A 144179-nucleotide genomic window follows, 5' to 3' on the forward strand; every position below is an offset into this window, starting at 1 on the left:
AAGCCTGGATGATGGGACATCTGTTTAAAATGTGGTTTACTGAATATTTTAAGCCGACTGTTGAGACTATTGCTCAGAAAAAAATATTCCTTTCTTAATATTTCATCTCATTAACAACACACCTGGTCACCCAAGAGGTCTGATGGCGACATACAATGAGATAAATGTTGTTTTCATGCCTGCTAACACAGCATGCATTCTGCACCCATGGATTAATTCTGACTTCCAAGTCTTATTATTTAAGAAACACATTTCATAAGGCTATAGCTGTACAGGTGAAGCAGCAAGTGCTAATGTAGAAGCTGCAGGAAGTTATCCTGAATAACTTTGCTGCCATAGATAATGATTCATCTGACGGATCTGGGCAAAGTAAATCAAAAACCTTCTGGAAAAGATTCACCATTCTAGAAACCTTTAAGAACGTTTGTGATTCATGGGAAGAGGTCAAAATGTGTACATTAAGAGGGGTTTGAAGAAGTTGATTCCAACCCTCATGAATGATTTTGAGGAGTTCAAATTTCAGTGAAGGAAGTAACTGCAGATGTGGTGCCAATAGCCAGAGAGCAGGAATTAGAAGTGGAGCCTGAAGATATGACTGAAGTGCTGCATCTCATGAGGAAACTTGAACAGGCGAGGAGCTGCTTCCTATGGATGAGCAGAGCAAGTAGCTTCCTGAGATGGCATCTACTCCAGGTAAAGATGCTATGAAGGTTGTTGAAAAGACAACCAAAACAAAGGATTTGGAATATTACAGAAACTTATTTAATAAAGCAATAGCAGGGTTTTCGAGGATTGACCCCAATTTTCAAAGTTCTACTGCGGGTAAAGTGCTATCAACATGCTACAGAGAAACTGTGAAAGGAAGAGTCAATTGATGTGGCAAACTTCAAAGTCTAATTTTCAGAAATGCCACAGCCACTCCACCCTTCAGCAATCACTTCCCTGCTCAGTCAGCAGACACCACCATCAAGGCAAGACCCTCCACCAACAAAAAGATTATGACTTAGTAATACCTCAGATGACGGTTAGCATTTGTTATCAGTGAAGTGTTTTTTAATTAATGTATGTATATATTTTTTAGCTGTAATGCTGTGGCCTTCTTAGTAGAATATAGTGTAAATATAGTTCTTATATGTACTAGGAAACAAAAAAAATTCATTTAACTTTATTCCTGTATTCACTTTGTTGTGGTGTTCTGGAACTGAACCTACAATATCTCTGAGATATGCCTATAAGTATACATTGGTCTAGAATTTTGTTCTTAAGGAGGGGCATAGAGAACCCTTCATTTCCAGAAAAATGAGCAGATTTATGTATAAACTCATACATAATTATCAATTTCAGAGGGCCTCTTTCCTAAAGTCTGCTCATGAGTCCCAGAATAAAACTTCAGAGCTAGGTGATCTGTGAGGTCCTTCCTAGAAGTCTAGCCTAGGGAGAATATTTGTATGAAAACAGGAAGCCAGGAATAGGAGAGACAGAGACAGAAAATGTTTGGAGGAAATTGTGGCCCTATTCCTACCATGTTCATCATCATCATTATTATTATTGTTGTTGTTGTTACTATCATTATATATGATGTTATCATTATAACATTATTATCATGTTATAACATGATATAACATATATAACATTATTATCATGTTATTTATTATTATTGTCTTTATTTAGTACACTAAATTCTTATGCAAAGTATACTATCAGGTTAACTTAAGTCTTGGTGGCTAAGCCCATAGCCCAATGTGCCTCTTTCTTTATCTCTTAAAGCAAAAAAATCTACTTCACATGTCTAAACTGAAGCCTATCCACACCAAACAAACTAAATTCCTTTGCTTCCATGACAAGAGGAGATTCTTCTTCTCCACATGGGTATTCATGCTGTCTTAATAACAGTTCTAATAAAAGTATCCAGAAATATTTGTGGTAGGTTGTACTGGTGGAAACGTCCATCTGGGTTGGGCCAGAGTGTGTTGGATATAGAAAGAAAGATATTGAAAGATGCTTTTGCGTTTTGTTTCCTGGCTTGATGAATCTGTCCTTATGCATTAGTATTTTAGGGATGAATACTAATTATAACTGTCAGTTTGGACAGATGATCAGCTTTTGACAATGTAATGCCAGAGAACTTTGAGGTGGTTTTTATGAAGAGAAGATGGAGAACTTTAAAAATATGCCTTACATGTACACTTGTGTTTTCATTACTGCTTAACAAAGTATAATGTGCATTCTTTTTCTTTCCAAAGCATCTAGCTATGAATCATTTTCCAACTTGGGACTTTTCAAAATTGAACCATTTTTAAAACAGCCCATATCAAGTTCTTATTTGGTTATTTCTTTGGTAGACTAAAGTTTTCATCCTCTCTATAAATCTAAAGTTAGTTGTAACTTTGATTTGATATTTGACTCTTGAATAAATACCACAAACAAATACAGTGACAGAATAATGTATGAACTTCAAAAGTTATATTTAGCACAAGGTTTCTACCAACTGTTTTAATAAGTTTAACATATTGTGGTTTTTATTTTAGTTTAAAATGGAAAATGTGCTTGGTTTCTCAGGATTCCCAGGATTTAAAACAGTCAGTGAATCAGCAAAACAAAGCAAGAAAATCACAATACTTACGAGGAATACACAATATATATAAGAATGTGAAAATCACCAAGAAAATGAAAACTATTTCTAAACAGTGCTTTATATTCAGTTATTCTAATTTCAGGTACAAAAATAAGCCATGTAATGATTAACATTTCCTTATTCTGAACATGTCTCTGTTTGGCTTTGTAGAATAGCAAAGGTAAAATTTTTGCAAACCACTGAATACAATTAGTACTGGAAAGAATAAATGCAGGGATTAAGAGCTGTGGAGTCAGGTAAATGGGTTCACATCCTAACTCTATCTCTTGCTGATGGAGTTAAAGTAGACAAATTACTTAATCTGATTCTCAGTTTTCTTAACTGTAAAGCTGAGATAAAATTGCCCCTTCTTGATGACATTGTTTCAAGGTTAAATGAGATGATGTACATCAACCTGTTTTAATGGTTCCGTAGGACTTTTCTGCTATTGGAATGGTTTCTGTCCCTCTTGGAGTGTAAACTCCATGCACACAGACTTTACCTATATTGTTCACTCTCGTATTTCTTAGAATAGTATGTGTACATTGTAAACAATGTTTTGTAGATATTGAATCAGTGGATTAACCTTTACTACCAGGCTGAAAAGATTTATTTTCTGTAGTAGTGAGAATTACACAACATTTTAAAATGCAAGCAGGGGAGGGAGTGGTGGTAGCGAAATAAGATATCAATGAATATAAATCTACCAACAACACATTAAATACATAGTTGGGAGATGAGATGGAGATCAACCCTGATTTTATACAACTTTGGAACAATAAGTGAGTTTCAACAATCATCACCCTAAAATAAGTAGCTTCACATTAAAAGTCGCCTTTTGGTTGGTACTTTACAATGATCTCACTATTCCTAGAATATCACTCTAAGATCTAAACCCCCAAACCTTTCTTATTAACCAGAGAGTAAAATGATGCATGGGAAGAGCATGACTTCTGCTAAATAGAAGTCACCACTGATTCATCAGTCTTGCTACTTTTGAGGAACGGAAGAAATGCTGAAATGGCATTTCTGTACCCATGCTGTGATCTCACTTTTGAAGTTTGCACATCCAGTCTGTCCCAGGGTCCCCTTATTTGGTTTGAGTTTGCATGATTGAAGGACAAAGGGACCATTTCCCATCTTACTCAAGCATGTGAGCCAAGGTTCAAGTGCCCTTGAGATTTCAACAGGAACTCTGAATTGTGCAAAGTTATGCCAAGTTCAGAATAAGATGAAAAGTAAGCCATGCTGAGTAATTGGCCTTTTTATTTCCAGAGCTGCTCAGCAAAAAAGAAATGTCTATCTAGATAAATAAATATATATACAGTACTGCTTAGATACAAAGCTAGACATTTTCAGAGACCACAGCAGATGCACACTGACATGCAACAGCAGATCTTTCTTGTTTCTGTATTTGCTGGAATAGAAAGCACTATTTTTTCCCCAGTAAACCATATGGGCCACAGTGTTTTGTAAAATACCTTCCTTAACTGAGCCCATTGTACTGCAAAGTACCTTTAAGCTTTTTGCATCTCTTTCAGTAGGGTTTTGAAAATGTCTGCAATTCACTGTTTGTTTACATCTTTTCCTGTCATTTCTGAATTTGCTATATATTTCATTAACATAAATAAAAGGTGGTTTCTGCTTCCAAGCTTACTTACTGAAACCCCCTGAGCAATGGTTCTCCCATCCCACAGGATTCCCCTATCACTGATACTTACATTTTTAGTTCACTAGTCCTTACCATCTCATATCCTTATGTCCCTCTCTACCCCGATTAGATTTCATGGAACAGACCCAAATCTTCTCTCAAAGCTATCTTCACTCCCTTGCCCCCCCTGCCTCTATTATATGTATCAGAAAAAATATCAACCCTAGTTAAACCTAATGGTCACTTGCCCTAATCCCTGCACTTGAGCAGCTGACATTTCTGGAGATACCTCACTGCCTGCTGAGCAAGCTGAAATAGCAAGTGGCCATTCAGCAGCATCTGGAAAACCCACTGCATTGGTTTCTCCTTTCTCCCACCTACCCCCACCATTATTTTACATTTCTCAGTCTTTTGTCTATTTTTTATGTCTCTTCTCTTCTCATTGCCAGCTGATTGTCTCAGTTGATATCTCAGTCATTGTGACATATCAGATGCGAACTACTCATCCTCCTTCCACAAACATCTGTAACTTACTTGCAAGCATACTGCTTCTGCTCTCTCTCTCTCTCTCTCTCATATATATATATATATATATATAATATATATATATGTTACATGTTATATATAAATAGTATATACTTTATTATAAATATTTATAAGTTCATACATATAAATAAACCTTATGTATTGTAGATATATACAGAGATTATGGACAGAATGAGAGTATCGGTGGGGCACTTATCCAGGTATAATGAAACCGTTTTCCATGAGACGTCCCATCCACCTGGGATCTGGACTCCATTCCCTCTCACCTACTCATTGACTTTGGTCCTGCTATTGCCTCACTTCACCCCTTATCTCTTCTGCGCAGTTTTTCTTCTCTGCAGAGTGAGTTCTGTGGATAAAACCCCTCAATAATTTCCTCTTCTTTGTTCTCATGAGTCTCCAACTAAAACCAACTACTGTGCAACCCTTAAAAGAAAATTTCCTGGAGGGGTTGTCTTCAGCAGCTTTTGTATTTTGCACCTTCCATTCTTCCTTTCATGGCTCCAATTTGGAAGTGAGAGTGCTGAGTCAAACTCATTTAAATGTAAAACTTCAATAAATTATACACATCTGCCTTCCATAAAAATTATACTAGTGCACATTCTCACCAGAAAGGCTTATTTCCTCCATATTCCTGATGTATTGAAAGGGTTAATGAAAAACCTTTTATCTCAGTGTGGCAAAAGAGCTCTGTGATCCTGTAATGGAGTTAAAAAGGTTTTTAATGGGAATGAAACTAAAATTAAGAAGTATTCATATTAAGATGACTTGATTTACTTCAAATTTTATTCTCTTTGTGGTTATAATATAATACTGTGTTGGGGGGAAAACACAGTAAACTTGGTACACAGAATTTGTCTTCCTTTTCTTCTGCATATTGCTGAAAGTAAAAGCACAAACTCAAGAAAGAGTGCCCACATATTTTCAGGCTCATCCACCTGTATTATTCAGCATATTCTTTACATTTATGGATTTAGAAATTTACATTATTTTCTTGAACAAGCATGACTAGTACATCCTCCATCTAATAGCATGGATGCTAGTATGCATATAAGTATTTTTGATATTATAATCTTGAAGAAGCTAAGTATAAAAATATAGTCAAAATTAGCTTCCTAAATCGATATTTTATTTCAGTGTGCTTCAACACACAATTCATAATTATATCTGTTAACCACAGATTACAGGGCACCTCTTAGTGTTGAGATAACCCTAGTTTTCTCATAACCCTGTTTTCAATAATCCTGGAAGGCATTAACCCAGTAACAAATGCAGCTTTTCTTAGCCATCTGAAAGCTGATGTTAGCATCTGTGAAGCCTGTGATCCATTTTTTACACCAAATAAATTTGACAATTCACTTGGCTTGGCCAAATAATTGGATATGACAGCTTAGAACAACCTTTTAAAACAAAGTAAACACCACAATTTCATCATCTTTTATTAGTAAAAATTTCCTTGAACAAAAATCCAGCCTTTGGAAGATGTCTAATAAATGATAATATTTGTGTTTCAATCATTTATAATTTTGAAAGTTTCTTTTGAGAAACACTGAAAATTCTTTTTTCTATGCATCGACTGTATCAGAATGCCAAAGCACTCTCAGAAGGACATATATTCAAGTTGCAAACTAATGACAGTTAGTGACAGTATGGATTTCCAGAATGTTCCCGAGACAAAACCATTTGGTCATGGTGACCAGTATTCTGATGAATGATTCTGAAGAAAACTGATACACAAACCACTGGAGAAAGATATAAAAGTGTGACAAATTTAAGTATTGATGAGAAGGTGAGGCAATGGGGAGGATTTTAAATTTATTCGTTCACTTTGGAGAGTAGTTTTTAATTATTAAACAAAGTTAAAGAAGTGCATTATTTCCTGTTATTCAGAAGCTCTATCTCCAAGGATATACCCACAACAGCTTATTCACACTAAGATACAATGACAAAGATTCTTTAACAGTACTGTTTGAATGCTAAAAGGGATTGAAACAAAAAACAGAGTTCATGAAGTGTTGAAAGAATAAATGAAGCATGAAATTTTAATCCATTGTAGTCAATATAGGAATATAAACATGTTATTATAGTTAATATAGGAATATAAACATTATAGCTAATGTAGGAAATGAATGCAGTACAGGTACATGCAAAGTTAACAGGGCATATTTTAGAGCAAGAGTGCTAATTTCGTAGATTATATAGACTGTAGTCTATTTACATGAATATATTAAAAATATGCAAAATGAAGAAGCATCTTGTTCACTGTACATGGTAATACTCTAACAAATAGCGAGAGGAAGATGAATACACAATTTAGTGGAAAAAAGGAGTGAACCAAAAAAATCAGGGTAGTGGAGCATCAGGTGTTTATGTATTTTTAGTTCATACCTTCAATATAATTTGTAAATATTACTTTGTGTCTATTTAGTATTTAACAAAAATTAATTTTCATAAACTCAGTTGGACACTTTAGGAATTCACTATTGGGGGAAAACATTGTTTTATAGGTACATCTTGACCCAGTAAGTTTGTTGCTTTATAATACTTACTTGGAAACCAATTTAGCTAACTCAAAAAAGAAGAGGGACACATTCTGCAAATACTAATATTTCATGCAATTTATGTCCAGCCAGGCTTTATAGGGCCGAGAACTGAGCTGCAGCACATTAGAGGTAGGACCAGATTTACCCCCCTCTCCCTCTTTCTACCTCCTTCCTTCCCTCCTGCATGTTCTCTCCTATGTGATCTCTTGGATTTGTCACTTGCCCTTTGAGACCAATTTCCTGTTTCCTGACTCAGGCTCCATCCTTACACTACATGCCCCTTCTCAGCTATGCCTACTCCAGCTGTTCACAACCTTTCTGTTTCTTAGTACAATTCTTAGGAATCAGAATCCGACTAGCCACTGGATTAGGATCACTTTGACAGATTCCGGGTCAGCAGCCTCCCATTCGTCCAATTAGGTGTGTCTAGAATGAAGGTGATGGAGCCGGGCAGAATGTCCACCTCAGAAATTCAGAGATTTTCTGAAAAGAGTGTGGTATAGAGCAGCCACTCCAAAATATACTCACATTTATGGTATGTTGAGTTATAAGCAAGTTTCTCCATTTGGAGCTTGTGGTGCTTCCAATCTCAGCTGAATATCCCCAAGGATAAATAAACTTTCCCTTAATGGATGTCATGGTTTTCCACCCTTTTTCTAGGTTGATGTTCTGCTACTCCAGGACTCAACCAGAGATCAGGAGAATGGGAATTATATTAGTCTTTCCCTGAGATGACTAGTTCCCTAATTTTCCCTGATACTTTAGATTTCTAAGAGCTGTTTACCCACACATGCTTCCTCTTAATAGAGCCTGTACTTTACCTTTTGTTTATTCAAGCACTAGGAGGATGGAAGTGGTAAGCTCCAAAATGTCTTTCTCTTCCCCATGGGCTGACTAGATCAGGTCGTTTGAAGGGACAGAGTGCCCACTTAACCACCCATCAGTACATGCTCAGGAAACAAAGGACCAGTTGAAAGAGAATGTGGGTGAGCAGGCAGCTGCATCCAGTCCTAGAGAAACAATGCACGGTGGGCAGAATAGCACTCTGCCTCCTGTCTGGGCTTGTATCTGGACACGCTCAGATTCCATCCTCCTTCTGGACTCTGCTGTGTACTTTTGTGGAACAGGAGTCTACAGATGGCGTTTACCAGCCTTTTGTGATCACTTGACTCCTATTAGGTTCTGCCAATAAGAGGCACTAGTGGAAGAAAGTAGAGGGAGAAGCAAAACTTCCTGTTTCTAATTTCAGTGCTGTGGCGGTTGCCCTGGGAGCAGGGTGATTCTTGACTACAGGAACCTGAGTATAAAGGTTGCACCTTTGGTAGGTTCCAGCACTGATGGACGCAGCACCTCTTAGCAGGCCAGGGCTGACCAGTGTTACAAAACAGCCGCGGGTGCAGCCTAAGGGGATCCAGCCCAGGGGTTTTAGCAACTTTGGGGCAGTGTCACTACTTTTGTGCTTCTACGGCTCCCTCTACCTCCACCTGCTTCCTTTTGTTCTTGCTCTTTCAAAACCTACATAGCCGACTCCCTGTGTTAAATGCATGTTTTGGAACAATTTGGGTGTGTTTGGTTTCCTTACTAAACCCAGACACCCACACCGCTGCTCTCATTTCCTGTTCCAGTGAGAGGAGGCTCTTGCAGCGATACTTTGCCCCAGTCTAAGGGGTGAGGCCATATGCCTGCGACTGAAAAGAGGAATTTGGGAGCCAAACTGGAAACTGGAGAGTGCTTTGTACACTACATGTACACTACATAAGTATGTCCCAATGCAAATGGCAGCCAAATATTTGATACAGGTTGCTGTTAATTCTTACAGTATGAGGTTGAATTTTCAAAAATTCAAATGGATCTTTCGTACAGTGCTTATTTTCAATTCCATGAAATGTGCTTTCTTAGTAAAATAATGTTTGAAGTTGCTAAAAGGCTTTTCAACCTTTCTAAGTTGGCTCTCTCTGTCTAACAATATTACTTCATGAAATTGAAGTCTGAGGGCATTATAAAAAAATAAGTTTCAAAATTTGACCATAAAAACGACCACTTCAAGACGACAATCAATGATTTGTGAATGACCTCCCCCTAGAGGCACTGACAAGCATGAAATTTATAAATGTCCCTATATTTGAAATAGTCCATGTCAGGGCTCTACTTCAGACTATTTTAAAAATCTAATTCCACTTAAATTTGTAAGCACCAAATCCCTTCCCACTGCATGCAGTAGCAGACAGGGAAGGGCAAATTCTAAAACTAATCTGGGAATGTGATTTTCATTTCCTCAGTTGTTTTCCAGCCTTAAAAATTTGCATGTATCTTCCTATTTCTGCTGGACAAGCCAAAATAAGGGAAATTGTAACACAACTTGTGGGAGAGTGTTGGAAAAAGTATCACAAACATGGGAGTTACCAAAGCTGGTGCTTACTTCTGCCTTCTTTTTGCACAGCCCTCCAAAAATAGCATGCATGAGGGCATATCTCCAAAGGGATCTGTTTGTAAAGACATTCTTTCCAAGTTCATGAGAATCTTTAAAGATGGAGGATTTATGAACACAAATGCTTCCGAATTTCCAAATACTTCATACTCAGAAGAATAACTTTCAAGCTGTTAAATTCAGAACTGTGAAAATAGAGGCATGAAATAAGGACAAATGGATAAAAGAGCCTACCTTGGATCAGCTACAAGAAGCAGAGTCAGGATTTGTAACTACAATTAAATAAGCAGACTCTCATTAGATTCAACTTTAAAATAAATCAATGGGAACAACCACTGAGATCATTAAAACCTTCTGTAGTGGTTACCTTGGTACTATACACTTGAACAAAACAAAACCGAAATGTGAGAAGAAGCCAAGAAATGAGAGAAACCTTGATCTGTCACTTTTGTCTCAGAAGGTAGTAGCTGTGCTGTCACAATTTGGCTTTGGATGTGAGCTAAGTAGTGTGGGCAGGCTAATACAGCACATTGGTCATCCTCCTCATCTCCCTCCTAAGACTCCTTATACTATGATTCATAGCCATCTCTGGGGAGGACCAGGGAAAGTTACACAGAGGTGGGCATATTTGAACTTGATCTTTAAAAAAATATACAGAACTGGAACAGTATGAGAAGAGAAAAAGGCAAATCAGGAGGGAAATGGCCTCTCATATCAGACCTTTCTGTCTTTATGATTACAATATTCAAATGCATGTCCTGCTGCATTATACTTTCTTGAAAATAGGAATGGTTCACAGTTGCATTTACTTCCCAGGTCAAAATTAATGTTTCTGATTGGAAGTGCAAGTTACCTTTTGTGCCTGATGAGCTTCAAGGAGTTTAAAACATGCCTCAGACACGTGCTTCTCAGTTCTTAATTAACACACAGAAAAATGAAGCTCTCCATAGATGAAGTTTTAAAAAATATTACATAATCTGAATGTCTCAGCACTTTAAAAATCCTTGTGTGCATGAAAATGAAGCACTCCTTCAAACACCTTTTTCTAGTTTATATTTTCATTTAAATTCAGGTGAAATTATCTTTCAAATCTGCAGGAGTTGTACTCCCATTTCAAAAGAAATGAAAACAAATAATTTCTTTTCCATGGAAAAAAACAAGACAGGTTCTGTCCTGGTCAGTGGATCTAAAGAACTCTTGTACCTGTTTGGCTTTGTTTTCCTAAATCAGACTGTTTGTCAGTACAATTAGCCCATTACTTATTGCATTAACTAAACCAATCAGCCTGACAGGAATCTAAGGTGGCTCTTAAAAGCAAATTGAGTAAAAATAACATAACCATGCCATCTTCTTTTTTTTCTGACAAAAAGAAAAAAACAAGTTTAGAAAAATCACCCAACTTGGTGTTTTTTTCTAATTTTGTTTTCACATGAGTTCTCCTTTTCTATCTTATTTTGTCTTTATCACAGATACTCTTATTTCATTCCACACACACACATACATAGTCTATTTTCTTTTCTTTTTAATTCTATGCCCACCTAATGTCAAATCCCACTGTTTTTTCTCCTGTCACTGTATTTTCCACATGTAAATGCATTTAAAACAGAAGTAAAGGATTAGGCTTTTATTTTTGTATATGGTTGGGCATATAAAATTCTTCTACAGATTCTTTGTATCTTTCTAGCTGACCAGCTGTCTGGTTTAACCATCTAACTTGAGAGCTCATCTCATGATAAAGCTTTTCCCTCATACAGATAGTGTTCCATACATACATAAAAGTGAATGGCAAACTGGTATATTTGTCTTTTATTTCTATGTAGGTAGTTACAAATCTATTCCAAGGTTCTGAGAAGCTTGAGCCAAAGAAAGTAAGCTAGATAGATGGTAAGAGTGCAGAGACTGGGGATCTGTGTCTGGGCCCCAACAGCTATTGCGTCATGTCCTAATATCGCAGCTGTTACAGGAAACTGATGAGCCGAGCTAACATTCTACTGCCATTGAGGAGTTGCTTTCTCTGTTGGTGGAATCAAACTGCCATCTCAGTTTCCTCTTTGGTGCTCTGGCAATCATAGAAGAGCCACCTCAGCAAGTACCTGGGAACTGTGAACGTTAATGAAGGTTAATAAAACACTTTAAGAACTCTCAAGGAAAGATTTGACTAAAGGATGCAGTTTTATATGGCTCCATCAGGCAGGAGTTATAAATTGTGATTTGATATATTTTCTCACCTATCTTGTTGTGCTTTCAGGGACTAGTACTAACACAGTCTCAAAAGTTGTTGCAAGTGAAGTTGGTAATGTCATAAAAAAAAAAGGTATCTTGACAGTGGTTATCTGAGCTCATAGGATCTTCCTCTGAGGCTCAAATTTAAGCTAGAGGGTATAATGTCTTCATTAAATGATACTCCCAGAGTTACCAATTTAAGCTTAGTAATTAAAAATGCAGTAAGATAATTTAAGGAATTATCACATTTTTTGAAAATCTGAGGTATGGAAAGCTGTTGGCTAATTTTTGCAAGCCATTTACTTAAGCTCCCTTCATTTTATTCCATTATACATAATAAGGCTTGAATAATAAGTTCATGAGAAATGACTACTTAAATCAATAGTGCATACATATGATTAAAATGTACCTACAGAGAATACTTATGTATAGTAGGCAGAAGTATGAGTGACAATTTCAGAAAGGCTGCATTTGTGTTGTGGTTAACCATTTTTCTACAGAATTAGAAAAATTAATGTAATGAGATATTGAGCTTTTAATCTCTTTATGGGTTTCTCCCTATATAGAAATACTAACTTTATTCTAACTTGAGAATAATTTAAATACATTTATGTGAAAGAATATTGACAAATTAGAAAGAAAGGTCTAGTGCTATGTAAATTCAGTTTATTTATTTTTTATTGTGCAAAGAGACTTGGTAGCAGCAAAAATAAAAGCACCCTCATTTTGGGAAGACTCAACCACTCCTGACCTCCATCACCATCTCCACTGTGATGGCTGTTGCTTTGAAATGTCCTGATGACTGTCGCTTTGGGATGTCCAATCTGCCCACCCTTTCCTGTTCTGCACTATATATTCAACACCCCCTAGGCATTTTCACTTTAGTGTACCATATACACTTTTACTCATTAGGCATAGGGCTAGGAAATTAGAGCTTTTCCTGAGCTTTGGGAAGGTCTGAGATTCAGGGAAAAATGTCATTAAGGGACAAAAAAAACTTTAGTATCAAAACACTACATGGTTTGATGTCAACTATTCCATAACCACAAACCAAATATATCATTTTAGGTGAATTGTATTTGATGTGAAATGAGTACATTTTAGACTTTTTGTTCTAATATATGATTTCCAAAAGTAGGACTATCTAGTATTGATAAATGGCATTAAATGGCCTTTGCTCAAACTCAAAATAGTCAAGCCATTCTCAACTTCCTCCTTTATAACACTCCACTCATTTTCTGACATACCAACGTAGCACCTTGCTACCTGGGCTCCAGAACCAGAAAACTAGAGTCACACGCCCCTTCCATTGGTGTGAACATTCTCTCCCATTCTGCCTAGACTCTGATACCTCCCTTCCATTTTCTTTGGTTCTCCTTTAGGTCCTTATTTTTCTGAACTCTGAGCTGGACTCTAGGTTTCTAGTTTCAACCCCTTTGCCCTAATAGTTTTCATACTTGGCTAAATATAAATAGTACATGGGGTGCTTTTTAAAAACACAGATTTCCAGGCTCCATGTACCAGTTAGATTGTGACTCAGGTCATCTGGGGTGTCTTAGGAGTCCGTTGGCTTGTCTGTCTTTTTAGAAGCTCCCCAGATAATTCTGATGCACACTTTGAGAAATACCACAAAATTCCTGTTCAAAGAGTAACTAACTATAGCTTCTTTTTTCCTAGAACACATGTCATTCTTGTAGCTTAAAATAATCCACTGCATTCAGAATAAAAATCCATCTTTTCAAAATGGTGCTCAAAGCTCTCTGCTCCAGCCTTTCCCCCTGTGCCACTCTGGTTTCCTGTTACAGACCGTGCTGCTTATTCTGTCACATATTCTTAACCTGCCAGCACTGCCCTTCCTCCATGGCTCATCAAGTACCCCCACAAGGATCTCTTTCCCTATTTTTCTGGTGGGGATGAGGTACCATTCTTTCAATAGCATACATGCATACATCTACTGCTCTTAGGATATGTAGTCTTAAGACTTTGCCTTCTATACTAGCCTATGAGCTACTGGCCATTAGAGATTGACTGTTTATTGACTATTTAAATTAGTAACATCTAGCCTATAACCTGACAGCCACTAAGTGTTCAACAAATCAAGTGATAGTAAAAACAAATGAAAAATTAGTGGGGTCTTCTTACCTTATATCCTCCTCCACTTAGAGAATTCACAGCAAAAGAATACTGTCCATGGTCTATGTAGGCTAGATTATGCCAAGGTTAACAATTTGACTCCCAACTCTCAGTGGCTTATCACAATGAAAGTTATTTTTTGCTCATATTACATAAACAATGCAGGCTGGCTCTGAGTTTTGCTACATGCAGCCGTTCAAAAGCCCAGGCAGACAGATGCTTTGGCTTCTCAACATAAGACATCAAGGTTTACTTAGGGAGCTTCTCTTGAATATTTTAGTACACATGACCTATGTCACTTTTTCTCATAATCTTTAAACCGGAACTTGTCATACATGCTACCTAACCTTTCAAGGACAGGAAATCTGGGGGAACACATGAATATTTGGTGAAAAGTCAATGTCTGCCACCAGGCCTTATGTAAGGAATTTAAAATCTCTCTCAGACCGAGTCTTCAGATCTACTTGGAGTCATCATGCCTGAGATGGATTGTCTATATTGTTCACATACATGGCATAGTGAATTGAAAACTTGGCCATCAATGAATCAGAACAATCTCAATTTGAAGCACTTCTAAATTATTCCATCTATGAAGGGTGGTCAGAGAAGTAAAAACTACTGTAATTATTCACTTCTCTTTTGTTTTTTTTTATTTAAAATTAATTGGATGTATAAAATCTGCCAGCCATTTTTTAATCCATTCTATTTTATTTTGTATTCCAGTTAAGTTTATCACTTCTTTTTTGGTGTTTATTTGTAGACCTTCAGGTGGTGAAGTATGAAGTATATGCCAAGCACATTCAATCCACACATAGGAAGATCTTGGTGTTCTTTTAAATATGGGTGACCTTGTTAATTTTTAGGTGTAGTATGCCGGGGAAGGACAATACAAATAAACACATTTCCTGCAAACTTGGAATATATTCCCTCAAAATACACCGTTTGACTAATTGCCATCTCTATTGTAACTCATAATACACTCAGTAGTTTATAGATATTTGAAGAGCTAGAGCTGTTTAGTTACCAAAATGTTAATTTAAAATAAAATACATTTAGCTCCTGTCTGTTAAAATATAACAGCTCCTGGGAGCTGATGCAGGTGTAGCCCTCATGCTGATGTTCCACCCACATCTTATGATTAAGCTGTTGGTCAATGACAACACAGTGCACCAAGTTTCAAAGAATGATGAAAATGGAAACTAGCAGTTGTCAAAGATATTGATAAATGTTCTTCCATAGCTCTCCACTGGTTGTAATTCCAAGACATCTTCTCAAGCAGTGGCAGCAGTAATTAAAAAATAAATTACTGAGGGATTTGAGACAATATTCATTTCAATTTATTGAGTCAACTTACTGTCATCATCGTAACAGGTCAACTGACTATTTTGAGCAGAAAAGCAGACTAATACTGTGGAGGATAATGGTACTAACTGCCATGCGTGTCCTGTCTTCTCTGAATGAAGTGATTATTCATAATCCATTCGAAATTATGAGGGAAACTGAGGAACAACCCAGTAACAGAATTTGTGTACTACAAGCAATCTAAATCTGGGCAAGGCATATGGATGTGGAATGATGCTCTCCTGAAGAGGAAAAACTCTCTTAAAAAAACAAAGTATGGTAGTATTGTCCATCTTCATGATTGTATCTGGATTTTTTTACTCCTCTTCTTCTTGTTTCATTTGAAAAAAGTGGGAAAAGTGAAAAATCAGGAACTAATGTGAAGAAAAGGTCAGAGCCTTTGTTATGACAACTTGGTAAATCAGTTTCAGAGGCAGGAAGGAAAATGTGGACCCTTATTCTTAATTATGGCTACATTTAGTTCAGTGTTTTCTAATTCCATTCCAGTGTTTTCCAAAATGCAAGGAAGCTTTACTCAAAGAGGAAGCTCTGTAATCAAGTAGGTGTGAGTCATATTGCATGTTCTGTTTGGAGAAACAAAATGTACATTTTCATATTCAAGAAATATTAAAGCTCCTGTGGTAAATCATCATATTTAATCTTATTTAACCCAACAAACACAGTTTTTCCTTTTTTAGTTTAGCTGCATCTGTTAACATTTCCCAGAGCACAGCTTTCAAATGACACTCTGCTGTGTGCAGTGAACTGTGTGTGTGTGAGTGGTGAAATGGGAATTACCAGCAGACCCATTATCCATTTGCTTATGGTTCTGTAGGTGAGAGGTATGCAGTAATAGAACAGATGTTGCAGTTAGTGATTAGATATGAAAATAGAATCAATATGTTCTTGGTTTGCATCTCCCTTCCATCACTTCATATGACAGTTTGTTTAAAAACCATTTTACTGCTGTGTTTTCTAAACTGTCACAGGGAAGTGGTGCAGCCCATGCCTAATGCTCAAATACCAGGATAGGAATATTACACTGGAGAGTTGACACCTTGTTTAACTAGGCATCACAGAGTAACTGACTATCTGAATTTGCATATTTATGGCACTTATCACTAAGGACCCAGGTGGTTGTGCTCAGTATGAATGAGAACTTGAGCTCATATAAAACTGCCTGCCTGCTTCTCATTTCTTCAAAATGAACTGATTATAATGTTCTTTTGCAAAAATGTTTTTTTATTCATAGGAAGTATCATTTGAGTCAGCTATTATATTCAGGGTAGTAGTTTCAAGAGATACACTAGCACTCAAATATTCATTAGTATAGTAGGGGGCATGTGCTTTTTTGATGTATTCTTACATTTTGGCTGTGATTTTGATGTGGCTTTTAAGGAATAAATGAGTTAATCCTAATGTAGATACCCACATCCTGGGTATGAATATAGGTAATCTGATTTAATCATTAAGTCACTCCAACTTCAATATATGAAATCCAAGGGGCTGCTAAAATGTCCTAGATGGAATTAAATGTTATGCCTATGTCTAACCTATCTGCAAACCTTCAAAAAGACCAAGATAGGAATCATTTTGTACACAAATCCTATTATAGTAAACCCTCTGCCCTGAAGGATTCTGTTATGGACTGAATGTGTGTGTCCCCCTAAAATTCATATGTTGAAATCCTTACCGCCAATATGATGGTATTAGGAGATGGGGTTTGGGGAGGTAATTAGGTCATGAAGGCAGAACTCTCACAAGTGGGGTTGGTGTCCTTATAAAGCAGACCCCAGGAAACTCTCTTGCCCTTTCTGCCACGTGAGGGCACAGAGAGCAGATGGCTATCTATGAACCAGAAAGTGACCATAGGGTCTACCAGGCACTTGATCTTGGACTTTCAAGCCTCCAGAACTGCAAAACATAGATGTGTGTTATTATAGCCTCGCAGTCTGTGTTCTTCAGTTATAGCAGCTTGAAATGACTAAGACTGATTCTTAGTACTGCCTTCCCAATGGGTTTCAGCCCCCAGCAAGTTCACTAAGGATTCAGTGTGACCAAAGAAATGACAGTAGAACGTTTCTTTAGGGTGAAAGGATTTATTACCCAGTTTGTTCTCCTGGCGGAAGGTCGAGCACTGCATCTCTATCTCCGCATAGAGTGCTGGGCTGAGCTCTCTATATAGTGCAATAATAGCTTATTGCCTACGGGTGTGGAAACAATAGCCTAGCAACAGGCCAGTTACATCATCAAGTGGTTCAAGTTCAGTGAGGATCCTGGCCATAGGAAACGGAACTTCCACAAGTACTATTTCAGTATAAACACAGTAAAGATCAGGGTGCTTTTCACTTTGCAATAGTGATATAATGAGTGCTATCCTATTTTTCCACACACAAGGACATGTGCATAATTATGATTTTATTCCTTAGTATATTGACACACTTGGGATTAGCCTATATGACTGCTATTTTATACTCCATAAATATGCTTATATATTAAAGAAATCTGCCACAGGTGAAGTTGGAATCAAGCATTTATAATTTAAGGCTACTGGAAGAGGATATTTTTTTCTTTTGTTTCTAAGGGAAAAGATGCAGGAAAATTTTACCTGGCTGGTCACCATAGGCAAGTTTTATCAGTTGTCTGGGTAATCTATTTCAGGCTTATCATATCAATCAAAATGTCATGGTTATGAAAAAAGAACAAACAATGAAAAGCTTGCTATTTTGGTGCAGAAAAGAAAAAGGAAATTTATATGATTTTTTTTTTCTGTTCTAAGAAGTGATTTATGGTTTGATAATAGAGTACAGGAGCTTTATTGCTTTCACTTCCCAACTGCTGCACAATTAAGATAAACTAAGCAATACCTACTGCAGAGCTTTTTACATTAGCTAATGTGCTGTTGACAACTATCACACAAAACAGTAAATTTTTTTTGTGTTTTTTTACTGTTATCCAGGCATGACTTGGAGTTACATCTTAAATTATTGGGAATCTGGACAAGCAGTAGACATAAATAAATTAAAATTCCTTGATTTGGAATTTTATTTGTATTACTAATTTCTTATATTTCTATTTTTTGTGTTTATTAATTTATTAGAATTTATTTATTTATATTGTCATTCAAAAAATATTTATTTGGGGACTGTTTTGCACCAGCATTGTGCACTAGGCCTTAAAGATACAAACAAGATGGCATCCTTGGACTTCTAATAGATTCCAATCTAGTGGGGAGCAGAGAAATGTGTAATTACTGTACCAGGTGAAAGGGTGGAGGCTATGGAAATCACAGGATACCCAGAGATTAACACATAATTCAGACCAGGGGGGTCAAGGAAGGCTTTTCAGAGGAGGTGAGGATGCCTCAAGCAGACTGGGAGGGACGGTGGGGGAAGCAGTGTGGAATGGGGAAGGAGTATGAGTGGGAGAGAAGAAAATTGGGAGAGAGGGAGAATAGTTAGCAGGCAGCTATCATAATCTAGGAGGAAAATGACTGAAGTAGAGAAGGGAACACAAAGGTGAGGCTCTATTCCAAAGTCCCTGGTGACTGGAGCAAAGGATGGGGAAACTGATGAGCAGGCTAGAGAGGAGCAAGGTGACTGTCAGATTGCTGTGCAGGACATGACTCCAAAATCCATTTGGTTCGTTCATTATGGTTCCAAGAATGTTGAACTCAGGCATGGTTTAATTTCCCTATAGTCTTAATTAGAATAAATTAAACTAATTCAAATTTGCAAACTAATCCAATTCCATTTCTGTGGTTATAAAAGTCCCAGGAAAGTGGCTCACCTACAGAGTATGATGGTATTGAAGCTAAGTAGATGAAGTTATTTTTAAAATTGTAAGTAAATTTAGCTAATTATAAAGAGTCCAGTGAAAAAATGTCTTCCCTTTCTTTGAAGATCAGAATTTCTATTGCAAAAAATATAGTTGATCAAACTATTTGTATAACATTAAAATCTTTATCAAATTTCTATCTGGGCTTACCTAGAATTCCAGGTGTAAAGAATGCCATAACATGTGGCCCTCCACTTAAAAGACTTCAGTTTTCACTGAGATAATAAAGATTAAAAGTTTGAATTAGCAACAAATGACTGAAGATCTAAGATCAGTACATCTAATGAGGGAATTTCTTGGTCCATTTTGGGCAGATTTTAATCCATGACTCAGTAAAATCCTTTCTCTTAATCCATTTATCAAAGCAGCAGGGTGAATGAAAGATCACTGAATTTATTTTTAAACAACAGAGGAAGCCTCCCATGTCATTTATCTTGTTTGAGTTTGCTTTTGCCTCGAAAATGGACATTAGTATCATATTCTCACAGAAAACTATAGAATGCTCTACTCTAACCAGAATTTAACAGAAGTATAAGAGTTACAGGGAAATCTAACTGAATGGAGTTGAAGTTGAAGTCGTAAAATGTATGTAACATAGGTTGCATGTAACAATAAGGTGAAGTTGGCAAAGATAACAAAGCAGAAGAGAAAATTCCAATAGCCCTCTACATGTACACTTACATTATGGCATCTTTCTGTTGGGCAGCTAATTAAAAGCTGACTTTCATCCAGTTGTACATGACACAGGTGGTTTGCCATTGGTAACTTGTTCAAGTCATAAAGTCATGGTGATGATGGAAACAGATTGTTTTAAGTCCCATAAAGAGGTTCTACCCACTATACTATCATTAATATTGCTTTGAAAAATGATGTGTAAGAGTTTGATGTCATTAGTTACCTGGTATTGCTAGTTATCTTGTTACATATTCTTTATCTGCTAATTATGTTTCCCAATTAGGAAGACTTTTAGTATATCTCTATTGATTCGGTGCCATATATTTTATCCTGAATGTTTGTTCATTGATGAACCAAGAAGGAAAATATTTAAACTTGTAGCCTTGAGAATTATAAATTCAATACCTTTGTTTTCACAGATGGGGAAACTGACATCTAGAAAGATGTCAGGTCCAAAATCACACCACTAATAAGAAGGTTTTCTGCTACTCGACTACAGGAATCTGGAAATCCAGACCTCAGCTTTCCCCACAACTCCTATTTTTTCCCCTTTATTTGATGTAAGAATCCTGTTTCCCACAGCTCTGATGAAATATTACCAGTCAATGCTACTTTGAAACTAAAATTTTTGTTTTGTTTGGCCTTTGAATTCTTTCTAATGATCCCAAAATGCTCAGGGACAGATTGGCTTCTTGGCCATTTCTTTTTTTATTAAATCGTTAATGGACCTATATTTCATGCTCAGCGGTATAAATATCTATGCAACCCTGTTCTTTAAAAAGTCCCACCTGATTCCCTGGTCTCAATTTTCTCCATCTATACTGTAGTTATTCATCATCCATACATTAAAATGTGGTGGACTGTCATCAAAAGGCTAAGTAGGAGGTCAAAGGTGAGCAAGTCCACAGGAGTCCATATAAAGGTAATGTGTGTACATATTATCTTGGAATTCAAGATACTTAATAACCAGTTCCTACTGGGCCTATACAGGTTTACCTTACAGCAGACATAAGGGTCTCTCTGCTCCTATTGGAACAAATATTTTCAATGTCTTTTCAGGTCAATTCATGTCCATTTTCCAGTAATCTGCTGCCTACTCCTGCTTCATCCAATATGGTTACAACCACGCATATCCTAACTCCTTCCATTTTACACTCTGAATCCAACAATTTATGCAGGGCTTCACCTTGTGCATGTACTTCCCTGACTCACTCATCCACATTTACCTCTTCTATCTCTGAAATTCTTAAGCACTTTTTTCTCAGCACCACACTCTGAGTCTTAGAACATCTTGTACCTGATACTCAACTCTGTTTACATCGTGTTTACTTATGTGTCTTATTCTGCAACTAGTTTCTAAGATCTTTGAAAACAGTCTGTACTTGCACGTCATTTAGCTTCTCCTTAAGTCTGTTCACATCTAGTTCTTCCCCTTTGGGGACATGGGAGGACTATGCTTCCTCAGTTGCTTTAAAGTTGTGCGCAGTCTTATGACTTGCTTTGGGCAATAAAATGTGAAAGAAGTGATATATGTTACTTCTTAGGTGTAACATAGAACCTTAAGAGCTGGTGTGTGGTTTACCTCAGTCCCGTCCCTGCTGTGTTACCATAGCAACAGATGTAAAGATAGACTCTCCATCATCTTGGGTCCCTGAATGACTGCAGTGGCAGCACTTACTACTGAACTTGACGGATATGTACTCTGAGTGAGAAATAAACAGTCCCTTTGATATGCCACTAAGATTTAGACATTCTTTGTTTCTGCAGCATCACCTAGGATATCCTTAAGGGTATGATTAAGCATCCTAGATAAGTGTCATACTTAGAGTAGATAGCCAGAAAATATTTGTGGTGTGAATAGTTAAAATAATTAACTAGACACTGGCTTATCATTCCTTTTGGAAAAGTCCCCGTAATAACTACTAAGCATGGTCAGGAATACCAGTGAGAACATAAAAACAGCAAAAGTATGATTTTCTGCTGACATACAAAATAAAGCTTAACAATTTCCCTTAACTCTGATTGACCTTAGAAGTACTGAGAGAGTCTGGAACAGTCTGAAATTGAAAATACTTGATGTCTCAATTCCTGGAATATTCATTTCCAAGGCCAGTTAGGAAATGGAGGGGAGGAGGTAAGAAAGGAAAAGCTGGTGAGACAGATGCTTTAGAGAGGTAGCAAATTCTGTGAGTGAACAAATTGAACAGTGATTTAAACACATTATTGGTCTGACTTTTAGCCAATCTGAGACACATTTGTACATTATACTTAGTTGTATTACATGCATTTAATACAAATACTATATATATATATATGTATACAGACAGAAACAGGACAAAAAACAATGGAGGCAGGCTGGCATGTGTTTTATGAGAATACTTTTAGGAAGATGACTGGACAGAAAAATAATGACTTGGTTATTTAGATAACATACAAAAACTGAGAATAGCACCATCATGATAAGTTTTGTCCTACTTGCAGTCATCTACATTTTGCACATTATTTTCAGAGAAACTGTGTGTATATGTGTGTGTGTGTGTGTGTGTGTGTGTGTGTGTGTGTGTGTGCATGTACAAGGGTAAATCATGGTGAAATCCTTAAAAGTAACATAAAACACTGCAATATCCTTTCAGTTCTCTGCACTTTCCTCATATAACCCATACAATTTTATTCCACAAATATTAGTCGCCTACTTACTCTGATGTAAGTAGTGTTCTAAAGCAGTTCTTAACTTTTTATGTGCATAAAAATCACAAGAGGATCTTGTTAAAATGAAGATTCATATGCAGTGGGTGGGGACTGAGATTGTTCATTGCTAGCAAACCCAAAGTGAAATCAGTGAAGCTGGTATGGACCACACTTTGAGGAGTAGGGTTCTGAGTATAATGCCTCTCTCAGTAAAGCCTCTCAGGTTGCTAACGGTTTGCCTCAGGTCCTAACTTCCCTTGGCCTTGAGAGATCCGAGCTCAGTGGAGACAATAGCCACTACCTGAGTGCCCTCACCAGGAGACCCGCAGATGTGCACCCCGTAGGCATTCGCATCAGAAGCAACACCCAGAATGCATACATTTGCCCCCACTTGCTGAGCCTGGCCAAAGAGAAAATCTACTATTTGGACTGTTGGCTAAAAGCTCTTCTCTACTCATCATGACAACGGGACCCATCGGGCTGATGGAGAATATATGCTCCTGATACCAATGGAGAAAAATGTGCAGTTTAACCTGCAGCCCATCAGGGAAGGGGAAACAAAGAAACAAGGTGTGGAGTCCAAAGGAGTGGAGCACCAAGTGGTACCATTGCCTATTGGCCCCACATATGGCGGATATTTATGCTCATGTGCAGCAGATAGGCCCTTGCAGCAATGGCTGGTTAGCTGAAGGATGACTTGCTCTGATGATGCATATGCATTCTTCAAATTAGAGCTTCTCTGTTATTCTGAAACACTGCCTATAAAAGACCTTGGGTAATTTGTTATAACAAGAAATTCCATCATAATGTTTATTAATGACAATAAAAGATCTACTAATCATTGTAAACATATTTCTTACATTGCAACATTTTATCATCTGTTTTTTTGAAAGTTTCTCATTGATACCATCAAGAATTTGAAGATATTGTCAAGTCATCAAATGTTTTGTCATTTCAAGCACAAAACCTAATATAAGATAGTACATTCATAAAAGTTAGCTTGTATTTCAGATTAAAAATTTATAAAAATTTTATTTGAAAACTTTATACAAGTTTAATGTGATTACTAGTATTTGCATCCTGTTTACCTTATAGTAATCACAGAGCAAATGCATCATTTTTTTTAAGTCCTATATAGATTTACCAAATACCTTCTAGTTTACCCAAATGCTCCAAACAAATATTATCATATGTATGTGTCCTATGATGTGGAAAGGTTGTAAAGCAATGTTATTGGATGATAGCAGTGAATGAGACAAAGCCCCTGTTCTCATGAAGCTCTCATTCTCATGTGAAGATAAGAAAATAATACTAAATAAATATATAAACAAGAAAAATGTTGGAGAGTTGAACTTTCCACAGTGAAATATAAAATAGGTTGCTCTCTTAGCAGTAGTGGGGTGGCTTCTTTCACATTTTGATCATGAAGATCTGCTAGGAGGTAGCATTTCAAGTGGGATCTGAAGACCAAGGAGAAGTCAGACACGTGATGATCAACGGGATGGTGTTACGACTCTGAGATCAGAAATAATACTTGGCTTGTCACAGGAAAAGGCCAATGTGGTTGCAACATTGTAGGCAAGAAGGAAGCAGAAGAGATGAGCTTAGAAGATCAGCCAGGGTCAGACTATGTGTGGCCCACAGTAAGGAATTCATTCTGAGCATGGCAAGAAACCATGGCACACCTTCACGGGGAATGTGGCCTAATCGAGCTGGTATTAAATGCATATGGCCTTTGGAGCCAGGCTGTCTGTGTGTAGGTCTCACTCTGCCATTTCCTAGCTATGTGTTATGACACTTTTCTGTCCCCCAGCATCCTCATTGTAAAATGTAGATGACAACTGCATCAGTCTCATAGGGTGTGACAATTAAATGAGTTACTATCTGTAGAGCAGTTAGAACAGAGCTTGGTATGCAGGGAGTATATATATATATTCAGTGAGAGAAATGTAAGGTCTGATTTTTGGTTTTGAAAGACCATTCTAGTTCCAATGTGAACAATGGACTGTAGGAGTATGAGAGAACGAGGGAGACAAATTAAAAAAATATTCAATTGAATTTGGGTTGGACTAGGGTGGAATTAGCAGTAAGTAGAAACAAATATTTATATCTACCTATCAATGGTATGAGGGATATAATCACAGACATAATATTATTGAGATCTTCATATATTGCCCAGCCCAGATGAAAACAAGGAAAATGTTACGGTGGGAAAATCTAACTTTGTTGCCTTCCTCCATGCTTTTGGCTGTCCTTCCTTTGGGCAGGCGTCTGTCCGTCTTCTCTGGGAACTCTCAGAGGACGCCTTGCCACCCCTCCCCCGGAGGCGTTTGCCGGATGAGAGAACATCAGCCATGACGCCCTTTGCCGCTGCCCAGGTGTGCCTCCCTGGCTTAATTCTGACTTTCTGATTCTTCTTCCAGCTTACAGTCACTTCTACAATTTGTCCCTTCAGGATTGATATTCTCTTCCAGAACAAAAATCAGGATATGGCAGAGTCTGTAAATCTTTAAAAAGTACAGTTTTCTCTCCCTGAGAATAGAGGAAGGCTGCATTTCCCAGCTTCCCATACGTTGAGGTGGGGTTTGTGAGACAGGTCTGACCAGTGGAAGGTGGCCGAAGTGATATGGGCTTCCTCCAACCCTAGATTCCAGATTTCCATGGAAGCACTCAACTTAACTTGTGCTCCCATAGTCGCATTCCTTAAGGCCGTACCAAGGGAGAAATCTGGATCCTTGAGTCTTCCCTGGAAAGCCATCCAGGAGAGTGATCTAATCTCCATCACACGGTGAGGTGACTGAGAAATAAACATTTTTTGTGTTCACTGAGATTTTGTGACTGTTTGCTACTGCAAATCCTGTTTATTATCCTTGTTAAGGTTATCATATGTTTTCAGCAAAAAGTAGGACTCACTACACAAAAATTTGGTAATTGATTTTATTTTGAAATTGGGATATAGGTAGCTTATTGGTGAAAGGCTACATGACTTAGTTTTTCAGTGCAGCTTTTCTAAGTGATTTTTTCTAAAACACTAAAAAAGCATCAGTATTGAGAAGTATATCAAGTTTTGTATTAGATGCTTTGCCTTAGTAAGTACCGAAAAGAGATCTGCATCCTCAAGGAACTTACAGTTTAATTTAGGAGAAATGAAATAAACAAGTAACAGTAATGCAAAAGTTCCCACAACTGCAAAGAAGATTGATTATAAAATGGTAAGTATTGCTACTGAGCGTTCTAGTTACAGAGAAAGGGATAGGATGCCCTGGGCCAGAGCCTACTGTGCACATTTAACTTTTCACAATGCCTGTCGAGGAAAATTAAAGAGGTGGATGCCAAGCCATGCAAATGATCAAGACCGTGTTAGAGAGAAGTAGGGGAATGGTGTTGAGTAAAACACAACTGCCACCAGAAAGAAGATTTTGCATCCTTTCAGTTTTCAAAAACCCTTTTTGTTTCCAAGTAAACAAAATTATATTAATATATGTTGATAAAATACATTGCTCACTTTTTACTGGTATAACACTCACTGTATTGTGTGCATCATTCCATGACCAATCTTGTCCCCAAAACTTCTTTCTATAACACCTTTTGACTTGGGAAATAAACAAAATATTAGAAGACTTTTAACAATGTATTGTTTTAATAATATATTATATGTACTTTACTATATATTGTTAGATTATATATAAATGTATATGTATACACAGTTGCTATATATTATCTAGCAATGACTTTATAAAAAATTAAAAACTAATATTTTGTCTAGCAAATTATTATATCTAACTCAATGATTTCTTTATAGAATCATATAGAATTGTAGAATTCATTTGGGTGGAGCTCTTTTTTTTCCCATTCTAACAATATATAAATTTTATTTATTTTATCTGAAAGAAGGTAGCTCTGGATTAACAAAACTCAAAGTGCAAGTGCATAATATCATAATTTGGAAAATGACTTTCCTTCAAATTTTAACAGTTCCTGAAAACACATTGCTTCTATAGCAATGAAAGTAGAAAACTCCAACTGTTAGGTAGCCCTTCAACAGTCAAAATGTGTTATTCCATACCCAAACCTCCACTTTCTCTATATATTTTCCTTAATGATTTCCTCAGATGATAATTTCCCAGGTGATAATAGCAGAATATATTTGCAAAACACATTGCAAATATTAAACTATATTTATCCAAGATCGTTATTATCTTGAAGTTTTATACAGGTTTCCCTGACCCAATCCCACACTGAAGATTTTTGGGAGCCAAGCATATACTGTCTCCCGGAAACTCTGTAATTGAATACAAATAAACTGATTCTATTGTCATGTAATTGGCTCTTCTTTAGCACACATCTTTGCAGGACATTTAATTATGAAAACTTTTTAAAAGCAGTGTGAATTGGAAATAATTTATATCCTTTTCTAAAATATATCCCTTTCTAAAAATATGTTAACTTTCTAGGATTTCACCATCATTGCTAAGCATGTAAAGATTTTTGAACTGACTTTCATTTTGAACTCCAATGAAACAGAGTAAATGTTAAATCATCACTTAACATTACCTTTTTCTGGATCAAACTAAATTCCCTTTGAAGAAGAAAAACACCTTGCTAATAGCTGCTTACATAGTCATTTATTGGAGTAGAGGTAAATTACATACTTCCAGAGAACTAAATTCAGACTTTGTTAGATCTAAAAGGTTGATCTTTGTTAGAGATTCTGATTGTATCTAAACAAGAATATAGGAAAATAGTGGTAGAATGATCATGAGAATTTAGGAGCGCTGTGTTCTATTCTTAGCTGTTATAATAAAATATATCTCACTCAGAAAGTTTCAGAATCACGTTGGCCTCAGTTTTTCATGTGTAAATTGAAGAACTATTCTGAATGAGCATCACATTTCTTCCTGTCTCTAACAGTCTGTGTACCAAAAGCAGAATGCTCTGAACTTTTTGCTCAGCACTTTAATAGATGCTAAAATTTGCAGTGGTTCTATAAAAACCTGTGGATAGTAGAACATGTTTGGATTCAAACATAATGTGCAATTATGACTCAATCTAATTGCCAATGTAGATACAATCACTGAAAGTAAAGTTGCTCATTTAGTCACATAATTACTGCAACTAAATATTATGACAGTCAAAATTATTTTTCATCAGTAACACACCCTCTGAAACTCACGATAAAAGTATCATCTTCTTGAAGATGAGCCAGAAGCTATATTACCAACTATATATATAGATTCAAATCCACAAATTTAAGGGACAGTTCCCACTCCCCTCTTTCTCTAACCCTTACTTCCCACTTCATTTGCTAGTTTTAAATAGATTTTACCATTTAAACCTGAAGTGGAATTTTTGAATTTTCTCCACATTGTTTCAATTTCATCATACCCTCTAATATTTTCTTATAAAATACTGTTTTCTATATTTAATGTAGACATAATATATAAAATCTGTAATTTATACATATTATATAGTTGTTTTTCCTTTTCTAACCTTCTTGAAAAATATTGTGATTCTCATCCCTTTGGTGAAATTCCTAATAATTTTGTGACTATTTTACCTTTCTGTAATTAACCCTGACTCAGACTGAAAGTATATATAAAAATGTCTGTAAGGCCACATCACATTCCATTTTAAAACCTTTGACACATATCCCAGTGACTTTTTAAAATTCACACATTTATCATCCTTTGGCTTGAATAAACTCTGCTCTTTTATATCTATGTATCATTTTTTTCATTTCTTAGTTTTCCTGTGTATTGTATGAATATGTACACTGTTTTTTCCTTTCCAATGAGACTTGATGTTCTTTGAAAGTTGATGTATGTCTTCACCTTTGTATCTAAGTTCAACCACTTCCCTTCCCTCTGACCCCAATATATGGCTAAGGTGGAGAGGGGTAGAGTGGAGAAGGGTTGGGAGGGAGACATGAGTATTTGGAGAGCCCGAAGAGCTGAAGTGGAGGCCGGAACCTAGGGTATCATGTGGCCTTACTTCTTGAGTATGAGCTTGTCCCTTTGGGTTTAGCTTCTTAACTATGGAAGGTATTGGGAGGCAACCGAGGATTCTAAACCAGGGACTCTCATGATGGAGCGTATTTGTCAGGGGTGGAAAATGAGGAAGCAGGCTTAAGGTACGTAGGTCAGTAAGAGCCAATAATAATTTGTGTGAAAATTGCCAAAGGAGTGTCAGAATGATGACAGTGACAACAATGGAAGGAGATGATGGAATTGGGAGTTACTAAAATCTAATGCTGTTTTCAAACTGCAGATTGCTACCCGTTAGTGTGTTGTGAAATTAGTTTAGCAGGTCTTAACTAGTACTATTTGTTTTTACATGAGTTGTTCATTTCAGGATTGCCTTAATTTATTTAAATATTATTGAAATTATATTTGATGTTTTCACTATCATACATAATACAGACACATATTCTTTTAAGAAACTTTGTTTCACTTGTGTATGTGAAGTGTATGTATTTGTGACAGAAAATATATTCAAGACAGCATTGCAAAGACTAAGTTAAGAACATGGACTCTGGAACCAAGTTACCTGGATTTGAATTCTGACTTCTGTATTTACTGGCAGTGTGACATTGGGACAAATTTACCTCAAATTCCTTCTCTGTAAAATGAGGTTGATAATGTCTGTTTCAGAGAGTTTGATAGAAATTGAATGTGTTAATCTTAGAGGAATGCCTTGCACATACTAAGTGCTGCATAAATGTTAGCTATAAAGTTTACTAGAGGCAACAATAAAAAAAGCAAAAACACTGCTGCTCTGGAGAACTTGGAGAACTTGGTGGTAGACTAGAAGGTTAATGAAGAGGACTACAAATAGGCTTAGCTTTCAGCAGAGTTCTTGGCTAGGTATCTTAATTCATAGTTGAAGTCATTGAAATGACTAATAAGGTCACTCAGTGAGAGTACAGAATCAGCAAAGTTCTGTTTTTTTTTTTGTCTGAAGAAAACTGAGAAAGGAGAGGTCAGAAATGTAGAAAAAAAAGATCAAAAGATGTGATAGAATTGAACCTAATCAGAAAATAGGAAGAATTAGAAGTAGTTAGCAATCTAAGAAAAAGAAATGGTCTATAGCATCAGATGTCCATGAGAATTTTAAGTGAAATGAATATATATGATCATCTATTGGCTTTTACCAAACAATGGTAATTAACAAGAACAATTTCTGTGGAGGGATTGGGCAGCTAACTAATCTGACTGTTAAGCATATGGGGAAAAAATGGTCAAATTGGTTTTCTGTTTTTCTTTGTATTTGTTCATGTAAAGTAGTGGCTGGTTTTAATCTTATGAATTGCATATAAAGATAAGGAAATATATAAGGAATCTTAGGAAGGTGCTGTAGGTAGAAAATGACTATCAGCGATTTCATATGGGTTAACCTATTTAACGATGGCAGCATGTAGTAAGGCAAATAATGACAGTTCTAATTTCTTTTACTCTAAGGGCACCCAAAGGGCAGGGTAGTAGTGTATGTGTCTGAGTATATGTATCTATGTTTTGTGGGTAAGGAGACTTTGAAAAAGGCTGCTCTTTCCAGCCCTCACCATTTCATCCATGTGGGACAGCAGGGAGGCATGGAGTGGGGGAGGGGGCTAGGATAATTGTCCTCCTGGACATGATCAGGAACTTGAAGGTTTCTAGAACTCTGGGTTCTTTCTCAGACTGATTCTGTTTGAGAGGGAAGTGTGTACATTCTTGTTTCAGGGCTGGCATTAGCATCAGCAGGGAAGCAGAGTGATTCTGCATACAAAAGGTAGACAAGTGATTTTCTTCCTTTAAGAACAATGTTCCCACTTTCTTATCCTCTTCCTCTTAGTCTCTCAGAAGACATCCACTTGGGGTTGAGGGAAAAGAGAGTCTCGCCTTCATTTTTGGAAGGATTTTGTTTGATAACCTGAATCAGGGCCACTATCTCTTTATTCATTTCTTATTTCTCTCCAAAATTATACAATTTTCCAGTGAGGAATTTTTCAGTAAGGCAATACATCTGTGAATATAAGTCTTACAGGAAATATACTTATGAATCTGTCTTTGGAGTTTCTTGACTTGAACAAAAAGACTTTAAAAGTTACGAAATTAATCTCCTATTGAAAGTTGAGAGCTTAAGAGAGCTACAAAAAAAAAAACACCCTGAATTTTTCTAGAAGCATGGAGCTATTACAAGCAACAGAAACAATGAAAAGGTACATTTTTAAATGATATATTAGAAACACATAGATTAAATTTTATGTTAGTGGGAATTTATGTATGATAGGAAGAAATGGCTTTAGAAAAATGTAATTTGAGTTTTTAACCGCGATTGATAGTTGAAACAAAGTACAAAGGAATCCACCTATCTTCCTTGAATATAGGAAGTTCTACTTTAAGGCTATGTATATATCAGAACAATTATCTAAGTTTAGAGTATTGGTATATTTAGTCTTTACCTAAAGGTTAAATTCTTATGCTATGGGAACATACAAATAAGCCCAGATTTCTTTCTTTTCACTTGACTTTATAAGGTACAAGTGTGACTTGTACCTTATGGTGGTAGTGGTGTGGTGTGAATGCCTGCGGGTGGGGATGGGAGTGCAAGGGACTAGTCCTTAAGGATTCAGCCCTCAGCTGTGTACATCGCGCCCTCTGCTGGTTGCTAAACACGTGAGTCAAGAATCTATGGAAAAGAAAGTTGAAAATATTGTCCTTACTGCTCCAAAAAAAGTATTCCGTTCTAGACTTGGTCTTACACTTATTTTTCTAAGTCTAAGTTACTGTATTAAAATGGATCAGGGGCCTTTTATTTGTGATACCTAAGTTTATCACATGACTTTGGCTATGGCTTCCATATAAATGAAGATTTACAGCATAATTTAAAAGTTTGTTATGTGGAAAAACAACTCTTTAAGTAAATAAAATAAGGATTAGTTGAATAACAAAAAATAAGATGAAGTTCTTTTAAATACCCACTTCTCATAAGGACATTCAAAAATTTTTTACTGTTACTCTATTCATATTCTTATAATAATTTAATTTGAACACAATTTGGAAATAGCTCATTGGAAGAAAAAAATCTAGTTCCCCGTATACCTTATCATAACTCTTATATGGGAAGAAAGCAGAGGCTCAGGAAACCAAGCTGAGGAGCTGAGACAGTTTGAACAATATAATAGCCTGGAGAAAGGCTTCTTCAATGCCTCCAACTGGGTCAAAACTGCTCTGGGCATTGGACCAGTATTGAGGTTGAGTGACAAGTAGCTCACTCTGTGGGGTTCAGGTAGAAGCTGATACCTTTACCTGGAATCCATTCTTTCTGAGTCTCTCTAATACTCTCTCAAGGAATCTTGGGACGACGCTTCTGAACTCCAATTTCTTACAGGCAACAGTTGATAAGAACATTTTCCTTTACCTATTACAGGTACAAATCTTATGTAACTCAGACACTCTTCATTACAGTCCACAAAGAATGAGAATCTATTCTGGCCCTGCCCCTGTTGAGGAAAGTGTTAACTTTCATTGTCTTTAGAATAATCACAGAAGTTAACATTGATTGTAAGGCATATTTTGAAGCTAGGAAAGGAGAGAGCAAGGATGAGTCACTCACAGTGTCCTACAAATGACAGATCCTATTGAATACTGTCCATCTTTCTAATGTGCATGCATAACTGCTATTTCAACTGTTAAAGAGACTTCCAGTCACACACTGGAAGGGGAAAAAGCCAGAGCCATGTTGAGTAGAATTATTAGAGAAAAACAGCACATTAGACTCCATGCTGACCACAAGTCCCTGGATATGGCTGCCACTGACGTGAGTGAATGAGATCCATGCCAGCAGAAACAAAGTCAGGGTCAAGGAGATGCCTTAACACCAGTGAGGGAAGCTGTAGGCAGATCAGCCACTCACTCCGTCTACATTTTCCTTCACCTGTAGCGTAAAAACAAATGCAGATAGTGTTCATTTTTTCCCTATGTTTAAAAGGAAGGAATGAACAAGGAGTAGCTGTGATTTCCATCCTTCTAAAACCTGGAATAGGATGGGGATATTTGCACGTACTATGTCGTGTAGACATGTGTGTAAATATATATGATATTAGGGTGATATACACCTGTACACACATAGCAGAAACATATAAACTCATGAGCAATGTGTCCTTGAGAAAAATCTGTGGGCCTCATTTCCTTTTCTGTAAAAAGAGGTTTAGGCTAGTTAAATGTAATGCTTCTTATGGGCTGAAAATTCTATGAGTCTGTATATTCAACCAATTTTACTTGTATATAAAAGTGTTTTGGAAGAAAGACTGGGAAATTTTTGAATTGACAGAATGATGAAAATCAGCCAAATCTCCCTCAAGGAAGTTTCATGAAGGAAGTGGATCTTGTTTATGTAGATTCTTATCCAAATTTGGCACCTAATACATGAATTATCAGAATCCAGATAGTTGATAGAAATGTTTTCTTTGAATTCTTTTTTTTTTTCTTGAGTTGGCAAAGCCTAGCATAGAGTTTTGAAAGAGAGGAGGAACTGAATTTATGAGGACTGCAGTGGGATGACAAGTAAGAGAAATCACATGGTTAGGAATTTTAGAGTCACTTGAGATTAATGAATGCAATTTTCTACCCAGCACAAACCCAGTCCTGAAGAGTCTTGATAAGTTTTAGGGGCAATACATGCATTAAGTAAGATAGTATCATATACGTTAAGTACTTTGAAAATAAGTAAATGATAAATGGAGGTGAAAAAAAAACTCTAGAAAGAGGGAACACTGAAACCAAAGGCAAAAGGATATAGAAAAGCATGGGGTGAGGGGACATTATAGGCATTTCCATATGATGAGAGCATTAATTGTGAGACAGGGAATAGTGACAAGGTGGCTAAAAAAGATGGTAATTGTGCCATGTTCTGTGCTGAGCTAAGAATCTTGAGATTTATTCCATTGCTAGTAAGGGCTTTAAGCAAACTGGTGGTACAGTTAGATGTGCATTTTAAACAGAGCAACCCAGGTGAGGTATGAAGGGTGTATTTGAAGGTGGCAGGCTCTTTCAATAGCCAAGTAGTGATTATTAAGTTGGGATCTAGGGCAGAGTAGAATTAATAGGCAGAAAGGAAGAAACAAAGAAGAGGGGGCACAGGGAAGGCAGTATAGCACAGAGAATACAAGTAGTGATTCTATAGCATCTTACTACTCTGATGGACAGTGACTGTAATGGGGTATGTGGGGGCTACTTGATAATGGGGGGAATCTAGTAACCACAGTGTTGCTCATGTAATTGTGTATTAATGATACCTAAATAAATAAATAAATAAAATGGGGGAAGTAACAGAGTTGTGGATGAAAGGGAACATGATGAGTAAGCACAGGGCCTGGGACATGTTGAATTTGTTTGCACATGAGCCATCTATGTGAGTGTGCCTAATTGATGCCATGTTTAAGGAAGAGAAGGACAGAGGCAGAAGAAATCAGTAATTACAATCAAAGACTGAACAGACCTAAACACAGGGTTTGAATTATTGAATAGGATTGAGTTTAAGTTCAACGGAATATAAAAGATTTTTATTTATTTATTTTTTGTCACTGCCCAATAGATAAGCTCATGAAAAGATCAGGCAAGTTATAGGCAAGACATACAACTTCTGTTTTTCAGTACATCTCAATTTAATGAGCAATTTGATTGCCCCCTTTACCTAGTAAAAACGTTTAGTACATTGTGAATATTCAAGAAACAGTGGCTATGATTATTATTATTAGTTAGAATTTAACATCAATTTGGGATTGGAGAAAAAAAATTGGGCTGTAAACATTCTTGTTTCCTCCAAAATCAGAGTCCATAAAACTCTGTGTGAATTATGCAGCTAATTTATGTTCTCATAATTAGGTGTCTGGTACAGTGAGAATGAGAAAAAATAAACAGAGCTGAATTAAGAAGGGAGGACATTTCTGAAACAGATGAATTTAGTTGGCTTTGAAAGCATTAAAAGGAAGCAAATGGAGAAGGTCTGGAAAGACAGGTGGGGACATATTGGAAAAGGATTCATGTGAAGCCAAGGAATATGGACTTGATCTTGCGGGCAGTGACTGTCTAAACATGAAGAGGTTTGGACAGATACTTCTGTCCAACAGTTTTTCTGATTTTGATTATGGCATCTGTGTGAAGAAACACTGAAGCATGGAGAGGTCATAGACACAGGAAAAGAGTTAGAAACTAAGGCAACTGGAATGGAGTGGGAGGGTGATGGAGGGAAAATCGGTAACAAGTGTTGTCTGACTATGTAGAGATCGTGAGTGATGGGTCTGTATTCAGTACTCCTGAGGTTACTGCCTTGGTATAAAATAGTTTCTTCGTGGTGAACATTTACTTCACAGTCTTCAAACTTTGCAGTGAAACATTTAGTCTATTTTTTTTCCCCATGAGATAGATGAATGGTTGGCACTTTTAATCTTTGTGTTTCTCATTACTAGATAAGTAATCAAATCATATCATTGTTTTCATTGCTTTTTCACATAGAATATTAATCCTGAACTAAATGTGATTCTCCTCAGCCTAAGATATGTATTATTGCTATTTTTTATCATCCTTGATCCCATTAACATCACTGATGATGCTTTTCTTTTGTTCTTTTGGTTGCAGTGTTTATATTTATTAATATTTGTTTAATGGAGGTATGTTCAGAAGTGGTTCTGAGTTAAAGTTAGCGATATTGGAATAATTAAGATTTCAAAGAAAACTATATAGCTGGTGGTTATATGGAAATGCTAAAAGGGGCCATGATATGTTCTGTTATTCATTGATTCTTTTTAATTTTGTAATCTAGATTTATATTTAGATGTTGTTGACTTGATTAGGCTTACATGGTAGTGTTCCTCATTATTTAACAGCTTGGCTTTGAATACATGTTTCATATAAAAATAATACGTATCAGCTTTGTGTTATGGATTATGGCTCAGTAAATTCCTTCACTGGGAAATTCCTTCCAGAATTCCTCAAACAGCCTGACAAATAGTCTTGCTACAATTTTTGTATAGCCTTTACACAGTTCCATTTTAGATTTGGGTTAAATGCCCTTCTGGCACACATTTTCTTTGGTCATGCAAAAGCTGTTTTTCAGTGAATTCCCTAGAGCAGAAGTTCTTAGACTTTCTGGCTGTAGACCTCTTTCTGCTTTACGTTTTGCAGTGAACATCTTTAATGTTTGACTCAATAGCTAGCTGGATTTTAATATCTGCTTCTGTATTCAATCTGTTGCAGTATGTTGTTTCATTGAAGAACAAGGAAAAGAATCTGACTTTACACAAATACATTGTTGAAAAAAGTGATGCATTTTAATAGACTATTCAGATAAAAGAATATTCTGTATATTCTTTCATACAACATCAAAACTTAACAAGTAGTTGTTTCGTGACTGTTAATTGCAATGTGGAATCTGGAAACATAGCACTGTACTTTCCATATTCTGTTACATTAAATTCCATTGGCTTACCTTGCTCTTTGAATGGATCTTTTATCCATGCATGATTCAGTTACATCATGCATTGGTGATTTGGAAAATACTGATTCACTGGTAAAAGATCTTCCAAATGTGGATACATTTCATGATTCAATACCATCATATGCTATGTAGTGTCTGGAAAATTCCACTGAATACTGTGTAAGAGTGGAGCATGAAAAAGGCAAACAATGACTTGCCATGAATGGGGAATGTCTGTAAGAGTTTGGGGACCCCAGAGGGTTTGTGGGCCACACTTTGGGAATTCATATTTTAGGAAAATAGCTTCCTTTTGAAAAGAAAATGGAACTTCAGCAAAGTTTTGGCTTATCTGTGTTCTCTCTTTTCTTTTTATTTACTAATGAAAGTGAAAACGATAGAGGTTTGTAGGTTTAGGAAGCCTATTAGACATCTATGAAAGTTGAATACATATTCCCATGCTCACTCATTCCTCATGATACAAAACCTCATGATTCTTACATGAATAAATCATATCACACAGATGAGACACACTCTCATTTCATCACAGCAAGCTTAATAGGTTTATAATTCATGTATTCTAGCTATCAAATATGAGTGAGCTACTCTGAGAAAATATTTTTCTTAAGGATATGGGAAATACAGAGAATTCAATATGCTATATTCAGAGAATAAGTATGAAAGAACTGGATAAAATGTGTGATTATGACTCCTTTAAATCTTCTATTGTTTTAATTGTAATCTAACTCAGATATATGGACATAGTTAAAATCCATTTTTTAACTCCTTTTCCTCAGATACTATATATGAGCTCCATATTGAATAGGGTATGATGAGCTTTCATTGTCTAATATCTTACTGAATTCTTAGATAAACATAGAGTATTTGTTAAGTACCACTTGTTATGTAATGTTGAATAACTTAATCATTCCAGGAAACTAGCTGATGATTACAATCTTTTATTAGCTTATATGCAAATACTGAATGATTTTGAAAAGCCGGCATACATGCAGAGGAACTGAATTATTAAGAGATCTTCCCCCTTTGAAGGAAAACAACAGGTATGAAGTTTGTATGCCTGGATTTTGGTTTACTATTCTGAAAACAAGATACTCATATATTAATTACTAAAGAAGTAATTTATCAAACTGGGGAGAAAAATACTTTCTGTAATTTTCAGATTGGTTTTACTTAAGCAAGTCTTCATTTCTTGTGTAGTCTTTTGGAAAACATTGTATTTCAAGCTATATATATATTATTTAATATATATCTATATTACAAAGTATAGATATATATTATGTATTTCAAGTTCTTTGCAAAAGAGATTTTGAGAATCATTTAATCTAGTGGTTTCCAGACTTGCAGGTTTTGTGGACAATCAAGTGTAATTTAATACAAAGGAAAAAGATTTTATTTTATCGCCAACTATATGCCATGCCAAAAAAGACATTAAAACTAACAAACGAGCAAAAGCTTATTTCACATCATCACCATTAATCACAATGTAAAGAACTTCTTAATATCAAATATCTAAAAAGGCAGTATTGAATATATGAAAAATTCAATATATTATCTTTATTTCTCTTGGGCCTGTGCAAACTTTATTATAAAAGCTACCAGTAATGATTATAAATCACTGATTTAAAGCTCTGTGGAACTAACCCAGATAATGAAAATGCCTTCTATTTTAAAACACCATTAGGGAAAGGTTTCTAGAAATCTTTGATAAATGGAAAAAGAATTCCAATTTTCAATTTTTTCCCTTTTTTCTCCTGCCTTTCCATTCTTACACTGAATGAGGGAAAAAGTAAAACTGTGCTGCAATTATTCTTCACAAATGCCTGTATTTATTTCTAGAATGTGCTTGTCCTTTTTGTGTTCTTGGCAAACTCCAATGCATAATCAGATACTCAACTTAACCTCACCTTCTCTAAAAAGCCTTCTTTTTTTTTCCTTAAAAAGAGTTATCTCTCCTCTTGGCAAGCTGTGCATACCTACATAACAATAATTATACTAAGTTGTTTTAATCTGTTATTTTGATATGATTTCTGACATTAATTGTCAGATGCAGTCCATTTATATTTATTGTGATTTTTAATGTATTTACTTTTATTTTTACATCTTACTTGGTGTTTTTTGTTTATGTAGCTTTTCCCATGTTTTATTTTTTTCTCTGATCCTGCCTTCTTTTGAAATGACTACTTTTTAAAAATTCTATCTTCCCCATCTATTGGTTTGAAGTAATAAACTACCATTGTTTGTTGATTATACAGACATTTAGCGTCATTTACAAAGTCCAAATTCAATTTATTTCTTCCCTCCTACTGATTATTAGCTTCCTGGAATGCTCCCTTCATAAATATTACAAAGAGTGTACACGACATTAGCTTTATCTTATATGTTAACATCTATGATATATCATTACATTTCTTGTTATTTTTAAAATTTGCTTCTTTATATTTCTCATGTTTTTACGAATCATATTGGTTATCTTTTCTTTTTGTATATTCATCCTTCCTTGTTGCTTTTATTCCCTTCTCTTCCAAGGTTATTTTTTGTTTGGTTGAAAAGTGTTTATCTTTATTCCTTAAATTAATTTCAAAAGGTACATGTTTCTAGCTGGTCAACTATTTTCTTGTAGATATTAGAGATATTATCCTATTTTTCTCCAGCTTTAATTTTATGCCATGAAGACAAATAGGTCTACCTTTTACTTTTTCTTCTCCTTTTGCTCTTTTTAGGGTCTCCATGTTCTTAACATTCTTCACATACATAGAAATGTGCTTAGAAATATGTTTTATTATATTTATCCTGCTTAGGATTCTTCATGATTTCTTCCCTTTTTTTTTTTTTAATGAATTCTTCAAGAAAGTACATTTACTTAGTGCTGGTGAACTTTTTTTAGCTAAGATGCAGGCCATGTTTTGGTTCATTTAGGATTGCCATCTACCATTCAGACAGCTTTCTTCTTCCCCTTACCTCTAGCCATTCTCTACTTTTTCTGTGATGTTTACCAGTGTCATTAGAGATAATTATTTAGATTTTCTTGCCTATGTTTTGTTTCCTGGTTAAATTTAATTTGTTACTTTTAAAGTATAGCATACATCCCAAAAGTGAAGAGTTAAATCAAACTGCCTTGAAGTTGGGGCAGCAAAGGCTTTTATATTTATTCATGAAGAGTTGATTAGGCCAACCCTTTTCCATCTACCAAACACTTATTCATCTTTGTTTCTCTTACATTCATTCCTAAACGTTAACACCTATTTCTTTTTCCACTTCTCTGTGTGCCTTCCTTTCTATGAGCACAGAGGTTCTCATTTCTGTATTCACTTATTAATGTATCCATTCATTTAAGCAAACTAATATTAATTGAATGCATATGTTCTAAACATAAGTGTATAGTGGTGGAGAGGACAGATATGGTCCTTGTCACCACAGGGACTTCTGATTCAGACAACTCAATGTGATTATAATTTTTATGTACCATGAGAGAGGTGATGTGGATGCACACAGTACAAACATTTAACCCAGCCAAAAAGATCCAGGAAGGCTTCCACCGGAATAAGTAGGTAAAAGGAGAAGTAGAAGGTATACAGAAATGTGCAAGGCAAAAGGAGTTATGAGAAGCTAAGAGAATGTTCCAAATAGTTGGAACAACCTATGGGAAGGCTATGAAATAAAATAAATAAGGTGGTTTTTAAGAAGGAATTTGGTAGCGCTTGAAATAAAGTGCATGAGAGAAGATGTTAAGAAAATAAGGTGAGGTAAATCTAAGTCTAAGGTTAGACAAATTAATTAATTAATTTGTTTTTATTCTGATTTTATTATCAATAAATAGTTTACCACTTTAAAGAAATGCATCCTAAGGGCTAGGAAAAGTTATTAAGCAGTAGACGGACAGAAGCCATTTGATTTTTAGGAATAATAACCAGGCTGTGATACGTAAAGTGATTGGAGGAACCATTACCAGAAGTAAGGTGATCAAGCTATGAAGATTTGAGGCAAACAATGATGGCAGCTGGCAGTCAGCCAGTAGAAACAGAGAGAAAGGGAGAGTAAGAGTAATACTTAAATACATAAGGAGTAGCATTGATAAGGTAAATGAGCAAGAAAGAGGAAGAAGTCAAAGATAACAGCCAGATATTTTCTCAGGAGACTGAATGATTGGAAAATTTATTCATTGTCATAGAGAACAATGAGGAAGTATACTTGAAGATCATGAAAATGTATAAATATAAATTAAGTCATACTGAATTTCACTTGCCAGTGAGACACTTTAGTGGAGCTAGTAGATCAGAATCTCAAGAGACATCTCAGTGTTGAGATATGTGTTTGCGAATAGCCAGTGCACATGCCATTAAAAGATCGAGACTGGTTAAGGTGATATGCCTCATAGAGCTTTTGGAGTAAGAGGAAAGCAAGGTTTAGGACAGAGCTCCAAGCAAACCCAATATTTAATGGATGGAAGGAAGAGAAATATTAAGGATAATTTGGGAAGGGACAGTCAAGAAGGAAGAGCAAACGTCTCAGTGAAGAGAAGGAATAAATTATTTCAAGAATAAAGGCATGGATTATATCACATGTTGTAAAAATAAGTTCTGAAGATATGCCATGAGTATAAATCAGCTCTATTTTTCCTCCTTAGGGAGAAAGCACTGTTACTGAAATGGGTGTAGCACTATTCAGTGTGAGGAATATAGAAAGTGTAATATTCATACAGAACCTAACATTATCCACTCAATAGACATTTAAAATATTATTTCTACCAGCAGTGTATGAGAGTTCCAGTTCTTTCTTGTTAACACTTCCCTAACGACAAATGATACTGACCATCTTTTCATGTGCATATTTACCATCCATATATTTTTGGTGAAGTGTCTTTAAATATTGCACCCATTTGAATTATTGGGTTTGTTACTTATTTTTGAATTTGAGAGCTGTATATATTCAGTACATAGTCACTTATTAGATACATGATTTACAAATATCTTCTTCTAATCTATGGATTATCTTTTCATTCTCCTAAGAATGTCTTTTGAAGAACAGAATTTAAAATTTTGATGAAATCAGATTTTTTTTAACTTGATGGATCATTTTGGTGTTGCATCTAACAAATTGTTGCCTAACATCTTAGTGTAATGTAAAATAATACAATCAGTTTGGAAAACAATTTGACGATGTCTTAAAAATTTAAGCGTCTGCCTACCCCATGATCTAGCCATTCCATCCTAGTTGTTAACCTAGAAAAATGAAAGCATATCTTCACACAAAGACTTGCACACAAATATTCATAGCAATATTAAAAATATTTATTTGTAATAGTCAAAACTGGGAATAATCCAAATATCCATCAACACTTGAATGGATAAACAAGTTGTTGGAATATCCATACAATGGAATATTACCCACCAATAAAAGGCACAAATTATTGATCTATGTATCAAGTGGATGGATATTAAAATAATTTCATGGAGCAGAAGAATACAGATTTTAAAAATCAGTGTATATTATATAATTTCATTTATATAAAATTCTATAAAATGCAAACTAATCTATAGTAACAGTGAAATGAGAGGTTTCTTGGGGATTGGGTCAAAGAGAGGTAGGGGGAATGATTACGAAGAGTCATGAGGAAAGTTGGTGGGAATTATTAAATATGCTTATTATCTTGACTGTGGTGATGTTTTCTTAAGGGTATTTGTAGGTCAAAAATTGTACAATGGCAGTTTACTTGTCAATTAAACCTCAATAAAGCTGTTTAATATTACTTCTATACTCCAACATCACAAATATACCAATTTAAGTAAAATCAGAAAAACAAACAAAAACATACTGTTTAGTCTTGTGATTTGCTTAGATGATTCACTTAAAATCAAAACATCACCGGTCTGATGGATTTGTCCAGTAGTTTTCCACTCGGCTGAGAGAACTCAGAATTGATAATGAGACCTTGGAATGTGGTGGCAAGTTGCAAAATGTGTCCCCTTCTGCCTTAAACTCTCACACACTATGTTTGGAATCACTGCCTTCACCAGTTTCTAAGTAAACTCTTCCCTAGTTTCTAAGTAAACTCCCAGGAAGTAATATTAAATATACTTCTTTTCACTTTCTTTATAAAGATCTGCTTTTCATGGATTTGGAAAATCAATTTTTTTTTCTATTTTGTTTTCTAATAAAAATTTTCTAGGAACATGTCTTGCCAATGGGTTTCAGACCCAGGCAAGTTCGCTAAGGATTCAGTGTGACCAAAGAAAATAACAGCAAAACGTTCTTGGGGTGAAAGAGTTATACCCAACTTTATTTCCAGGTGGCAGGTTAGTCACTAAAATCCTGTTCACTCAGAGTAAGTCTGCATGCAGCAAGCTGGTCTCTGCCTCAGGGCCCCTCTGTCCGCACAGCCGTCCCGCACAGCCATCTTCCGGGCCTCTGTCCTCCGCACAGCCCCCACTCCTGCAGCCTTGCAGCCCTGCGAATTTGTCGTGCGCAGAGCACTGGGCGGAGCTCTTTTTATTGAGTCAACAGTCGTGTATTGCCCACAGGTGTGCAGTGAGCTAGTCAACCAAGGCCAGGTGAGAATCCTGGCCACAGGAACTCTCATTTTATCCACAGAACAGATGCCTTAACAAAGTTATGTATTGGAAACACTGAAAAATGGCTTCACATCTGCAATTTCTAAAACATACTTTAACATTTCACAAGTCCTTTGAATACTTCGGTTTCTTGAATGGAGTGTTTTTAAAAAATCATCTCAATTTTCTTCGTCTTTAACATTTGTTTGAATCTTAGCACTTCTAATTCCATTTTTAAAAGATGTATCACACTTTTGTCTTTTGATTCTGAACACAGAATTCAAAAACATTCAGTTAGCTAGTGTGTTTTGCATCATGGGCTTGAATTTATATTTATATGAAGAATGATCATTATTTCTCTGAATAAAACTTTTAATAGTTTAGGATAAAGCAAACCATTTTCCCTGGTCCTGAGGGATTGTAATGAGGGGAGTAAAAGAAAGGCAATCAGTCCCTCAGTCTTCCTCTTTCATCTTTACCTTTACACCAAGCCCAAGCCCAGGGGATTTACAGATGAGATGTGGGGGTCTCTCATCCCCGGACCTCCAAAAGGGAAGGCTTCATGTCCTTCAGAGAAACCTGGCCTTTGGTTAATGCCAAGTTCCCTCTAGCAAGATGGAGCTGTTTGCCTGGGATGGTCTTGGTTTACACTTGACTTTTTTTGGCATAATTATCAAGTAGCTATCCCACTTACCCTCGAGATTATATCTGGTTTGAGTAATGGAGTAGCCCAGATTTCCTTCAAAGGCTGTTGCACCTTTCCCACAGCAGTCACAAGGGCTGGTTGCTGAAAACTCTCAGGGAGTCTGAGAAAAACTGACCTCAGCTGAATCAGATCCAGCATTACTCAGGAGGTCAGCTACACTTCCTTTCTCTCCACCCCAAAACAGCCAGAGGCTGACAGCTGATTAATGGGACCAAGTTGACTCTCTTCCTCAAGGTAGGACCAACTCCAAACTAGTGCTCCAAACTCCCCTTGGAATTAGACTAAAGCTAGTTCCTAACTTAGGTCATATCTTTGCTTAGGTTTTGTTTTTGTGTTTTTGTTTTCTACTCTATGTTGGTTCACTTACTCCCTTTCTCCTGCAAATACTTGATCAGTAAGTTATACAAGAATCTCAGTTGCTGCTTCAAGAGAACCTGAGCAAGATAGTGGAATTGGTGCCAGGAAGCTGGCTTTAAAGATGGGAATCTAGTGTTAGGTAACTCACTGGCTGAATGGCAATGAGAGCCCAGTCACTGGTGGTGGATGAAGAGTTGACAGTCTGTGACTTTCAGCTATGGTGAACTTAGGTAAGATGCTGGTGGAAAGGCCTAGATTAAATGGTCAATGTCTATGAATTTGAGAAGTTTGGGGAAACTAGTAACTATAAATATTATTAGAATTGACTAGCTGTTGGCAAACGCCCTTCATGTGTTGATAAAAATGACAGACTCAAATCTATTCTTTACTAATTTAAAGAAAAGTATGGAAGCTAGAGAGTCTACTTGGCAGTATTTAAAGAGACTTTCATCAACTGAAGTCAGACAACTGAGCTGAAACCAGGCACAGTACTTGACTATTAAGAGGTAAGACTGTTCTTAGCTTAGGAAAGTCTCCTATACTAGTTACAGCTTTGATAGGGAGAATGTATGATCCTGAGACATCAATTAGGGATATTCAGCTAGATGCACTTGAAGGAAGTCCTTGAATCCCCAGATTTTCTGAACCCTCTGGGTCTGCAGAAGTGTCTGGCTCCTCTTGTTGGAAGATAAGCTCTCTCTTGCTTAAAGACTATTCAAAGTCCTCCAGTGAAGTAAGTGCCTTGCAAAACAATGCTCTAAATAAGAGCATCTATCTTCATACACCTCCATAACCACCTGCATCCAGAATCAGGGTCAAATCTCAGGGTGAGCTAACTAGGGAAGTGATAGATAGGTCTGATAGGGAAAGAGGGTTATACACCAAAGAAATTGTAAAATCAAGCCAACATGGACTGCTGTGAAACTTGGTGGTCAACGTAATTAGATTAATAGTTGTGACTTTGAAAGTATGAACAGATGCATGATTAAATAAACAAACTTCAGGGTCCCTGAATATTACTGTTTTTCACTGTTCTTAATATAGTTCTTTGTTTCAGTTTTGGCTACACGTAGTTTTACATTTTGCAGTTATGGCTTAGATACATTAAAAGTTCCAACTCAATTTTATGATCTTATTAAATAAATGAAAACTCAAACATAATAGCCTATTTGATTAATTATTTTTTATGAGAGCCTATTAAAAATGAAAATTACTTTATTCAAAGGAAGTCATAGTTAAATATCATTTTATTTCTGAGTATATTCTCCCAATATTCTACTCCACAGTGACTTTAATTATATCAAATTTGGGAAAACCTTAGTTTATAATTTGTAATTACTCTGGGGTTCTGAAATGCAGAACCATCTAAGGAGTCTTTTCCAGGACCAGAGTCTCATATATTTTCATGAAGATCCCTGAAGGTAATGACTATATAACCAGATTTTCATAAACTCTGTCTACCTGATAGAGAAAATAACTTGATATATTTTAATTTGATTCAAAAAGTATTTCAGCTGAATGCTAAGTGTATTATCTATATATTTCTACAGAGTGGTGCCAGATGATCATTTTATGGATAAAGAAACAATTTAAAATATTTTTTTATTAAAACACCTCCATTTGGCCTAAAGAGTACAGTCAGAATTAAGAATGGGAGTTTGTCTGCAGAATGATACATTAATGTAGAGGTAGGAAAAGAGAACCAGCATGTAGGCATGTTACTGTGGACCTTCCACTTGAAGATTTACTTTTCAAAGCATAAATACCTGTGATAACATCTTCTGACTGCTTCAGAACAGAGACTTTCCATCTGTGATCCCTGGGTCCACAGCAGAATGTCAGTGGTCTTTCCAGTCGCAAAGACAGGACAAGAGGCAGAACTCTTGGCTCTGCACTCTGCATTCAATGAGAGCAGCCTCGTTTGTACCTACGATATACACTGGGCCTCTAAACAGGGCTACATTTGAGCAAAGAAATAACTACACTTGAAAATCATTGCCTTAGTTGACAGCTAGTCAAAAGGAAGATGATTATAGATTTTTGTCCTAACTGATTTCATGTGCTTTTGCTTGGAATAGCAAGTTACCCACCTCATCATCACACCTTAATAGCACTTTCAAGGCTCCCCATGTTGTGTCTACCTTTGCTTTACCTTCTACTACTTTCCTTTGTAAACTTCTTGCTCTTTGTCAAATCTGTATCCTGACTTTCCCTTTGTGAAACCTGCATTTACTCTCAACCCTGAGATCCTGCCTGCACTGCTGTTCTCACCTGGTCGCTTTCTTCTTCACAGCCAGTATTACCTATCTCCAGTAAACCCCTATTTTCATCTATTTCTTTCTTAGCTTTGATTAAATAGCAGCCATGTCTCGTCATGTAGACTGCTGGAACCCACGTGAAAGCTCAGGAGATATATGTTCATTGATTAGTTGTTGTATTATACCTATGTCAATACATTCTGAGATCCTAGCCTCATAAATTATGTTAGAAGATCATTGCACTTTCTTAAAAAAAAAAAAAAAAAGAATGTTGATTTTGAAACAATGTCAAGGTTACAGAAGAACTGCAAACAGTACAAGAAATTCTTCCCTGAACTATTTGAGAAGTTACCAACCTGATGTCCAATCACCTCCAAATATTCTACAAAGACTTTCTTCTACATAGTCACAATTCAATCATCAACATTAGAAAATACACACTGATACATTCCTACCACTTAAACATTAGACTTCACTGCAGTTTTTCCAATTGTCTCAATATTGTCCTTTATAGAAAGGTTCCAGTTAACAACCATGTGCTCTATTTTGTATTCATGTCTCCTTCATCTCTGTGATACTCAGATTACAGTCTGATTACTTTGCAAATGGTCCTTCAGTTTGGGTTTTTTGCTGTTTCCTCTTGATTTGTTACAAGTTATGCATCTTTGAGAGGAATATCACAGACATGATGCTGTATTCTACTTATTGCATTCTATTATGTGGCACATGATTTTAATATTCCCCAATATTAATGATATATACTTTGATGCCTTGATTAAGGATGGTGTTTGCCAGGCTTCACTATATTCTCTTTCTCTTTTTAATTATTTTTAATTAAAATATATGTGTGGGATATATTTTTAACTATGTAAATATATAATTCCTAATGAAACTTTATTTGTTGCTTTGGATATATCAATATGAACTAATGGGTTCCTATTTCATTCAGTGTGTCACAAGACATTAATTGCATTAATTATTTTGGTGATCCACTATTTGTCCCTCAAAGACCTTTCAAGCTGGCATCTGTGAACTCTTGATATACCCCTATCATTCTTGGAGTACTTGTTTTCTGGCATAAAATATGTTCCAGGTTCATCTTGTATTCTCCTTGCCCAAATGCTGAATGCAGCCATTTCTCCAAGGAACTCCAGTTCCTCCAAGTGGAAAATGTTAAATAGAAGTCAAATTCAAGTGGCAGGTGTACTCATTGCTATTGGGTTATCATTGCTTGCAGGCTATCTTTGTGGAAAGATCTCAGAGTATATATATATATATATATATATATATATATATATATATATATATATATATATATCCATATGTATTTCATATATATGTATTTATACACAAACACACACACACATATATTTACATCTCTATTTGAATCTATGAACATATATTGAAAACCACACACTTCATACCAATATCTTCAATTCCAACCCAAAACCACAGGGTTCAGCTACTTTTCTCCAATTCTGTATTTGTAACTCCCTTCTCTGGCAATACCAATTTTGTCTCCATTATCCTTAATACACTTAATTGCTCAGTATCCCTGAATGTAAGCAATTTCCCATTACTAATCTCTCACACTGTTCCTCAGCCCCACGCACTTGCATTGCCTCCTCACTGCACTGGGACCCTGAGTCCTCCGCATCCTGGGGTATGGGCACCCTCTTCTGCCTTTTCATGGACATGTGTCATCTGCACTGAAGAATGTCTCTTCAATGCAATTGTCTTCTGACACCCACAGTTGGCTTCCTCTGCATGTAGACACCTCCCTTACTATTTGGGCTCTGTGACCCCCCATCAAAACTTCCCACACATGGTCTGCCTCTCACTCCACCTGGACTATGACACTTAATGACAAGCAGCTCTTTTGAAAAGATAACCTCCTCATCTTGCTTATGTTCTAAAACCCTGAGCCAGGCCACCTTTCCACATGGATTAATTCTTTCTTACCTGTTCAGACTCTGACTCCTCACTCTAGGCATTCCTGCCTTTCTCCTGTTGGGCTTTAATATCCTACTCTGATCACTCCTAACACTTGGCTGCTTTTCTCACCCTGCCTGAGCCCCCAGCACTTCACACTAGGCTCTGTCTCTTCCTAGAAATCTAACTTTTCCTGCCTGAATTCATGGCATTAGGACTGAATGGCTCAGGAAGGAAAGAAAAGGCAAAAGAAAATGAGGAAGAGAGATCTTTGATCTTTTTGCTTGCTTATAGTCACCACATTTTCCTCTTTCTATTGTTTTCCTTTTTCTGTCAAGAGTCACTGCCAGTTCACTTTGGGACTTTCATCCCTGTAAAGCCTTTGTTTTCCTAATCAGTGATATCAACCCTAGTTTCTCTATTAGGTATTCTCTCATGAAAGTCATTGCACAGATGAAACTTGACACATTGGTTATTTAATAAACACTGTTTTATTTTAATTCTTACCAGTGTAAGAAATTACTGGCTCAGCACAATGAGCTCTGATTTGCATACTCTTATTTAGAAGTAGAACCCTATAGGAATTGGTAATATGTATCATTATTTTATCCATTTTACTTTTTCAGGATGTGTTCATGCTATACTGCAACAATACTTTCAAAGTGAGAAACCTAGGCTAACAACTAGTAAATATGATTTTAATGAACATATGACTTTCCTGCCCACTGGACTGACTGAAGTCATCTATTTGACATTGTCAACTTATATCCCTTTAGTAGTGAAATGCTCAGATCCATTTTGAAAATAAAAATAAAATAAAAATTTAAATACCACACAAAAGGTAATTTTTTGAGGCAGGCAATATTCCTAAGAATGGTTTTTTCCTAACTGTGTTTATTCATCTTGTAACTACCATGGAAAAAATACATACATAAAACCATGAAGGTTCATAATATTGTTTTAATGGTGTTTAAGGAAGTATATGGGATTCTGATATTACCACTTGTTCCAATCAGCCCAATATTTACTCATGTCAAAAGTAACAAAGACACTATATTCTAGACAGTTTCCCATTGTCTGACACAATTACCCTGAAGATAAAGAGAACTATAATGCGACAGATTAAGAAAATAAAGAATGTTTGGATAGGTAAATTGCTTTAAGTTGAAGTAATAATATGATTACTTAACTGCATATTATCTTTTCAATGGAAAGGTAACCTTTGTTGGCTTCCTCTGCTGTGAGTGAACAGAATTTATTTTAGTCAAAAATAGTACAGTGACTGGCTGAGCTCCAGGGATGAAACAAATCAAAGATCCCAAACTATTTAAATTGCATATGTTGGCAAAAGTAGTAAGATTTGCTCCACAAGTTGCAGGCATTCTGTAGGAATGAGTGGAGAGGAGAGGGGCTAGTTTGGGGATCACATTCTTTGTGTCCAGCACCATAACTATTTTATGTGTTATTTCATTCACTTCTCAGGCAATCCCAAAAGATACTTATCATTCATCTCAAATAAGAGCAAGTTAAAAGAGACATTAGGTAACTTGCCTGATCGTTGTATTTTATAATACTGACTGCCTGAGGCAAAGAGAAAAAACAATGTAAATGGTAACTCCTAGGCTTTGCAGTGTGGTGGCCCTATGTAAGAATCAAGCATAGCTGAGTCTTTAACTCAGCTTTTCAAGACATTATTTCCCTTCCCAAACAAGCTTTCTGTGGTAATGCAAGAAGGTTTGTAGAGTTCCATGAATGTTAAGCAAAACCAAAATAAAAGTTATATTTCTACTTGAATTTGTATATAAAATTTCTTCAATGAGGAAATTCTTTTTTTTTTTAATTTTGGTATCATTAATTTACAATTACATGAGCAACATTATGGTTACTAGACTCCCCCCATCATCAAGTCCCCCCCACATACCCCATTACAGTCACTGTCCATCAGCATAGTAAGATGCTATAGAATCACTACTTGTCTTCTCTGTGTTGTACAGCCCTCCCCGTGCCCCCCACCCACCCCCGACATTATGTCTGCTAATCATAATGCCCCTTTTCCCCCCTTATCCCTCCCTTCCCACCCATCCTCCCCAGTCCCTTTCCCTTTGGTAACTGTTAGTCCATTCTTGGGTTCTGTGAGTCTGCTGCTGTTTTGTTCCTTCAGTTTTTTTCTTTGTTCTTATACTCCACATATGAGTGAATGAGGAAATTCTTAACAAGAAATGATGTTACATGGACATAGCAGAAATTTATTCAGAAGTTATTTATTAAATTTCTAATTTAATAAAGTCCCCTTTTCTGTAACTTTTCTATCTAGAAAAATTATGACTTTATTAAAGGTTGCCACAGTAAATGTAAAAGTTTAGTTTGATTTTATAGTCCTGCATGACCAATAACTATAAACATTTTTTTAAATACAGCCTTCTTATGTTTCATTTTATTTGCTCATTGATCCTACATTAGCGTCAGGGATGGTGTTTGATAGGTCCCTGATACTGTCTTTAAAGGGTTATTAATATTAAGCTCAGCTGACTTAAAGGTTGTGCTTCAACTTCCACTTTACTTCTCCCTGATTCTGCTTTTAAATTAACAACTCCTAAAGCTATCTCTAACTCAGTTTTCTAGGATCAAATTGTGAAATTAATGTCAGTTAAGGGGATATATCCAAAAGCTGCAAAGGGACTTTATTAGAGTGGTATTTAATAAAAGGAAGAGATGGTCATTGTAATCTGTGTGTGATTTTTAATAGTATTTCATCTACTTATGATTGTCTCCCCAACACCCATATGTGTCAACACTTAGTCACACAATATATGCATACATAGACACACATACCACCTGCTTGGATCCTTGCTCTGCAGCCTCTTGGAATTAGCAGTAAAGCTGCCTTGGGCAAGTCACTTATATGTCTATAATTTAATTTTCCTCATTGAGCAACTGAAAAATGACACTACCCTTATGATAAGGCTTAAATGAGCTGATTTACAGTGATAGCTTAGCACATAGTCACCAAAATACTGTCTTTACGCAGGATTCGTTGACTATCCTTTATAATCTGGCCATTGATTATATCAAATTTAGAACTTTATTATGTTACTGTTTAGTTTTTTAAATATGTATTAGTTTATCTACCCCATTATATAATATGTGCCTGAGGGCACTTGAGGTCTAAGATTAATTCATGAGAATCATTGAGAATATTGAGTTTTGGAACCAAGAAGGAGTTTTAATCTTTATAGCACTAGAATGGTACTAATCACAAAATTGTTTAAGTGAATTAATAATTGTTCATATGAATTAAAAATTTGTGGTTAACAAAAGAAATTCAACTAATTCATATTTTCATATTTTAGGGATATAATGAGAAACATTTTGAAAGACTAAGGAATTTTTGCTTACAGTTGAATTTGAACTTTGATAGTACAGTTTAATGAAATGAGAGAATTTTCAGAGTTTATGGTCAAAGTTTGACACTGTCTTTGTAAACACTGATTTTAAGTGATATGGCTGCAATATAGAAATTGTTAAGACTTCTCTAGAGACCATTATTTACCTCAATCCTCAACCTTATTAGACTAATGACAGAATAGATAGACTCGTGAAATGAAAAGAAAGCTGCTCAAGTGTGTACATATTAAAAAATGTTAGTGACTACTATTTTTTTTCCCATTTGGGAAGAAATATCATGTGATTATATAGCTCAAAACAGCAAATTTATTGAATTATTTCTCAGTTACAAATTCTCAAAATGAATACCAGTTCATGTATTTTAATAAACAAGAATCATATTACATAATTAAACAACTCAAAGAGTATTTATTGAATTGTTTCCCCTTTTGGACACCCCATACTTGGTCATAGTAAATATCATTTTAGCAAGTCTTTGGGAATTTTCAACTCCCACACAGTATAAAAGAAACAAAATGGCATTGAAATGCAAGATAAGTAAGTATATGCACTTATAAAAATAGTATAACTTTGTAGATATATACTTGACTATGCTATAATCATTTATAGGTAGCACATATTCCTTTGTGGGGGTGTGGGTAGTAAATATTCTTGATGACAGGATCAGTGTTACTGATTTTTTCTTTTGCCTCAGTTTTCCATATGACTCAGCAGGGCATTATTACTAATTCTATCTTTATTTATATTTCTAATATTTTGTTTATCAAGGCTTATTTTGCATTCATTTTTATTTAAAAAGTATATTGCATTAAAATGTTATTTGTATTGATTATTTAGATTAATTTAGTTTCCTTAATCCCCATTATTCCTTAGAATACACATCCCCAGTGCTGAGTTCTGGTTATTGATCATCATGCTTACATTAGAACATTTTGTCCCCTCTATTATTGATGACTAGCTTCTTGTTTCCCTGCAGGCATCTGAATTTCTGATTCCAGTTTTGTTCATTAAGTTTAGGAAAGTTGCCTACTCTATATAGCACTAATAGCTAAATGGTGCTTACGATTGATCTTGGGTTTCTTTGTTCTAAGTGCTGTCAGTGGTACCTAGCAAGTGCACTAGATCAGCAAAAGAATTTTTCAGAAAATTCTAAGTCTGTCCACTTTTTGGTATTATAGGGATATAAGTAGACATATTTTGAAAGATGAGATTTTGCTTGCAGTTGCATTTGAACTTAGTACAATTTAAATGAAATCAGAAGTTTCAGAATTTAGGGTAAAAGTTTGGCTTAGTAAACACTGATTTTAAGTAGTAAAGTTACTCGTAGCAATTGTTCAAGTGTGTGTCACCAGCAAAAAATGGTGATATATTTCCATGGAAATTCAAATTTCACAAAATATCATCTTATCTTTTCACTTGGCCACTTAACCCTTGAAGATCATTCTTTCAGAAGTCTGATGGTTTTGCTTCTTGAGGTTTCTGAAGACTAATATTGGTGACTTTAAGGAAAAAAATCATTGAATAGCTGTTTAACAAGTGAAATAATAAAGGGCCAGCATTTCAGTAATTTTTGTTGGATTAGTTACTTGTTCCGTGATATTTTTATCTTAAAATGGCCTTGCTGTTAGACTAATCACCCTTGGAACAATTGATATGGCAATCAGGTGGCATAAAAAATTTGGTCCTTTCCTATTTATGTTACAGCTGAAGCCTTCACTTTCCCTCCTTTACAATGATTGACATCACATGCCACCACCACAAACTCACTCTATGCAGGTGAGCAGTGTGGTTCAAATGTGTTGTTTCTTTCCACAGAAATTAGGGAAACACATATTTAACTGGAGAATAACATGTCAAGTATTAGAAATTTTAACTCTGAATGATTCTTTCCATTTGAATTTTGTATACAGAGAATCAGCATGGGCCAGCAGGCTTGTGAGAATTCATAAGGGTTTAAAATGATGCTTAACCTTAGACACAGTTAAGGAAACCTAATTCCTGTTTAATGAAATGGTTTAAGGCACTGTGGAAAGTCTTGCTAATAAAATGAACTCTGTCTTCCTTTGGGATGTGCTGCCTTTCTCACCAAAAACATGCCAAACAGTAGGATTTCCAGTAATTGCAAAATATATGGTTGTATTTTAAACCCTCAGCTCTACTAACTAAAAAGACTAGAGTTACCACTGACAAGGCACCCAGTTTGATACCCAGTTTATGGTAGAGTCTTTCTGAAATTTAATTGTAAAAATATTAAGCACTGTTGGTCACTTCTTTTAACACAGGCATTTTTTCATTACCTCTGGTTACTTTATACTATAGAATTTCTTTGACTTCCTGGGTTAAGCTTTATTGTTTATTTTATATGTGACCTTCCCTTAAATACCAGTGTTACTCAGGATGTTCTCTTAGACTCTCCTCTCCTCCCCTTTCCTCTCCTTCACTCCCTGATTTCCCCAGTCTATACATTGTCTGTTGGTATTCCTACTCTCATAGGCTATAAGGTTATAACTACCTAATCCGTATGTCTAGCTCAGAAGCATCTCCTTACATCCATCTGCAGCTACAAAAATCTCCCCATGGATGTGCTTTGAGCACCCAAATTCAATCCCAATGTGCTCCTTCTCTGGGTTCTTCCATTTTAGTAAATGGCACAATTCCTACACCCACTTTCCCAAACCAACGACCTGAAAGCTCTCCTGAATTCTGCCCATTGTGCCCTCCAAGAAGCTCTCAGATTGATCTGCTTTTGCAGTTACCACACCACCTCCTTAGTTTTGCCTGCATTGTTGCTCAGATTCCTAGAGCAGTCATCTAGCTGCCATCTCCCTGCCTTGAGTCTTGCTGCTCTCCAAAGCCATTTCCACTCTACACCCAGAGAAGTGCTTCTGAACGGCCTTCCTGTAGGCCTTCTCGAACTTGCTTCTTTCCCCCACCCCTTAGCCTTCTTTCACCTATCCATCCAGGATCCCACTGTCTCCTGCCTGTCAAAGCTACACTCAAACGTGCCTTCCCTATCACTTCCTGAAGGGCTTTGGCTATGCTATTCCCTGGTTTATAACACTGCCCCCATCCTCTGTGGGGTACCCTCCCCTTGGTTTGTAGGTTCAGCTTCGAAGTCCTACCATCTAGTGAGAAACCTTGACCGGCAATGTGTAAATGCCTTGGCTGGCCCTCCTCTCTGCAGCCATAATACTTTATGCCTCTTCTTGTTATTTGATTTTATCTACCAGATTCCTTGTCTGCTTTCTCAGCAGAAGACCGGATGTCTGGTAGACAGGAGGCCTTGGGGCAGCAGTTCTGATCATATAAACTCCTGACAAAGTGCTAGAGGATAGGATTTAGGAGAGGATTCTCAGAAAACAACTGGAATAATTCCTAATCAGTTGGACACAAAAAAGATTTAGTTTGGGATCCTGCTGGAAATGTGACACATTTGTACTCAGCAGTGGGTAAACCCATCTCGTATACGGTGTTACATAATATAGCATGTCTTTTATTTCATTTTGCTGAAAATTTTTATTTGGTTTTTCTTATTCATTTTAAGCACCCTGTAGTGGAAGACTTTAATCTCTACTGCATATAACATTAGAGATAAGGCTCAAGGGTCTGAGAAGCATATTTGAATCCTGGTGATTACAGGAATCCCATGCAAACGTATCAATAAAGTGACCACAATATGGAGAACAGTGAGACATAAATGAATTTTAACTCAGAAACACCATGTGGGGGAGACAAAAAAAGTTAAAGCAGTGTATTTTAAAGAAAAATATTTGAAGTTTTTATATTGGAAAATGTTATAAAAGATATAATAATGTTAGTATTAAATTGTACATATTAGTTTTAATTCATGGTTTTAAAAACAAATCATTTTCATTGTGTGACCAAATGGTGCCCTCTTAGGCAGCATTTCAAATAGCCCAGATCTTTTTAGCCTCACCTATATGGCTCCACATCTGGTTCATGAGAAATAGTCATGCATTCCTGCCTGGAAGCTTTGGGAGTGTGGACTGCCCGATGCAGCCCCCTCTCCTTCGCTTCTGTTATTAGCTTCTAGCCACCAGTTGCTCCCTTGTAACTTTTAGGACAGGTCTAGCAGTAGGTTGCAATACCCCTAACTGCAGATATCCAGTGACAAGTTGTCTGAGAAATCTCATCAAAACTCCTCTCTTGACTCTGGCAAATGGGGAAAAACAGACAACTCGCCATCTTTGCTGTGTGAGCTAAAAGACACAGAGCAGAGATCTCTCTCAAGAACTCTCTCATACAGGTCTCCAACTGTTTGGGGTCCTCATCTCTGAAAAATTTTTATGTCTCCAACCTGGGCAAGGTCTCTCATTTGTTGTTCTTTAACCACCCTTTTTGAAATGTCTGAATAGCAATCTATCTCCCACCTTATTTTGATATCTGAGATTTATTGCTTTTGGATCTCAGACACAATTTCACTTTAATATCCTGTTAGATGTTAATTCTTCCCATAATGCTAGTGTATCGGGACAAGATGAGAGAACAGCCAGAGGATGGGGTTTTGTAATGTTGACCAAATAAAACTTTAGAAACATGATTTCAAAGAAAGGCAAGACTAGACTCAGTCACTCAGGTTTGCATCACTGTGATCCTGTATGGTGACCTTGGGTTGACTGGTTGGTAACACACATCATATACCTTTGGCAGGTTTCTAGACAATATAATTGTGTGTGTGTGTGTGTGTGTTGAGGGCTGGGGGAAATCTTGTGAGAGTGTTATAATCCAGAACAATATTGAAATAATATTACAAACAGCCTAAAAATCATAAGGGTAGAAATAACAGAGAGAAAAGCCCATGGCATTAGTAGTTTTAAAAAGCAGTGCATTTTGTAGTTATCATATTTGTGCATGTTTTGCCTGCTATTTTAAGTATTTAAGAGAAAGGTTCATGTTGAATTTCCAGGTGTGTGTGTGTTTCAAGGACATGGTTAGCATAAACTGCCTGCTTTCCTCAAAATCTATTCTCACTTTATTTTTCTTTTAGCAGTAGAATCCTCAGATTTCAAGCTACCCAGATAGAAAATACATTTGCAATCTTCCTTACAGCTAAGTGGGCCATGGATTAAATTTGGGTCGAAGTGTATAAAGAGATTTGTGTTTGCAATTTATGGACCATCTTTAATTTTAAGACAGGCTGCTTACAGCAGACTTCCTCTCTCTTCCTGCAGGCTGGAACACAGATATGCAGTGACTCACATTCTGTCACAAAACAGTGGGCAATGTCCTATGCCTGGGGAAAGATAGGAGGAATATGTGTCCCTGAATGACCTTGTGGAAGAGGTGCTCTACTAGCTACAACAGGTGGAACAAGATAGAAACAAGATATATAAGATAGAAGTAGGTAAATTATCTTACTGTAAGCCATTTTATTTTCAGGTCTCTTATAGCATCTTTGCTTTTACCCTTCAAAATATAACTATTTACTTATCTGTTTTTGTGTGAGAAAACCACTCCCAAACTCTGTTCCTTAAAACAAAAATTTGCTACCTCTTATAATTCTGTGAGTTGACTGAGTTCACGTTGGGTAGCCCTTCCATGGGGTCACTTATGTTGCCATAAGGTAAATGCCGAGGCTAGAGCCATCTGAAGGGCCAACCAGTTTGGACAGCCAAGAAGGCTTATTCTCATGATTGGAAGTTGATGGTGGCTAGGAGTTCCACTAGAGCTGGTACTGGAACTGGCGCACCTATATGTGGTCTCTTCATGTAGCTTAGGCTTCTCAGAGCATTATGACAGGAGAGATATGAAGAGAGGTGTCAAGGCTTCCTATAATCCAGCCTTGAAAGTCCCAGAATATCACTTCTACATTCAGCTGGTCAAAAAGTTGAGATTCCAGGGGAAAGAGATGAGACTCTACCTCCCAATTGAATAAGTAGCAAAGAATTTGCAACCATCTTTAATCTCCCCCAGGAACTACATGAGAATTTTTAACCCAGAGATTCTTTCTGAAAATTGTTGTAGCTTCTTAAAAAATGATTTTCTCTATCTAACCTATTTTATATAGCAAAGTTTAGTAAATTTATCATTAATTACAGTGCAAACAATAATGGTTTCTGAAGACGTGTCCTTCTTCACAACATGAAAGTGCCATAGACATTAATCTTAGCAACAGTTAAATTAATTAACTTTACATCAGAAGAAAATGAAATACAAAGACATAAAATTATATGAATGAAATACCAGAGAGCAACTGTCAGGGCCATGCTACTACTATTGGTTAACCTCTTTAAGAACTCTGTGTGAGACACTGGAATAAGTGTTTTGACCAGATTTCCTCATTTATTCTTCATAGATCCCAGTGCTGTATGTTCTGTTATTGTTTGTACCTTTGCATCATTGTACAATTGTGTACTTATGATTGTGAGGAAATGAAAACTTAGATTAAGTAAATTGCCCAAAGTCACAAAGATTAAAAGTGGCTGAATTCAATCCAGAGTTCTGGGGCTAAACCAAAAAGGTAACCTTGGATCCCCACAGCTCTATTTTGAGCGAAGATTGTCTTGTATACTCTCCTGTACAATAGTAATATGATTAAGAATGTTTCTGCTTTGTGTGTATGTGTGTTTAATATTTACTTTTCATATCAATATGTGGGTACTTTCTTTCTTATGAATAATAGACACATTGAATTTTTTCAATGCTTTCAACTATATACATTTTCTTAGATGAATTTTATAAAATTTATAAATAATTTGATGAAAAAAATTCATTATTTCATTTCTAAAAGTCAGTTATTATTTATAATAATATTGTTGTCTTTCCTCTATATATTTCCTACAATTTTTATATGGTATTTATTTATTTATTTTAATTAAGGTGTCATTGATATACAATCTTATGAAGGTTTCACATGAGCAACATTGTGGTTTCAACATTCACCCCACACACCACTGCAATCACTGTCCATCAGCATAGTAAGATGCTATAGAATCATTTATTGTCTTCTCCGTGCTGTACTGCTTTCTGCATGATCTACTTATATTGTGTTGTGAATTATAGTGCCCCTTAATCCCCTTTGCCCTCCCTCCCCATCTGCCCTCCTCCACCCCTCCCCTTTGGTAACCGCTAGTCCCTTCTTGGAGTCTGTGAGTCCGCTGCTGTTTGGTTCATTCAGTTTTGCTTTGTTGTTATATGCCACAAATGAGTGAATTCATTTGGTTCTTGTCTTTCTCTGCCTGACTTATTTCACTGAGCATAAAACCATCTAGCTCCATGTTGTTGCGAATGGTAGGATCTGTTTTCTTTTTATGACTGAATATTCCATTGTGTATATGTACCACATCTTCTTTCATGTGCTATTTATTATTTTGTGACATCTTTGTGTTTCTGTTTACCATGCAATGAACATGTATTAATGTTATCAAAAACATTTTAAACATATTAAAAGTGTTTGAATGAAAGCATTTGAAACATGAACAAAAATACAGAGAATAGTACAATAAACCTCATGTACCCATTAAACAGCATCAAAATGGCTACCATTTCAATGGAAACTATTCTTACTTCTCCTTATGCTCCAGTTACTATATCATTTCATCTAAACATTGCTTTCACTATTTGAATGTTTTTCAGTCTCATTATGAACCATATTTTGCTTATAAAAAGTCTGGTTATTATTGGGTCACATCATGATGCTCCTGGCTAGGTTCTCCAAACTATTCTATGATTACATTAAGAGAAAAAACAGCTTAAGGAACAATTGTGCTATATGAGACTTCTTCTAATTAAACCTCCATGATGGTGAACCCTCAACAAGATTCTCTAGTATATTTGTGACACATTGGCATATCAAATAGATTAATGAGAAGCAAAGCTCTGGTATTAATTGCTTTCAAAATCATAAAATCACAACTGGTAACTGATACACAATAAATTACAGAGAGTAAAATACAAAGTTGAGAGTTTTGATGCAAGCATCAGAAGTGAACCATACCTTTCATCTTAAAATATTAATAGCCCTGAACTGTAAAATCTTCTTTTCATTATAGACTCAATTTCTTTTAACACTTCTACTGGCCCTCACCTTTGTCCAAGAGAGTATTTATCAGACTGATTTATATCTCCTGTCCACATTATGAAGCTAGGGAAAAATGCTTGCCTTCCAAATACTGCCTCAGAGGCCTTGCGAAAGTTCTCTCAATCATCCTTTGGGAAACAAAACATCAGCAAAAATAATTTAGAAAAAAACAATGTGTGAAGAACTAGGTATTATTTATGAGTTAAAAGAATGTCCTAGAGCCAATTGCAAGGACAGTTGGTTCTATGGCTATAGGCAAAAGTTTGCCAACAATTCCATTTAAAATCCCATTTCTAAAAGGTTTACAGCTCTGCTGATTCAGTTACCATGGGTCCCAATCTGACTTTAAAAAAGAAATAGTCATCTTAAATCACATTTGCCAATCTATGTGAGTTGAAGGCAAGAAAAAGGACAAAGCAAAGTATTTCAGTCTGGAGCCAAATTTACTCTTTTTACATAGATTACTTTTTCTGTAAATTATGTGCTCATTCTAACTTGAGACACAAATTAGAGTTATTTTTGTATTTTTGGTTCATCCTTTCTCTCATCTGCAGTCCAGTAAGTACATGAATACACTCATGTCCCTTGTATTCAGCAGTATTATTTGGCTCCTATGATTATTATAAATAGAAAAATAATATTTGTTTCCATTGAATGCTTACCATGTGCCAGGTACTTACGAACTTTACTTCAAATCTTCACCCCACAACCATGCAAGGTAGATTATTACTCCTTATAACAGATAAGTTAATGAGCAATAGAAAGATTAAGAAACCTGCCGTTGATCACCCTGGTGCTTGGGTTTGGGGAGCATAATTCTGTCTGCATACAGGCCAATTGTTCTTGAATATATTCTAACAAGTGGTGAAAGTATCTTGCTCTAATTATGTTCATATCCTCATGCTATTTTTACTATTGATAAAATAAAATATCATTAATTTCAGCTATATCATTGGCCTCTTTGCGTGGAAAAGTTTTAATTTGACTATAAAGTATGTTAAACTGTCTTTATTTACAAATACATAAAATAGAATTTAGAAGTGTTTTAAAAATTAGTTTAGCCCCATATGCAAACGTTTTCTTATTTATTTAATATTTTATGTTTCTAAGTCTAAAATATTCAGTATCTTTTTCTTCTGCCAGAGTAAGACATGTAACTTAGCAAAACCATCTGAATTTTTCCCTCATCCCATCTTCCGTGTTTAGAATTTTAATTCTAATTTTAAAGAGCAAAAAAAATTCTTCAACTGTCCATAGTAATTATTAATTGCTTTTAAAAAATTATTTCACTTGCATTTGCTTTTTGGATTTCTGTTGGGCTCATGGTTTTTGATGAATACTTCCTCTAACTGTTCTTTTCAGGGGATTCTGTGGGGCATCAAAATCCCTCAGTGTCTCTATGTCTGAAACGCTTTGACTGCTATTTCCCCTCAACATTTATTGTTGCTATTGGGAGTTCTGTTGTCAATCAAATTGCCCTTTCTTTATATGTAAAATATCTTTGTAGGGAAATACGATGCTAGAGTTAACTTTTAGTAGTTTGTTCTTTGATGTACTGAAAGTTCACTGCAATGTGTTTAGATCTATGTTTATGCTTCTTGGCATTTGATATTCCCTTTCCATCTAAGGAAACATCTTTTTAAAATTCTTAAAAACTCAAAATAAATGTTTCTTTTAATATTGCCTTCTTATCATCTCCTCATTTCTCTAAGTCTAGAATTCTTAGGCATATATGGGCACTTCTTATTCTAGCTTCTATGTCACTTACCTCTGCTTTCAAATACTAAACTTTTTCTCTGTATTGCCTTCAGTGCTATTCAGTTCACTAATTATCTCTTTATCTCTCTAGTTTAGGTTTTTGCATTGACTTTTTAAATTTCAATGTCAAAAATGTTTTTTATTCCCAAGATTTCAAATTGGTTCTTTGTTTTTGATTGATAGCCACCTGCTTTGTTTTCCCTGAAAACTTTTCTTTCTTTTTTCTTTCTTTCTCTTTCTTCTTTCTTTCTCTTTTTCTTTCTTTCTTTCTTTCTTTCTTTTTCTTTCTTTCTTTCTCTCTCTCTTTCTTTCTTTCTTTCTTTCTTTTCCCTTCCTTCCTTCCTTCCTTCTTTCCTTTCTTTCTTTCTTTCTTTCTTTCTTTCTTTCTTTCTTTCTTTCTTTCTTTCTTCCCTTCCTTCCTTCCTTCCTTCCTTCCTTCCTTCCTTCCTTCCTTCCTTTCTTTCTTTCTTTCTTTCTTTCTTTCTTTCTTTCTTTCTTTCTTTCTTTCTTTCTTTCCTTCCTTCTTTCTTTCTTTCTTTTCCCTTCCTTCCTTCCTTCCTTCCTTCCTTCCTTCCTTTCTTTCTTTCTTTCTTTCTTTCTTTCTTTCTTTCTTTCTTTCTTTCTTTTCCCTTCCTTCCTTCCTTCCTTCCTTCCTTCCTTCCTTCCTTCCTTCCTTCCTTCTTTCCTTCCTTTCTTTCTTTCTTTCTTTCTTTCTTTCTTTCTTTCTTTCTTTCTTTCTTTCTTTCTTTCTTTCTTGCTTTCTTTCTTTCTTTCTTTCTTTCTTTCTTTCTTTCTTTCTTTCTTTCTTTCTTTCTTTCTTTCTTTCTTTCTTTCTTTCTTTTCTCTCCCTTCCTTCCTTCCTTCCTTCCTTCCTTCCTTCCTTCCTTCCTTCCTTCCTTCCTTCCTTCCTTCCTTCCTTCCTTCCCTTCTTTACCTACTTCCTTCCTTCCTTCCTCTCTGACATCCAGTAATACTCCTCAGACCGTATCCAGACAACATAGAGTGTAATGTCAAGGAAGTTCTCTTCATGGCTTTTGAACTACACTGTAAACTATATTGAGGACACCTTCTATTTTCCCTTTAAGCATGTTATGTTTGTATTCACTGCAGGAATCGCCAAATGTATTAGTTGCTGCAACAACAAAATACCACAGATAAGATGCTTAAACAACGCAAATGTATGTGATTTCCAGTTTTGGAGACTGGAAGATCAAGGTCAGGGGTCAGCAGGCGTGGTTTCTCCTGAAGCCTCTCTCCTCGGCTTGCAGATGGCCATCTTCTCACATGGTCTTTTCTCTGTGCTCACACGTCCCTGGTGTCTCTTTGTTCAAATTCTCTTTTTGAACAAATCTGATTGGATTAGCACCCACCCAAATGACCACATTTTAACTTAACCACCTTCTAAAGACCCTCCCTCCAAATACAATCACATTCTGAGGTATTTGGGAGTTAGGACTTTGACGTATGAATTTTGGGGAAGACAGTTCAGTCCATAACACCAAACATATTGCATTTGTTCACTTGATCTTTCTCCCACTAAAAGTGAACTACTTGAAGACAGGAATCTTGTCATATTTATCTTTGTGTTACTTATATGATCACTTTTGATTCTAAAAAATAGTTATGAAACTCAACAAACTCAAGAATACAACTATGATGTTTTGTGTGTTTTAAACTTTTATCTGGTTCTGACACATTTGGTTAGGAATGATGGTGTCTAAGTGGCTTCAACTAAATCACTTTTATAAAGAAATTCCAGATCTAGCCATATGTTAAGGGATAGCTGAGGGATATACTTTTGTATTTAAAATGGGAAAAAATAAAACAAGGAAAGACATCATGAGAGAACATGTAAGGATAAATATATATTAGGAGAGGCTGTCATTTAATATACACTGGTTTCTATGTCAGATAAAATAAGCCATTGTCCATACCTCCAAAGAGCTCATAACTACTACGGAGAAAAATATGTTCAAATGTTTAGGAATCACAGGAACAAAGTATGGGCAAAATATGTATCAATAGAAAAGTGCCAGCAAGTCCCAAAAGATTAACAGAAACCAAATTCCACTGTGCTTTAAAAAAAGGCAGGTGGCTTTTGGTAATTGAAAGTCATAACTTCTTTGAGGATACCAGGTTAGAGTTGGGCTTTTAAGGAGAAAAGGGTAAAAAAACAGAACAATTTAAATGGTTAGTTCTAGAGTAAAATCAGTGATGGTGAAATTATCAGGAGGCAGTTGAAAAAAAAAAAACCCATGTGTACATGCTTTCATAGCACAAAACTTGTAATTATTTTAGTAACATATTGTCTTTTAAAAAATGTTCTATCAGCTCTGAAAAGTAAACTGTCATGAATATTTCAATGATAAAATAAATTGTCTACCCAACATAAGCTCAATGTTTTCAACGGATACGTAGCTAATTAGTCATAACAAAATGACTTATCCTTTTGTCTAGCTGGCATTGGAATTAAAGTGCTGAGATGTAGGTCATGAATCATTAGGTGATGGGGTTTTTACCCCCCTGGATAATAAGCAGGGAAGAAAAAGAGGAAACAGAAAAACTTCAGATATCTTGATGTTAGTAATCTACTATTCTAAGCCTGTAGGAAAATTCTTGTTAGCTTAAAATCTGGCAGTTGTCAAGTACTTTATGTCAATTTATCCTATACACATTCCATGATATTACTTACTTTTTATCCTTATCTTTTTAGCTCTAGGTGTTGTTTCCAATTCTTCATAGCCTGAATGACAGTTATATTGTCTTCAACAGAAAAAGCAGCCCACACTTTAGGTAAACTTGGGAAAAAGTATCTGTCAGTTGATGTTGGCTGAGCTGCTTTTTTTCTTTGACTTGGCATGGTTTACATTTCTATCATATATACCTTAGGAGATATAGGTCCTAGCACAGAATGCAAATTAGGAGTACAGAGCATTCTAAACTAGTTTCCATTTGACATTTTTAATAACAGATTATTTTGATTGCTTTGAATAGTTTAAGAGGCATGCCTTAGGACTTAGGTTTTTACCTAAGGTTCATGTATTATAGATTTTTCCAGACTTCATTATAGGTGACAGTAATTTAAGATTATTTTGACAGGGAGTAACCACACTAGCAGGGGTGAGGATTTAATAATATGGGTAACTGTTGAAACCAATATAAGATTGTATATCAATGATACTTCAGTAAAAAAAGAGGTTAAAAAAGATTATTTTAAACATTTTACTAAAGGTGAATTGCAAGCCAACTAAGAGATGATTAGATTCTATGTATTTGCTATATGCTTTCATGTACGAAGTCAAAATCCCTTCGCTCCGGATGTTGTTCCTTGGTGTATTTGAAGTCAGATCCATTCCTTTCCTACTTCCCTTCTGACCCCGTGCTCTGCTCTGTATTCCAGGGAGACCCAAGATGCTCTTCATTCATGAGTCAGATAGCTTCTGGATGGGTTTGTGTAGAGGTAGTCACTGTCAGGAGAATGGGCCGTGAGCGAAGGGGGAGGCCAAGGCACCTTTGACCACTCTCTTGGCCTGAACAAACATATCCATCGATACCCGTGCCTCTCTGGTTCCTGCTCCCACCCAGCAGGCCCACCTACCTTCCTCCAGGCAAGCGAAGTTTTGGGTTAAAATAAGCCTGTCTGTGCTCTTTGTCCCAGGTTGTGGTGGTAGCAGCTTCTGCTATTTCTAATCTCAGGGTTACCGTACTTTCCTCTTGTTTAGAGTCTCCGCCTTACCTATTAAATCAGGGTCACTTCTGTTTTAAATACTTGAAGTGAGTGTCTTTTTCTAGTTGTATCTTGCCCGACTCATGCCATTTTCTCTTTCTTTACTTGACAACTAGTAAAATCACACTTACTTTTATTTATCACACAACCTCTGTTGTTACCGTCACCATCATTGGTAATGAAATATGTGTATTGCTATCTGCAGGGCACAGGGATATTGATGGACTGAGGGATAACACTAGGTTCAAGTGGTGGAAATGGTAAAAATGGGAAGCAGAAAGGGTGACACACATACTGGGTTTCTGAGTTCACAGATGGCCCAAAATATGGGTCTTGTAAAGTGCAGATACTAGTAAGGCATGCTGGGGCCTGTGATCTGACAGAATTTGGGTATATTATGTCTTTATTTATCTACTGATAACTATAGGCTCTAATCAAGTGCCAGGATCTTTGTTGGTCACTAGGATGAGACAGTAGGTGAGACAAGGGACATACAAGATGCGGGCAGCACTGCATCCCTTCTGGAGGCTCTCAGGGAGAATCCATTCCTCGCCTTTCTCAGCCTCTACAAGCCACCTACATTACTTGGCTTATAACCCCCTTCCATCTTCAAAGCCAGTAGTCATATCACTCCAAGACCTCTTCTCTGACGGACTGTCTCTCCTACCATGTTTGCTCATAAGGACCCTTAATGATTACATGGGGCCCACCTGGGTGATCCAGAATAGTCTCCTTATCTCAAAATCATTAGTCATATCTGCAAAGTCTCTTGCCATGAAAGGTAATAAACTCAAAGGTTTTGGGAATTTAGGATGTGGCCATCTTTGGAAGGCCATTATTCTGCCTATCATGCCCTTTCCATAGCTTGAAGGAATGGGGAAGTCACAATCAGATTTTGCAAAGGAGATGCTAAGAGAAATAAGTAAATCCCAAACTTTAAGATCAATAGGTGAGTTTGCATTATTTCCCAACATTCCTCTTTTTAGGAAGGACTTTCCAAAGTCCAAAAACAGATGAAACCACTCATTTCCTGGATAGCCAATGAAAACTTCTGAGAACAATTTTGTAGTACATATATATATGTTTTCCTTTTTAGAAGAATTTCTCTGAAATTCCATTTAGGGGTGGCTTATAGCGGCAAACAAGTGGGCAATAATGAATGATGGTAATGGCCTCTGCTAGGCAACTGAAAATAGGTGCAAACTGTGTGTGAAATGAGGGCAGAAGAGCAAGAAGCTCTGGAGTCTTCCTGCAGCGGCTGGGTGCGCATGCTCTGGGATGCCATGTCCACTCTCACGGCCGTAAGGAGTGCCGCTTCGCGTGCTCAAAGGACAATAACACACACAAGAAAACCCCATGTGAACGGATATTTCTAGACTATGGATTCATATACCCTAGGCAATTTTTCCCAGTTTTCCACTGAAGATTTTAAGCAGAGAGGTGGAATTTGTAGGAGATAGAATGTAATCAAGAGAGTTAGGAATCAAGGTTGTTCCTAACCAGAAGGAGGGGAGGGAAACAGATGCCTGAAAAAGCCTCCATGGTGACCTCGCCGGTGTGAGTCCTACGATGTGTGAAGTGGGCATGGGGACTCCTGTGGAGATGCATCTGGGGGAGCAGAAGCACCTCTTTAGGGAAAGACATTATTCCACAAGCCTGAGAGTATCCGTCATTTCTCAGCTCTATTCAGGACGATCAGTTAAAGCCCAGTTTCAATTTTATTTTTTGTTTGTAAATGTCTATTTGTCACCCTCTCCTCACTTCGTATGAGATTCCAGGAATGGCTCTCAATTACACATATGAAAATTTGACTCAAACCAGTAATCTAAATGAGGGAAAAAAATGCACCCATTTAAAACCTTTAAGTGGCACTGATACCTTATGACAAGGACTGCATTGCCTCTGCCACCCACCCAGTGACCTGAGGTGGCCTTTTAATTATCAAACTGTTATGATGAATTATTTCACAAGAAGATCAAAGATTTCATATCTAGTTCCCAATGTTAAATTTAAGCATACTGAAGCCAGAGGTCATTCCCTTCAACCCAAGAAACAAATTTCCCAAGAAACCATTTATCACTTTTTAAAGCATCATATAAGACATGGAGTTCTCTCAGCAGTTAAATTCACGGGACCTGGCTTAATTTGAAAGAAAAGACTCTGTTTTATTTTATTTGCTAAGCCCTCTTATTTCCAAAATCTTTTCATGTCTGGGGATGGGGAGGTTAGATCAGTGACAAGCATCAGGGAGAGAGACAGGAATTGATGCTAACATAAGGAATGGAATAAGTAGGCTATGAATATTGCATAGGAATTGTTTGTATCCTTGCAGATAACAACCCTGGCTTTTTTCATGTGAAGATGCTTATTTCATGCTCATTTTCAAATTTGCTGTTTCTCAATTGAAATAGATTTCTGCTCAATGTTTCCCAGGACCATGTAAAAAGAGGTCAATGATATTAGCTACTGTTCATCCACCATGTGGCAGGCATTTTTTCTTGCATTATTGTTAAGAGTTGGTTCAACAACCCAACTACATAGTTGATAGGCTCATCATTTTATTATGAAGAAATCAGGGATCAGTGTACATTTGTAGTAAATAACTGAGTTGGGATCTTAACCAGAAGAAATTAATTTCAAAGTCTGTCCTTTTTTAATAATGATTTGTTGTCTCTTTCGAGGGCTATCACTGAAAATATTCTCCTATTGGGAAAGGGGCAGTCATCAGTGAATTATGCAGAAACTGGGATTGAGTTACAGTTGTTGCCCTAGACCCCTCTTTTTTTTCTCTTCTGATCGAATCCCCTTGGTCTCTAATATTAGAATTCTTTTTCTTATGATTTAATCAGACTTCTTTAGGCAGAGCTATTTTCTCCTTCCAGAAATCACTAGAACAATTTGAACTTATTCATCTGAAGTCCTGCACTTTCATGGCTATACTTTTACTAATAGAACAGAATAGAAAAGTGTCCGATTATAATTTTACAATTTTATTGTCACATTTTCTTTTTATGGGACTATTGGGATATAACATATGCAAATGACTGTGTTGGGGATCACAGATGTGTGCACAGATGCAGCAACTCTAACTTGTCAATGCATAGAGGAATTTAACAAGTCAGTCATAGCATTCTCATTATTCTTAACCCAGTGGTACTAGTCATAGACAGAATTAGGACTTGAAGTTAAGTGTATTTGCCATGTCTGATGTATGCTGTGGTCTTCTTACTGAAGTTCATTTATGTGCTAATATGTTGGACTGGGCTGCACATTTGAAGAAGGCAAAGGTAATTGCCGTACCTAGAAGGTATCAAGGAGTGATCAAGTTTGAGAGGTTTGCAAACTGTGGTGACCAGCAATCTGTATAGGTGCTTGAAGGGAAAGAAGAGCAGGTGAGCTCAGTGCCTGCTATCCAGCTCCAGACAAAGCAAGTCTGATCTGTATATATAATATACATTGGCTCCCATGAAGGACTTTATTATAAAAAATGATTTTAGTGCTTAAAACATTTTAAAATTGGTTCTTTTTGTCGTTCCTACTGAAGATACAGATGATCACTCTGCGGTCCCCAGGCCTGCAGCTACTCAACCTAAACCAGAATACACATTTTAAAAACTCCTTCCCTTCTTCCTAGATTAACTGGTATTTGGAAAAAAAATACGTCATGAAATTTTATTGATTGACGTTTATTATTTTCTTAAGCACTTAATTGATTTCTCACTGTAAAGATTACTCTTTTTTCCTTTTGGACATGTCTTTCTTGTTGGCATTATGATTTGAAACTTAGGGGTTTCTGAATACACATTTTCTCCTGGAAGAGGTTTTCTAGAAATTAAAAATAAAAAAAAGTTCCTACAGGGTTAAGCCTCGCTTACTTGCTCTTTGATGCAGCTCCAATGTGGTCTAGTATTTTCCCAACTTCAAACCAGAAGCTTCCATTTGTCAAGTATGCTTTTGCTGGCAAGTTGTAATGATTTTTACTTCCTTCAGGGTGTCTAGAAAAATCAGTAATGTGCTCAGAGGAAAATTCTGTGTACAAGTTTTATTTTATCCTTTAGAACACATTGCCTCTTTTAATAAGCTTGCTTATTCTTCCAAGTAAGCAAAATGTTGAGATGAAATATATGAGGTTCATCTGACTGAAGGAATTGAAATAGGTATCTGTGTTTTTAGAATGCTTTCCAGATAGTACATTGAAATGTGTTTTAAACAGCATTATCTAGGGGAGTACCAGGACCTCTTGTTTATAACTACAGCCACTCTGATGTCTGCTATTTCTTGCCTCATTCTTAGGCTTCCACCCAATTTTTGCATTCCTCCCCGGGGATGCAAGTATAGAACAAGGAATGGGACATAGAAAATAAAATTAATACTTGGTTTCAGTATTTTCTCTTTTCTCTCCTCTGATATCTACTAACATTTAGAAACATATTGGGATGTCAAAATGGTGACAGTAGAATATAATAATAAGTTTTAAAAAATGAACCTGGGTCAGAATTTGGGTTTGAATGTCAGTTTCACTGTTTACCAACCCTGTGGTTTAGGGCAGATTATATCTTTTTACAGCTCCCCTACCCCTGCCACCTTGTAAAAAGGACATTGTAATACATATGTGAAACGGGTATTAAAATTCTATGTCTAAAGCATAATGAATGGGTATTCAGAAAAAAGTAAATAATATGAATATGATATAAATTTTAAAAATCAGTTCACTCCAAAATAATCTTTTTTCAACATTATAGATAGAGCTCATAAGTCATTTTTTTTGCATTACACAAAATTACAATATGCATTGTTATAATTAGCTAAGGAATGGAGTGATAAATGTGCAGAAGCAAATACATCTTGTACAGGATGGAAATTTTATCCCATAAAATAGCAGAGTATATTTAAAAATGGGCACTAGGATATGTAGTTTTCCATAGAGAAATGAAAGGTCCAGAGCAATGCAACTTGAAACTGATAGCATTTCAGTGGTTAGAGCTATGGCTTGGTGACTAAATCTAAGAGCTTTAGTTATTTGGAAAGAGCTTACCATAATGAGGGTCAGGGTCACTGAAAAGCAAAATTAACAAGAGCTTGAAGATAAATTATATTAGTTACTTGATTTTTCCCAGGTTCTACCTGTGCATTCACATTATGAAAAAACACATAGAAGAGAAATGGTGCAGAAAAAGACTAACACTTATTGAACTATATGTTCCAGAAATTGTGCTAAGCACTTTTGCACGTAAGAATAAAATCACTCTGTAAATCATCTTCTGATTGGTAACAGAAAAAAATCCTTCCATGTAACCAGAAGGATACCATTAGAAATAAATTATAGAAATATATTAGAAATAACTCTAAACTAGAAATAGAGTTGTTTCACTATCTCTATATTTAAAATGCTAAGTAGCCTAAAATTTATTCATTTTCATCTCGTGTCCTTGGATATAGAAATAAGGGTAAAATCTTAGTGAATGAGAATCACGAATGAAGTGGTATTAGTTGGCTATGGCTGCCGAAACAAAGTACCACAGACTGGGCAGCTCAAACAACAAAAATTTATTTTCTCCACTTCTGGAAGCCGGAAGTCTAAGATCAAGGGTGTCAGCTAGGTTGGCCTCTTTTGATGGTCAGGAGGGAGGATCTGTCCCCGGCCTCTCTTCTTGCCTTGTAAATGGACAACGTGTCTGTGAATTGCCATTTCTCCCTGAGCCTTCATATGGTCTTCCCTCTGTATGTCTGTGTCCAAATCTTGTCAGGACACCAGTCATATTGGGTTAAAGCTCACTCTAGAGATCTCATTTCAACAATTACCTCTGTGAAGACATTATCTCCAAACCACAGTCACATTCGGGGGTGCTGGGTTGTTAGGACTTAAATACATAAATTCTGGGGACGAAGGCACAATTCAGCCCATAACAACTATGCTCCTCATTTCTCTTCTTCACAATTCCCAGCAGGAACTGACTTGTTCATAAAAGATGTCAAATAAATAATTTATAAAGATAATTCAAGAACTCTTTGTATCAAGCATACAAAATGAACTTTGTTGTCCTAAAGACCCCATAAAGAAATAGCTTTTTGAGTTAAATAAAAAAATATACCATCCACATTGGAATACTTGGGGCATTTGAACCAGGCCAGACCACAAAAGGAAGTTTAGGTTTGAGGACCAGATGGAATGATCACTTGGACACAGGGTCATTTCCTCTTTGAATTACAACCAAATCAGAAATATACAATCAAATATATACACCAGATCAAGGCTATAAATGAATGGACATGGCTGTCTAGTCATTTCTCTTTATTCCTCCCAAAACCATGCCCAAAATTTGGTGGACTCTAGGTAGATTAAAAATCTATCAGTTGAGAGGATTCACATCCATCATTTAAAACTGAAGATGGTAGAGTTGGATAAGGATGATGAAGGTGTGAAACTTAAATATTCAGGGACCCACCCTGTTTCCAATAAGGACATTCTTGCCCAATCACAATTACATACTTCCAAGTTCTGTTTCTTTCTCCATCATTGGGCCTTGTGATGTTTCAGAGAACAGGCATGCCCTATAAACATTTTCCAAAGAAGCATAAATTTCAGCATATAATATCTAAAAAGCACTTTGTAAAATGTGAAGTACTATGTCAATCCTCCATTTTGAATGTTGTAAATAAATGCCAGCTATAACTTTCATTCTTCATATATACATACACCCTCACTGAGTATTGACTATGTTCCAGGTACTCTGGCTAAGGACTGGGGATACAGAAATAAAAAAAATAGATATGATTTCTTTTAGCAATTTTGACATGATTTTCATAGGGCTAGTCTTATCAAGACTACATATTTACTACCAAAAGCCATTGTAAAAGATTAAGGGTAATTAATTGCATTAACTATTCTAATCCAATCTTTAACCTATTTAACACTTTAGAGAATATCTCAATGATTTGGGCCAATAGTTGTTTAACAGAGATCTGATGAACTCTCTTTTGCACATCTCCTATCAGGCCAAAATAGTTATAGCTGCAAAGAATGTGCACCAGTGGTATTAACCCTCCTTCCCTGCCAACAAATTAAAGCTGAAGAACAAAGTCATAATTCTTCAGGAACTGAAGGATGGGCTTTAAGTAGAAATGTGTGGGTTGTGAATTATCTTCAGCAGTAAATTATTGTACAAATAGACCATTAAAGTCTGCTAAAATTGGAAAGGTTGGGGTTAGTACAATTCTTATCCAAGTCTTGAGTGTTAATGATAGCCTACTGCCCTGTGGTAGCCTGAAGTGTGCACCATGTGCCTCATGAGAAAAGGGAAGCGCTTGTGGTTTTTCTCTTTCCCATTGCATTCTAGGGTGATCTGAGCATCAATTAAAAATCCCTGTCAAAATCATACTTCAAGGGTTCATCATCTCTAAAGACCCAACAAAGAATATTCTGTTTTACTGCTCTTATTTGGGCATGTATAAGAGCTGTTAGAGATTCTGGTTAAGTCTTTTGAGTCTTAGGACTCCTGATAAGGGCTTCTTGTAAAGATGATGGAAAGAGAGAAATTTCAACCTGCTATATTTGAATATGTTTTATTTAAATTCACACCTCTCTTCTCACATGGACTTCTGTTAGATGGAAATTCTTATCATGTCCCTGATAATCCAAGGCACATTCACACAGGTGAACAAGGGATGATATTTGTTGTGTGACAGGTGGATTTATAAAGAAATGATTCAGTTGTGAGTTGTGGTCTTCATGCAAAACAATTTTCCCCCAAATTTTCGAATATCGACTTATGCCAAGAATTTTCCAGGCTAACACCTACAGTTTCAGGCTACTGCTCGATTATTCAGCCACCCATCCTACCCTGAGCTCCTTGCATTTCCCTGGGTCCCTTCCTCTGACTGCATTCATCTGTGTGTGGATGCCCCCTCCCTCCCTTCAACCACCTTAAAAGATTCCTAGATGAAGCAGTATTGCTCCAATTTTAAGTCCTTATCACTGATGTTCCCATGTTTTCTATTTGGATTTCTTGCCTGTTTCTGACCTACCGTTTCTCCCTATTCTCTTTGTACTTGAGTATATCAGAATTTTGAGTGCCTGCCTCACGTAAGGACCCTCTAACTTCCTTCATCTTTGTTCTGTGAATCTAGTTTCCTGGTCTATGTCCAAAGTCAATTGCCACACACTGTTCTATTGTGACAGCAGGCAGCTGTCTGAGCTTGAAAAAGTCCCTTTTCATCTCTTTGGACTCAATTTTCTAACTAAAATACAAGAAGCTCAGTGGTACTCAGAGGCCTTTCATTCGAGCTGCTAACACTTGATGTACAAATTCATCAGTTTGGCCATAGTGTAGTGACTTGCACATATATTACTGTCACTAAGTAAATAACTTGTATTTAAACAATCTTTCTGTTGTTTTGTTTTTTCTAAGGAGATTGGTTTTAGAAAGTACTTCTAGGGTAATATTATAAAAAGGGAATAAATATTCAGCAGCTTTTAAATACTATTTCAGCAGCTTTTCAACACTCCAAAGAATGTATTTTGGCATTAGTTGTTTATAACCTACATAAGACTTGATTCTACTTAACTATCCATCTCACACAGAAGCAGATCCCAAAAGAAACCTGAATGCAAATTACTAATTTTTTTGCCCCCTAATATATGCCAAAGGCTATTCTAAATATATTTCACATATTAATTCCTCAGACCCTATAAGATGGATACTATTACTACTTCCATTTTACAGATGAACTAGCCAGGGAGACACATTAAGTTAAGTTACCCAAGGTTTGATAAAATAGAAGAGCCAGGATTTATTCAAGCCAGACTGCCTTTTAAAGCCAGAGCCTGTGCTTTGAGACACCACATTATTCTGCCCTTCACAACGAAATCGAAGAAAACCCTTGAGTGGAGTGTACTGAAGCAGTCTCTCAAAAAGGCAAATAAAGTTTATATTTATAACACACAGAAAAGCTGCTAACACTCTCTTGCCATTTTACTGTAAAAAAAAAGTCACAAAAATAAAAGCTGCTTATCAATCTGCTCATTCTTATTCTCTTTTTCTCCTAAACACAATCAGAATGGCTCATTATATCGCACCTCCTAAATATATTTTATTATTCCTCAGAGGCTATATGTGTTTCTCATATGACTTGATTTAATTCCTCGAGCTTGTCCAATGCAGCATCTCTACATGTCTCTGAACAGTCAACATGAAGAGAGCCCAGGAAAGAGCTCGCAGGCTTCTTCTCAGAACAGGATTGATGGATCATATTACCTTAATATTTATTGTCCCTGTCCCCATCTATATAACTTCAGGTTAAACTTCCTATGGGAAATTCAATTATCAGTTACTAGAACTTTTATTGGTGTTCTCCACACCAAGATTTCAATCTTTAATTTTAATTCCAGCTTTAGAATTCCCTGAAGAGTATTTAGGGCAGATCTTTGAGCCTGTGTCATGGAGACAGATGAGTCAAGAAGCCAAAGAAAAATTGAAAAATTCTGGCTACCATCTAGACATTTTGGTTTTCCAAAAACTCACAGAGACATTTCAAAAGATAATGTCTTCTTTGAAAAAATGTAAGTTATGATTTATTCCACATGTATAAATTGCTGGCTTTTACTTAACTCCTAAAATGAACTGAATTTCTCACTCTTCTGAATATTTAGGGAATAAGGAAGCACAACCTAAAGTGGAAGAGATAGCTAAGACAGCTGGTTTGTCTTGGAGAAAAAGAAAATGAACTGGGTTTACAGAGGAAGAAATCCGGAAATTTTACACTGAATTTTAAAGTCTAAATTTGAATTTTAAATTTTAATTTTAAGTTTGAAATTTGAGATTCAGTGGAGTGACAAAACGCTTCCTTATAGTTTGAAGTTCAATGTTAAGTGGACAATTACCAAAGGATTTATAAAACTGAGTTACAAATTGTAATATCAAATTTATGAGATTAGTAACTGATGGTATTCTTTCAGAGCTTTGGAGAATGAATTAATTCGTACCTGCTCATATGTAACTGTGTGAGTTCATGTTTACTAACAGAAGCAAGGGGGATAAGTCAGGCTGACTCACCATTAGTTCAAGACATTTTTGCTTCTGCCTGAGACCAGAATGAAACTCAGATGAGCTTGCATCTGGACACACTACCAGTTAATCACTATGATAACACTTAAATAGTCATTCTGCATTGTGAATATCTAAAGCAAAGCCTTGTTTTCTTGAGATGAAACTTGTAGTGTATTGGTTTTTATTCACATATTCATTCAACTTAGAGTCTATTAGGAGTGGAAGTATTGAGATAAACTATCAAAGATGCAAGGAAAATTTCCAACTAAAACATCATTGATACATTAGAAGAATATACATGAAAAAAGTCAAATACCAGTAGAATAATCCACTTCAGTGATACTTCACAGATCCTGGAACTTGTCTTATCTGGGGAGATAGAATTGCTGGTTTGCTAAGAATAAGCAAGAAAAAAATAGCCAAATTAGATGACAAATATTAAGTACCTAAACACATATTTTGTTCCTTGGATTATCTCCTTAGATTTTCATTCAGAACCTAGTTGTTCTCAGTTTAGATTCAATCTTAATAAATGTAACTGTATCTTATTCCAACCTTTAGCATATAGAGAATGGAGGATCATCTACATGCAAAAACTTTAGGAATATCAAAGATAAAAGTAGATTATATAACAATCAGACAATAGGCAGAATATTAAAGATTTAAATGCTCATGGGAATCACATCCAAAATGCTCCCCCAGCTTCCCATAAGCCACGCAGAATCCATGTTTTCGAGCACAGTCCAGAAATGTAAGGCCCATAACGACCCTAAATTATCAGTAAGCTTAATAAGTCCTCTATGTGTGAATTTATTTGAAAGGATTTCAATTCAAAATAGTTGATTGTAATGATTGATATTTATTTAATTAAATCTTTAGAAATCTCAAAAACTGAATTCTCCAAAATGGCTTTTTTATAAGTTCCATTTAAGCCCCAAATGCAAGAAACATCACAAGGCATTGTGTAAATTAGGAATTAAGTGTGTAGCAGTCAGAGTATTCATGTAACATGCTGCCTCTAGCAGATGCTGTTATCTAAGATGTACAGTTAAAGCCAAGCACAATTTTGCCAAGTCCTACAATACCACTTTCAACTAAATTCCCCAGAATACCATTTTAAAAAAAAAAGAAAAGAGTAGAAGGTCTAGGATGAACCTCTCGGGACCAGTTCGGTAGTAGGAGACTGAATAAGTTCAGATGCTCCCATAACTCTCCTTGGTGGGAAGGGGGGACATCATCTACTAGAACTAGGAAGGCCAAAGCAGGTTGAAGATGGATGATCTTTAAACTTCAATTATTGCCATTGTTGTGCCTCTCATGGGAAATAGCTATGTCAGAGAATAGCATAAGGAATATCTACAATCAGTACCTTCCCCAAGATGTTAAAGCTGAGTCATTCTCCTATAGCAGAGAGAGAGCCAGAGAATTCAGGCGTAATGGCTCTCTGGCCAGACTACTACCTGCTACTCCCAAGGGAAGCGCGTGAACAGTCATTTACAGCATCACTTCTCTGAAGTTTCTGGCATTCATTTCTCCCAAAGGACTTTGGGCCCTTGGCAGCTGGAGAGCTCTATGATTCTGTCTCAGTCATCTCAATTAACAGCTTTTATTAGAGTATCTGTTCAACTTTAATATGGCAGCATTGATGGTCCACCATTGTTTTCAAGACGTACCTCAGAAAAAGTTACATTAAGAACTACATTGAGGCAATGTGCCTCTCTCTGCCTCTCTACACAAATTGAGTTGTGACCACCTCTTTTTTGAAGGAAACCTCAGAGGTGAGTGAAGGAACTATGCATTCATGCACTGTTTGGTATTTTGGTAGCTTTTATAAGACATTATAGTATAAAGTTAACCTCTGTGTTACTGACTCTAGTTGCTTTGTTTTTTCTGTCCAATTGTTAATAGAGTGCCCTATTTTTATCCTGTTTAAGAAATTATTTGCATCTAGGAAGAAATCAAAAGGGTTTATGAAAAAAACACATGGGAGAAAAATATTAAATTAGCTTGTGTAAAAGTACTGAAGATTTTTTTAAGCTCCCAGAAACTCTTCATTTAGATTTAATATGAATTTGGGGGAATGCTTATAATGATTGTACTCAGTGTTTTTCCCTTGCTCAGAGCTATAAAATTGTTCTCACAACAGAAACTCATCAATTATTAGTTCTTAAATTATTTTCATGTGATTCCTATTTATTTACTTATTTTGTTTGGTAATATGGTTTAAAGGCCTAAAGAAAAATCTTTTTAGCTAATTCACATTCCTCAGTGATAATTAGAGAAGAATGACTGATATTTTAATAGAAAATTATTTTCCTTTTATATTTTCTGCTAATTTTTATATTGGCATATTAGGGGGCCAAGTTCATTTTCTAGAGTAACACAGTTTTGCTTGCATAATAAAAGTCAGTGGGTAGGTGAAATTTAATACAAAGAGATAAAATTTAAGGAAGAATACATTACAAAAAATATGCTTTTGATGGAATATATTTTTATTTAGTTGTTGTGTCCATCCCATTAATTATTTTACAGGGCTACATGAGTATTTGGGGCACATATTTTTAGGATCTTTAATGAGATACTGAAGCTCTTTGAAGACTGAGAAATGCCTTTTATTTCTCTGGAATCTAATACTAAGCATAGTACTTGATAGATTATATGAACCTGGTAAAATGGCTGACTTTCTAGCAGATATAGTCGCCAAAGTAATTAAAAATAAATGGATTCTTTTATTCATTCACTCATCCATTCTTTCATCCATAAATGCATATTCTTCAATACTTACTACATGCTAGACATTGTATTTTATTTCAGAGGAATAAAGATAAATAAGGACACATCCAATGTTTAAACTCTTCAAAATGCTTAAAATAATAGCAAAAAATGGTCTGCTTTCCAAGGTACTCTATCAGTATAGCATAATTCTGATACAATAACAGGAATGCAAGCACGGTCCAACATTAGAAAAGCTATTACTGCAACTTATTACCTTATGATATTAAAGAAGAAAAAGCACATCAATATAAAACAATTTGGGTAGGTTAAAAATTTTTTTCTTTTTATTTATGAGTGAATTAGGACAAAAAAAAAACGTTTAAAAATTGTGATGGAAAATATATACTGATACTATATTCAGAAGACATAAAGAAGAAGATAAATTTACTTGCTTGAAATTTAAAAATAAAAGACAGTTTATATAAAGAAAGATACCATAAGTAGAATTAAAATATGACTGACAGACTTACAGTTCTGGTTAAGATGGAGTAAACACTCCTTTATCTTCCACTGAACTCAATTATAAAACCTAGACAGCATGCATGGCCAGCTGTTTGAGAACTCTGGGAAGTAAATATAAGAAGGCAGACTGGGGAAGAATGCCAGAATGTAAGGTCGCACTGGCCTAGTCATGAGCTGGCCGCCTTTTTCTCTGCTGGTAGGCCCTGGCTAGAACTCAGCGGACTCCAGAAACCAGAAATGAGCTCTGTGGTGAAGACAGAGAGAGATCGAGGAGACACCCTCTAGTTCTAGCTCGAGGAACTAACAAGCAAACTCAGAGACAGTGGGGGAAGAGGAGATTTCTTGAAAAATTTTCCCTTTCTTTTTCTCCATTAGTTTAGGGAGAATAGTAGTGGCAGTTTCTTTTTTCCTTCATTTTTTAAAATTTCTATGAATTCTTCCTTGAAGACAAAAATTATTTCCTTGAAGGAAAAAAGGTTACATAAAACCTAATATGTTCTATGAATACAAGTGGCCTTTCCAGTACATAACACTTCAAATATCAAAGTATACAGTAAACATACAAATAAAGGGAAGGTAACATGCCTCCTATATACAGTATAGTATTTTAAATCATGAAATAAGCTCCATAAAGTACAACTGGCAAATGAGAAATCAACAGTAGCCAGAATTCAGAGGGAGGGGAAGCTTCCTTCCCTCTGTCCTGCTGTGTTTGACCCTAGACAGAGGTAGAAGTAGGCAGTTTCTGGACAGAAGTCTGAAAAGGGCAGCCTGTGAAACTGGAAAGTTCCTGGCAGGTGTTACAGACGAGGAGCTCAGAATGCCACTCTGTCGAGTTGTTCATGAACTTCTGGGCTCACTCCCAATCTGTGTTGTTGCAGAAGGAAATGGTAGGACATCTTTAAAGTGCTGAAAGGGAGGTCACTGGAGAATTTTGGTAGTCCTAACACACACATGACCCGTTCTGAGCTCCCACTTAACTAAGGTGCTAACATACATACAAGCCATATTTATATAGTCTGTTCTTGGACACCTATTTGAACTTTTGGAACCAAATACAAGTCTTCACTATGATAAACGTAAAGGAGTTTATGTGATAAATGTGACCAATAAGTGACTTGAAACCAGGGGCCTCTTCTAATCACCTTCCCCCCAGCCCAGGCCATTGGCAGGTACTGATTAGAGGCTCAATAAATGTTTGTTAAATTTAGTTCATTATCGTAGTTTGTTAAGAATTATTAAATTCTGACTCTGTCATCCTAACTATTGAGATCCCTCCCAGTTCCATGTTATCTAGGTTCTAAAAGATGTCTTCTATTCTAAGTCTTTGATGAATGTGTTGAACTTCAAAAGTTCAGGAACTGAATATTCTGATATAGCACTTGAAATTGTTCTTCAGGCTTATAAAAGCAATTCTTTATGGTTAAATCTAATCATTAAGTAAGGTGCTAATTCTACCTAATTCTACTTAATTCACCTAATTCTACCAATATCCAGTGTAATTTACTATAATATGCAGCTATGATAATATTTTGAGAGCTCTCTCCAAATGCCTTGCTAAAATCTGAGTTCACTATGTGAACTAAATTTTTTTAAATTACTAATCAAATATAATTAATAAAGAAAATAGTTATTAGCTCTTAAGTTCAAAGACCCCTTGCTTTTTGTAGTCATTAAAAGTCAGCATGACATCCTTTCCCTTTGCTGCTTGTAAGTCATTCATGTATTAACTCTGTAGCAGGATAATGTTTTAAAACGGTAACATACCTGGAAATCCCTTTTTACCGTGGGACATGTTCCCCATTAAACCAGGACCTTGAGGCTGAGAAATCCATTGACTTAGAACTGGGTTGTGAGTGAGTTAAAAGAAAAAAAGACAAAGAAATACATTTTTGTTTTGAGCTTCAAAATTGTGATTGAAGCTCATTTACGAGATAACTCTTAGATTGGTTTGAGGATTTGAGAAGAGTAAAGTCTGTTCTCAAATGAGCACAACCAGGGACAGACCCAAAAAATCCTGGCTATGGACCCAGGGCCACACAGTACATGGAGACATAAGGTGCCATATATCTTTGGATATAGCTGAGAAAGTGGGAAGGTGGGGTGGTGGATGTCTTCCTATGGGATCTAGAGAACATAGAGAAACATGATAGAATTGAAACATTTCACAGGTTGCCATTTGGGTAGATCTTCATGATAGAGAACCAAGGGGCCTCTTTTTATTGATACACTATTTCTGTGATAGCATCCTGAACATGGATGCAACCTTAGTGGAAATGGGAAAGGAGAAAAATATTTATCAATAGATAAATGTTGGAATTATCAAGAATAATGATTGAAATAACATCACATCCCTTATTAAAATTTGTTTTTTAATCTGTGACCTGTGAAATTTGCATCAACTATGACTCATTCTAGAACCATGCCTGAAATCATTAGTAACTATTTTCCAGCACTTTTTGATATTAAAACTATATTTACCCATCTCTAATCTTCTAATACTGCTTCCACTCCTAAAACTCTTTTAAATTTATGAACACTAATTCAACAATGACAATTTAAAGTTTTTCCAGGGGATTCAAACTTATTTGGAACAGGCAAGGTCTTCCCTGCATATTTTTTAAAAAGTTTATTATGGGAATAGTTGACAAGAATAGTTAAAAGAATTTCATAGGGATCACCTATATATCCACTAGACTAGACAATAATATTTTATTATGTTTGCTTTATGCTCTATCCTTCCCCTACCTATCCATCAATCTATTTTATTTTGATTATTTAAAAAAATAAGTTGTATACATTAGTATACTTCCCTTTAAATACTTCAGCATCATACCATTAACTGGTGTAAAAGGTCATGGTTCTTTTTTTTGTGGAGTAAAATCTACATGAAAATCTACAGTGAAATAATGCCCATTTTAAGTATAACAGAGAAGTTTTGATAAATGTTTCTATCCCAATTAATATCCAGAATATTAAGTCACCACTGAAAGGTATCCCATGCCCCTTCCCAGTGAATTTTCACTCACACCCCACAGAGACAACTACTTTGCTGATTTTATTTTGACAGAAAGTAGTTTTCTTTATTTCAGATGGACTCACACAGCATGTATTCCTTGTGTCAGGCCTTTTTTTACTTAGAACTCCAGGATTGGTCCACGTTGTTGTGCATTAGTGTGTCCCTTTTATTCCACTGTGTGAATATAACATTTATTTGTCCATTCTTTTATTGATAGACATTTGGGCTGTTTCAGTTTTTGGCTATTATTAACAAAGTGATATAAATATTCTTGTACAAGTTTTTTTGTACAAGACTTAATAACATTTAGTTTCTTTTAGGCAAATATCTAGGAGTAAAATTACTAGATCATAGGAACAATGTAAATTTACTTTTATAATAAACTTCCAGACCTTTTCTAAGTGGTATCTCATTGTGATTTTTACAAGCTTTTAAACCATGGTGTGCTTTTGTTTCTGTCCACCTGTTCAGTTAAATACCATTGTTTTCACTTAAAAAGTTGAAGAAAAATTGATAATAAAATTCTCCAGTTTAATATTCAGAGACATTTATTCCTCTTTCTCTAAATATAACATTTGAAAGTGATTCACCTTAACAACTGTTTTGTATTGTATCTAAATTTTATTTTGTTTGAACTCTGTCTAGGAGCAGTTTATTTCATTAATTTTCAACAAGCATTTGTAGGTACCTAACAAAGTTTAGAAAAATTCCTGAACTTAATGGTTAAATAGATAATCCTTGGCCTCAATGGTCTTAACAAGAGAGAGATGTGAATGGCTGTATGTAAGCATTATATCTCCTATTTTGATTGCTTATATATGGTTTAGGGAAACAAAGAGGAAGGAAGGGTAAAATTTACCCTGTGAAGTGGGAGAAGAGGCATAAAAATCTTTGAGGGGAAAATGTTGCACTTAATTTTTCATAAAGAACTTTTAGAGAATATTATGGTGATTTAAATCCATCAGTACTATTATTTGTTTTTTATAGTTTTGTGCATGTATTGACTTTCTTCCTCTGCAATCAATATTGTGGAAAGTGAACTGGACAAAAGATGCTCATTCTAGTCCCACCTCTAGTCCCATCTCCTAGACTATTATTTTTCAAAGCCCTCGTTTCCTAATTTGTATCCCTGATAATCTTACAACGTTATGTGGGGGGTGGGGGGAGGGAGGTATAGCAGCACATTGCTTAAAATCTAAACAAATGTAAGGTATAATGAAGGTATACTATCAGTAATGATAACACATACCTCTTTCCTTTGAGCTTTTCTCAGACGTTCTTCAAAGCACTTCCATGCGCAGTATCTTGATCCACACAAGTGTCTTGTTTTCAGGAACTGTTGCATAATTGCTCTTGACACGTCTGTTTCTTTGGTCCAGAGCTCTCTGCCATTGCCTGACTTCCATTATTGGTTTCATCTCTCCAGGTGCTCATCATATTCATGGAGTTATATTTACCAAAGTGTGTTCTAATCTCAAATTCACCTTGTTTATTATCCCTATTTTCTGTTTATTAGCATGGGGACATGCAAAAAACCAGTTGCATTAGTTTTCTATTGCTGTTGTAATAAATCATGACAGATTTACTGACTTATAAACAACACAAATTTATAATCTTTTAGTTCTGGAATGGGTCTTACTGGGCTAACATCAAGGTTTTTGCCAGACTGCATTCCTTTTGGAGTTTTTTAGAGGAGAATCCATTTCCTTATTTTTTCTAGCTTCTGCAGGCCACCTGTATTTCATGGTTTATATTCTCTTCCTCTATCTTTAAAACCAGCAGAGTAGCATCTTCAAATCTGTTTGACTCTGCTTTTCTGCCTGCCTTGTCCACATTTAAAATACTCTTTGACTCTTACATAAAATACTCTTACATTAAGGCCTACTGGATATACCAAGATAATCCCTTTATTTTAAGATCAGCTGATTAGTAACCTTAATCCCATCTGCAACTTTAATTCCCTCTTACCTGTAACATAACATATTTGCAGGTTTTGGAATTAGAACATGGACATCTTTGGGAAGCAATTATTTTGCCTACTATACTAGTATTAATTTCTACTTGTGTTTGCTTATTTGTTTTTACCTAAGAGTGTTCTTAGAAACTCTGGGTACCTCCTTTGTTGTAATCCCTTTGTTCCTATCACAACATCTTCTCCATGGTCAATTTTTCCTCAGTTTTGTTTGGGTCTTTTCTCTCTCCCTGGCATTTACTTTAAAGCTTCCTCTTGGTAAGTGACTTCTCCCAGAGTCTGAGAAATCCTCAGTCCTCAGAAGGACTTTGCAGTTCAGCCTTGCATTTGGCCACCTATTTATTTCTCATGCCATCCATTCTCCTCTCTTGTTAAAGTGCAAATGTTTAGTGAAAATAAAAATAATATTTTCATCATTCCTTGACATTTTTCCATTTCTTGTTCAAGAGTTTAGAAGCTTTTAATAACCTTCATGATCTTAAGGATTTATTTTTTGGTAGGTGTCAGTCATGAGCCTATGAATAAGAAATAATGAGTAGCAGACAGAAGTTTTAGTTAACTGATGATCTACTTACTGTTTCATTCTTTTTTTCATTCCTCATAGATTTTGTGTGTGTGTGTGTGTGTGAGAGAGAGAGAGAGAGAGAGAGAGAGTGAGAGAGAGAGAGAGAAAGAATGGGTAATTCTAGCTACTATAATAAACAAACTTCAAAATTTTAGTGTGTCAATATATTAGAATTTTTTATCTCACTTGCAAATAGTCCAATGTAATTGTTCCTGATTGGCAAGTAACTTTTCTCCATGTGGCAATTCAGATTTCTTCCACCTTGGAACTCTGTTAGTCTGTATGGCCTTGAAGTCCTCTACAGATTGCAACAGAATAGAAAACTGAGGATATAATAATGGGAGTTTTCATGGACTTGAACTAGGAATAACATGTATAATTTCTACTCAGATTCTATTTTTAGGAACTAGTCCTTTTGAAAGGAAAAAAAGGGATGCAAACACCACAGTGCAAGCAGGTTTATTGCTAAACCTGAGAGGGACCCCTCTGATCTGGTGAGCAGAACAAAGAAGGTGTCTCTTACAGGCTAAGAGGCTTTTGATGGCCAGGTTTTTTAGTGGACTTTTCAAGGGAAGGAGTCAGGGGAAAGGGGGGCCTGTGACCTGCTGATGTGTCCTCCAGAGAATGCTTGTAGCCTCAATAAGATGAAACCTAGGTCTTTCTGAGATGGCAGGTGGGCTTATTCAAAAAAGGTGGTCCTCCTGTCCCGCCTCTATCACCTTTGGCCACGGATGGACTGGGAAATATGGTTCATGGATGGACAGCTGCCTATCAGTGATATGTTCATATCAACCTTACACTGTGGGAGGGAGAGCATGAACATGGTTTTTAACTATCTCAACCATAGCACATTTCTTGACTGGCTCTGTTATCTCTCCATACTTTCCCCTCCATACCCTCTACCCATCATCAAGGTTTTTCTTCCTCCTCCATGATTCTTTCCCAGAAATTCTGCACTCCCCTCATCTGAGTAGAAAGAGGCTCATGCCCATAGGGGGTTTTGGACATATGGATTACATGTATTTCTCCTGTATGACATGTTCTTTGACATATCATACAATATCAATCTAGTTTTCATTCTCATCTCTCACCCCAGTATTTTACCATAGAACATTAGATTTTTGTTTTATTTAAATTCAGAAGTCTAGGCTTCTGTATTGCAAGCAGACTTTCATGCTTGTCTTGTAGCTCCAACAAAGCTTTCTCCCTCTCTCTCTCTCTCTTTTTTTCCTACCATTTCTTCACATTAACATAGATTTCAATCTTCCACAAATTCTTCAAACTCCCATACTTAATATTTTGTAATACTTCGTATTGTGTACGTAATATCAGTTCATCCACTCTGATAAGTCAGATTATAGTAAAAGCATTTCCTCAAGACCTCACCTTTCTTCCCCATGCAGTGCTACTAATTTGAATAAATACACAAAGTTTCAATGATTGCCTCTGGCATGAGACCTTGGACTATTTCCCTGGGCTTCTATGTGGTCAAGGCTGATTTCTCAATTATTTCCTGCATGATAACTCTTTTGGTCAGTGACATGATGCATGTAATTGCTAAAATTGCCTGTGGGTGTTCAATCTCAAAGTTGGCCATTCTCTGGATTGCAAAATAGTTGAGGCTTCCATTTTCTAGAGTGGAAAACACAAAGTACTGTTGATTATTACATTGTCTCCTTGATTGAAGATAAGTAAAATCTTTCTTTACCAGGGATTGTAAATTTTATTGCTCTAGGTTTTTCTACAAAATTGATCAAAGCTATGTCTCATCTCTATAAAATTCCAACCTCACTCCCATCAAATATTTATAGGGGTATTTATACAAAATTCAGGGGATTTCAAGATTTTTCAAAGCACATGAAATACTATTTTAGATTTTTCTCGAGAAAGTGTAGCACAGTGATCAAGACCATGGCCTCCAAGTCAGGATATCCAACACACTGGCTTTGAGATTTTGAGTAACCTTCTTAAGCCTTAGGTCTTTCACTATTATCTTCTTTTAGGTAAGGATAATAATACTAGATCCTATCTTAGGGCTATTATGAAGGTTAAGTTTATTGTTTCTAAAATAATGCCCTTTATGTGGTAAACACTGTAGAATGACATTAATTGAAATAAACACAGTAAATTAATTTATCAAATATATTTCTTCTTGGGCTCAAATATAACAGCTCATCACTATGATCCTTGTTCATCCAAATTTCTGGTTAGTGAAGTCTTTATGGAGTCATTGGAAACTCTATTAAAATTACACTAATATTGGACATTAAAAAATAGGAATAAAAATGGGAATATTTTTAAAGTGCTATATTTTGCATTGGTTTCAATTATTTAAAGAATTAGTGTGTGAATTAGGTATTAAACAAAAAATTGTATCATTGAATCATATAATATTAGAGATACCATACCTCATTATTAGAACAAATAAGTCTAATATATAAACTAAATAATGAACTAAAAAGTATCAGAGAAATTCTACTTTAGTAATTTACATATGCTTTCTCAATAAATGGGTTAATTAGGAGATAACTTGATGGCCCTTAGTGTTGGAAGTAGGGGAGAATACAGTAAAAAAAGTTAGAATTTAGAAAAGAATAACACAGGCTGTGCTATATATTTTATTTTTCCTCTAATTCCAGTCTTGTCTTGCTCTTTTATTCTCACCTGATTATTAGTAATAAAAAGATGAAACACTATTTCTGTAAACCTATGAGCAGACTATACTTGCTACTGTTTTATTTTCTTAATTTTTTCTTTCCTTCTTTCTTTCTTTTTTTCACTACTAATTTTCATTTACCATTTAGCCCCAACTGAACTAACATATAAAAAATTTTTTTTTCTTGCAAGTACAAGAAGTATGTGTGTGTGGGGGGTGTATGTGTGTGTCTCTGTGTAAAAATACTGGTTTAAGGGATGTCTTAAAACACAATTTATAGTCAGGAGGTAAAAGAATACTTTTACACAGAATGCTGTGAATTACTGTGATGAGCACTAAAGTAATAAGTTAAATGAGTTAGTTTACTGAGCTAAAATAGAAGTAGTTCACTGGTAAAAACCCAAAAATTCTAATTTCTATAAGAAGAAAGATCCTGATGCCAAATATTTTAGTTTAAGTAAAAAAAGAGAAACATCTGTCTTCTGAATGCTAAATGGCCATTTTGAGACTTCTTAATTCAGTTCAAATTATCACAATCCTGCTGGAAAAAACAGTTCACTTTTTGCATCAGCCTTTTAAATAAGCTTCTGCAATTTGGAAAAGAATCCGTATTAGACATGACACTTGTATTCATTTCCTGTTCCTGTGGGTCTTACTTAGTGGCTTCTGTTATGTAAATGATGATTTCCCCACCTTATCTGCACCCTGTCCAAATAAAAGGCAATTTGAGCCTCACTAAATTGCTATCACCCTTGCAATGAAAAGAGTTTAAACCAGAATCTTGAAAGACCATGTCTTATCTGTCAAATAAAATTAATTAAATCAATTAAAATTAATCAAATAAATGAAATTAACATCAAATAAAATTAATTAAACTAGAAGCACATTTTTGGCTGTCATTATTCCAGCCCAATAGAAGAAGTAGATATTAATTTAATATTAAGTTAATGCTTTCTCAAAATAATGATTTCACAACATTTTGTTTGGTTTTAACTTTTTAAAAGTTCCAAAATGCTGTTTGAAGTAATGTATTATCATTTCCCATAGAAAAACTGGAACCACCCTGATAGGGTGCTGTAGTGAAAAGAGCACTTGTCTTGGCCTAAGAGATCCAGGTCCTACTTCTCCATAAATTTTGGCTCCATCAACAGAGGTCAAAAGATAATCCATTCACTCAATTCATCCTTCTGCCAACAGGGGTCAAAAGTGAATCCCTGTAGGACATAGATCATGCCTTCCCCAGGGTGCAGCACTGCACACAGAACAGGGCACAGTATCTCTCTTGCTCTTCGTAAGCGTTTTCTGATCATTCCCCCTTCTTTCTCACCATGTCTACGGAAAACAAAAACAGAACAAAACAAAAGCCACTGACCAAAACCACAGGCTACACATCTCATGTCATCAGAGCTCGCAAATCATTTAATCTTGACTTTAACCCTATTTTAGCCACTGCCACCCACGATCACCTTCTAAATGTAACTCATTGTAATTCCAGTTTCACACATCCTACACTGGACGACCACCTCCTAAATTTTCAACTCATCTCTCAAACTGTCGAACGCCTCCACATGCTCCATTGATCTTACACTGTTTCAGCAGCCTTCCTCCCCTTGTCATGCTCTTGCTCTCCTTAGCAAGCTTAAATTCCATGGTCATACTCAATGATAAGGGTGAATGTAGTAACCACATTGTTTTTCATGTGAAACCTTCATAAGAGTGTATATCAATGGTACCTTAATAAAATAAATAAATAAAGACAAAGAAAATTCCATGGTCATTCATGATAATGCTTTTGACTCCCTCATAACCCTTTCCCTTCGCCTTATACACTTGGCAAAACAGCAACGCTAGTAAAACCCAACTTTCTGCCAACTCTGTGCCAGCCCCTGTGTAGCTTAATCGTATGGAGAAATACACAACCATGATGAGCTTGTTCCACTTCTTATTCGTGAACATGAGACTGACAGTGGGCCCTTAATAGTCTCAGGAAATGGTTTTAGTGTTCCCTGTTCCTTTCAGTCTCTTATTCTCTGATGAGTATTTCATATCTTCTCATTTCTCAAGGAACTCCTATAACACCATCCCCTATTCTCACACTCAGCTGACAACGTTACTTCTTACTTAACTGAGAAAACTGAAGCAATCAGATAAACCACATTTACCCTTTAATTGCCACCTGTACCCACAGGCTCAGCCTTCTCCTTGATAAACTAACCATAAGCCTATCTAAGCCACTTCAGTCCTTTCAATGGCTCCCCGTTTTACTCAAATTAAAGCCAAGGACATTATAGTGGCCTATAAGCCACTGCATTCTCTGAACCCCTTTTACCTGTCACACTATTACTTTTACCCTTTGCTTACTGCTCTCTAGCCACCCTTTCCTCCTCCTGTTCCTGGAACACCACTGGAACAGTCTAACACTAGGGTTTTGCACTTGCTCTTCCACCTGCCTGGACCAATCTTCCCCCATATGCACATGGCTCCCTTTCATCTTCCTGAAGTCTTTTGCAAATATTCTTTTTTCTCTAAGACCTTCCTTGACCATGTTATTCAAATTACAACATTCTCATGCCCCACAGCATTTCAAACACTTTTAACTTGCTCTAGCTTTATAGCACTGAATTCTAACATAATATTTAGTTTACTTATCATATTTATTACTTACTTACACTTTCTACTCACCAGAATAGATTTCCATATGGAAGATGTCCATGGTTTTCTTCATAGATGGACTTCATGTGCTAAGAATTCATAAAGATTTGGTGTCAGCATTTATGAATGAATTTCAGTATCAAATTTCTATATGTATATATTTGATGGAAATGTTTAGAAGCATTTAAATTAGCCATAGAAGACGGAAAATGTGTTATATGCAAATTTCATACAAACATTCATAAACGTAATAACCAAATAATGTTGGTGAAGAATTTTTTCATTACCTCAAATAAATAGACTCTAAATCCTGAGATCAAGAGCAGCTCCTTAACATAAATCCTCTGGATAGTATTTTGTTCTTTGGCTAAACTATTCTGTTGGAGAACTGGCCATAAAGACACTTACCATGGATGAGTGAAACAACTTACCTAGTTTTTTCATCTACTACCCTATACTTTTGGGTACAGTAGCCTTCCTCCACTTGATATGCTATAGACTTATGATAAGACATAGGAATATATCACCACATGGTAAATCCCATACTGAAGAAGTACAGCTAGTAAAATAACAGCCTTAAATAAAAATCACCATCTCCTGTTCTAGTTAGTGGCATATGTATACCAGGAAAACTTATAAACTAGAAAATATGTGATCCCACTGTAGAAAAGCATTTGGAAAAAAATGTCAAATTCCATAAGAAATTAGACCTTCTCAATCTCTTTCTCTCTCATGAGTAGGCTGGGCAATGTGACAAAAAATAAAAATCCAATCCTAAAAATGTGATTTTGAAATCAAATTTGGACTACATTTTGATATTTGTAGAAATGCTTCATGTCTTGCTCCCTATAATTATGCGGTTGGGTTAGGTTTAAAGTTACATTAAGTATTTAATGTTGACGTACCAATGAAGAAAGATGCTCCAGAAAAAAAAGAAAAGTGTGCAATAAGAAAACATACTTTCTACCTTTAAAAACTTTTAGTTAGAGATTTGTAACCATAGATATGACTATAATGGTGAAAATTTTAGACAGAGACTGAAACTCTAGTCAGACTGAAGTAGAATTTTAAAAGGAATTGAATTCCCTTTATCTCCACTACTTGATCCCAATTTACAACCGTAAATTCTTCATCCATACCCAGGGCCTGAGCTGTGCCTGGACTTTTTTCTCAGTTTTAAGCAATCAGCCCAGCCCTGAATATTGACAGTAGAATAAAGTAGAAAAAAAACATTTTAAATAATGGTGTTTTATTGAAGTCTCACATTGACCTCAGACATTTCTTTGGTGAGATTTATAATTGCAGACGTTCATGAGGTCCAAACACCAGTAGACATTAAGGAATTCAAACCTAATGATTGTGCCATGGCCTCTTTGGCAGATTTCCAAGAAGGTGAGCCCTTGATCACCAGATCACTGTGCCTCTGCCTGGGATTCTGGCCCCACTCTCCATGCTTCAGCCAAGGCCAGCACAGGCAGCAGGAAGAGAGCAAACTTACAGCTGAAAGTCCCACCCCTCTCCACATGTCCTTTTATCAAGGAAGAGGGGTAAAGAGTAAGACAGAAAGATAAAAGGTAGAGGCAGGAAAAAAATAGGATAGGGGATAAGTAAAGAAATGATAAATGTATATTATCTGCACAGAAGTATGCTAAAATTTTCCAGAAAGAACCAGCATCTCTCTTCAAGCCTCTGCTCCATCCCAGTCCTGTTGAGACTGCTATTTCAGCCTAATGGAAAACAAGCAACCTTATCAATGTACAATCTATTTTCCAAAGATTAGTTTATGAAAGATTTACTTACTCTTCAAGGTTGTTCCCTGTTCTCTGGCTGATCCTAAGAAGTTTACCAGGATATGGAAAGGAAAGTCACAGAGAATATACAAAAATAAAAAGTGACAAAGACATGCAGGCTGAGGTTTTATGGGTATGCAACAATAGGGTCAAAGTCAACTATTCAACTGGGGCATTCCATACAAATGAAATTTAGTTAAGAGTTTTTCTTCTGAATTGACACATCTTTTTTGCATTGAGGAAAATGTTACTTGTGTTAGTTTATGTATCTAATGAGATGTGTTTTCATTCTTTAATTGTAGATTGTATATTAACCTTCAAGTTATGGATTATACCACTGAAATAGTAAAATTGAATTACATCTTCAGCTTTCTCTGAGATTTAGCAACAAGACAAAACACACAATTCTAAAAACTCATGAAATCTAGTTAATCCTTAGGTATAAAAATGTACATATAACATCCCTGGAAAATTAGGCTACGGTAAACTCTAATTACTCTTAAGATGTTTATTTCCTTTTATTTTCCTCAAGTTCAGATGGTTCCAAACAGAGCTACATTGCAGACTTGGAAATGCAAAATTATTATAGATTTGTTCTGCCTAAGACAGCTGAAGAAACCCTTAGTGGTATTTGTAGTGATAATCAGGATTAAACTACAATTTCGGGAACAGATTTAAAAAGGCAATAAAAATAATAATGATTAGTATCCAAGAAAGCATTCATAAAAGTAAGTAATGTTATTTCAGTATGTTCAGAATAAAACATGATAAAGAGGAAAATCTTTCATCTTCAAATTATTTCCTACTAGAGGAAGAATAAAGTGCTGTGAGTATCTGTGAGACCAAGGAATATCTAGGACAGATTGGGGGTTATTTGGGAAAATCAAACGCTTCATTAGCTTTTTGAATTTAAATTATTTCACTTCTCAAGGTCGTTATTATCTGTAAAACAAGAAGGTTGGAATAGATAATCTTTGAGATTCTTTCCCCCTTTGAGTTTCTAGTTAAGTTCAAGGAAAGAATTGGAAAGGAGGGGAGGGGAGTTGTCTTCTCTATGGGTATTTCCTTTGAAGGAAAATGAAACTTAAGAGAGTTTAAAAGGTTAATCATGGTGAGTATGGTTCAGATCTTATATTCAAGTCCAGATCATTATTATATGAAATCCATTCATGATGTCCCTTCTCTTTGTACATCAATATTAATATCTTACTTTTTGTACTCCTCAAAGAGAGAAATAGTGAACTGATAACTGAGTTCAGGAGCCCTGTATTATCCATTGTTCTTTAACAGTGACCCCCTTGATCAAACTTCAGTCTGGCTCCTTTGAGCCCTTTTTTTTTTACCAGACAGACCTCTTGCTTGGCCTACTGAGCCCAAAGTAGCAAAGATTCCTGCTACACCAGTTTATCAAAAATGCCCCCACCGTTGGTATCCAATCAAGCTCCTCTTCCTCTATCCTTGACAGCTAATCACCTTTGACATCCTTCCCCCTCACTTTTGACTCCCCAACAAGTTTCTCTTATTAGTTTTCCATCCTCTCCCTCACCCTGCCTCCTGGCTATAAATCTGCACTGGTCCCTGTTGTACTCAGAGTTTAATTCAAGCTCTATCTTCTATTATAATCATCTTGAACACTTGCTATTGTCTTGAAAAATGTCTTCTTTGACATTTCTAACAAGTGACTGGTATATAATTTTTCTTTAGCATCATTTAACAGAGGGTAACCAGGTAACCCAGCGAAGCTCTCACAGTGCTGCGGTAGCTCCATGTCCCTCCTCCACATCTTCTAGAAAAGCAGAGGCACCAGGAGAAATGAGCCTGAGACTATTCCTTCCCATCAAGGGGGAGGAAGTACAGTAGAATGATGAGGAGCAGGAGCTCTGGAGCCAGACACATCAGGTACCAGTGCTTGGCGGACAAACCTTCATTTCCTCAACTATAAAATGAGCATAATAATAGAACCTGTGTCAAAGATCATTGTGGGGATTAATGGAAACAGACGTTAAACTCTTACCTAATACTCTGCAAGTTTTCACAAATATTAATAATAATCACAAAGCTTTTCTACTTGGGGTAGGGTATCCTTCCTGCTGATTTTCAGGCCATCATTCCAATCAGCTTAGGCCTGCAGGAACCGGGCACATCAAAAAACCATGCGCAGTTAACAAAACTGAACTCTGGGTTTAGACTAGCTTCTGAGCTGCGTTTATGCCCTGACTCACTGAGCTTAGCGCTGTTTCTAAGGAAGCAGACTTCTCAATATACTGCTGCTCAGTTCTAGAGATATGATTGAATAAAATGGCAAAGAGGAATGTTCTGGATACTCTGAGCATTCTGCATCCATGGAGAAATGCTCTTTCTCAGAAATAAATAAAAGTATTTACAAAAATCTCATAGCAACTGAGGAATCTGGAAGACAAAGGCAAGAGGTTAAGCAGACAGCCCATAAACAGAGACTACGTTTCAGTTAGAGAGAGGGCCTAAATTAATTTAGTATGCTCCAGGTACCATCTAAGCATTTCTGTGTTCCCATGGTATTTACCAGGCTGCACACATAGCCATTGTCTAATGGACAATTAGAGAGATGCTATTTTTGAGCTTTATAGTTTCTGTGTTCATGTGGGAATACCTTTTTTCTCAAGATGTAATATGTAATGAAATTCTCAAAATTTTTTCCATTATCTTTGGGCCACAATAAAATTAGATTCACAAATGTGGAAAGCAATAATATAAAACAGGAAGGAAATATTGGTAAAACATTTAATCCCCAAAAGATTTCTTAAAATCTTTCTCCCATTCTGTGGGCCTGGGCATTCATGATCTTTTATTTCATTCTGACTCCGTGTGTATGTGTGTTTAATAAGATCTCTGAAAAAAATCAACTTCTCATAGATAATGACATCAGTGTTCCCTTTATAAGAAAGAGTCCTGATAGACCATGTTTATTAAAAGTTTGGTATGTCAGGCAAAAGAATTCAGAGGAAATGTTCCTTCCTTTAAGGAGCTTACAATCTAGTTAAAAACAAAATACTATAGCATGGGGTGGGTCAGATGATTTTCCCTTCTCTTCCTTTCCTTCAGTCTGGCACACATTCATCCCCTTGCAAGAGGCTGATGAGCTCTGATTCTAGATAAACATCTGGGAACATAAGGTGATGATATTTAGGACAAAGGAGGGGAAGATACTTTTTAAGATAAAGACCCAGGAGCCATAGAAAGAGAAATATGAAGGTTTGTTTCTCTCATATTCTTTACATACAAAATCCAAGTCATTTCCTACCTCCAATCTCAGGCCTATCTGAGGTGAGGCAAGATGGAGAATTAATTCACAACTGTCCCAGAGGCTGAGGAGAAGTGACAACTGATAAATCAAGCAGAGATTCAAGTTACTCAAAAATCATGATGGAAAAAGAGAAAAGAGAGATTCTTAAAGGCAAGGGTAGGTAGTTAATGAGGATGGCAGTTCCTGGTTGTTAGTTAATAGCACCAAATCCCAATTTGAAGAACTCAAACCTGGGAAACCGTAGGCATGTTCACTGGTGGAGGTCTCCGTCTCTGTACAGAGGGGGACATATACGGCAGGCAAAGGTCTTGAGCATTTTCCTGAATTAGGTATTACTAGCTAACCATAAAGTTGTTTGAAAATGGACTATGTCAGTGTTCACCATTAAAGGACACACTACCAATAATAATAAAATAATAGAAAGGCAGAGAACTTAGAAGTTTTCAGGCAAAACACAAGTAGTAAATGTTCTGAGGAGGAAGAAATCTGTGTGTTACAATCAGAAATATCATCAGGGAAAATGTAATTAAGTCTTGCAGGATGAGAACCGTTTAGATACATCGAGACATGGTTTAAGATACTGGTGCAAATAAAGATTCAGGAATGGAAATGAAGGTGGCCTATCTAGGTGAGATCAAATTTACATAGAAATATGTACAACCGAATTTAAGATTCCTATCTGTGTGACCATATCAGAAATAACACTGGGAAGTGCCATGTTCTAAAGATGTGTAAATGTGGGTTCTGTAACTTCGTACTTGCTGAAATACTTGGTAGAAAGCCTTTGGAAATTCTTGAACACTGCAGAGACGTGATAGAAATTATATTATGGAAAGATTGGTTATTATGGTTAGGATACATTTGAGAAAGAAAGAAAAACATTTGAGAAAGAAGAAAGAAGCCTTTGCAGCAATTCAGGTCTGAACAGCGGAGAACTGACCAACTTGATAGACATTTCAAAGGGGCAAACAACCTGAGTTTATGTTAGTTTATATAAAAGGAATGCAGAGAGAGAACTTGAAGATGGTTTCCAAACTGGAAGACAAGAGCAGTGATCAAGTTTGAATGTTGCCAGTGCTTACTGTGAGATAAGGGGTATAAAGTTGAAGTCCTGTCTTTTTGACTAACCAATATATGATTTCCTCAATTAACTTAATCTATTTGCTTAATTAAACCTAATCAGTTTTCTCTCCTGTAAAATGAGACAAATGACTTAGGTAATCTTTGAAGCCTTCAAAACTCTCTGCTTTTTAAAAAATTGTTCTTTAGCTGTGTCAAATTAGTGTACATGCTGAGTACCATAAGGTAGAGCAAAGTTTAGAAAACACAGTATTTCTAGCCATCCAATTCTTCCACTTTCTAAAATATTTTGCTGAACACCATGGACCAATTTTTGGTGGAATGAGTGGCTGTGACATTATATGGCTATTTAATATTCTGTCTAAACAAGGAACAAAATTAATTTGAATTTAAATATACAAACTGCCCTGTTCTACCTCTTCTGCTTGTTTTCTTCTTTGATTCAGGGGAATTTTATAACATTGGTATGATCCTAGGTAAGAATGTTAAGTTCATTCCCACAACTCATTACGCCCACGGCAATGGGAATAAAAACAACAGTAACTAACAGTGGGTAAATTGGAAAGCAATTTATGTATGTTTTATCTTTTAATATTCAGAACCCACTTCTGAGAGCTAAGGACAAATTTTACCCTGTTGTTCTAGATGATAACGTTGAGATTTAGCTTAAATTAAAGTTTAGATTAAAGTTACAATTTTCCTAGTCATAAAGTACTTAGTAATCGAGTTGGCACAGTATTTTGAGTCTTTCTTATCCTAAAAGCAATGTCCTTAACTTCTCTGTGATGTTGTGAGGGAATTAAAACAGATTTAATTTTAATTCACTCCAAAGGATGAATGGGGTTTCTTCGTGGATTGAATGGAACTCAAGAAACAGAGAAATGATAAAGCTTTTACTGGACTGGCAACATTTGCCTGCCACTGGTGGAAAATTCGAGCACTTTGGAGCTCACATTTGAGAGTGAAAGGTAAGGAAAAGAATCAGAACCTCAACTCTCTACTCCTACCCTTGTAGCAAAATAAGGGAGGCAATGACATATGTGTTCCCTCTTTACTAGCCTCTGACACAGAGTAGGTTTGTATTTCTTGCACCTTCTCCAGGGATCAGAATATTTTAGGCATGGAGATGTAATTACTGTGATGTATTTGAAATCTTGTAGCATTCACTTTGCCAATTGTATGGTCATAGTTTATGGGAAAGGTTGTTGGAAAGAACTTCTCTAAGGAAAAATTCCATTGTAGCTTGGTAGGTAATTACCAGCATTTTTATCCACATGTCATAAAGAATTCAAGGAGTTGCTTAAGCTATCATTATTAAGCTAGTGATATGAAGCAGGAAGAAAAATCAACACCTTCCTTTTAATAACTTCTGTGTCATGATCGATTCTTCATAATTATTATGTGAATTATGTATTTTGTGTCTTTCCTTTATTTTATAAAGTGTTGATTAAGTATCACTGTGTTAAAAGGGTATATTAAAGCTGTAGCTTTCAGGTAAAAAAATAAACAAAAGGGCCTGAGACAGAAAGTTCCAAATATAATGGAAAAAAAGTCATTGTGCTGAGAAAGGATCAGGACTAAAAACGCCTTCCCTCAGTCTGTCAGTCCTAACTTAGATTATAACTTTTCTTGCTCATGTATCTTATAAAGTGTTTGTACATTTTCAGTCATGTTTAGGATACAGGGAGTCAACACATAAAATAAGCACATGAAAGAAATTTCATTAGAGGTTCCCTTAGCAGCTTGAAGCTGAGAATGCACAAACTAAGGGTTTGTTGATTCATTCATTTGCTGCACAGTTCGTTGAGAGCATGTTATGCACTGGCCCTGGTGCTCGGAGCAGGGTGTCAAGAGTGATGCACGGCAAGCCTGCGTTGCCCTTGCAGGGTTTATGACCCAGTGGCTCAGAAACACATTAAATAAGGGAGCACACAAGCATTATCTAATTGTATACTATAATAAGTGCTTGAAAACAAAAAACAAGGGGTGATCCAAGAGACTAACAGTGTGGGAAGAGGGTAAGTCAAGAAGATAAGGTAAGTCATCAGAGAAGACGTCACTGAGGCAGAGATACATGAAGGCAGGTAAGTCAGTGCAGCAAGGAGAGGGAACCGCAGCACTCCAGACGGGAAAGGTAAACAGGTGGAAAAGTCCTCAGGAGAGAAAGCTAAGACCCCTCTTATATGTCTTGTTTTATAAGACTATATATATAGACTAGTTTATGGCCTAGAGCTTCTAAAATATAATCAGCATATTATATGGAAACTTTCTTAATTCCTTTAGCTACATGCAACTACTAATTATATGTAGTATGGGGAAGCAAACAGTCTCCATGAGGTTTTGGAAATAGCCAAGGGGAGCTGGCGCCAGGAAGAGAAGCCAAGAAGGTTGTTGGCTGACATTTAAAATCTCAAAGACAGGAAAATCACTATTTGTGTAGGACAAGCCTCGATGTTTCTAGAGAAAACTGTTTATATTTTGTTTTGCTATATTGTTGGGCTTTTGTGTTTTAGTTTTGGTTTTGGTTTTTTTGGTTAAGGTAAGGAAGTTCCATGACCCACTGACCTTTTTACGCCATTAAGCTAACCTTTGACTAAAAAGTGGTGGATTCTTTCCCTGTGGTTAACATTCTCTCTAAATCTCAGGCTTTCCGGAATTTCTGTTGGAAGCCTCAAAAGTTTCTCATCATAGTCTTTAGTATAAGTGGGGAAAAATGTAATTTAGATGAGTTCTGTTAGACCATTTTCTAGATAGTTAAACCAAAACAACCAAGGGATATTAAATTATCTATTGACATCATACTGAATAATTCTCAAATTTATATTTAGTCTTGTGCTATTTGATGCCTTAATATGTAATTTTAGTTGTTATTGAAATAAGTCAAACTTTCTAAAGACAAGAGTGATTGGCAATGCACTCAATGATAGAACAAGAATCTAGAGATTATTAACGGCTTGAAACAATGACAGAAACTGAGATGAAATGTAAAATAAATAGGTAAAAAGTCATATATACTTTTTTCAAATAACAACTACTTGTAACCAGGATTGGAGAGTATTGGCTGATAACTTATGCATAAAATACAAGGTTAGGTGACTGAAATCTCATTTGCCAACATCAGATTCAGTTGCCAAAAAAAGCTATGGCATTTTAATGTGATCCAGGGTCATTATACCTAAATTAAACATTCTGTTCTTATCAGATTATGACTAGGAGTATTGTTTTCCATTCTTGTTGACATATTTTTAGAGCTCATTATACAAGACTACATAGGTAATGAAAGATTTGTTTTCCGCATTGAATATCTTAAAATTCTGCATAGTTGCCAGAAGAATTAAATGAAGGCACAATAGGTGTCTTCAGAAATTGAGAGCTGCCATTTTTAAAATGAGTTACCTTTATCCAGTGAGACATCAAAAGGCAAAATGAGTGAGAGAAGAGTGATTAATTCATGTCTCTTTTCTAAATTATACACTCTTACCTCTTTTAAGGCCAGAACTATGTATTATTATCTATTTCCAGCATTTGGTCCAGTGTCTGTAATGTTCAGTCAGCATTTGTGAATATTGATAGAGTGAGTAAATGAATACAGAAAGGGCAGTATTACCTAAACATAAGGCATTATTTTGATAACTGAAAGTGTCCACAAGGCAGATTTTGATCCCTTGAGGAATATTTTGATGTTTTTTTTCTTTTCTTTTATTTTTTGAATTGTATGTATTTAAGGTGTACAACATGCTGATCTGATGTACATATAACATAGCGAAATGATTGCTACAGTCAAGCTGATTGCCACATCCATCTCCTCACATAGTTCTTTGTGCATATGTGCTGTGACCACCTGACATCTATTCCCTTGGCAGATTTCGATTTCCCATATGCAAAAGGAGCTTGACTGTGGCCGTCATACTGTTACACATTAACTCTCGGCTAATTCATCTGCAACTTTGTACACAACTGCAACTTTGTACCAGAAAGAAACTATTTTGAAATTAAAAACAAACAAAAATTGTCCCAAAAAATGGAAATGGTGAAAACATAATCACAAGAATGATTTAAGCAAAATCTCTATTACTGCTTTCAGAAGCACCAGGAAAGAAAATTACTCCTTTTACAGGCACCTTGTTTTATTTTGCATTCTCTCAGTCTCCTTTATCTACAAGCAGTTATTTCCCATTATCATTTAAATTTGCTCTCATCTTTTCTACCTTAAAAAGTCCTATTTTTGCTGCTATCTTATATCTCACCTTACCTTCGTAGCCTGTTGTTTATAATTACTGTTGTATTATTATTTTACTTCATCATCCCTTTTACCCTTCAACTCAGGGCTTCTTTCCTCCCCACTCGTGAAGGTCTGAAGCTACTCTCATGGTCTCTAACAAATCCCTTATTTTCCATCTAATAGACCTGAGTGTTCTGCAGCATTTGGTACTCTTGACTGCTTGCTTCCTTGGAAACACTCTTTCCTTGGCTTCCATGATAACACACTCTGCTGTTTGTTTCCTTTTTCAACACTGTCATGTGCCCTGTACCTTTCATCCTCCTCTGGGGGCTCCCATTCTTTTCCTCTTCTTTTCAGTGGTGGTGGAGTCTTTCTGTATTCTGCCCAGAGCTTCTTGCTTTTCTTATTCAATTCTACATTTGTCCCTCTTGACTCATCCAATCTCGTATTCCAATTGGTGAGCATATACTAATAGCTCACAGATCTATTTTTTCTATCCCAGGTCAGATAACTACATTCCAAATCCATACATATATCTGCTTATCACATATCTACATTTGATTAACTCATAGGAACATGTCCAAAACGAATCCCTTATTCTTACCGCATTGCAAACCTGATTCACCTTTCTGTAAATGATACAACCAATACACTTTTCCAAGCCAGAAAGCTAGTTATATTTTTGCTTTTCTCATTCTCAGTTAATCCACCAATATACAAGAGCGTAAGCCTATCAATTCTATCAGCCAAGTGTCATCTAATGTAACAAATAAGTTCTCATAATTTATGTCCTTATGTCTTGTACATCCTTCAAACCAACCCTCTATCAATTCCCTAGTTTAGGTGACCATAATCTTTTTCCTAGATAGCTGCCATAATTTCCTATCTTATTTCACCGACTTGAGTTTATTTGTCCAATAGCAGCGAACGTAATTTTTCTAAAGTACAAGAATTATCATGTCACTCCCTTCCATCAAACGCTTCAGTGGCCACTGATTTCTTCCAAGTTACAGTGCCAACTCTTTCAAAATTTGAAATCTACTGATATTCCTATAGTCATCTCCTACTAATATCCACCTCTTAGCTTATATATAGTATCTACGATTCTAATCTATCAGTCTTAGAAAACATCTTGCTCAGTCTCATGTCCACGCTTTCAGATAAGAAGTTTCTCTGCTGGAACTATTCCTCCTTTCCTGCTTCATGTAGCCAACTCCTTGATTCAGATGCCACTTACTCCAGAAAAACTTCCCTAAACTACCAGCGATATATGCCAATAACACCCTTACTTACTCATTTAGAGCACTCATTATGGAAATTGTAATTGGTAAGATAATTTCTTCCTTTAGTCAGCCTTAGATTATAAACTCTGAAAAGTGGGGACCATGATATCTACTTTATCACTGGTTATCACAGTGACAGGCAGATAGTAAGTACACACACAAAAAAAAAATGTTTTAAGGAATAAGTGAATGTAAAGAAGGAATGTTTATCAAACAAAGGTAAATACAATCAAGTTAGATATCCATGAAAGAAACGATCATAGTTTAAGAGCATGGCAGGAACACATTGAAGACTTAGAGTTTTTGGTTGGAATTATGGCAAATATATTTCAACATCTGAGAAGTGATTAGAGCAGTAAGAAAGGATCACCTTAATCTGAATAAGACCTAGTCTGAAGGAAGAGGAAGGCTTGTCATTTCCATGTTACTTAGGATAAATTTTGAATTACAGTGTTGTGTTTTAAGCATGACTCATTGAAAAATGTTTGAAAAGTTATAGTGGTTGGGAGAACACACAGGAAAGTAAAAAGACTTAAAACGTTTCCTACCAGGAGTGGTTGAAATAATGGGAGCCAATTAGTTTAAAGAGGACAAATAATTGAACACTGATTCCAAATATTTAGCTAAATTATGGCTGACTCCAACTATTTGAAAGGCTTTCATAAGAAAAAGGGATTTTTACCCCCTAAGTGTCGGCAGTTAAAACTAATATGAATGGGTATATATGCAGATTGAACATTTCTCATCATGTAGAGAAATTTCATATGACCCAGAGCTTTGCAAAGAGCTTTTAGAGGTAGGACTTCCATGTCACTAAAGGTATAAAGCATAGGATAGAACACTACTAAGTGTTCAGACATTAGGGAGTATAGAGGGAAGGCTCATGATAGATTATCACTGTTCACATATCAAGGTTTGTAAGTATTCAAGAGGTGAGCAAATGTGTAAAGCTAGGTTCGTGTACTATGTTTGATAAAGGTGATGTCAAGAATATAGCATGTAAACTTCCAAGACAAAGTTAGGGTTAGGACCAGGGTCCACAGGAAAGGTAGCAGCATGCTATTCAGGAGGAATAGAAGCCAACAGGCCAACCTGAGTCCAGTAGATAGACTTATGCTCTTGTGGGATCATAAATAAACGTGAGGACCCTGTGTCCCAAACTGTAGCTTTAATCCCAAAAAGTATGCTGACTGTCATCTGATACTTCAGAACAGTTGATTATTCTCTTCAGATGTTAGGCAGCATAAATGACAAACCTGACCGCATAGTAGAGAGAAAAACCTCCCTTCTGCCTCTAGGTCTTCCAGTTCCAAAGGGAGGGTACTGAGTCTCCCCACGGAGAGAGAGAAACAGGAGCCTTTGAATGTGAAGGAAAGTTCCGGGATGTGTGGGCTGCCAAGGTCCCCCAACTTATCTCAGCCAGCTGCTCTTCGGAGGTGGAATTTCAGATACTCCCCGAATTCATGTAAGTCAGAACAGTAGGCAAAGTCATCATTCACTTTTCTTGTGGGATTTCCTTATGAAGAGCACTGTCCCTTTAGGTCTTCCATATCTGAAAGTTCATCTGTGAAATACTTTGGGCACCAAATTCCTGGGAACCATAACCCCTCAGGGACCTCATACCATTGTGTAAATAAATGAATTGGTCTTTTACCTGAGAGTAAATTTTGGCACATGGAAAGAAAAGGGATGTTACTAAGAGGGGAGGTCTGTGAAAGCAAAGTATACTGATGACAGTTCCATCTTCGCAGCTTGCCTCGAGGAAGCATTCCTGCTGCAGGAAGGCTGCTGTGTCCCTTCTGCTTGGGGCTATCTTGTGTGGATTTTGACTTTCTTTCATAAAGTTGTACAGAGTCTTCAAGGATTATGAATCCTTTGATCTGCTTCATCTGCAAGGGCACACAGTGCCCTGTTTCACATGCCAAGTTTGTGTTGTGTTGGAAACCACACCTAACAGTTTGGCAGTATCAGTGCTAGGTCAAGCAGAGAGAGTTCCCATTTTTATGAAACACCCACAAAAGTCACATTCTGTTTTTTAGCATCCATTCACTAAGTAGCAAAGTAATAAAAACAACACTGGAAGGACTTGAAAGGACTCAGGATATTTTATTCTGGCATCTAATATAATTTCAACAAAATATTTTGTGGTCCAGCTAATATAAAAGGAATAAGAAACCAGTATTTATTGAACATCTATCTTGTTCTCAGCAATTTACAGAAAATATAGAATACATATAAAATATTGACTCTACCCTGAAGAGCTAGTTTGGTGGATGAGAGAAGACAAGCATACCAAAAATTTTAATTATATCCAAGACAGTACACATTAAAGAAAATATTTTTCCTTACTCTTTCTCAGTACCTAACAATTTCTTCTCTAAAATACATCCTGAATCTGTTATTTCCTTTCTTGGAGTTCATCAATCATCTTTTGCCTGAAGCATCTTATTTTAACTGGTCCCTACATTTCCGTCTTTCCCCTCTCCAAATAAATCTCCACATCGTAAACTAATCATTTTAAATCAAACCCAATTATGCCATTTTTTTTGCGTAAGTTCCTTCCAGGGATATTCATTACACATATAAAAAAAAGCCACAATCCTTTACCATCCAGCAGGAGGCAACCCTGCTCATTCTTCCAGCTTCCTCTTGGGCATTATCCTTCTTTTTTTTTTTTTATCAAGGTATGATTGATATACACTCTTATGAAGGTTTCACATGAAAAAACAATGTGGTTACTACACTTACCCATATTATCAAGTCCCCACCCATACCCCAATGCAGGCACTGTCCATCAGTGCAGCAACTGGGCATTATCCTTCTTTACATGCTCGCTCTGCTCATAAGCTTTTCCCATGCTGGAGTCCTCTTCCTGAAATACCCTCCTCCCCATCCTTTTAGGAATTAGGTTCTTTTCATCATTTATGAATGATGTCACCTTCCTGGAGAGTATTTCCTTGAATTCTGAGTGTAAAGTCCCATCTCTGTTATTCTCCACCTCAGCTCCCTATTTCATTCGCAGCATACTGCTCTTATTTCAGTTTTTGCACTTTTTAAAAATCAAATTGCATATTTTACGTGTATCACACCCCTTGCCCCACATAGTTCTTTGACGCAACAGCCAATATTAGTCTTATCCCTATGGTTCCCAGCCCAAGCTCCTGCTTTGGAGTAAGTGCTTAAAACATTTTTGTAGATTGAATGACTGAATAAATGAATGCTCAATTTTTAAAGGGGAGATGATGTTTTCCAACCTATATAATACTTCATGTAAATGTACATCAGGTAATGAAGGGGAAGTGGGAAGAACTGGGCCATGAATTCCATCATCAGTGGAAGAAGTGAAGCAAATCGAGGTACATTGTTTCATATTCCATCTGCTCAGTCCTTGAAGCAACAGTTTGGTAACACTGGCTAACTCTAGTTTGCTATTAACAAAGTTGAAGAAAGGTAAAGGCTTACACAGGCTGATAGATTTAGGGTCAGATTAATGTAGGAGAAAGGACTTGAGGTAAAGTCTTGAAGAAAAGATGGAATTTAGATTGAAATGGAAGTTTTAAGAGGAAATGAGTCAATCATGCAAAGCCATAGAGACAGGAAAGCTGGGATTATGTAGCTTGTGGGACACTAAGGAATCCTAACTTCCTGTTACTTGGACATAGTCATTCCATGGAATTGGATTTCTGAATCTCTGTTTAACTTTCTTAAATACCCTAGTTTATGGCAAAGCCGATTTTTGCTTTTCTTAAATTGTTTTATAGAGTATGACTTCCTTTTATAAACCCATAAAAAGTAAAGAAACCAGAATACTTCACTCTGTGACCCTTCTTGAGTAGATTTTATTATAGATCATGTAATGTTTTCACCCTTATTCATTTTGCTGAAGAGTTGGTGACATTTCAGAACATGTCTGCATCTGAGAATAATTTATGACCAAGGAGGCCCACTCATTACCCAGGGCTCTCTTGTAATGAAGCCAAGTGAAAGGAAAGAGATGTCTGACTGTTATTCGGTTAACCCTCCTTAGGAACTATACTTTTTCCAATCCTAATTTTGAGAAGAGACTACCCTAGAGGCTAGAGGTCTCGGAACTGGACTCCTCCAATGTACCAGACACCTCTTAGGTACTAGTTCAGATTCTATTTGTTCTACATTTTCATTGAACCACTGATACAAAAAACAGTTCACTGAGCCTTTGCTTAATTTCACATAAGTGCATCCTGGCAGCGTCTTGCTCAGACTCATCTCAGAGGTCTGCTCCTGCCACGGGGCTCTCCTAGGCTGCAGGGAGACTCTGGACGTTCATGCAGGTGCATAAGGCTATCAGGGAGTTAATGCCCAAAGCCCATCCTTGATCAGAGCCAGGAGCTTATGGACAAATTCTTTCTCCTTTGTCCCCTAGGTGGACATCTGTGAGGCATATTTCATGTCTCCTCTTAAAGTCACATTGGCTCAAGCTCCAGCCACCTACAGTGGAGGTTATGTGACTTGTGGAGGTTATTATTCTTGTATTGGCTTTTTTCCTTGTCTGTTCCACTTTCTGACTTGTCTGTTCTTCCCAAAAGAACTACTTGCAAACAGCCACTGTCCCAGGCTTTCCTATCCTAACTACCCACAAGCCATACATTCTGTTGTGATTTAATGTCAAGGAGAACACTCTGCTGAGCTCACTAGGACTTGAGATTTTTAAGAGGCTTGCTGCTGCCTCTCAAGTTCAGCTAATTGCTGTCTTCATCTTGTTTAGACTTCTTCTCTTTCTCTTTATTAGTATTACTTTTTAAAACATCTCAATGTTCTAAGTACCTTGGGTGCCTCCCACCATGCACTTTTTCCTAGATAAATCTGGTATTTTAAAATATTTTTGTTACATACTTTATAAACAAATGTAGCACATTCCCTTGCTATGGGACACGGTGATAGAAGCAAATTTTCCCATTAGTATTATGTAGCTGGTTAACCTAAGGGGCCCCCACATTTCAAAGCTCACATAAATATTAACTTTAATCCCCTACATCTAGGGCTTGTTAGTTTAACCCAAAGAGCCTGATAACTTGACTCCCCTGAGGCAAATCTTCAGGAGCACTATTCAGTTTTAAAATCAGTTTGGAGTTCTTGAATCATTTCTTAGACTCTCACTTTGCTTGGCTTACTGGTCTTGTTTTTGTTGTTCTGTTTTGTTTTGATCTCATCAATATGCATGTGAAATGGATCAGAATATAAATTTGAGTATGATCATATTTTTCATTTGATTGCTAAGTCTATTTGTTTAATTTAAGTAAAACCCCAACTTTGAGAGTCCCCAAATATTTACAAAAGTCCTTTCCAAATGGAAATGTTAGAAGAATCTAAAATGAATTGACCAGTGAGACAGTTTTGATTATATTCTAAATAAAAAACTTCAGATCTTTGAATACCTTAAATCCAAAGAGTTTAATCCAAACAAACAAATGAATATTCATTACTCAATAGAAGCTTGCTAACAGATGTGGGAAATATGCTAAAAGAAAAAAAAAGAGCATGTAAAACATGTTATTTTCATATTATCTCCTGATGAATGGTTGATTCAATTAGCATCCGCAAATCCTGTCTCCCTGCTTCTCTTGATGGAATTAGCCAAATACTTGTTTCTCCAGCCTTCTCTGTTTTCCTAGTAATAGGGATCATTGTGGTTGGCATCACCATTCTGTCCTTCAACCCATTAACAATGAAAGGAAATCTACCTCCAGACTTTTTGTAATTAAAGAAAAAAATTAAGTCTAATCCACTATCAGTAGAATGTCTGTTATTGTGTACATTTAAACACATCCAAACTGCTATACCATCATATTCAAGATATACACTGCCAGGACCAGTGTTAAACCTTAAGGATCGTTGTCATCTGCAGACTAATGTGCAGAAGAAAACACAGGTAACTATAGCTCTGCCTAGTAAGGGAATATAAACATTCATTCAACAAAGTATCCTGTAATGAGTAAATGTTCCTTTGTTCAAATGTCATTAATTAGTTTTATACCAATTACAACGAAAAAGCAGTACAAAGATTTTATTCATTAATAATTACACCTTTTGGTCTTTTTTTGTTTTAATGCAGTTCTCCTAAGCTTGAGCAGTAGTTCTTAATTGCTGTGGAGTGCTAAGAAAAATAATTATCCTTAATTATCTTGACAGTTAGAAAAAAATATGAATTATAAATTTTAATCAGGACACTAACTGAGAAGCCAGCCAGGGGACTTCAGTTCTTATTATATTTCTATGTCTTACCAGTTTCTGTCCTTTCTCCCTGATTTGGATAGAAGTGAAATGAGAGCTACCTTGATCCCTTTAACTTGGATTACTTGCAGGAAAGTAATCTTTATACAGAAATAAGTAGTCACCAGTCACTATTACTTTAGTAGAAAGAAGGGATATGAGAGAACTAGAAATTCAGTTATTATCATCCAAATGAATATATCATTTAATTAAAGTGACATGTTTGTCTCTGATACTAGAATATTCCCCATCTCTGATACTATACAATTTTTCTTTCAAGAGCATTCTAAATCAAATCATGAATCCTGATAAAGGATTTAAGTGGAATATAAATTTTTTAAAGTTTCTGTCTCTAACATTAATGAGCTTTTGAGAACAAATGAAGGAATATTAATCTTAAGAATAATGTAAGAGACAACGAGAAAACTCCAGGTGAATTTTTGTATCTCAGTCTGAGATTAACAACAAAAGACTTAATTATTCTAATCTCCTTCCCTGCTTAAAAAAAAAATCCTAAATATTCAAACCTCTATGTTGAATTGAGAGAATGAACCAAAGCTGAATTTCCTTTTTCCCTGTGAGAAGAAGAAACACTCCTAGCTAGATGTATTATTTTTCTAGGGCTGCCATAATTAAGCACCATAAGATGTGTAAGTCAAACGAAAGAAATTCATTCTCTCACAGTTCTGGGGACTAGAAGTCTGAGATCGAAGTGTCAAGAGAGTTGGTTCCTTCTGAGGGCTGTGAGTGAGAGTCTGTTCCAGGCCTCGCACCTACTTTCCTGTGGTCGTCCTGTAATCTTTGTATTCTTTGACTTGTAGACGCATCACCCTGATCTTGGACTTCATCATCACATGACATTATCCTTATGTGTGTGGCTGGCACTATGTCTAAATTTCCCTTTTTATAAGGATATACTCAAACTGGGTTAGGAGCCACCTGAATGACCTCATAGTATCTTGATCATGTGGACATATCACATTCACAGGTGCTGGGGGTTAAGACTTCAACATCTTTTGAAAGACATAACTCAACACATAACATTAGATAGGCTGAACTTAACTAAAGACTTTTAACAAAATCTCAAAACAAGTAAAGTTCAAGTCCTCCAACAAAGGCTACACAAAGTTCGAGATAATCTCCTCCTAATATTGTGCCTTCAGACTTGAATAAAATGTTTAGAAGGCAACATTTATTCCTCAGATTTTGTATTCAAGATCTTAGGGAGTAAAAGAGTCAAGGAGAGGTCATCAAAACTAAATAAAAGTAAATATAATGTCTGGGTGAATTAAATATAAGTTGTCACTAGGAACATGCAAACATTTTACATTAAAAGTAGGCAACATAGTAAGCAAAAGATAGAGGAAGAACTTAGTCTGGAAGAAATTAGAAGCCAAACAATGTAAGAAAACTTCTGTGATTATTCCATATTAAAAGAGAATTCAGTGAAGACATGAATTTTGAGGAAACAGTACTCAAATATGAGATTATTAAATGTAGCAGAGTAACATTAAACCAAATATTAAAGAAGGAAAAAATCAAGAATTAAAATGGCATTGTTATAAACCAATAAACCATCTAAAAGAAGAGCTCAGTTTTAATTATTTATCTGGGGGAATACTCATTGTTATAAATGTAGAGAAAGTAGGAAATAGAAACAAAATGAAACTAATCAAGAGAAAAATCCAAAAATGAAGGACAAAGACCATCCAACATAAGTGTATCAGTGCCCTTCAAAACCATTCAAAGATACAATAGCTGAACCTTTTCCTGAAATGGATCTATAGGTCATAAGGCACACATAGTTATAGGAAAAAAAGATAAATATATGTTGCTGAGCCACAGCTTAGAATGTAACAATTTATTTAAGTATATAAGTGGAAAATTAAGTTATTTATATCAGAGATTATTAAATGTAGCAGAGTAACATTAGAAACACTATTTTTTTTTTATTCCTATAAGTTATTTAGACATCTTTCCACCAACATCAATAGAGCAACATTTATAAGGGTCTAAGAAATAGAAAGTGTAACAGGAAATTTATACCCAGAAACATTATTCTTTATTAAATCACACACTGATTACAATCACAGAATTTCTCAAGCATGAAAGAACTAGTTAAATATAGCACCCAGGACCCTTTCTTTCAAAAATTGCTTGATGATCAAATCTAGATAACAAAGATGAATAAAAAATAAATTAACTAATAAGAAATAATCTTTGCTAAAATACTATTAAGGATTTTAAAACAGAATTAAAAATAAATAACCACAGAACTAATAGCCACAAAATAGTGTAAATGTTATACCCTTAGTAACTTAACAGTCTAATTAACAAAATTGGGAATAATAGGAAGGTGGAAATAGTGTAGACTGTACTAATTTACTTCACTTCCATGGCAGGGAGACAACTGGTAGTAATTAGTTTTAGAAGGCATAAAAGAAAAATAGTGTTTCTAAAATACCCATCCTTTTTCTTTTTATTGAAACTTTAATACATCTGAAATTAAAAAAAGATAATTAAACTGAGCTTCTCCATTTCCTTCATTTTCAGTTCAGTTTCTTTTTCCCTCAGTTAAGTATAATAAAAGATAACTTCAATACTTTTTACTAAAAATAGTGTTCAAGATGTGTTTTTTTTATATATATAAAAGTGCTTTCTTTGTTCGTATCTCTATTCTACTCTTCACAAATATGGAGAGATGCTTGGAATAATGTCCACTAATAGCACCATGTTTAGTTCTAGATAGAGAAATGTGGGGATTTTTTTAACCTTTCGTTTTTCTGTATTGCTGGAATTCCTTCTTTGAATATGCAACATTAAAGTAATAAGTCTGTTTTGAAAATAATAGAAATGACCATTTGTGTAGGAAATGAAGCAGCTAACTAGAGAAGAGACACTATCAAGCATTTCTATGCCCTTATTCATTTCAATAATCAGATTCACTTCCCCATCTTTAGTCCCATAACTTCATAAAGTTTGAATTTTGAAGAATATTATTAAGATGTTTATTAAGTGAGGAGCTTATTCATATAGACATTCTGTCATAGTACGGTATTAAATATTGATTCTACACAGAGAAAGAGTACATATTCTCAATTTCCTTAGGGGGATAATTGCTAACTGAACTTAGTTGAGTTTTATTTTTGTAAATGTTGTTATGTCATGTGAAATATTATCAGCCTCCAGCTCACTAAGAGTGTAAACCCATGAGCTATTAGCTGGCTTCTGCAGGAAGAGCAAACATCTTGCTAAGGACCTGTCATCTTACTAAGATATGGCTGATAACCCCTAGCTAGAATATACAAATGAAAAAGGACATAGTTTTAAAGAAGCAGGGTATAGTAAATAATGTCTCTGCATGAACAGAGGAGGGAGTTCTTGTGGGAGTAATGTCTACTACTTTGGAAAACTAAAAAGGTGCTGGAACTCCTTATGGCATGTTTATATGTAGAGTTTGCTTTCCAACTTTCTTCTTCACGCCTGAGATAAATGTTCAATCAGTTCTCCTTCCACTAGAACTCATTCATGTTTATAAATAAAAGCTTGACATAACATGTCTACCTTTCCTTCCATTGTTCTCATATCTTAAGCAGACTGTCCTGAAGGAATATAGGTACACATAGGTACATCCAATATGCACAAAATTTCATGCTGAGATGAAGAAATTAAAGAAAAAGTCCAAATGATCTCTTGTGTCCATTTAGAGTATATCTTTTCCATGAATACAGATACACACACACACACCATAACAAAATGAGCTAACAAAAACTTCAGACATCTATTAAAAGTAAAATATTTAAAACTTTATAAACTGTATCTGGTATGATGCATTCAAATTCAATATATATTTACTGACTATATTCTATAAGAAGACTGTATGCTGAGTATATTTTGAGTAATATGATGCACAGCAAGACTAGCTTCTTGCAAGAGACTCAACAGGGAAAGTGGTAGCACAACAGAAGACTAGAGAAGGATTTCTGGATAAAGCCAGAGTTGAGCAAGGATGGAAGAAGAACTTTACAGCAAAACTGTATCTTTAAAGCAGAGTAAAAAGTACCAGAAAAAGAACTAAAAACAGATCACACTGAGCAGTTGTTGAGCAGGTTTGACTTTGTATCAGCAGATACACTTATTTAAGAGATTGTATGAAAGCGAAAAGTCCATGCATTCATGCAGCATAATAATGCGAGCATAGAGTTGAATACCTAACATTTCCAGGTAGATGGTGACTTGAAAAAGTCACTCTCCTGTCTTCAAGATGCCCTCCCTCTAGTAAGTAGCATCATATAACTAAATAGATAATCATGATATGATAAAAGAACAAATGGTAAATTGTGACTTTTTGAAGGAAGTGTGGTGCCCACTGTGATGCACCGAGTGTTTTCCCTTCAGAAATGAAATATTCCCCCACTGTGGGCAGCAAACTCTCAGGGGGCAGCCTCTATGGCACGGCCACAGCTGAAGAGAGCCCCATCCCTCAAGGACATGCTGTGTTTGAAGGGTGGCCACACCTAATGACTGATGTGGGAGTATAAATGCCAGCTCATTTATCCCAATTCAGCATTCCCCATCAAGTTATCTGAAGCCTTCATTGAGACTAAAGTGCAGCTCAGCTTCTGTTGCCGCTCAGTCCTGCTTTTTATCTTTTCTCCTGCAAGTGTTGATCTCAAGAATATTCCCTGAAAACAATCTACATGCAAATGTGTCAACATCTGCTTCCTGCGGAGCCACCTCCCTAGAACTTCATTCATACCATGAATAGTCTGGGGAAGCCGACAGTGGAATGTGATTTTGGAAATGGTTCATTTGCTACTTGGCTGGCAGTGGGATTCCAATCACTGGTTGTAGGTGGAACAAAGATGGCCTGTGGTAGAAGAGATGACAGAGTAATTAGTGAATGGGGATGGGATAACAGTGGAAAAGTCGTTAGCTGGAGTGATATAGCAGGCTTTTGAGAAATAAAGGGGAAGTAATATCTATAGGGACTATGGAATTAGGTGAGTCTTCCTAACTTTGACTAGACCAGCTGGCAGAAGAGGTACCATTTTGGCTTGGGTCACTGACACTCAAGAGGCTGCTGCCATACAAGGGGAAGGGAGGAATGTATTTGGGACCATATGGTATGCTTGGGATTCTCTTGATGGTTACTTACTCCATTTTGACAGTAAATGGACAAGGGTATTGTTACTCCTCTGTCCTGAAAACAATGTTGCTTTAGAAGCCACAAGACCCAGGTGAATTCTTATTTGAACTAAGTATTTATTATCTGTGTGAAATACTACATATCCCTGGTTCTCAGTTTCCTATGGATGATATGAGGAAGCTAGACAGCTGATACCTAAGCTCTTTTTCAGTATTATTATTATTATTATTATAAAAGAAGAAAGATAACAGATATTATAACAAGGCACTTAAAAGAAGCTGCAGATTTCTCATTTAAAAAAAAATCTCGTCTAGAGAAAGAAGTCATGCATAGTGTAGAGAAGAAAACATAACCTTGTGTTTTTCATGCTTTTAGTATGGTAAATGGAACGACTCATTGCTCATCTGTTATAGAATGTGAGGAAGGTTCCATAAAAGAGAAATTCACCAGATAGAAGCAAAAGAGCATATTAAGACAGATACCATTTGGAATGTCTCTACAATTGACAGTGTGTTGTGCTTCTGGTATCCAGATGGAATGGATTAAAATGCAACCCTGGTAGAGAATAAAACTCGTGCGTCTGAATTGGAATGAAGCATTCACATGAAGAAGGGGAAGTTCCACTTGATTTCTGGAATCTGATACAAAACAATTTATAAAAAGTTTTAATGCTTTAGCATTCTACTGCTTAGCTATAGTTTTAGAATTTATGGTTAAAGAAAAATTAAGCCAACAAAATATGATAGAGTTTTTCTGGGTCTGACTTAGAGTCCCTGTAGTAGTAGAATTTTTTTAATTCAGTGGAAATAGCAATACAGAATAGGGGCGGGTGATACAGGCATTCACACAGTTCCTTTTAACTGCCTGCTGCAATTAGTTAGGAAGCTGTAAAGTATGTGGAAGCATGCCATATTGAAGCCAGAAAATCCTAGTACAAATTACATTTGCTTTGTGAGTCAGCAAGCCACTTAAACTTTCTGCACTAGTATTCTGTTAAATTGGTTTGTTAAAAAATAGTGTGTGTGTGTGTGTGTGCGTGCATGCGTGTGGTGTACATAGCTGAATTCAAAGAAGAGTACCATTACTGATGTTAGTTGCTTCTTTAACTCATTTAACTTTATTAGTCAATGACTATCTCGTAGAAAATTTGAAACCATTATGAAGTCATTTTTTTACTTTAGAAATTTTATACCAGGTGCAACATCTCTGACACCAAATGAGATGATGTATTTCTTCCCTACATATACGTATAACAGTAACAATATTATGCAGCAGTAATAGTAGTATAATTTCATTCGGGAACCAGACCCGATTCCAATGTGTGTAACATATGTGGTAGGGAGTCTTCCCACACATATTTATATGAAGCAGTTATCGAACACTAGAAGGGTGTGAGAGAACTCAATTCTGATGCTATCAGCCCAGAGACAGCACCAGGTTCCCAGGTTAAGGGTTCCGCCCTACAAAACTGCCCTCCACCCACCAACTGCAGACGCCGGTTGCAAGTCACAGGAGGTTGCCTGTGCTTCTGACCTACCGCATACAGATTGGAGGTTTGCACAACCTCCCCCTTTGGTTCCATTAATTTACTAGAGCGGCTCACAGAACTCAGGAAAACACTTAACTTTTACCAGTTTAATAAAGAATACAAGTTAACAGCCAGATGAAAAGAGACATAGGGCAAGGATCCAAATAAAGGAGCTTCTGTCCTTACGGAGCTTGGGGCCTAGCTCAATGACCCGCAGAGGCGCTCTGGTTCCCCAGGCACAGAAGCTCACTCCGACCAAGAAACAGGGTCCAGCCAGGGAGAGCAGGCAGAGCAGCATGCACCAGGCAGAGAGCTCCCCTCATGGGCTTTGTGAGGGCTTCACTGCCTAGTCATGACTGACTGAACTATTGGCCATTGGCTGATCCAACCTCCAGTCCCCACCCTTGGGTGCAGGTCCAAAAGTCTCTCATTAACTTGACAAAAAAACATCCATTTCACCTTTAAGACTCTGCAGTGATTTTAGGAACTGTGGATGAAGACTAAAAATACCTGGGAAATATATATTTGATCATATGAATGACCAAATGACCATATGAATGAACAAATGTGTATTTCTTATAACTCATTATATCATACCAGTCTTACAGAGCTAATAAAAACTTCAACTGGTATATAACATTAATAGTTCTATGTATCCTCATGACTTAGAATGTTATATGGAACAGAAACATCAGGAAGGGAACAAGTTCTGTACCTTAGCTGACCATCATTATTCCTCATTAGTTAAGGGAGCAATAGATCTGGTTTTGCCATAATAGCTATTATGAGATAATTATATTAACTGCTAAACAGAAACATAATTGTAAGCATAATCTTAGCATTTGTTGTTTTTATTTTAATTTTGAGGATAAGATTAGAATTAGTTGCTAGAATTTTTTTTTACTCATCATTCCTTTATCTTACAAATTAATGACACATATGAAAAGTGGCTATGCCTTTTGCACAATGAAATGTTTACTCTTTAGCAGGTTTGGCTTTATGCTATAGCTAAAGTACTCATAAAGCTGTCTCAAGATCTTTGATTTTTTGTTTCATAAGAACTGTGCATCTAAATGTGTAATATAAACCACACCCACATTTTCTAACCTTTCTCTACTTATTTTCCCCTTTCTACCATGCTTTTCATTTTCATTACTCATTAGTTTCTAAAAATAAACATAACTACCACTGAATTTCCTAAAAATGCTCAAATATACAAACACATTATGTCCATGGATCAGGAGACTCAATATTGTTAAGATATGCGTTTTCCTCAAATTAATGTATATATTTGATATAATCCCAATTATAATCCCATCAAGCTTTTTTGGTAGAAATTTATACTCTGATTCTAAAATACACATGGAAATTCAAAGGACCTAGAAAAGACAAAACAATCTTAAAAAAGAAAAAGAAAGGTCATAGTACCTTACTTCAAAACACAGTACAAATATGCAGTAACCAAGACAATGGCATAAGGATAGAGAAATCAATTAAACAGAATGGAGTCCTGAAACTGGCCCACCCTTATCAGATTGTTGGATTGTCTGCAAAGGCACAAGAGTAATCCTCTGGGGCAAAGAAAGTCTTTTCTGCATGTGGTGCTAGAAGACCTGGATAAATCTGTTAGAAAACATAAGTGTAAAAGCTAAAAATATAACAGTGTTTCTAGAAGGAAATAAAAGAGAAGGTCTTTCATACTTGAAGATAAGCAAATGTTTCTTGTAAAGACAAAGCAATCAATAACCATACAAGAAAAATCATTTTATTTTTATGATGACAAATTACTTTTCATCAGAATTAAGAACCTTTCTTTATCAAAAGACACAATTAATAAAATGATTAGGCAAGCCAAGCCCCAAGAGAAAGTATTCACAAAATATATATCTGACAAAGGACTATACATTTCTGGAGAGGTGAACTATATTAATTTTCAGAAAAATTAAAATTAACATCAGACTAAGATGCCACTACATGCCCATCAGAACATCTGAAATTTAAAAAGACATAACATGAAGTGTTTGTGAGTATATTAACCAGCTAGAATTCTCAAACCCTTGGTTGGAGTAAAATGGTGCAAACATCTTTAAAAAAGTTCTGATAGGTGCTCATAAAACTAGACATACACATTATTACTATATAAACTCTGCAATCCTGCTGCTAGGTAGTTAGCATGTAGAAATTAAAATATATGTCCACATAAATACCTAAAACAAATGTTCTTACCAGTTTTATTTGTATTAGATGAATAAAGGAAACAGCTTAAATTTCTTTGAAGAAAAAAAACAAAACTATGGTGTATTCAGGCATGGAATACTATTCAGCAGTAAGAAGGAATGAACCATTAATACAACATGGATGAAGCTGAAAATCTCGATGAGTGAAAGTAACATTACACAGAAATGTACATACCATATGACTCTGTTTTATATGAGGTTCCATACTAGGTAAAACTAATCTCTGGTAGGAAAAAAAATCAAAACAGTCATTACCTCTGGGGGACATGTACAGGAATTGACCAGGAGGGACAGAAGAATCCTCTTTGGGGAAATGGCAATATCCTTTATCTTGACAAAGTTTTGTGTTACATAGATACTTACATTGTCAAGATTCATCACATGCTGTGCTTAAAATTTATGCAATTCATTACATGTCAATTTAAACAAAAATAAAAGAGAGAGAGAGAACTATGAACAAATATTGAACTCTAGTTAATGATATGCATCCTGAAATGTTCAAGGGTAAAGGGTATAGATATCTGCAGTTTACTTTAAAAAGTAACAAAAATGAGATAGACTGATGGACACACAGAAGAATCAATGATTGGATAGATATGTGATAAAGCAATAGAACAAAATGTTTATTTTAGAATCTAGGTTTTGTTTAAGGCAATTTTCTCATGTCTTTGAAATTTTCATAGTAAGGAAAAGATAAAAACAGTAGAAATATGAAAGTCGATTTTAACATTTAATGGTGGTTATACCAAATGACCTTCTAATTTGAAATTCTCTGATTCAGTATAGCCTCTGTATCATGAGAAGACAACTTTTAAAGTGGCAAGCAGAAAAGAGAGACATGGATGGAGGCACTGTTTCAAAAGGGCTATAAAAGTATTGAGTGACATGGAATTAAGTTTGATGTTTTTACCCAGCATTTTCAGTAAAACACTTGTAGCCATGGAAGCATATTTTGTTTTAACACATAAAATAGGCTTTACACTGATACATATAAAATTTTAAAGTTGGAAGAGACCTTAGCAATCATTTTCTATTCCACTTGTTTTAAAGATGTAAAAGCTGATGTCCACAGAAACTGTGAGCTTGCTCAAGGTCACACAGCTAGTAAATAGCAGCATTGTTTACCAAAAAGAAAATTTGGGAAACCTGATTCATTTCCCTTTGAAAGTCCCTTGTGCTCTTGTGAGAATCAATCAGACAAGCATCTGAACTATCCAGGAAGAGCCACCTGTGAAATGGGAATAACCACGCCAGCTCTACTACTTAGGAACATATGGGAAATACCAGTGCACTTTGGATTGTTCATAAAACCGTGAGAAACTTAAATACCACTTGTTATTTTCAATCTATGTGTAATAAATCAAGGAGATAAACATCTCAGATCAGTGATTTCAAAAGGGGACTGAGTTACCCGCTGTGATTTCATCCATTACTTTCCATAAAATATACATAGAGCAGAATGAAATAACACTTCAAGTGAGTATCAGAGAGAAATACATATTAAAGCAGAGCAAGTTGGAGCTACAATACATTCAGATGGTTATGAAGCTCACCACTCTTCACCATAAATTGAGTACTCCAAGTGAAGGAGAATTTACAGGTCGTATTGTAAATGATACACAGGCTTCAAAGATATTCAGAACAGAACAAATCTAATCACACACATAAATGTGAACTGTCATCAATACATTAAATCTGAAGAGAGGTATTGTTTGATAGGAACATAGCAATAAAATATATAACTCTAAAAAAAGTTTCTAAAAGATTTTCATTTCATGTGGATTCAAAGTATTCCATTTTTTAAAATGTTAACCTTCAGTATACATTAACATAAACTTTACTTCATCTTACACCTAGAGGGAAGGCTGAGAAGGAAAATACACTTGACAACTAGTTTCCTTATAACAAAATTCCCAGAAGAACATTATAAAAAAATAAATTTCCAGATTATCATAGAAATATAAGAAACTTCTGAGAGCCCTGTAAAACACTATTAATATGCTAAGTAAAGACTTTTAAATGTATCTGTTAAATGGCTGAATCAATGGAGAAAATAATAAATTTCCATAGTATCTGAGAGTTTTCAGGGTATTTTGTTTTCTTTATCTGATTTGATCCTCATAGTATCAAACTATGCATTATTGAAAGATGGAGTGGTATTAATATTCTTATTTCATCTATTAAGCAATTAAGTCTCAAACAACAGTTTCAAAAATAGGAGCTTGTTATTAACAAGACTAAATAATTAAAAAATAGTAATTTGTCAAGTTCTTTGAGCAAATAAGTCTCAAAGATATGACTCACATCGATGATTTCTGGTTTGCAAGCCAGTTCTCCTTCCATGAACTGTCTGAATTTATTACTTAAATCAAGTAATTTATCTTTAAAAAACCTGACTGGTTCTATCAAAGCATCACAAATCTTTTCCCATGTTTTCCTAACTTTCCATTGTGTTTGACACAATGGCAGATAAACTTAGGATTCCAGAACAGGGCCCAAAGATTCAATACCCTCAGTTTAAGGGTAATGCAAGTTAAATGGTAAGCACAATTTGTCTTTCTTGCCCTCTTTCTTTCCATTCTTCTATCAATATTTATCCCCTTATCTATCTGTCTATACTTACATATACATCAGCATATGCTATTAGACACTTAATAATCCCTATGTAGTTCTTTCCATGTTGCAACATCATTTTTTAACTCTGTGTTGGCTGTTTTGTAAGGAGAGGCACCCAAATCCCATGGCTTCACATGGGATTAAGACAGTCGCAGCACAGATGCAGAGAAGTAGGCAGTGGAAGGCGTGAGTGGATAGATTTTGTAGGATGCCCGATCTGAATGCATCCATAAAAACTGTCAATAAATAAATAACAAAAACTCTTAATGTGTTTCAAATGCTAATCTAAACCTGAGCGCACAAAGAATAAAATACCAGTTGCAAAATGGCTGTAGGCTAAGTGACAAGTTTGGGTTTTATCCTCCAGGCATTATGAAGTCTTTGAATGTTGGAATTTGTGTTGCTTTGGTTATGGTTTAATCAGAGAAATAGAATAACCTATTTTAAATCTTAGTAAGATAAAGTATATGATTCATAGGAAAGAAAAGCTGAAAACATCATGCCCAGTTAGAAAACCAATACAGCAGTTTAGAAAATTTCAAGGTCTAAACTGAGGCAGTTATAGCCAGGGTAGAAAAGGGATAGAATCAAGTAATGCTTAAGGAGTAGAACATGCCGAGTAGAACATGCTGAGTTTGAATCCAGGAAAGAGAGGGGTCAGCAATTCCTCTGAATTTCCCCTATGGAAAAGTGGCAGTTCCTATCAAGTTGAACTTTGGAAGAAATGTTTTCCTTTAAATCCTTTTATTGTCAAGGCAGTATGTGTTGAAGAGTGATTTCAATTAAATTTGAAAAATGTAACTTATTTGCTCACATCAGGGAAATTCCAAGTGCTTTATTAGAATTCTACATTGGATATGGTAGGTGGTGGCTTGTAAGGGAAGCAGCAACTGATTTGTCTTGATATTTACAATACAGGGAGAAGGTAGGGACAGAGAACTGTTCACTCACTATAGAGAATGTGAAAATCTAAATATTCTGGGTTTCATCAGCAAATAGAGAAAGTTTTTCTTTTTTTATATTCAAAACTGATGGGTACCAGTCTCCACGTACTTGGGTGTGGATTATCTTATCTACTGAGGAGCCCAGATTCCCTAATATTTCATTGGATCTTGAGAATAAGGCTCTATGTTTGCTCAGCTAGGTCCATGGAGTGCTCCTTTGGCCTCTTGGGATTTCAATTTGATAGTGCATTTAAATCACTTCAGGTCACAGCTGCTCATGCCTTGGGGAACTCATTGCTTCCTTGCCAGTTTCCAGGTTGAGTCAGTGCTGCCGTTACTTCATTTATTCTTCCTCCACATGTCCAGGAGGAGGGGGCACCATTTTCTAGCACTGAAGTGTGAAGAAATTAGCTCTGTCCTCCAGTCACTGGCACCCATAAGCAGCAAATAAGGCAAGAATGCAGTTCTTTCAGCTTCAAATCTTTCAAACTTCTGACTCTGTGGGGATGAACAGACTACTGATGCTGTCACCTTCCTTCATTTTCTGTCCCTTACACCTCTCATGTAGGGCTTGAAACCAACAAACGTAGCCCCATAAGACAAGCAATTAAAACATCCCCTCTTAATATTTCAGTCAAAGCATAAAAGACATCAGTCATATCAATTTATATATTTGTTGGGAGGGAAAATTTTCTTGCATTACCCAGAAGCACCTAAACCCAGAATTCTCTTTTTCCTAGAGCATCAGTATGGCAGGTTCCAAATAAAACTGGATTACCAAGCCAGGATGTACCACTGTCTTCTGTGATGTCAACATGGCATCAAAGACAAATGTCCCCCACTTCTATCCAATGTCTCCAGCCCTCTTTACCCTGTTACTTAATCTTCACATTCACCCAATGTGGTCTGTGTATAATAGTTACAAAAACTGCTGTTTGTTTGGACCCCACCACTGCTTATTTGATCCCATAAGTCAAGCATAGGCTTATCACTTTGTTATTTTTTAAAAATTGACTCAAATTCCCATAGAATTGAGACTAGGCCTTGTTTGTTTGCTTTGTTATATATGAAATCCGATATTTTGAAAAGTTTTTCAGGGTTTGGGGCAAGGGAGTTTCCAAAATGCTGTTCAGTTTCTTCCCAGAGAAGGACTCACTCTCTAAATTGTTGTTGGTTAGAATTTGTGGTTTTACTTTTTAAAAATATATGCTGCCTACTGCGTCGATAGCAATCAAAGGCTTATGATATATTAGCATTCATCAGTCAGTTGAATCAGAAGGATCTCTTTAATGAACACTGGAAATGGAAATGAATTATTCCTGTAATTTAAATGAGTAAAACTACACAAAAAAATGAATATTTTTTGGAGCCAGTTATGTTTTTCCTAAGTTAAAAAAAAAAAGATGTAGAAAGTGGTTATGCCTTGGTTTTAATTGCCTTCCTCTCTAGGAAATACATATTCTCATAGTACTCCTCAGAATTTAGGAAACATGCTTGCCCATCAGCAAACAATTAAATGGATAAGTAAACTTGTCTAAGTTTTTTCATGGATTCAAAAGCAGTTCCAAGAACCCATGACTTTTTTTTTGCAATTCTTTGATTAATAGATTATGTAACTACTAAACATGTAAGAGCACTATGTATGTGAAAATCAATTACACTGAAATTATTTTATTGTTTCTTATTATTTAATAATATAAAATATACTAGTATTATTTATTAACCAAGCTTCGTTCTTCCACTTAACTTTCAGCCAACTTCTCCTACACATAAATACACCTGCAAATTGAATTTATGGAATTCTAAAAATCCTTTTAAAGACTTATAAAATTTCCCATTTTAAAAGTTTAATGATCCTTTCTTGTTAAGACTGTCTTGCTTCATTCTTTAAATTGAGCTTAAACACTATAAAATAGTAAAAGTATCACCTTTTTGAGTACGAGTTTTTCCTATGCTATGTTTAAAACTAAAGGTTAGGATAAGTAGAAAACTACATCACTAATATTGGAATTCAGATATAATTTGATTATTCTTTCATGGCATGGTTACTGGCTGAACAAAATATTCAAACTTATTAAAATGATAATCTGAACAACTAATTGTATTCATTATGTTGCTGAGGAAATACATGAAGTACTCTCAGCTGTAATTAGAAATGTTAATTTCTTATATAATTTATAAATAATGGAAAGAAGAACTAAATCAAATGGCAAACATGCAGGTCTGTTTCTAAATTAATAGAAAGCGAAAATAATTTATTATTGTTATATATTTGCTCTCAAAGGACATCGTGGCTTTCTTGATTTTGACTTTTAGATTTTTGCTCATCTACACCTTATTTTATGTTCACCAATTTCCCATGTCCCAAAAAATCAGAAAATGTTAAAATTACTTTTATCTGCCATTAAAATTATAATGCCAGTTAAGTGAGGTTTTTGTGTGAGTTGCTCAGGTAAGATCTGAAATCTGTTGTAGAGATCATTAATATCAGGCTAACCTCTTTGTCAGCTGATCTGTTGTGGGTTAGGAACATTAATCCAACTGTGCACAACCAATTGTAATGAAGAATGACAGAAGGTAATAAGACTGGTTAGGCAGCTCTCTCAAAAGTTCAAGTGAGAGGTAATCATTTCTAAACTGGTGGTATAGTTGGGAAGGAATAGAACTTGAAAGTTCTAAGGCATAATAAAAAAAGACATTGAGACTGTGAAAGAATATTTTTAAAAAGACAATTTTTCATAAAATATGAAGCCAGGATGAAAAGAGATTATTAGTGGATAGAGACTCAGAGAAAAATGCTGATTCATACTTGGAAAAACAAAGAATATTCATTCAGTTGTAAGTTTAACTTTGAGGGCCTCATTGGAATATTAACAAGTAAAAATATTCCACAAGCAAATGTTGGTGGAAACACAGGGAGAGAGGAGAGAGCACAGGAGATAAATTAGGTCAAGTGCTAAAATTTAGTAATCTACATCATTACTTTTCAAATTTTAATGTGGATATGAATCACCTGGGATTTCAAAAATGCAATTTTTATCCTAACATGTATCAGATGGGGTGGGAGATTCTGTATTTCTAACAAGCATCGAGGTGATGCCCAAATTACTGGTCTGATGACCATATTTTGATTGGTGAAACCTATAATTTTTTCTCAAATGTCAGTCCTCATTGGAACCTCTTAAGAAATTTTAAAACAAACAAAAATGATTCCTGGTTCCCACCCCCAAAGAAGCCTCATTATATTGGTTTAATGTATAGCCAGACACTTTGATTTAACTCCCAAGAAAATTCTAATATATTTGCAAGGTTTGAGTATCTTGTCAAGGTGGAAGTTTGAAAGAGAAAAAAAAAAATTAAACAGGGGTAAATAAAAGGGAAAAGTAAAACCATAAGGAAAAGAGCAACTAGAAAGTTAGAAGGAAAACAGACATGTTTTTCTATTTTGTAAGTCAAATCAGAAGAGGGTAGAAATTGAATCAGTAGAGTAAAAGGTAATGAGTATGACGGAAAGCTTTAGAGAATTTGAAAAATATGAGGCCAGAGTAAATGACATTAGATTTAGTGACTGGCAGGTCCATGCAGTCTTAAGAGGTTTTATTTTGGGTTCCAGAAGAGATTTTTATTACTGAAAGAGATAATAACTCTGTAATGCTCATGGAAATGATTATACATTAATACTTATTAATAATATAGGAGAATGCAAAGGACAAAAATATATAAAAACTCAAATTCTGCTACACATAAAATAAATGGCATCAATATTTTTCTATTTCCTTTAGGGTGGTCCTTTTTTTATGTTTGGATAGATGATAGAATCATCATAGCTAAATAGATGAACTAATTTTATCAATATAAGATAATAACATTAATATTATTTTATAGTTTAAATATTAACATTAAATTTATCAGTAGACAAAAAAAAACAATATCTCTAATATTTCAGGTAAATATTAAACCAAAGAAAAACTTTATTTCCTGCAAATGTATCTGTACAGTTAAGAAAAGTAAGATTATAGGAAATTTTGAAGTAAAAGGCATTACTTTTCATTAGATGAATTTAGGACATGTTTTTCAAATCTTTGTGAAATAAACTAGCATGCTTATATCCTCTTCATCTCCCTCAAATTTTTAAAATGATATGTATATGTAAATATCTTTTACTTCAGCTTTTATATTTAAAAACATCAATATTCACCAGTTGTCTGTTACCATGTGTGGGTAAAATTGCAGTGTTTCCAGAATCTCTCCCTGGCCTTAGTAAATCTCCATATCAATAGGTGTTTCCAAGCAGTGGAGAGAAGTAACCATCTCCGTATCAACAGGTAATTACAAGGGGGACAGAGAGCATATCTGGACTGGAGAGGTTGGGTGGAGTCCTTTTTGCAGCCAGTGATGAGAGACACAGGCAAGCAGAAGTGGACGACTGCTTGTTAGCAATAAATGAGTTTCTCCCACTTTATTTCTCCCTTTGACTGATTTCAGTTTCAAAGTTATTTTGCCCAGGGCTGAGAACAGATTTTCCCGCCAGAGTTATACCATGATTTCTTCTTTCCTCTTCTTTAAAAAAAGAAATTCATATACTGAGTGCTTAGGTTCCACTGAAATTTTATTTGCTTGTTTGTTTAAAAGAAATCTTCCTGCGTGCTATTCCCTGAATTCTTAATTTGCTTTACATGTCCTTGGTTATCATTATCAAGTATAATGAAGGACAGTTTGACTGGGTATAAGATGAATGGGTTATAGGTTTCTTTTCCCACCTAGAACTTTGTAACAACAATAGTACTGTTTAACATTCCTTGGGCCACAGTTTGTGTGCTAAGAAATTTACACTTACCTCCTTTCACTCCCATAATAACACTATTGTGGAAGGCTAAATTATGTCCCCAAAGGTATCCAGGCCCTAATCTCCACAACATGTGAATGTTACCTTATATGGCAAAAGAGACTTTGTAGATGTGATTAAATTAAGGATTTTGAGATGAAGAGCTTATCCTGGTTTATCTGGGTGGGCCTGAAACAGGCTCTAAGTGTCCCTGTAAGAGGGAGGTAAAGGGAGATTTGACTACACAGAAAAGAAGGTCATGTGATAGAAACAAATGGAAGCAGAGTCAGAAAGAGAAGATGCTATACTGCTAGTTTGGAAGATGGATGAAGGGGACATGGGCCAAGGAATACAACTCTAGAAGCTGGAAAAGGTGGGGAAATATTCTCCTCTGGAGCCTCCAAAGGATAGCCTTGCTAACACCTTGATTTTTGGCTCAGTGAAACCCATTTCAGACTGACACCAGAATACAAGAGAATAACTCTGTGATGCTTTGAGTCACTGAATTTGAGGTAATTTATTACAGCAGCCCTAGAAAGAATACATCTATGTATTAGAAATAGTTACTGTCTTAGTTCAGGCTGTTCTAACAGAATACCATAGACTGGATGGCTTACACAACAAACATATATTTTTTACAGTTCTGGAGCCTGGAAAGTCCAAGATCAAGGTGCCAGATGATTAGGTTCCTGGTGAGAGTCCTTTTCCTGGTTTGCAGACTGCTGAGGGTGGAGACTGAGAACTAGAGAGCTAGCACTCTCCTGTCTCTCCTAGAAAGGGCCTTAATCTCATCCCAGGGGCTTCACCCTCTTGACCTAATTACCTCCCTGAAGCCTCACCTTCAGATGCTATCACACTGAGGATAAGAGTTTCAACATTTGAATTTGGCAGGGTGGGGAACACAAACATGAATTCCATAACAGTTGCCATCCTGATTTTATAGATGCAGCATCACAGACAGAGAGAGGAAAAACGAATTGCCCAAAGCCACGCGCTTCCAAGTGACGTGTCAGGATTTGAACCCAGCAACCTGACTGGTACCTTCACTGTTAACAATGGCTTGAGCGTTGTCAAAGAGCGTCTCTGTCATTTTATTCTTTCAATTCTAGTTTCTTTCAAACCCATAATAAAGGGTTTGCTGAGACTTTCTTTTTAACTGTTTTCTGATTTTCAGCAGAATTCTTAGTACGAAATGACCCAAACTTATATTGAGAACATTATTTCAGGCATAAACTTTCTCCTTTTAGCAAATATTAACATACTATTTATGAAATTTGCAAGCATTTCCCCAGTACCAAACTGTGGTATTTTCATATTGCCTTATATAGAACATATCACAGTTCCTCAATAAAACAATTAAAACCTAATACACTAGAACTCTGTCTATATCAAAATCAGAGAATTAGAACCTCAGTGTTCAGCAGGACCTATTATCCCCACTGAAAGGAAACTTTAAAAACAGTGATTTCCGGTAGTTTGTATAGAAATATAAAAGTCTTTCCCCATTAATTGAATGTGAGAGAATACATTCCATACATTTTACAAAAGCCATTTTTTTAAATTTTGGTATCATTAATCTACAATTACATGAGCAACTACCCCCGTATCAAGTCCCCACGACATACCCCATTACAGTCACTGTCCATCAGCATAGTAAGAGGCTACAGAGTTACTACTTGTCTTCTCTGTGTTGTACCTCCTTCTCTGTGCCCCCCAATCCTACATTATGTCTGCTAATCATAATGCTCCTTTATCCCCCTTATCCCTCCCTTCCCACCCATCCTCCCCAGTCCCTTTCCCTTTGGTAACTGTTAGTCCATTCTTGGGTTCTGTAAGTCTGCTGCTGTTTTGTTCCTTCAGTTTTTTCTTTGTTCTTATACTCCACAGATGAGTAAAATCATTTGATAATTGTCTTTTTCCGCCTGGCTTATTTCACCGAGCATAATACCCTCTAGCTCAATCCATGTTGTTGCAAATGGTAGGACTTATTTTCTTCTTAAGGCTGAATAGTATTCCATTATGTATATGTACCACATCTTCTTTATCCATTCATCTACTGATGGATGCTTAGGTTGCTTCCATTTCTTGGCTATTGTAAATAGTGCTGCGATAAACATAGGGGTGCATCTGTCTTTTTCAAACTGGGCTGCTGCATTCTTAGGATAAATTCCTAGGAGTGGAGTTCCTGGGTCAAATGGTATTTCTATTTTGAGTTTTTTGAAGAACCTCCATACTGCTTTCCACAATGATTGACCTAATTTACATTCCCACCAGCAGTGTAGGAGGGTTCCCCCTTCTCCACATCCTCACCAACATTTGTTGTTGTTTGTCTTTTGGATGGTATCAATCCTTACTGGTTTGAAGTGATATCTCATTGTGGTTTTAATTTGCATTTCTCTGATGATTAGCAATGTGGAGCACCTTTTCATATGCCTGTTGGCCATCTGAATTTCTTCTTTGGAGAAGTGTCTGTTCAAATCCTCTGCCCATTTTTTAATTGGATTATTTGCTTTTTGTTTGTTGAGGTGTGTGAACTCTTTATATATTTTGGATGTCAACGCTTTATTGGATATGTCACTTATGAATATATTCTTCCATATTGTAGGATACCTTTTTGTTCTGTTGATGGTGTCCTTTGCTGTACAGAAGCTTTTCAGCTTGATATAGTCACACTTGTTCATTTTTGCTTTTGTTTCCCTTGCCCAGGGAGAAATGTTCATGAAGAAGTTGCTCATGTTTATGTCCAAGCAATTTTTGCCTATGTTTTCTTCTAAGAGTTCTATGGTTTCATGACTTACATACAGGTCTTTGATCCATTTCAAATTTACTTTTGTCTATGGGTTAGACAATGATACAGTCTCATTCTTTTACGTGTAACTGTCCAGTTTTGTCAACACCAGCTGTTGAAGAGGCTGTCATTTCCCCATTGTATATCCATGGCTCCTTTATCATATATTAATTGACAATATATGTTTGGGTTAATATTTGAGCTCTATAGTCTGTTCCACTGGTCTGTGGGTTTGTTCTTGTGCCAGTACCAAATTGTCTTGATTACTGTGGCTTTGTAGTAGAGCTTGAAGTTAGGGAGCGAGATTCCCCCCACTTTATTCTTCCTTCTCAGGATTGCTTTGGCTATTCACAGTCTTTTATGGTTCCATATGAATTTTAGAACTATTTTTTCCAGTTCACTGAAGAATGCTGCTGGTATTTTGATGGGGATTGCATTGAATCTGTAGATTACTTTAGGGAGAATGGCGATTTTGACTATATTAATTCTTCCTAGCCAAGAGCATGGGATGAGGTTCCATTTGTTAGTGACCTCTTTAAATTCTCTTAAGAGTGTCTTGTAGTTTTCAGGACATAGGTCTTCCACTTTCTTGATTAGGTTTATTCCTAGGTATTTTATTCGCTTTGATGCAATTGTGAATAGAATTGTTTTCCTGATTTGTCTTTCTGCTAGTTCATCATTAGTGTATAGGAATGCAACAGATTTCTGTGTATTAATTTTGTATCCTGCAACTTTTCTGCATTCAGATATTAGTTCTAGTTGTTTTGGAGTGGAGTCTTTAGGGTTTTTTATGTACAGTATCATGTTATCTGCAAATAGTGACAGTTTGACTTCTTCTTTACCAATCTGGATACCTTGTATTTCTTTGTTTTGTCTGATTGCCATGGCTAGGACCTCAAGTACTGTGTTGAATAAAAGTGGGGAGAGTGGGCATCCTTGTCTTGTTCCCAATCTTAGAGGAAAAGCTTTCAGCTTCTTGCTGTTTAGTATGATGTTGCCTGAGGGTTTGTCATACATGGCCTTTATTATGTTGAGGTACTTGCCCTCTATACCCATTTTGTTGAGAGTTTTTATCATGAATGGATGTTGAATTTTTTTAATTGCTTTTTCAGCATCTATGGAGATGATCATGTGGTTTTTGTCTCTCTTTTTGTTGATGTGGTGGATGATGTTGATGGATTTTCAAATGTTGTACCATCCTTGCATCCCTAGTGTGAATCCCACTTTATCATGGAGTCTGATTCTCTTGATGTATTTTTGGATTTGGTTTGCTAATATTTTGTTGAGTATTTTTGCATCTATGTTCATCAGGGATATGTCTGTAATTTTCTTTTTTTGTAATGTGTTTGCCTGGTTTTGGTATTAGAGTGGTGCTGGCCTCATAGAATGAGTTAGGAAGTATTCCCTCCTCTTCTATTTTCTGGAAAACTTTAAGGAGAATGGGTAGTATATCTTCTCTATATGTCTGATAAAATTCACCAGTGAATCCATCTGGCCCGGAGGTTTGGTTCTTGGGTAGTTTTTGATTACCAATTCAATTTCATTGCTGGTTATTGGTCTGTTTAGATTTTCTGTTTCTTCCTTGGTCAGTCTTGGAAGGTTGTATTTTTCTAGAAAGTTGTCCATTTCTTCTAGGTTATTCAGCTTGTTAGCACATAGATTTTCATAGTATTCTCTAAAAATGCTTTGTATTTCTGTGGTGTCCATGGTTTTTCCTTTCTCATTTCTGATTCTGTTGATGTGTGTAGATTCTCTTTTTCTCTTAATAAGTCTGGCTAGAGGTTTATCTATTTTGTTTATTTTCTCAAGGAGGCAGCTCTTGGTTTCATTGATTTTTTTCTATTGTTTTATTCTTCTCAATTTTATTTATTTCTTCTCTGATCTTTATTATGTCCCTCCTTCTGCTGACTTTGGGCCTCATTTGTTGTTCTTTTCCAAGTTTCAGTAATTGTGACTTTAGACTATTCATTTTGGTTTGTTCTTCCTTCTTTAAATAGGCCTGAATTGCTATACACTTTCATCTTAGAACTGCCTTCATTGTGTCCCACAGAAGTTGCAGCACTGTGCTGTTGTTGTCATTTGTTTCCATATATTTCTTGATCTCTGCTTTAATTTGGTCGTTGATCCATTGATTATTCAGGAGCATGTTGGTAAACCTCCATGTGTTTGTGAGCCTTTTTGTTTTCTCTGAACAATTTATTTCTAGTTTTATACCTTTTTAATCTGAGAAGTTGGTTGGTAGAATTTCAATCTTTTGGAATTTACTGAGGCTCTTTTTATGTGGTCTATTCTAGAAAATGTTCCATGTGCACTTGAGAAGAATGTGAATCCTGCTGCTTTTGGGTATATAGTTCTGTAGATGTCTGTTAGGTCCATCTGTTCTAGTGTGTTGTTCAGTGCCTCTGTGTCCTTACTTATTTTCTGTCTGGTGGATCTGTACTTTGGAGTGAGTGGTGTGTTGAAGTCTCCTAGAATGAATGCATTGCATTCTATTTCCTCCTTTAATTCTGTTAGTATTTGTTTTACATATGTTGGTGCTCCTGAACTGGGTGCATATATATTTATAATGGTTACATCCTCTTGATGGACTGACCCCTTTATCATTATGCAATGTCCTTCTTTATCTCTTGTTAGTTTCTTTGTTTTGAAGTCTATTTAGTCTGATACAAATACTGCAATACTGCATTTTCTCCCTGTTGTTTGTATGAAATATCTTTTTCCATCCCTTCACTTTTAGTCTGTGTATGTCTTTGAGTTTGAGGTGAATCTCTTGTAAGCAGCATATAGATGTGTCTTGCTTTTTTATCCATTCTATTACTCTGTGTCTTTTGATCGGTGCATTCATTCCATTTACATTTAGGCTGATTATCAATAGAAATGTAATTATTGCCATTACAGGCTTTTGATTCATGATTACCAAAGGTTCAAGGGTAGCTTCTTTACTATCTCACTGTCTAACTTTAACTCACTTATTGTGCTATTATAAATATAGTCTGATGATACTTTATTTCTCTCCCTTCTTATTCTTCCTCCTCCATTCTTTATATGTTAGGTGTTTTATTCTGTACTCTTTTGTGTTTCCTTTGACTGCTTTTGTGGATAGTTGATTTTATTTTTTGCCTTTAGTTAGTATTTGGTTGGTCTGCTTTCTTTGCTGTGATTTTATTTTCTCTGGTGACTTCTTTTTAGGCTTAGGAATACTTCCATCTAGTGCAGTCCCTTTAAAATACCCTGTAGAGGTGATTTGTGGGAGACGAATTCCCTCAACTTTTGCTTATCTGGAAATTGTTTAATCACCCCTTCAAATTTAAATGATAATTTTTCTGGATACAGTATTCTTGGTTCAAGGCCCTTCGTTTCATTGCATTAAATATATCATGCCATTGTCTTCTGGCCTGTAAGATTTCTGTTGAGAAGTCTGATGATAGCCTGATGGGTTTTCATTTGTAGGTGATCTTTTTTTCTCTCTCTGGTTGCCTTTTAATACCCTTTCCTTATCTTTGAACTTTGCCATTTTAGTTATTATATGTCTTGGTGTTATCTTCCTTGGGTCCCTTGTGTTGGGAGATCTGTGGGCTTCCATGGTCTGAGAGACTATTTCTTTCCCCAGCTTGGGGAATTTTTCAGCAATTATTTCTTCAAAGACACTTTCTATCCCTTTTTCTCTCTCTTCTTCTCCTGGTACCCCTATAATGTGAATATTGTTCTGTTTGAACTAGTCATACAGTTCTCTTAATATTCTTTCATTTCTAGAGATCCTTTTATCTCTCTCTGCCTCAGCTTCTCTGTATTCCTATTCTCTGATTTCTATTTCATTAACAGACTCTTGCACCTCATCCAGTCTGCTCTTAAGTCCTTCCAGAGATTGTTTCATTTCTGTTATCTCCCTCCAGACTTCATCCCTTAGCTCTTGCATATTTCTCTGCAGGTCCATCAGCATGGTTATGACTTTTATTTTGAATTCTTTTTCAGGAAGATTGGTTATATCTCTCTTGCCAGGCCCTCTTTATCGGGTTGTTTGTGTTATTCTTGACTGGACTAAGTTCCTCTGCCGGCAGGTGGCACATGTGTTACCTGCAGGTGGCACATGTGTCAGCTGGGAGAACAAAGTCCCTTCCTGCCTGCTGGTCACCTTGCCCTTCTCCATTGCTTTTGCCCGTTACCTGTACACAGGGAGCAGTCTCTGGGTTAATCTCCTGAGCTGCCATGGGTGGGGCAGCCCTCAGGGTAGCCTAGGGCACTGCAGTGGGTCCCACACATGCCAGGTGTGTTCTCCTGTGAGAACGGCACCCTTCATGCTTTCCGGACCTTGCTCCGGCTTCCAATCTGCTTGTGCTGGGCAGCTGCAAGCAGCAGCAGCCTCTGGGTCTGGCCCAGTTAGCTGCGCTCTGGGAGGAGACTCTGTGTGTTTGCTGTGGGCGGGGCTATTCCCCGGCTGCTCCACAGCTGTGGCGGGTCAGCAGTTTGCTTGCATTCTGTTTCTCTAATATGCCGTCATCTTGAGTCCAACCTTACAAAAACCATTTTTAAGAATAAGAGTGGCAGCACTGTCAGGGGGTAATGAATGTTAGGTGCTGTCAGGGGGGAATGAACAGCAGGCTGCTTATCACCTGCATTGCCACCCAGGGGATTAGGGCACCTGAATTTTCTTAGATTCCCATCTTGCTGGGCTGAGTGTGCCAGGATGATTTTGTCCACCTGTTAAATCCTTGTCACTTTAAGACTTTTAAAGTGCTGGGTTTTCTTTTGTCCCAGGGGAGCCAGCTGTTGGGACCCACTCGCAGTCTCTGTCTTGGATTTTACTTTTTCATTTCTCTAATATCCGGTATACCATGCAATGTGTGTCTGTGCTCCTTGTGCAGATTACTAGAGCTGGTTATTTAGCAGTCCTGTGCTTCCACTCCCTCCCCACTCTGATTCTTTTCCTCCTGCTGGTGAGCTGGGGTGGAGGAGCACTCGGGTCCTGACGAGTCACGGCTTTGTATCTTACCCTTTTCATGAGATGCTAAGTTCTCACAGATGTGGATGTAGCCTGGCTGTTGTACTGTATCTTCTGGTCTTTTCTTTAGGAATAGTTGTATTTGCTGTATTTTCAAAAATATATATGGTTTTGAGAGGAGATTTCCGCTGTCCTACTCATGCCATCATCTTGAGCCCAACCTTACAAAAAACCATTTTTAAGAATAAGAGTGGCAAACATTAAAATAGCAGAGAAATGTGTATAGTGAAAAAATTAACCCATGTGTGCCATATTGCCTTTCATAATTTACTTCATTTCCTAAACTAGGATATTTTTGATAGGGGCGAGTGATTAACTGATAGAAAACTAGGGAGGAGGCAAGCAAAAACCAGGAGCTAATTGAGTTAACTGGTAGAAATTGAATATATTTTCAAGCTTTTCAATAACTAAAAATGTTGATGTAGGTGTATTGTATCTTCTTTTGTAAGAGTGAATCACTGAAAATCTGTGTGGACTTTTGGTTTTGTTAAATATCAAATTGCTCTCCAAATATATGACATCAATTTATTCTCCTGCCAACAAAGTATGATAGCTTTGTTATCCCACAGTTTTTCCCAAATGAATAATACCAAACATATTATCTTTGTTAATATATTTATAGATTAAAAAATCACTTTCTGATTTGTTTTGTATTCCTTTAATTATAAGAAAAATTTGCCATTTATTCATTTGCATTTTTCTGAGACTTTTTTACTCATATCCCTTGCCTATATTTCTATAATTTTTCTATTGTTCTCTCTAAATATACATATATATAGTATTTCTATTTTATTTCTATTAGATTTGTTTTCTTATTGATTTGTAGAAACTGTGAAATCAGGCAATTCATTCAGTGTCTTTATATGTATATCAAATATTTTCCTAATAGATCATGACTTCAGCATTTTTTGTGGCATTTTTAAGAAGTGTACCACTTATATGTACACAAATATATTATTCATTTGATTATCTTCTAAAGCCACAGTGTTTTCAGCATTACTTTAAAAGAGAATTGATACATTGTCAAAATCATTGTCTAGTTTCTACAATAAGTCAATATGTCACTACTTAAATGCTATTCCAAATATTGAGATTTGCTCTATCTTTGCGCAAAGTCTATATATACAGTTAATCTCAGATACCATCTCCCCTGGTCGCAAACAGTACTGAAGGAGGGAATGTAGATGAATTGGTCTGAATCCTTGCAACTACTAATAAAAAAATAATTACAAAACCACCCAGCAAGTGTGACATTGACATGGTAACTTGAGCATCATTATGGTTCCAGATGTAACAGAAAGACAATCAGCAAGTACATTAGTCAATTTCTCTTTGTACTTGAGAAAACAACCCTCTTTGTCATTAACTGCTTGTCCCATTCTATGCAGAAGATAATATTCCAGTTTCTCACTAATGCAAACCTTCCCTGTCAGTCTATAAACTTTCCTCCCAGTGGGCTGTCATTGATTAATAAGGCTCCATGACTTAATTTAGTTAAAAAGTAATGACCAAAATGTAATTGGATATTACTTTGAATGAAACATTGATGAGTTAATTATTATTACTTTAATTTGTATTTACTTTGAATATAATATATAATAATTTTTTTAATTCATCTACTGAATAAATTCTTATGATTTAAAGATAAGAAAGATATTGTGGCTACATGAAAAAAACTCAGAATTTAGTTGTAGAGTAGGAAAAAAGGTCTGAAGTGAAGAAGTCTAAAATATGATAGAATGAATGGAAAAGAGGAATTTAATTGGAAAATATATAATGTTATCAACAAGCAGAGGAAGACTGCATATACTCAAGAAAAATTTTCTATGGATCCTACTTATTACTAACATAAACAGGAGTTCGAATGCACTAAAATTAATTTTGAGTGTACTTGGAGCACTTATATACAGCTAAGCATACTTTACCTGTGATCATTCATCATGGTAACCAAGCTCAGTTTCAGGGGAGATTCATGAAACAGTGAGGGAGAAAACGGACATCTGCCTAGTCTGTTAAACAAGCCCTGTTCGGCAAACATCATGATGGCAAATTTCAGAATTATATCCACTTAATATTCAAATTCATTTTAAGAATTTCTTAAATCTTGCTTGGGAAAACTGAAGAAGTCAGGTAGTATCCTAAAGAAGACTTTTCATACCAGAAAGCTGTGGAAGAGGAAAAAGCACAAAGGAGAAAAGCCAAAAACTCCTACAATCTATTTACGAAAACATCAGACTGGGTCAGTTTGCTCCAAGGCAGCAATGAAAGCAGAACAAAATCACTGAAGCCTTAAGTATTCTCTTTTGGTTGCTATAGGCAACAAATATTAAGTGCAAAACTTCTACTTCCTGTTCAATTATCCAGTGATGTCCTTAGTATAATGCCTTAAGTTGCATATATATATATATATATGTATATATGTATTTATTTCTCTTTAATAACACAATTATTAAAAACCTAACCTTATAGATAAGTGATAAAATTAAGATTATGTATTATTATTGCAGTTGTTTACTTCCTGGGCCAGCATTGGTGGACTGTTCTCTGTTATCATTTCAGACTTAAACTCTGATCCTATACTTTAGAGCCTTTGATTTGCTTTCCGAGGAGAATTTCTTACTTTATGAGTTTATTTACAACAGTCCAAAGACTGCTCATAAAAAGTTAGACTCACACAGTCAGAAGCTGCTCATCCACTCTCTTGAATGCCTCCTGAAAGGGTTGTTGAGAAAATTCAGGCCTACTAGCTGCAGTCATTGATGCTTACGAACACCAGTGAGACAGAGAAAATCATGATCTCATGGATTTATTAAGCAGCACTTCTGACCTTCCATTTCCCTCTTGGAATAGTTGTCCACCAGATGATTTAATAGTTGCCATCAGCTTGGGCTTTCAGCAGGCATACAAGATACTATAACCACAACCTTTGACTGGTGCACTCATTTATTACCAGCTAGGGTCTATAAAAATAGTGAGATATGGTCCATTTCACCAAGCAACAAACTTTAGCATCAATAGTAGCACCAAGAGGAGGCCTGCAAACCGAGGGATACGTTAGCAGTCCCTATTATCTTTAGCCATGCAACCAACCCAAAACAAACCAAATAAATAGAATATCTATTAAAAAAACAGTACCCTTGCTATATAGAAACTCAGCCCCAAGGGAAGTTTCCTAGCCTCCAGGTTTCCATCCAGACTGGTGTATACAGGCACTCCAAGTGGAAATTCTGGAACCATCATTGGTTAGTAATTAATAATTTTAATATTTTTGAGATTTTTGACAGATGTGATATTTACAGAAAAAGTATTCTGTTATTTCACCTAATTATTACATTAATGCTTTGAGGTGTATATTACTATTCCAGTTTTATAGCTAAGATAACATAGAATGAGACAATTTAAGTAACAAGATCTAAGCCACAGAGCTAATAAGTGGCAGGACTAAAATTTGAAGCTTGCACACCTCTGTACTGTAAATAAAGCTCCTACTCTTTTATCTACACACATGAAAATGTCAGTATTGGTTACCTCTAGTTGCTGCATCTTTCTCCAATGTTTGGGTTAGGTCAAACCTCAGCAGGAGTCAGAAATGTATTCTAGGCCTGAGGAAGGTGGTATGACTCCTAGTTGATACCAAAATAAGTAGGACCCTAAGTGATGTGTTTATTCTTCCACGTCTTTTGTGCAACCCTTCAACTTCTGAAGATCTCTTCGCCACTGATTACTTACCTGGACCTGCTGTCCATTTTGATCTGCTTTCATCTATACCTCTGCTATTTTTTCTCATTAAAAATGTCTGATATCCAATATTTTTAGGATTTTAAACACCTTCTAGTCTTTGATTTATCCATAGTCAATCCTGGTCCTTATTCTCCACAGCAAGAAATAACCTACACCTTCAGCATTCTCTGCAAGGCTCTTTGCCACTCTCAGTTGCCTCATTTGCCTTTAGTGGAAACAGAGAAAGTGAGAGGCTAGGACAAAAACCCTCCTTCACTCTCCCACCTCCAAATAGAGCTTTAATTACCCATCCTTATCTCTGTAACTCAAGAGAAAAGACAAGTTAAACTTCTTTCATTTTATGATGAACTCCCTCCATTTCTGCTCTCAAACCCAAAAACCAAATAATGATATGAAACCACACACACCCACAAACAGCCAAAACAGGCTTGAGAAAGAAAAACAAAGCTGAAGGCTTCGAGCTCCCTGATTTCAAACTATATTGCAAAGTTATGGTAATCAAAACAGTGTAGTATTGGCATAAAAGCAGATATATAGATCAATTGAACAAATAGCCTAGAAATATACCTACACATATATGGTTAATTAGTTCATGTCAAAGAAGCCAACATATACAATGCGAAAAGGACAGTCTCTTCAATAAATGGTATTAGGAAAACTGAACAGCCACATGCAAAATAATGAAACTCAACCACTACATTACACCACCCACAAAAATTAACTCAAAATGGATTAAGGACTTGAATGTAAGACCTGAAACTATAGAACCCCTAAAAGAAATAGAGGCAGTAAACTTCTTGACTTGAGTCTTAGTGATGATTTTTTAAATCTGACACCAAAAGCAAAGGAACAAAAGAAAAAATAAATAGGTGGGACTATATCATATTAAAAAGTTTCTGCACAGCAAAGGAAACCATCAACAAAAGGAAAGAGCAAATCTTATATCTGATAAGGGGCTAATATCTAAAATATATAAAGTACTCATACAAATCAATAGCCAAAACACAAGCAATACAATTTAAAAAATGAGCAGAAAAAGAGACATTTTTCCGAGGAAAGACATCCATATGGCCAACAGGTACATGAAAAGATGCTCACCATCATTTATCATCAGGGAAATGCAAATCAAAACCACAGTGAGCCATCACCTCACATCTGTCAGATCGGCTATTATCAAAAAGACCAGAAATAACTAGTGTTGGTGAGGATGTGGAGGAAGGGGAACCCTTGTGCACTGTTGGTGGGAATGTAAATTGGTGCAGCTACTGTGGAAAACAGTAAGGAGGTTCCTCAAAAAATAAAAAATAGACCTACCATATGATTCAGCTGTCCCACTTTTGGTTATTGATCTGAAGAACACATTAACTTGAAAAGATATCTGCACTCCCATGTCCAGTGATACATATGTATATGTACAATAGAATATTTTTCAGTATAAAAAAGAGTGAAATCTTGTCATTTGCAACAACGTGGATGGACCTCTAGGACATTATGTTAAGTGAAATAAGTCAGACAGAGAAACAAACACCTTATGATCTCTTGTATATGTAGAATCTAAACTAAATAAACAAAAAGCACACAGATACAGAGAACAGATTGAAGGCTATCAGAGGTGGCAGTTATGGGTGAGCAAAGTGGATGAAGGGTGCCAAATGATGATGAAAAGAAAAAATAAGTACAAAAAATAAGAACCAAGGTCTCTTTAAAAATTATTATTAAAATATTACTAAGGATGTCAAACTGCAATCACTTAAGAAGCACATATTGAGATGACTTGGGTAAGTATTTGCAGCAGCTTGCAACCAATGTTGACTACTTGATAACCCTTGTTAAGAAAAAGTAAAAAAGTTAAATACACACTCACCATATGACCCTTTAATCCCACTCCTAGATATTTGTCCAGCTACTTGTTTGCAAGTGGACTATATCAGGCCCTTCTTTCCATGGACATGGCCACCTCTTCTATCAATATGTTTCAGATCTGATAATTTGCTCAAATCTGTAGAGAGCAAGGGATCTTGATGTTTTATTGGAGAGACTATCCTCAGCTTTCTACTCCTTCAGTCAAGCCCTTTTTTGGGTTGTCAGTATATGTTAAGCATCATTGATACAGGCTATCCATTTATGTTGTACCTAAAAAGCAACATTCAATTAACCATCTCCACAACTTACCTTTAAGTCATGCCTTCTTGGTTGTTCATCCAATATTATTGATCATTACAATAGTTGCTGCCTCCTGGATTCTGGCATGTTGGTGCTCACAACTCTACTACTACATGGATTCATCTCCATGTGCATTAATAACTCAGCTCTGTGATTGCTTCTCATTCCATTAGCCATGGACTGCAGAGAAAAGCCAGCACTGAACTTCTTAAGATACTGGTGCCCCTTTCATGAGCATATCCCTCATGGACTTGGTGAATGATGTGCCCCTCTGGTTTTCCCCATGGAACACAATTTTCTGAAGATCTGGCCTCTCATAATATAACATGAACTAGGTTTGTGACTTTCATCATGCCTACTTCCCTCAACCTCTTTATTACTTCCACTGTCTGCAAAGGAAACTCAGCCATTTATGTTTGCTGATTTGGGGTCATCCCCCTGTCCAGACTTCTGAGAGCCACCCCAACCACAGGTTTGTCCTTTGGAGTCAAGGTGTTAGAGCCTGAGTTTTAAGAAAGCGATCCTAAGTCAGTGAGTTCTTGGTTATCCAGCCTCACCAAGCACTCTCAAAATTCAGTAATAGGGGCATTGTTCTCACTCCTGCTACTACATGCTAGCTAATTCTTGCAGATCATCTGATGTATAGTATCTTCCTTCTATAAAACCTAGCATTATTCTCATCCATATCATGCTGGGATTTAATCCTAGTTTTTGGCCAGTCAGGACAGAACGTGGAGGGAGCTCCTGAAGCAGACGCCTATTGCCTTGCAATAAAGAGGCCTCTGCAGTATATTCCAGCAGGCAGAAGTATTAGTTCTTACTTTGAAAGGGTGGCCACCTCTACAAGCTCAGAGGTCAGAGCAGCTGTAGACCCAACCACTACATAGTCATCCAGCCAGATGCCACCATCTAATATTTCAGGCGCTTATCTTCACATACTAGAACTGCCTTGGCTATGCACTTAAATGTCTCTGGAGCTCTGCAACTCTAATAGTAAGATCTTTAGCTTGCTTCTCAGCAGGCTCCTCTTCTATTGCAGAGGATAAGGGACTTTTTCTTGGGGCTTTTTGGCTCTCACACATAGCCATCGGTTGCTTTTTAATGGTCCTTATGCTCTCATTTCCATCTTCATGTATATGATCAGTACAACTTTTCAATAACCAGCAAGCTCCACTGTCTTTGTAGACTTCATTCTCCCCATATTTTTCAAATTCTTTCATTATTTCACCTGTAGCATCATCTTCCTCTACTAGGACTTTTTCCCAAGGTCTTTCTTTAGTAGTTAAGCTGCCATTGTGTTCCAGGGACTCCCTGTGTCACATCTTCCATTGAAGGTGATGTCATATTCACCTGCTGTGTAGTGAACAAGCCAGTTCCAAATCTCAATCCTACCATTTTCTACCACTCTTGGAACCACAAGTGTTAGCCTAGATCATCTGAGAAGCAGGCACCATGACAGAATCAGACATCTAAGACATTTATAAGGGAAATACCTGATAGAGAGTCAAAGGAGGCCAAGAGAGTTCTTACATCACAATGTGGGTCTGATCCTTGTGAAGGAGGGTGGGAAGGAATAAAGGCTACCTGGAAGGTCTTAGATTCCAGTGAGGTTCTGTAAAAGTTCAGCAAGTCTGATGGGGTGTTCTGAGCTCAAGTCATCAATCTGTCAGAGAAGTCTCATGTCTCCCAAGAAAAAACCTGTCTGGTATTCCTGTCTGGCTTAGCCACTGGCTGACAGAAGCAATGGGGAGCCTGATCTCTTCATGAATGCACTGATGAATTTCCAAGTGCAGCTGCTAGGTCCCTGATCAGTTATACCCCATGCAGTCTTAGATCTGAGGGAGATATTTTTTAAGGCCTCCACATATTTCTGTTATAAAATTAGTCAAACTGTCATTGACTCAGAGATTGAGTAATTGACTAGGTTTGTCTGTGAAGGAAATAGACTTTTGACACCTGTAGTAATATACGTAGGGTATGGGCTCCAGGATAATAATACTTTTCTCAAAGGGAAATAAAGATTGTTTCCAGAAAAGTGGACTAATGGGAAGTACTTTACAAAGTTCTGTATCTACACTAACAGCTAAACTTGCTGTGGTCACCCATGCCTTCTGTATCTCAAAGAGCTCCTGCTTTTTAGGGACTCTCAAGGATCTCCTGAGGCATGCTTCCTATGAATAAAGATGGATTTTTACTAATGTCACTTTCTTCCAGGTGAAGGTAATTTTGATGAGCATTTACTATATGCCAGGTACAATACTAAGTACTTTACATGAATCAAATTAGTTATTCTTCCCTACATCACTGAAGAGGAAATTGAGGTCAAGAGAGAGATGAAGTAATATGTATGAAGTTACGTATGTGGCAGAATGAGATTTCCTTCCCAAGTTCATGGTGTTCCTTACTAAGCTCTGCGATTTCTGATTAGAACCATCCTATATAACACATTGTGGATACTTAATACTTTATTTGAAACTGTTATGGATCAAATTGTGTCCCCTACCCCCCAAATTCATATGTTGATGCACTAAACCCCAGTGTGACTCTATTTGGAAATAGGGCTTTTAAACGGGGTAATTCAGGTTCAGTGAGGTGATGTGGGCAGGTGCTAATCCCAAATGGTATAACTGGCGTCCTTACCCAAAGAGGCAGAGGCCCCAGGGAGGTGACTCACAGAAAAGAGGCCATGTGAGGCCAGAGAGAAGAGGTAGCTGCCTACAAACCAAGGAGAAAAGCCTCAGAGGAAACCACACCTTCCAATACCTTGATTTGGGACTTCCAGCTTCCAGGACTAGGAAAAAATTAACTTCTGTTGTTTAAGCCAGCCAGTCTGTGCTACTTTGTTATGGCATGCCTAGCAAGCTAATACAGAGGGGGCTTATCTCATTGTTCCTCAAATATAACCTTGAATTTGACAGTGACTTTCAGGGATTTTGAAACAAAGTGTAACCTCTCAAAGAGATTATTGAATTAATTACTCAGAATGCTACACAACCTTTTCATACATGGCTCTACAGATTTCCAAAAGACGACCTTGAAGCCAAGACTGAAAGTAAAAGTACTGGAAATTGCTGTATTTTCCATCTCACTTTATTTCTGGCACAGCTGAGTTCAAATGCTGTCCTTTTGTTATGTTTAGACAACCAAAGTATTAGAGCTCTGAATTTCCCAAAAGCGATATTTAAGTCCCTACAATATCCAGTAACTTACTTTTATTTATTTGAACAAACCTCTGTGTTTAAGGAAAAAATATTCATTATGTATGTGACTTCTGATGAGGTTTTTGACTTTTTCTTACTAACTATGATCATAACTATTTAGTGATTTTAACATGGCTTGATATATGCTTTAATTACTACATTTATATAGCTAATAATTATTAATATATGAGGTTAATTTCTGTTAAATAACAGCAGCAACACTAGGACAAAACAATTTTCACTTAAGATCAAATAGTATCTTTACAAAAATAGGAGCAATGCTTTTTCTGACTTCCTTGTGAATGTATTTTCTGATGCAATTTTAATATCTATAGTTTCTTCAGGTTAGGTCATTATACAGCCAGTGCTTACAATTCAGTTTTTAAAAGCTCTTTAAATACATTAAAATAGTCTCATGAAATCTAATCTCTCTCCAAACAGAGGGAGAAGGTTAGCATAACCACTGTAAAAATAATGTAAAATACTCACAAATTTATTAGGTTCAGTGTTTTCCTAATCTGGCCATAAGAGGTGGTTTGGGCTGAAAAATATGCAAAAAGTGATTCAAAAGTGTGTCTGTAATTACTTGTTTATGTTGATGAGCCTTCATTAGCATCTCAGTGAAGTACTTCTTAAGGATGCTTCACACATGGCTTAGAAGGCTGGAGATAAAACTTAGAATAACAGAATCATAGTCAGTATGGGCAGTGAGCTAAATCTCAAAAAATTATGAAACAGGCACATTTGGACACCGTCCTACATTTTTTGCTTTTTTAGTTTCTTTTCGGTCCCCTTTTGTCCTTCCTCATGACACATTCTGTTCGCAGAGAGTCAGTTTATACACCGAAGTGGCCACCTGGGGTAAGACGGGGATAAATTCTAGACCTTTCCTAAATAACATTTCCCATCACAAATTATCTCCCTATATTGAGTTCTCAGTGTGGTGATTGTTTATCTTTTAATATGTTAGTGAAGATTGGTTAAAGGGTTTGGCATCTTGTTAAGAAAAAATTCAACGAGGTAAATTTGAAGACCTAATTGGTTTTATTAAACAGTTCATGAATTGGGGAGCATTCCATCTAGCAGGTTGAGAAATGCTCCAAGGAGTTGTATAAAATGGAGGGTTCTTATAGACAGGAGGGTGCAGCAAGAAGTGATTAGCAAAAGAAGAGATTAGGAATTGTTTCAGGTGAGGTCATGACCCCATGTTGGACCTATGTTTTTCTTTTTAACAATCTTCTATGAGAAAAGATGTTGCCAAAAATTAAATTTAAACTGAAATTTGGTAAACAAATTCGTAATTATAAAGACTTTTAAAGAATAATTTAATTTTGCATCAGCCTAGTAGAATGAAGAGTCTGATATTTTATGGGTACTTTAAGCCTGCCTTCTCCCACCCAACCATAGTGTAATAACTTGGTCCCTTTGAAGACTCACCCCAGTACTTTTGTTATATGGTAATGTTTCACCTGATAATTGATGCTTGGTACTGAGAGAGAGTCCATGCATGATGGAACTGAAATGTTACTTAGCTCCCACCATCACATCAAATGACACCCAACATTCTTTAAATTAGAAGGTAATGAAATATATAAATACGTAAAGTACGAGTTGGCTTGATTTCATTATTATTCTGTGTTAACAGGCGACCACAAAGATTCCACACTTGAGTACAACAAACTTACTTCTTGTTCACACAACATGTCAAGAATGAGCTGGAGGGGGCTTGGCTCCAGGTAGTCACACAGAGCCCCAGCTGTTGTATATGTCACAACCTTAATTATGCATCCTCTGGAACACAGGGTCTTTGTTGCAGCAGAAGAGCAGAGACTGAAACTGTACATGGAATTTTTACTATCTCTGCCAATAAATTACATATATCACTTTCCCCTCACAACCTGCTGTCCAGAACTAGTCACAGGACCCTGCCTAATTACAAACAAGTGGAAAGTGAAATCCAGTCATGTGTCTACAAGGAAAGAACTGCATATGGGTAAACAATATTTTCTACCAATAATTCATCTTATCAGGCTCCCTAGTAGAGTGATAATGAATTGGTAATTTTAAACTACATGTAAGCAACTTTAAAACACCTAAGAAAAGTGTTAGGCATATGAAATCACTTTCTAAAACAAGCATATCTGATAATATATATCCAAGGTGGTGTTGTACCTCTGCAAAGGTGTATTACCCCTGGAGGTACTTTTGGGGAAATTCTTCTTGAAAACTGTTTTCAGATAAGTAATACATACTCATATATGGCTTTAACTTCATAATGTACTGATCAAAGATAGAATTATTCACTTGATAACTTGCCTATGTTTGAGGCTTGACTCCAAATTTTCTCTGTGCGTATTTCATTTATTTCTTCAAAAATATGCAAAAATGTTTGATGTGGCCTAAAGTAAATTTCTAGAAATGTTTTCACAACATGATCCTAGAACATGTAGTTGGTTGGTCCTAGTGCCTACCTAAAAGGATAAAGCATTTGAAAGTACAATGTTAGTTCCAATTTTTTTACTTACAACTTTTGTTATTTCCTTAACTTCATAACTGTACATATTTATGAAGTTAATGCAGGAGGATATTTAGAAAAATCAGTAAAATTTAAAATTCCACACAGAACTTGGCTGTGAATATAGATTGATGATAAGCCAAGATGATTGGCAGTGAATATCCCTTTAATTTGGCATGGGCAGTAGTTTTTCATTTCTCTAACATTTGTAATTAAAATAAAGTTACAGGAAAAGCCAGGAATGAAATATGAGAATTTTGAAAGGCACAATCTTCATCACAAAAAAAAATGACATGGATGGAAAACAAACCATGAGTATTAACTATGTCATATTATCACTAATTGAATTTTCTAACAATACAAAGACTAGCTCAAGGCAAATTATGAGTCTATAAGGAGAAAGTAGGTTGTACTCTTGGCCCACATTACTCAAGGGGAATTTATAATTCCTATTAAGCCTTCCATTTTTGCACTTCAGGTTTTCCATACCCATAAGAGATTTTCAAGACAGGCCATGTAGTATTAGCTTTGACTTC

General features: G+C 36.1%; 1 long non-coding RNA gene across 1 annotated transcript; it reads left to right on the forward strand.

Moving 5' to 3' along the window:
* The first annotated feature begins 43511 nt into the window (after window positions 1–43511).
* Window positions 43512–97323, forward strand: LOC130681877 (uncharacterized). Its single transcript, XR_008995104.1, has 3 exons — window positions 43512–43640; window positions 56551–56723; window positions 96017–97323. It is a non-coding gene; the product is annotated as an uncharacterized LOC130681877 (long non-coding RNA).
* The last annotated feature ends 46856 nt before the right edge of the window (window positions 97324–144179 follow it).

This window comes from Manis pentadactyla, chromosome 2, assembly GCF_030020395.1.
Source record: "Manis pentadactyla isolate mManPen7 chromosome 2, mManPen7.hap1, whole genome shotgun sequence".
Lineage (NCBI taxonomy): Eukaryota > Metazoa > Chordata > Mammalia > Pholidota > Manidae > Manis > Manis pentadactyla.